At 46.9% G+C, this 137,796-nt stretch overlaps 3 protein-coding genes and 1 long non-coding RNA gene across 13 annotated transcripts in view; 3 read left to right on the plus strand and 1 right to left on the minus strand.

Annotated features, from left to right (window-relative positions):
• Positions 1 to 6,412, minus strand: part of BAG3 (BAG cochaperone 3) — a 23,315-nt gene extending 16,903 nt beyond the window's left edge. Inside the window, exon 1 of one of the 2 annotated variants that reach the window (XM_040624387.1) lies at positions 5,896 to 6,412. In XM_040624387.1, the coding sequence (XP_040480321.1) occupies positions 5,896 to 6,075 (180 nt within the window). In that variant the 5' untranslated portion in view covers positions 6,076 to 6,412. The remainder of the gene's footprint in view (positions 1 to 5,895) is intronic. The other variant, XM_040624385.1, reaches the window with a different exon arrangement.
• LOC121101268 lies at positions 4,763 to 12,242 on the plus strand. The gene is made up of 4 exons (XR_005833236.1): positions 4,763 to 5,600; positions 7,978 to 8,136; positions 11,977 to 12,032; positions 12,190 to 12,242. It is a non-coding gene; the product is annotated as an uncharacterized LOC121101268 (long non-coding RNA).
• A 33,493-nt stretch (positions 12,243 to 45,735) lies between these two features.
• On the plus strand, positions 45,736 to 64,068 carry TIAL1 (TIA1 cytotoxic granule associated RNA binding protein like 1). Of its 6 annotated transcripts, none has more exons than XM_008685140.2 (12): positions 45,736 to 46,158; positions 52,752 to 52,848; positions 57,503 to 57,652; positions 57,932 to 57,986; positions 58,145 to 58,232; positions 60,109 to 60,184; positions 61,305 to 61,413; positions 61,731 to 61,826; positions 61,931 to 62,015; positions 62,269 to 62,392; positions 62,730 to 62,869; positions 63,691 to 64,068. In XM_008685140.2, exons 1-12 carry the CDS (start codon positions 46,127 to 46,129, stop codon positions 63,815 to 63,817), a joined length of 1,179 nt encoding a protein of 392 aa, XP_008683362.1. In that variant the 5' UTR covers positions 45,736 to 46,126; the 3' UTR covers positions 63,818 to 64,068. The 6 variants fall into 6 exon arrangements, with proteins under 6 accessions (XP_008683362.1, XP_008683370.1, XP_040480200.1 ...); XM_008685148.2 differs by having other exon boundaries at positions 45,738 to 46,158; positions 57,554 to 57,652; XM_040624266.1 differs by lacking the exon at positions 45,736 to 46,158 and adding an exon at positions 48,834 to 48,897 and having other exon boundaries at positions 57,554 to 57,652.
• An 18,692-nt stretch (positions 64,069 to 82,760) lies between these two features.
• RGS10 (regulator of G protein signaling 10) lies at positions 82,761 to 121,648 on the plus strand. 4 transcript variants are annotated; one of them, XM_040624325.1, is made up of 6 exons: positions 82,761 to 83,084; positions 83,596 to 83,693; positions 95,912 to 96,030; positions 97,217 to 97,303; positions 108,626 to 108,769; positions 121,304 to 121,648. In XM_040624325.1, exons 2-6 carry the CDS (start codon positions 83,645 to 83,647, stop codon positions 121,448 to 121,450), a joined length of 546 nt encoding a protein of 181 aa, XP_040480259.1. In that variant the 5' UTR covers positions 82,761 to 83,084; positions 83,596 to 83,644; the 3' UTR covers positions 121,451 to 121,648. The 4 variants fall into 4 exon arrangements, with proteins under 4 accessions (XP_040480259.1, XP_040480260.1, XP_040480258.1 ...); XM_040624326.1 differs by having other exon boundaries at positions 82,761 to 83,070; XM_040624324.1 differs by lacking the exon at positions 82,761 to 83,084 and adding an exon at positions 83,283 to 83,460.
• Positions 121,649 to 137,796: the final 16,148 nt, after the last annotated feature.

A 137,796-nucleotide genomic window follows, 5' to 3' on the forward strand; every position in this document is an offset into this window, starting at 1 on the left:
GTGAGAGAGAGAGAGACACTCCTTTGACAGCACGGAGCCTGCTCTCTGTGCAGCTGGGCATTAGCGGCGTCTGGCTGCTGGGAGCTCCCAGCCTCTCCAGCTTGTCCGCTCCAAGATGCTGTGTCTCTGGCAGGGACAAAAAAGGGCTTCTCCAGACTCAAACGGATGAACTTAGGGAATCAATACTGAAGTCCCTTGTGGAGAAAAGGCCATTTAGAAATGCAGTAAAAAGGAATCTGCCCCCGGGGGACCTTGGGGAGCCCAGGACAACACTTCAGTGCTTAGGAAACAACAGAAGGCTTCCAGCAACTTCCACTAACTCTGGGCTCGAGCCTGCACTTCAATAAGGGCAGCTTTTCTTCTACCAGCCTGTCCACTCCGGAGCCCGGCCCAGGTTTTACTCTTCTCCACACGGAACCATTTACTGAGGTTGGAGACCCTGCCAGGCACTGAGCAGCAGAAAGAGACAGGACCCCAGAGCAAAGCAGGGAAGTGCCACCGTTTGGAAGAAAGATTCCAATCAAAGTAACGTGGAGTCTGGAGCAGGGATAGCCTGCTTCCAACTGGAGAGAGGTACACGTCAGAAATGCTGCACGGAGAATGGCAGAGAAGGAGACAGACCTGTCCTCCACATGGCATTGAACACCATGACTTGCAGAGAGCAGACGCTTAGTAAATTTCACATGGAATGAATGAATGAAGACTTGGGCCCATCTCCTAAGCTCAGGAAACGAGTGGTCTCTAATCAACTGGGGCCGTCCGTGCCTGGGGAGCTCTGAGCATAAAGGAGTTTTGAGAAGCAGTCAGGCCCACGGGGAGCGAGGCTATCTGTCACCCCTCCAGATGCCCCCCCCCACCAAAGGTGAGGGTAAAACCTCTGGCCACAACAGTCTTTCCGTGGTGTCACAGCTGACAGGCCTCAGATGCATCTAATAGTTTCCATCTTAGAGAGCTCTTCTGAGGATTTAAAGCAATAAGGTTTGTAAAGCACCCAACCCGCATTTGGCACATAAATATGCAGACGCACATATATGTGTGTATAAACAAAAGAATATAAGGTTCATTCTACCCTAAAGAAATTCTCTCTCATGAAGCTTTTGCAAGCTGCCTCGCTCCTAAGGCCCCGAAGAAATCTTCACAGAAATATGTGAAGACTTAATAACACCAGACATCTCACACAATCGCACCGTGCCAAGCAAGCAGTGAGGATCAATGTCCACACATTTGCAGAGGACGGGATTTGGGGTTTAGCTTCAAAAGTCCAGCTGTGAGTCAGATCGGAGGCAGAAGAGGAGCCCGAATCAAGACTCAATTAGCCAGCGATGGTGAGCTGGGAGGCACTCGAAAATTCCACAATCAGGTCGACGACAGAGGTTTCTTCAGTGTTCATCAGCACTAATGGGTCCTCAGAGGTTCCTAATAAGCAAAGCCTCTGTCTTCTGCTCCCAGTTTTCCTGCATAAGATGTCTTAAATATCTAAGAGCAACATTAAAGCAGCAAAAATGTGAAGGAGGAAGAGTAGGTTCGGGTTATTATGCATGGTTTCCTATTTTTGACGATAAACACCAGACCATTTAAAAAAGGTCAAAAGGAACTGATAAACATGTCGAGTGCCTTATATAAGGCAAGTGTGTGTCGTTTCAGAAATGGGGACAGGAGGACAGTGCTGATCAAGCCCCACGGGTGGTCTGAAGCTTTCCGACTCACAACCAGCCCCAAGAGCATCAAACAGCTAAGCCCTCCTTGGCCCTGGCTAATGTCAAATGCCGCCACAGCTCCTGGGTACCGGCTTTATCCTCGTAAAGGGCAAGTCTACTCTACAAAACCGGACGAATTATGTTCAGTTCTTACATAAGCCAAACACAGCCTGTTCTTTGGAGGGTAAAATGAAGGTCTTGGATGAGCTGGACATCTAAGGCATCTGGCCATGCTCTTTATCCACCCCCCCCCAACAAATCCCTGTTCATCAGTCGCAAAGGAATTTGTTCCCCCATCATGCAACTTGCTAGAAAATACAAAGGAGAGAATGGCCACTCATTTCCTGATTGTGCTCTGATTCTGCTAAGAGGCCCAAGAGCTTGTAATCGATCTGCAAAGAGCAAAATGATCTCATCTTTAAGAAAATTCAGGAGGCTCGGCTAAACCTGAAGCAGAAAATAAATGGGTCTCTCTACTTCAATCGTAACTCAAAACATTTCCAATTTCCTCTGAAAGGATGTTTCTCCATCCCTGTCCCGGGGTCCGAGTGTAATCTGTCAGATTATTATGGTGAGCTTCTGCTGGGAAGGCAAAGCAGGAAGGAAATGCTCTGGCTCACTTCTTTCTGGGGTACAGGAAGGTCTTGGGACTGCCCTAAATCTGACTCAGGGCACTGCCACTCCCATATTCACACTCGCACAAGCCAGGCACCAGGGGAGTTGCACCAAGAAGGACAATGGGCCTCAGGCAAAGGCTCTGCATGTTAGATGTTAAGCAGGCACAGCTTTGAGGGATTCCAGGGCCTACTTGCAGGAAGGCCGACACTAAATTGCAGCTCCCCTCCCCCTACAAAATGGGATCACCGGCCACCAGTGGCTCCCAAATGCCAGTCTGGCAAAATCATGATCATTTGGGAAACTTCTCTGACGTACAGATTTCTGGGCCCTACCCTGCGAAATTCGGATTCAACATGGGGGGTAGAGGGGCAGGTAGGGGGACGAAGCAGCTGGCAATCTGTGTTCTTAAAAGGCTTCCCAGGAGACTGCTGGCCTTGGGAATCTGTGCTGTGACCACTAAGATCTGCAAAGCTAGAACAGCCCTGCTCGTGGAGGGAGAAGGGTCTCCCTCTGGTCCCAGGAGGGTTTGAGACAGCAGCACAGCACCCCACTCCAAAGCATCCAGTCTTTGTTTAGTCAGGGGAGAACCGGGAGGAGCGGCTGCACATCTTCAGACTCCAAAGTGAGCGCCAACCTCTCTGCCAGGGAAGGGGCCTGGACCGGAATGAACTTGCCAGGAGATTAGTGGCAAGCCCAACATCCAGGAAGACTGCAGGTGGGGAGGTCCAGTTGCTTAGAGCAGACCTGGATAAAGCCCAAAGTCTTAGTCTGTAGCCGCCCTGCCTCCCTGCCTCTTCAATGAAGGGCAAGACACTTGCCCCCTCTGTAAAACTAGGGACAGAGAGTCACTCTAACTACCTCAGGGCATTGTGGGAGGATGCACTCAAAAACGACAGAGTACAAGACTCAATGAAACACAAAGTTCTAATCACTTCCTTTCCATGAAAGCCATTCCTTTACCAACAAGCTTAGACTATAAACACCCAGAAGCGGTCTTCCCCCCAAAAAGGGCTTCCTCTGTTTTTTCATGTTTAACAAATAGCTCTTTACTGATGGATCTCATCTCCTCTTGAAGATAAGGATGGTTAGAGGGTCCTCTTAGCTCAGCTCCTCCAAAATCACCCTCTGTTTCATGCCAGGGCCCTTTCTCGTTCCACATTAAGAAGCCAATTTCTAACATAAAACAATATTGAAGGATTTTCCATCGTATTTAGTCTGGAGGAAGATGTCATTCATGGAAGTGAAACTGAATGAGTCACCCAGATGTTCTGTGTATCTCAAAGCACAGGTAAGAAAGCCGTGAAGTTCCCAAAGAGCCAATGAATGGAATGTTTGCACTCTTCCAAAGTTCTGGTGCCTTGCTGACAAACCTCAAGTAGTTAATCTGGTAAAGAGAACTCATTTCTTGAGTTACCACATCCAGTCATCACCATCCAAGTAATGACAGCACAGAGGTCAGCCACGCAGTCCTTGGTGGCCAGGAGGACACAAAACAACCAAGTATTCCAGCCTGCACGCTTCACAGTTTCACAAAAATTCTAGACACTTCTACCTTCTTCTGAGCAGATACCCTGCCTCGTATCAGGACCTTCTGGTATAGTTCTCTTTGCTATTAGTACCAGCTGAGTGACCCCTGGAAACACACTTGAACTGTCTGGGTTTCTTTCTCAGTAAAAGAAAGAGGTTGAGCTAAAAAAGATCTTCGTGGGCCTTTCAACTTCAAAATGCTGACTTAATTTTCAAGTCCACTTTTCTGGCGTCAGACTTCTGATTTAGTGGCTGTTTTCTCTATTTGTTGAGAATAATAGTAACTCAACCTGGTTTTTTTTCCCTTTAAAAAGGTTTATGAAACCACAGCCTAACCAATCCACTGGATGGGTACACAAAGATCTCAACTTGCTGGGTGAGTCTTATTCTAAAAACAAAGTGTTGGCAATCTGGGTTTACACTGCACGTACAGTGGCTATGTTCAAACTTGACCTTCACTCACAACAAAGGGTGCCGGCAGATTCTGACAGTCCGTGTCTCTATAGGAAGGAGGCCTCGAAATGACAGATTTACACCACAGCAGAGATTGACATCCATGCAGGCTGCAGGAACAGGGCTGGTTTGAAATGTGCTTCAGTTTCACCCAATTATGGGCTGAACAGACACACAAAAAAGTATATATAATTATGCCCAGCCCAGCTAATTACATTCTCCTGTACTAATTTTCAGATAAAAATATACAATTAATTTCTTATAAACGTAAGTTGTTGAATGTTTAACATCTCACTGTCGTGCACCAGGTTTTCATCAATATTTTTCGTTTAAAAAATGCATAGAAATGAAAGTGGATGACACAAACACTTCTTTTAAAATAATGATTTATAAAGCACTTTTAATTTTGTGAATTTTTAAGTCTTCAAAACAAGTGACCAGCTCTTTATGGCTTTTTTTTTTTTAATTTTGCCCAGACAGCATAACATGACCCTTTCTTTAAGTGTATTTCTTTTTTGTCAAGGTTTTTATTTTGAAATAGTTCAAATTTATAGAAAATTGGAAGTGTAGCACACTTAGTTGTACTCTTTTAACAGACTGATTCCAAATTTCTATTTCTAAACTTTCATGCTCTTAAGGGTTAAAGAGCATATATCTTTGCAGATATGGAAATGAGGCACACTTCTGCTGCATTCACAAAAGTACTTCTGTATTAGTTATTTGTGTATTAGAAACAAATCCCAGGTATTTTAATACCATAACAAGGAAGGGAATGTATGCCATTAAAACAAAACAAAACAAAAACCATTCTCTTTCATGCCAGTGTGAGGCAATGTCTTAAGGCAATCATCAACCATGAGACAGTCTCACATTTTTAGTTTAGACTCTGCCTGGGAGAAGAACATCTTGTTTTCAACAAATCATACTAGAATATATTCTTACTGAAAACCGTTTCGAACAGTAATACAATTTTAATTGCAGATACAAAAACGGGGAAAAACGTATTTACATCAGTCCCCTGAGTCACTCTGTGCCTGAGACAGTGAAGTCAAGATGCCCCTCGACCAAGCTGAGGAACTTCAGGAGGCACAATTCCTTCGAGACCACCCCCAAGCTTGCGAGTGGCCCCCTACGGCGTCTGCCCGAGCGCCGACAGCAGTGAAACCCGGACCTCAGCCGGGGTGGGCGGGCAGTCGCAGAGGCCGCGGATGGGGCCTGGCCCGGGCCTCCGGAGCTGACCAGGCCGGCCGCCCCTCCGGAGCCCCGGCCCACCCCAGCCACCAGGCCCTCGGCCCCTCGGAGCCGGTAGGTGGGACGGCACCTGGCGCCACCGCGCGGGTCGCACTTCCCGGGCCGACCCCGGGAACCAAACGCGGCCCGGGGAGGGCAGTGTCCCCCCACTTCAAGGGCCTCTCCCTCGCCCCGACGCCGGCCAAGGGCGGACCGGAAGGGGGCTCGTCGGGGCGCAGCCGGCGGACCCCGGGCGCGGGCGTCCGCCGGCAGGTGCGCCCGGGGTCCCCGCAGCCCCGCCCGGTGCAGCCGCCCCTGCGGCTCGCCGTCGAGGGGGACGCCGGCCCGGGCGCGGCGCAGGCTGGCTCACCTTGGGGCCCTCGGGGGGCACGCGCGGGTCGTTCCACGTCGTGGTGCGGTTGTTGTGGTCCACGAAGAAGGGCCAGCCGGTCTGCGGATCGATCTTGATTTCCCAGCCGGGGGGCAGGGGGTCGCCGGCGCCGTTGCCGGACGCCATCTGCACCATGGGCGAATGGGTGGCAGCGCTCATGCTGGGTCGGGGTCGGCCCGGAGGGGCGGCCGCCGGGGTGCCGGGTCGCGGGGTGCCGGGTCGCGGGGTGCCGGGCCTTCAGGCGCCGAGTCGCTCGCTGGCCGTGGCGGGATCGAGAGCGGTGCGCGCCGCCGACGTGTCCGGGAAGCCGGCGCCGAGCACCTTTATGAATTAAAGGAGGGGGTGACGTGGCCCGAGAGGGGTGGAAGTGTCTGGAAATAGCCTTCTCGCTGCCAACGGGGAAGGAGATAAAGGGAGGTAGCAACTGGCCGGCTAGAAACTTCTGGTCCCATCCAGAGAAGTTGGCGGCGAGCGGGTTGGATGCGGAGCTCCGCCCTGAGTCATCGGCTATAATCGGGGCGGGGCGGGGCGTGGGCGGGGCCTCGGCCGACCGCCCCTCCCCCACCCCTTCCCTTCCTCCGTCGCCCCGCCGCCCTGGCGGGTGTTCCCGGGCCGAGACTGGCTGGCGGGGCGGGCAGCCTCCGGGGCGTCGTCGGTGTGCGCCGGGCGGTTTCGGTTTTCAGACTCCCTCCTCTGCTTGGAGCCGAGTGGGTGTTCCCTGGACTGGGACTCGCGCGCAGGGTGCCTGCTGCCGCTCCTTCCTATAAAAACAAAGCCATCGTGCGCCTAAACTCGTGGGTTTTAAACTAGAGTCTCGCCCACCCTTTGCTCCCTTATACACTGATACTTGGGGACACTGGCGTCCCTCGAGTACGTTTTAATCACTTTTTTTCAAGGGCCCGAGGAGCTCCGGAATGTTGATCTGACACCATAACAAAGCCAGGGAAAAAAATGCCAAGTGCAAATAGAAACTCACCTGCCTTCTTCGGACGCCTAAAAAAAGATTGCGTCAGCCGTGGTTTTATGCGTCTCAAATATACAAACTATCATTGCAGTGAACGACTTTAAAGACAAATCACCTTCTTTGGGGTTTGGATCTTTCTTATGGTAGAGGTTGTTTCTTGCTGTCTTAGATCTTGAACTTCATTTGGGAGGTAGGGACCAAGTCCGGTCATGGAAAATTGTTGTTTGGTTGATTCAGTGGTGGTTGTACTTGTAACCTAAACCAAGCAGTTCCCAGGAAGAGCATGTGCCCCCAGAGAGAGAATTTGGAGGAGGTTCCATTTCAGATTCTTAGGCATGCAGACTCATTCCCTTCCCCAGAAATATTTTGGGAAGTTGCTTTCATTAAAAAGAAAACCACAGGTCCAAAATGGTGTTACTTGGGGCAGGCCAAGTCAGCAAACCAGGATTTAATACCTAACGTGATTTCAGTTTCAGCCTCCCCCAGAAATTGTCTAAACCTGTCAATCAGGAATTTTCTGATAAGCACAAAGAGGTAATCTGTCACTTGGGCCTTCTCTGGCCCCCAAAGGGAGATGAGGTTATCTGCAAATTAAGAACCCTGCCCTTCCTCCTAAGGGAAGAGGTCTTGCCTGAAACAATCCTTTTTTATTTCCTCCTCCTCCCCTCCTCCTCCTTCTTTTTCCTCTGACTTTCTTACTCCACCCTCCTTCTTATAAAAACCTTCCATTTTGGGGCGCCTGGGTAGCGCAGTCGTTAAAGCGTCTGCCTTCGGCTCAGGGCGTGATCCCGGCGTTCTGGGATCGAGTCCCGCATCGGGCTCCTCTGCTTGGAGCCTGCTTCTTCTCCCACTCCCCCTGCTTGTGTTCCCTTTCTCGCGGGCTGTCTCTGTCACATAAATAAATAAAACCTTAAAAAAAAAAAAAACAACCTTCCATTTTGTACAACTCCTCAGAGCATCTATTTGCTAGACAGGATGTTGCCTGATTCATGAATCTTTTAATAAAGCCAATTAGATCTTCAGTTTACTTGGGTTGAGTTTTGTTTTTTAACACTTTGGGCTAATATTGGACCTCATTTTTCAACTCAAATTTACAGAATATCCTGGAACCTCTCTTCCTGCCTCAAGTTACTCCTTTTGCAACAATTGTGAGAATGGCCTCCCGATCATTCATTTCCAATGGAATGTTTCCCATTTGCATGGGTCCTGCTTGTCAGCTTTGAAATCCAAAAACTCAGTTTTGTTAAAATGCGCAGGTGAGTAAGCCCCAGGGATTGACTCAGCTTAGCAAACACATAAGAGACTAATATATAAACCCAAATGCCAGTGCACCAATTTACCATAAGAAACATTACTACCGAAGGAGCTGGACCCTCAAGTTCACTGGTCAGTGTCTACTCTTCTATCTGAAGCTCTTAGCACAGGGCTGGGCTCAGAATTCATATTCAGTAAATATTGATGTTTATTGAAGATTGAATCCAAAGTGAATTTGTGTCTCTTTGTTCAATTTGCTTTCCACTACAACCACAGTTTTAACACTGGGAGCATTCTCTACTGCTGTTGTTGTTGTTGTTGTTGTGTTGTTGTTGTTGTTGTTTTGCTAGGCAGAAGCAGAGACAAAACAGTTTTCTCTAGGATTAATTTATCTGTTTCTGAGACTTGTACTGCATCAGGGGCTTCTAGTGGGTTTGTCTAAAAGGGAGCTATAAGGGGCGCCTGGGTGACTCAGTCGTTAAGCATCTGTCCTTGGCTCAGGGCGTGATCCCAGAGTCTTGGGATCAAGCCCCGCATCGGGCTCCCTGCTCTGCTGGAAGCCTGCTTCTTCCTCTCCCACTCCTCCTGCTTGTGTTCCCTCTCTTGCTGGCTGTCTCTATCTCTGTCAAATAAATAAATAAAATCTTTAAAAAATAAATAAATGAATAAATAAAATAAAATGGAGCTGTAAGTCTTGGAGAGCTGGCTGAGCGCAGCTCCTCTGAGACATTCCAAATAACAGGGAGCTTGTCTGTCTGTGGTGGCTTTTTTTTTTCCCCTCTGGGTCTTAGGACATTAGTTTCCCAGGTGCTATGGACTGAATATTTGTGTCCTCCCAAATTCATATGTTGAAACCTATTCCCCCATGTGATATTATTTGGATATGAGCATTTGGGAGGTGATTAGGTCCCTCATGGACAGGGTTAGTACCCTTATAAAAGAGACCCTGGAGAGCTCCCTGCCTCTTCTGTCAGCACAAGAGGACCCGGCGAGAAGGTGGCTGTCTGTGAGCCAGGAAGCAGCCCCTCACCAGGTACCAACTGTACTGGTGCCTTGATCTTAGACTTCCCAGCCACCAGAACAGTGAGAAATAGGGACGCCTGCGTGGCTCAGTTAAACATCTGCCTTCGGCACAGGTCATGATCCCGGGGTCCTGGGATCAAGTCCTGCATCAGGCTCCTTGCTCAGCAGGGAGCCTGTTTTTCCCTCTGCCCACCGCTCCCCTTGCTTGTGTGCTCTCTCTCTGACAAATAAATAAATTAAATCTTAAAAAAAAAAAAAGAACAGTGAGAAATAAATTTCTGTTGTTTACAAGCTACCCTGTCTCTGGTGTTCTGTTATAGCAGCCTGAATGGATTAAGACACCAGGCCTTCTGGAATTTGCCCAGATCAGAAGCTTAAGCATGACCCTGGGTTCCTCTTTCTCTCTTACCACCCAGTCATTGCCAAGCTTATGGATTCTGCCGCCTCAACATTCCTTGACTGTGTGCGTTTTTTCTTCAGTACCCCCAGCGGGACCCAGGTCACTCTAATCTCTCATCTAGACCCAGGCAATGGCCTCTAAGTTTGTCCATGTCCAATCCCTTGCCCCCATGGCAGCCAGAGTGACCTTGTTCAAGTACGAATGGACCATGTCCTTTCTCGGATTAGAATGATCTCATGGCTCCCATTGCCCTCTCTATATTCAAGTCCACACCCCTTGGCCTGCTGTCCACAAAACCCTGTCTCCCCCTCCCTGGTGCCCACTCTGGGCCTGCAGAGCTGTATCATACACACGCTTCTCTCATCTGCACACACCGCATCTTCCACCGTCTCCCCCACCCCCAGCACCTGCAGCTCCCTTTGCCTGGCTGACTGCTCTTCAACTCCAGGTATTCCCTTTGGCCTCACTGTCCTTCACCCTCCCAGTCTGGGGCACGTGCCCCTTCTACAAGCTCTGCTACAAATCCTATGGCACCCTACCCCGTGCACCGCCCTGCAATTGCTTGCTGGATGGTCTGGTCTGCCTATGGATTGAGTTTCTTGAGGGCAGGTGCAGAATCTTGACAGCCACCGGGTCGCAGCCTCCGGCACAGTGCCTGGCAAAGAACAGGTACAGTCACAGCAGTCATTGCAAAGGCTGCCATCGACTAAGTATTTACTGCAGGCCAGTTATTGCGTGATGGGCTTTATGCAGATGATCTCATCTTTGCTGGGGAGGCTGTGATCCCCTTTCAGGAATGAAGAACTTATTCCCCAGATCAGAGGAAGATCAATCTCACTTGTCCTGGGGGGACTGGCTGAACTGGGGGAAACTGCCTTGCCCAAGATCTCCCTGCAGGAGTGCCCGGCATGCAGGGGCTGATCTCCTGAGGGGCACAAGGGCCCTGCCTTTTGGTCCAACTCAGGGTAGGGCTCAGGACTCTCCCATCTGCAGAGCGCTCCCTGGGGTGGCTCCTGCTTTCCTTGGCACTGCCTCAGAGCTCAGCTTCTCCCCTCTGCCCTATTCTGCTTCCTGCTCTCCCTTTCACTGGTGTTGCTCTTAAAAGGACTGGTTCAAGAAGCCCTGCTTGCTGACTTCTGTCTCACAATCTGCTTTGAGCAACCAAACCTGGAACGATCCTTTCAACGGCCTTATGGGAGGGTATTATGATGACTCTCCCTTTACAGATGAAGCAGCTGAGGTTTAGAGATGCTATGTAACTTGCTCAGTGTCAAAGTTCATGATTTGTGCAGGTGGGATTCGAATGTAGGCAATTGATTCTAGAGCCCGTGCTATTCACCAGGCACTCAGTAAATATAATAAGTGAATCGATGGCTTCGTCCCCCTAGTCACCAGGGAAAAATTTTAAAAACCTACAATTCAGAAACAAAGTTTTGTGCACGTAATTTTTCTCAAGGCCGAGGAAACAGAGCAGCCCCAGGCTGCGGTGGCCGATCACGTCAGGCCCCCGATGATGGGGATGCCCCCGATTGACTCACAACACAGGTCAGAGACTGTGGACTCACGCCCGGCTATCGTGGTGAGTTCCGAATGCAAATGTCACCCAGAAAGATTTCAGCGTCTGAATAATTTAATCCATTTCTAATGGAACACATGAGCTGGCATAAGAGAACAGCCAGTTCTCCCTGATCGGGGCAAAATGTTGATCATCCCAAGTCATTTTTGTTTGCCGTTGGGATGTTATCAGAGATCGACACATGCAGCCATGTGCAGCTCTACCAGCCAACCCCTCCCAACATGACCCTTCCGCTCTGGGCAGCCTCGACAAGGAAGGCAGGGCCGCCTGGTTGGAAGCTCTGGCCTCTCCCTAATGTCCTGATGGTCGAGTGCACAAGGGGAGAGGAGCCCCGGGCAGTAGGTGTTTGAGCAGATAGGAAAATAGCACATGTCTGGTCTAGTTGTGCTATGAAGACCTCAGTGATAAGCTCTGGAAATATACCCTGGTGGAGGGGGAGGGGAAAAAACCCATAGAGTTGGCCCTTGAACAACTGGGATTTGAACAGCATGGGTTCACTTACACGTGGATTTTTTTCTATAGACACAGTACATTCCTGTATATGTATTTTCTCTTCCTTATGATTTTCTTCACATTTTCTTTTCTCTAGCTTACTTTATTTATTGTAAGAATACCGTATACATGTAACACAGAATGTGGTAATGGACTGTGTATGTTGTCAGTAAGGCTTCTGGTCAACAGTATTAGTAGTTCAGTTTTGGGGGAGTCGAAAGTTATACACAGATTTTCAGCTGTGCGTGGGGGTTGGTGCCCCTGACTCCCATGTTGCTCGAGAGGCGACCGTGCGGCTTAGCTGTAGGATTTTAGATTGCAGCTCTAACTCCGCGTCTGTTTGTTATTAAGAGTTACAGTCGGCCTGCTCAAGTCCAGCTGCCCCCGCGTCTGACCTCCTGTGGCAGGTACGTTCTGTACCAGGCCTCTGGGCCTTTAATCATAAACTATCCTGTTTCGCTATTTCTCTACATATCCCCCTTTTAGGGCCATATCATTGCAGGAGCCGTGGAAATGGGGACGCTAGCATTAAAAACTAATTTTTTTAAATGTTGTATTTTTTAGGTAATCTCTACACCCAACGTGGGGCTCGAGCTCACAACCCCAAGATTAAGAACCCCAAGATCAAGAGTTGCGTGCTCCACTGACTGAGCCAGCCAGGCGCTCCCAAAACTAAATTTTTAAAATATCAGGCGCTGTGTTAAGCAGGTCAGGACCTGATCTTATTTATTTTGCCCAGCAAACCTAGGAGTCATTAAACCCATTGCACAGACAAGGAAACAGGCTCAGAAATGTTCAGTAACTGGCCCGAATTCACATGGCTGACCAGCGGGGAGAACCAGGATTTGTAACCAAGTCTGCCTGGTTCCAAGTCCTGTGCTTACTTGTAAAGTTAAATACTCCTTCCTCTTTTGCTGCCTCTCCATTCCCAGTGAGCCCTAGCCAGCTGAACAGCTCTACTAGGTTGGGTAGTGTTCCCCCCCAAAAATCCATATCCACCAGGAACCTCAGAATGTGCCCTTACTTCGTAGGTGGAATCAAGTTAAGATGAGGTCATACTGGGGGCGCCCGGGTGGCTCAGTCGGTTAAGATCCTGGGGTCCTAGGATCAAGCCCCGCATCAGGCTCCCTGCTCAGTGGGGAGTCTGCTTCTCCCTCTGCTTCTCCCTCTGCCCCTCCTCCCTGCTCTTGCTCTCTCTTGCTCATTTTCTCTCTCCAATAAATAAACAAAATCTTTTTAAAAAATTAAAATTAAAAATAAAGCTATATAAAAAAAAGACAAGGTCATACCGGATTAGGCAGGCCCTAATCCAATGACCAGTATCCTTATAAGAGGAGATTCGGACACAGAGACGCACACAGGGAGAAGGCTTGGTGGGGGCGGAGCAGAGACTGGAGGGATGCATGTGCCAAGGGCTGCCAGCAAACATCAGAAGATGGGCGAGGAACGGGCCTCCCCTCGAGTCTTCCAGAGGGAGCCCAGCCCTGCCAAACCTCCATTTCCAACTTCTAGCCTCTGGAACTGTGAGACAATAGATTTCCGTTGCTTGAAGCCGCCCGCTCTGTGGTAGGTTAAGGCAATGCTAGGAGACATATTCAGCGGCCATATCATCAATCTCTGTCACCCAGCTCAGAGGTAGCTTCTGTGACCCGTAACGAGAAGCACCCTTAGGAGCACGAGCAGCAAATTGTTTTATTTGTCCCTCATCAAGCACAGCGGTGCCGGGAGGAGGCCTTTGTCAGCTCTTCCTCTCCCCCCAGACAAAACTCACCCCTCTTCCTGTTTGAGGAACGATCTCCCCAGAAAGTACTGAACTCCCAACTCATTTGAAGTGAACCTCTTGTATGTGTTTTTATTTTTATTTACTTATGTATTTATTTTTAAATTTTAATTCCAGTGTGGTTAGCACGCAGCGTTATACTAGTTTCCGGTGTACAGTGATTCCACGACTCCGTACCTCACTCAGTGCTCACGACGATAAGTATACTCTTCGTCCCCTTTATCTATTTCCCCATCCCCCACCCACCTCCCCTCTGGTGACCATCTGTTTGTTCTCTATAGTTAAGAGTCTGTTTTTAGTTTGTCTTTTTTTTTTTTGCTTTGTTCACTTGTTTCTTAAATTCCTCATATGAGTGAATCATATGGTATTTGTCTTTCTCTGACTGACTTATTTCACTTAGCGTTATACCCTCTAGATCCATCCATGTCATTGCAAATGGCAAGATTTCATCCTTTTTTATGACTGAGTGGCTGACTAATATTCCGTCGTGTATATATACCCCGTTTTCTTCATCCATTCATCTATCGATGGACACTCGGGCTGCTTCCATAATTTGGCTGTTGTAAATAATGCTGCAATAAACACAGGGGGGCATATATCTTTTCAGATTTGTGTTTTCACGTTCTTTGAATAAATACCCCATAGTAGAATTACTGGATCATATGGTAGTCTTATTTTTAATTTTTTGAGGACTCTCCATACTGTTTTCCACAGTGGCTGCACCAGTTTGCATTCCCTCCAACAGTGCACAAAGGTTCCTTTTTCTCCACGTCCTCGCCAACATTTGTTGTTTCTTGTGTTTTTGATTTTAGCCATTCTGACAGTTGTGAGGTGATATCTCATTGTGGTTTGGTTTGCATTTCCTTTTTTTTTTTTCCCTAAAGATTTTATTTATTTATTTCACAGAGAGAGAGACAGCCAGTGAGAGAGGGAACACAAGCAGGGGGAGTGGGAGAGGAAGAAGCAGGCTCTCAGCAGAGGAGCCCGATGTGGGGCTCGATCCCAGAACGCCGGGATCACGCCCTGAGCCAAAGGCAGATGCTTAATGACTGAGCCACCCAGGCGCCCCTGGTTTGCATTTCCTGATGACAAGTGATGTTGAGCATGTTTTCATATGTCTGTTGGCCATCTGCATGTCTTCTTTGGAGAAATATCTGCTCATGTCTTCTGCCCATTTTTATTTTTATTTCTTTTTAAAGATTTTATTTATTTATTTGACAAAGATAGACAGCCAGCGAGAGAGGGAACACAAGCAGGGGGAGTGCGAGAGGAAGAAGCAGGCTCATAGCAGAAGAGCCTGATGTGGGGCTCGATCCCATAACGCCGGGATCACGCCCTGAGCCGAAGGCAGACGCTTAACTGCTGTGCCACCCAGGCGCCCCAACTGCCCATTTTTAAAATTGGATTTTTTTTTTTCTGTTGAGTTGTATAAGTTCTTTATGTATTTTGGATACTAACCTTTTATCGGAAATGTGATTTGCAAATATCTTCTCCCATTCCATAGCTTGTCTTTTAGTTTTGTTGCTTCTTTCCTCTGGTGTGCAGAAGCTTGTATGTGTCTTTATTTGTTTTTTTAAGATTTTATTTATTTATTTGAGAAGGGGGGAAGAGCAAAGTGAGAGGGAGAGAGAATCCCAAGCAGATTCCACGCTGAGTGCAGAGCCAGATGTGGGGCTCGATCCCAGCACCCTGAGATCATGACCTGAGCTGAAATCAAGAGTCGGACGCTCAACCGACTGAGCCACCCAGGCACCTCGCTTATGTGTGTTTTTAAATGATGTGTTTTCCTTCCACCAATCAAAACCCTCCAAATTTTAGAGTCAGGTTTCAGCCATGTTGCCCTCATGAAGTATACATGAATTGATAGCTTATCAAGCCAAAAGTCAGTAAACAGTGATGGAACTGTAGGAAGGCAGTGAAAAATGTCTAGTTAGTTACCCATTTAGTCATCCACTCCAGCAAACACTTGAGGGTTTATCTCTAGGAGTACAATGATGAATAAAATGCAGGCTTGGCTCCTTTTGTGGAAGGGAGAACACTGTGAACAGCTAAATTACATGACAACGTGGCAAATGATGTTGCAGAGATAAAAATATTCTCAGAGCCCAAAAGTTGGAGCAATTGACCCAGCCTGGTGAATCTGGGAAGGAACAAATATTTGTGTTGAAAAAAAAATGGTTTTTTTAATTGATAATACATGTGCATGATACAGAACATACAAGGCACCAAAGGATACAGTACGCATTTGCTGTATTCACTCGCTAAGTCTTCGTAACAAAGCACCACGAGTGGGGTGGTTTAGAGCAATGGAAATCTGTTGTCTCGCAGTTGTGGAAATCAGAAATCCAAGATCAAGGTATCTGCAGGGTTTGGACCTTCTAAGGCCTGCAGGAAAAAACCCGTTCCATGCTTCTGTCCTGGCTTCTAGTGGTTTGCTGAGAATCACTTCAGTCTCTGCCTTTGTCTTCACACAGTGTCCTCCCTGTGCACCTGTCTGTGTCCAAATTTCCCCTTGTAAGGATACACGCCATATTGGATTATGGACCCTCATACTCTTACATGACCTCAATTTAACTAATTTCATTGGCAATGCCTCTATTTCCGAATAAGGAAATTTTGATATACTGAGGGTTAGGACTTCGACATAGGCTTTTTATGGGTCACAAATGAATCCATCACAGGTACTCAGTGAAAAAGAAACCTCCTTCCTTCTGATGTTTCCATGCCTCCCAGGTCCCTGCTCTGGAACCAGCCAGTGTTCCCAGGTTACTGGACATTCTTCCAAGGGTGCTCCATGCATTTACCAACATATATGCGCACATGTGTTCCCACTCACAAATGCACACCGGGCACTGGCATCCTCGTTACTCTTTTCACTTAGTACTAACCCTTCAAAATTTTCCATATCAGTCCATATGGACCTTCCTATTCCTTGAAGTGGCTGTAGTGGTCAATTTATTTAACTGGTCCCCTATTAATAGACATTTAGATCGTCCCCCCCAGTCTTCTATTACAAACAATGCCGCAATGTATATTCTTGGGCACACGTCATTTTGCATGAATGTACAAATCTATTAATACCTGGATGTGGAAGTGCTTGGTCATCAGACCAGTGCATTTTAAAATTTGAGATATTTTGCCAAATTGCTCTCCAAGGAGGTCAGAGAAGGTTAGCCTTGCACCAGCCCCACAATCTTACCAGACTGCATTACCTAACATTATGATCTTCGCCAGTCTGTTTTATTCTCCTTGTACTTTTAATTTGCATTTCTATTATTATAAGTGTAATTGAGCATCTTCTCATGTGTTTAAGAGACATTGGGAATTTCTTTTCTTTGAACAGTCTGTACCTATCTTTTGCCCATTTTTCTACTGGGACTGAGGAGGAATGAGAAGGATTTTTACAGATGCAGAAGGAATTTTAAATGGGCACCAGATAATTACAAGTACATGAATTTGGGGGCTGGCATTTAAAAATGGCTTGAGGACCCACCTCCTCCCCAGTTGCTTGAGATGTCTGGCCCAGGCCTCCCTCCTCTTCCAGTCTAAGCAGCAGCCTGCTGGGGAACCAAGGGGAAGCCTGGAGATTAGATTCTGGGTTTAGAATTAAAATTTTGAATTTGAGGGGTGCCTGGGTGGCTCAGTCAGTTGAGTGGCCAACTCTTGGTTTCAGCTCAGGTCATGATCTCAGGGTCATGAGATCAAGCCCCATGTTGGGCTCCCCACTCAGCAGGGAGTCTTCTTGTCTCCCTCTCCCTCTCCCCCCTGCTTGCATGCGTGTTCTGTCTCTCCCTCAAATAAATACGTAAATCTTTAAAAAAAATTGAGCTTGAACTGGGAGAGCAGTAGCCCTCCTCTGAGCCTGCTTAATCTCAGGGGGCTGATCTAAGCTTGGTTTGGGGTGGGAGGAACAGGTAAGATGTGGAGCTTGTTGCATAGAGTTAATGATAGGGTTGGGAGAAAGATGAAGCTTGAAACAGGTACGTACATCATAAAAAGATGGTCGGAGACCAGGGTGGGACATCTCTCCCTAAGCCACGACACGCTTTTGTGTTTTTCTTTTGTCTTTCCTTCACTGGCTAGGGCTGTGCTGAGCTCAAATCCAAATGAACAGACGTTTCTATCTAGATCTATTATTGTCTTGGAAAGTGTGACTGAGTATGGCTGAAGAGTCCTTTCCACAGCAGAGAAAGGATCAGGGTTGTGCCTTTGGGATCTCTACCGCCCTGTGGTTTGCACTCTGGGGATCAAGCTGCTGTTGGTCACACATCCTCTGTTGTTCCCAGAAGATGCACGAGGCTGCTTCCAGAGGGTCTGTCAAGTCTCACCATTCCATCCTTCCACTCTTTGGGGATTTATGGAATGCTCCCTGACAATCACCTCTCAAGTAGGCCCTGTGGGAAGATTCAGACAGGTAAGAGCCAACCTGTGCCTTCCAGATTGGTAGACTCCAGTTAGGGAAATAACACTACTGCGATGGCTAATTTTATGTGTCAACTTGGCCACGGTGCCCAGGTATTTGGTCAAACATTATTCTTGATGTTTCTATAAAGATGTTTTCTGGATGAGATTAAGGTTTAATGAGTGGGCTTTGAGTAAAGCAGATTACCCTCTACAATGTGGGTGGGCCTCGTCCAATCAGTTGAAGGCCTTAAGAGAACAAAGACCAATGGCCTCCGAGCAAGGAGTTCTGCCAGCAGATTGCCTTTGGACTGGGCCTGCAACTCTTCCCTGCATCCCCAGACTGCTGGTGTACCCTGTAGATTTTGGACTTGCACTTCCACAATCATGTGAACCAATTCTTTAGAATAAATCTCTCTATACACACACACACACACACACACGTGCATATATGTGTGTGTGTATATGAAGGTAACATAATCAGACACAGGTCTCCCCACCTTACCCGAGTGTCTAGCTGATCAGAGAAAGTTCTCTAGCTTTTCCCCACTTTGGTGTTTCTGTGCCACCTCTCGGCTACTGGATATAAGCTCTTTTGTTGTCGTTGTGCTTGAATACATGTTTTTCTTTCCCTTTCCAAGGCTGTGGTGAACAAACCTCTGAGAGCATTTCTGTGAAGCCACTTCCATTTTCTAGAAAATGAGTTGTTAAACTGGGAAGGCCCTTTTTATTTCTTTCCTTAGATCCCTCTGGGAACTCGGCTTTCTTATTTAATGATTTTTTTTTTTTTGGTTGTTGTTATTTGTGTTTAAAGATCCTATTCTTGTACTGGGCAGCAGCTGGTTACCCTGAAAGGCCAAACTGGTTTCGTTTTATCACTTTTCACTAACAAAAAGAAGACTTATTCTTGGGAAACAGAGAGGAATAATTAGCACTATTCCCTTTATGTTTGATTTTTTTTTAAATGTGAGTAAACTTTAAGTACCTGCATTTATATATCCTTGTTTGGAAGCATGTTTTAAATTTTAAAGTCTTGTGTAAATGAAGCATTGCACCCAACAAGCCTTAACCTGGCCTTTCTTTGTGTTCTTTAGGGTTGTTCTTATAGGCCACGGGCCAGAGGTTAACCCACTTGCACCTGGGAAAAACCCGTTTTGATTTGCCAGAATTCCTCTGTGTCGTGGATTAATTTTATTCAAATCCTATGGATTACCCGTGAAGCTCTGCCATACAGTTGATTGGCCATTAGAAGCCAAGACGGACTCGTGAACTGCTGAGGAAGACCCTCTGGGATGGACCTGGTGGCCCCCTGGGACTCCATATGGTACTGCAGGCCGGCAGCTCCTGGCTGGTAATGCCTTTGCAAGTTGAAAAAAGCATTTGCTAATTAATGGCAGCCACAGAGCAAATAGCAGGCAGGTCCTAGGGCACAGGAAGCCAGACTGTGTGTGTGCTGGTTTCAGTCACCAATCTAACGTGGGAGTGGAGGCCAGCGAGTAGATTCCTTGTTAATATAAAGGGCAGGAAAAGAATATATATGTATATAATAATATATATATAGGGCAGAACTAGGTTTTGTGTTCAAAAATTTTAAAAATGTATTGTTTTCTAATTACAAAAGCAATTTATATACACTCTATAAAAGTCAGAAAATACAGAAGTCATAGAAGAAAATAAAAATCTCACAAATGGGGGCACCTAGGAGGCTTAGTCAGTTAAGCTTCTAACTCTTGATTTTGGCTCAGGTCATGATCTCAAGGTCGTGGGATTGTGGGATCAAACCCCACATTGGGCTCTGCGCTCAGCGTGAATTGTGTTTGGGATTCTCTCTCTCCCTCTCCCTCTGCCCCTCCCGCCTCCACTCATTCTCTCTCCCCCCCCACCCAAAAATCTCACGAATGGTTGGGAACTTTTCAAGAGACAGAATTAAGGTCGAAATGGGGAAGAACTTGCTAACAGGAGTGAGCTCCAGGTCACCGGCTATATTAACGGAGCAGGGAAACAGGATGCCCAGCCTCTAAGAGGGCCTTCCTGCTCTGATTCGGTGACAGGGCAGCCTGTCCTCAGCCTGCTGGGTTCTCAACGGCATGTCCCATTGCCCCTGCCCCCACAGAGCAAGGGAGGGCACAGAGCACTAGGGCTCTGTGGAGTGGCATTCGGAGAAGAGGGTTAGGTCCTGAGCAGGGATGCCACATTTGTTTAATTGATCCATTCAATAATTCACAATTCTTTAAATGTTTATTGAGTGGCTACTGTAGGCCAGGCATTACATCAAGCTCTGGGGAATGCTTCGTGAACCACACAAACCCCAGACCAAGTTCCTACACCGACAGGCATTAAAACTATACAAAGAATTTCATCACATCAGTTAACAGCAAGAAGGAACAGCCCTCCTTGGCCAGAAGCTGGGGAAGGCGTCTCTGGGGAAGTCACCTGTGAGCTGGCCTTGGCTGGGTGAGCAGGAGTCAGTTAGCTGAGCCGTAAGAGCGTGCGGAGGAACCACGTGTGCGAAGGCCTGCGCTGGGGAAGCTTCGTGATGTGAAACAAGGCCAGTGTGGTGGCAGCACGGTGGAGCGGGGCTCTGGCTGATGAAGGAGGCTGGACCAGATCATGAAGGTCCAGGGAGGCCTCTCTCGGGCTGTGCGACCTTGTACCAAGGGCAATGGGAATCATTGGCAGAATTTTAAGCAAAGCAGTGACATGATCAGATTGTGTTTTTAGGAAAATCATTGGGCTGCCATGTGGAGAATGCCTTGTAGGAAGGCAAGATTGGAGGCCGGGAGACTAGTTGAGAGGCTAATGGACATTTAGGTGAGAGATGGTGTAGAATGGGGATAATGGTAATGAAAATTAGGTTTGGTTGAATGTCTAAGCTCCAGGTACCTGCATGATCTCATTCAATCCTCGCAAACCCCTGTCAAGTAAGTATCATTATTATTATTTTATAGATAACACTAAGGCTCAGAGAGGTTAAGGAACCTGCCCAAGGTCACCCAGTTTGTAAGCAGAGTCAGGATTTGAACCCAGCACTCTGGGTCCAAAGCCTGCTGTATAAATATCATCTATACTGGAGAAAAGTGGATAGAGTCAAAGTGTACTTAGGAGTAATAAGCAGCAGAGCTTGGTGACTGGACGCTTTCTTCCATGATCGGAGCTAGATGCTTGGCTCGAACAGCTAACTGCAAATGACAATTTGTTATAGTTACAGATTAATGGGAGAAGAGTTGCAGATGCATTAATTTGCACTAAAATAATAATAATGGCAAACACATGGAGCTTTCTATGTGCCAGTGCTCCCAATCTTCTATGAGGATAATTCACTTACTCCTCACAAGAACCCTGACAAGGAGGTGTTAGTGTTATCATGCCTGCTACGGTCTGTCTGAATGCTTATGTCCCCCCCAAAATTCCTATGCTGAAATCCTCACCCCCAAAAGTGATGGTAATAGTAGATGGGACCGTTGGGATGTGATTAATTCACGAGGGCGCCTTATAAAAGGCTCCAGAGAGATCCCCAGCCCTCTTCCAGCTAGAAGGCCCTGGCCATGAACTGGGAAGGGGGCTTCCGCCAGAATGAGACCACGTCAGCACCTTGATCTTGGACTCCTGGCCTCCAGAACTGTGAGCAATAAATTTCTGTTGATTATAAGCCACCCAGTGCGCTGTCCTGTTACAGCAGCTTAAACAGACTCGGACAATCCCTATTTCACAAATGAGAAACAGAGGTGCTGAGAGCTCACGTGACTTAGCCACGGTCACACAGTAGAAAGTGTCAGAGCTCGGATATAAACCCAGGGAGGCTGGTTGCAGAGGGCAGGTGCTGAACCACAAGCCACGCAGTTTCTGGGAACTTCGGTAACAGAAGGTTCCCCAACCCAAGGCCAGGCTTCACCAAAGCCACACATGTCTCTGAGTGGAAGTCTAGGAGCTCGCTTTTACCTCTGAAGTCCCACTCTAAACATGGTCTGTGAGACATAAAAGTGGCCGTAGGACACTTAACGTAGGAATCTTGAGTCCTCTGTAAGAAGCTTGTTGGCTGGGCCTGAACTGCTCCAAGGCGTTTCTTCTCCAGGCGTTTTCTGAGTTGGTTGGGAGACTGTCTGTGGGAGGATGAGGAGGTGTCTGATGGAGAGCCCACCGGGAGACTTTTCTCGGGCTCTGACGAAATCTTTTCATTATGCAGATGTGGCCTTCTTGATGCTGAATAAAGCCTGGCTTAATTTGGATCCTGGCGGAATTATATTCGGAGGGATTGCTATTAAAGGGAACTAGTCATTAGGGGGAGAAGCCATTACTTCTCCATAAGCATGGCGGTCTTTTTTAATGGAGACTACAACTTTCCTCAAATCCTACACAGCCCCTCGGGAACCAGAACCTGAAGGGCTGGGTGCTCGCAGGTTTCTACAAATCTTTATAGGAAGCCTTGGACCTGGCCTCCCCTCTAGAGTTGCTATGGGCCGCCACCCACAGTCCTTTCCTCATTCTGTCACGGTGTCACCGACCTCACCAGCTTTTCTCCCATCCGGCCTGCCCTCCAGTCCTACCACAGATTCCCACCTTCCCCCAAATCATTTCTGCTTTAAATGCCATCCTTGCTTCTCTTCATCTGGATCTTTCCATCTCATCCTTCAAGGCCCTGGCAGGAGTCTTCTTAAGAAGTCTTCCCCAAGGGGCGCCTGGGTGGCTCAGTCGGTTAAGCGCCCAACTCTTGGCTTCAGGTCAGGTCATGATGTCATGGGTTGTGAGACTGAGCACCCCATCACGTCGGGCTCTGTGCTCAGAGATTCAGCTTGAATCTCTCTCCCTCTGCCCCTCCCCCACTCGGGCTTTCTCTTTCTCTCTAAAATAAATAAATCTTAAAAAAAAAAAAAAAAAAAAAAAGAAGTCTTCCCCCAGGCCTGCCCCAGGGAACTTCTACTATAGTCTAATTAAAATTATCTGGTTATGGGCATCTTCCTCTTTAAACAGAGAGGCCAGGGACCAACTTATTTGTCCGTATTTTTCTTCCTCGTCCCCACCTGTGGCTCCTCTGTCTGGCCCTGTGCCTGTGGAGCAGACTACACTTGCTGAGCTCTGTCCCGTCCCCACCCCCACAATCCTCCACTAGGTCATCTCAGTGAGACTGTCCTGACCCCTGTGCTCAGGTGTCCGTATTTTAGACCATGTGAACCTTGACTCCCCCAAACGTCTGGGCTAGGATGGATCCCAGAAGCTAACTTGCAGGCTGTCAGGTAACCTATGATGACCTGGGAAAAAGAGGAACTGACCCATCAGGCTCTCCTTTTAGGAATGGAGAGTGAGAAACATGGAAGGAACTGGCAGAAGACAGGAGGAGTGTAGCAGGGTGACATGAAGGGGGAAAACAAGAAGACAGAGATGTCTGCCACTCAAGTGCCCAGAACTGCCTTGGCTCCAGGATGCCTTCCCGCTCTTACCTCTAAGGGGCCCAGCTGTGGCCACTATTCTTGATTTCGGAGCCCCAAGTCCCCTTCATGTAGCCAGCCTCCAAGATGGCCCCCTGGTCAGCGCCTCCCAGTACGCCCCATATATAGCCCCCTGCCCCATTGCATGAGGCCGACTCGTGTGACCAACACGATACTGCAGAAGAGAGGGTGTGTGATTTCCAAGACAGAACATAAAAAACGTGGTAGATGTCGCCTTGGTCTCTTGAATCGCGCCTGCCGGGGGAAACCAGTTGCCACGTTTGAAGACACTCCAGCAGCCTTGTGGAGAGGCCCATATGGGGAGCAGCTGAGGCTGCCCACCCAGGACCGGCACCGACTTGTGAGTGAGTCACCTGGGAAGTGGCTCCTCCCGCCCCAACCAAGCCTTCCAGTGACTGCAGACCTGGCTGACATCTTGACAGCATGAAACACGGAGCCAAAACCATCCAGCTAAATTGTTCCCAAATTCCTAATGCACAGAGACTGTGGGAAGTAAGAAATGTTTGCTGTTGTTTTGAGCCATTAAATTTTGGAGTAATATGCAACAATAGACAACTAGTATACCTTTTCGCTTCTTTACAAGAAAATTTCCTCGTGTTGGCTTGTGTGCAAATACTTGCTATTTACTCACTGCTGCCTTGTGTGGTTGGTGGGTTCCCATCCACACAGGAAGGGCAGTTCATGCCCTGGGATTAGCATCGGCTCCCCTGGAAGCACAGAAGTCTCTCTTTCTCTCTCTGTGTCTCTCTCTGTGTGTCTCTCTGTCTTTCTCTTTGTTTCTGTCTTTTTCTCTCTCTGTCTTTCTCTGTCTTTCTCTTTCTCTCCCTCTCCGTATCACATATACCAATAACACATTACCGATTTTTGGTGCGTTACAGTTTTCAAAGAGGTTTTCATGCACATCTCATTTGATCCTCCTAACAATTGACATGGATGCACAATTCTACATTGCAGGTATAGCTACAGATTGACTTTGCATTGAGAATTTTTGCAGTGATACATGGAGAAAGCACTTTTTGTAATTCTTTCATGTATTACAGGATCAATAGGTTTGCTTATTCAATAAATGTTTACTGACTACCTACTACGTGTAAGGAGTAGGAGTTGGAAGGCATACAGAAAAGAAGCAGAAATTAATCTGCCTTCAGGGAATTTATAATCTAATAGGAGCATTACAACATGTACATATATAACCAAAATACGCAGAAACTTCTAAATCCCTAACAGCTGGAACTGAGCCCTGGCTTTGTCCTGGGCGTAGCACTAAATCCTTTACATGGAGAATCCTTCCCTACTAGGATGTGAGATCCTTGAGGGCAGGGGCTTTTCCTTAACTTTCACACCTAGAACAGTATTGACACAGTAAATCTTTATTTAGCGAATCTCACTGAATCCTCACAATCTTGTAAAAAAAAAAAAAAAGGCAGACTAGCAGAATGGTTACTCCAAAGGTTCTAGAATAAATCTCCTGCATTTGGATCCTGGCTCCATTAGTTGCAGGGAAGTGGCCTTAGAGAAGTTAGTGACCCTTTCCGTGACTCGGTTTCCTGCCATGAAAAGTGAGGATAATAATAGTACCTAGTTACCGTACCTAATACTATCTCACAGAGTTATCCTGAGGACCATATGAAATAATTTCATGCAAAACACTTGGAACCGTGCACTAAAATGTCAACTCTCATGACTGCGATGATTCCCATTTTACAGACAAAGAAATGGAGGCTTGGAGATGCTCAGCAAGCCACACCCAGGCTTTTAACTGTATCACTCATATTTCCAAAAAAGGTGGTAAAGGAAGACAGACCAAGATCCGTGTCAGCATATTTTCTTGCAAAGATAAGGAAGAGTTGGTTCATGTCTAAAGACGAGCATCAAATTAGCGGAGACATCCTCTGAAAACAGTCTGTTCTGAAACAAGGGTAATTGGATTCTGGCCACAGGTTGCTTTTGCCACTTCCCCTCTCAGACGTTCGGTTGTTTCTGGCAGCAGAGCCCCGCTGGGGTGGGGGAGAGGAACTCCTTGGGGCAGCCATTTTTGCACGACTCACCAGGCAGTTTATAGCACGATTTAGATACACCAGGGATAGCAGGATTACTAATCAGGCTGTCTGCTGATGTAAACTCTATTTGGATACAACAATGTTTTTAAATAACCTTAAATACAATTACACCCTGAGGACGGGGCTGGTTGAATGACTAGAGAAATATCATTCAGATAGTTCATTAACTAATTACAGAGCTCCACACACAGCATAGGCAAGGCAGGGGCTGCGGGGATGAGTCACAGGGCTGAGCTCCAGGGCCACAGGGGGGTTCAACGCTCTCTCTGGCGCCAGCATCAGGACGCACTCCTGATTGACAAAGAGGGACTCCTCCCCTCCTCGCTGTCACCTTAGCGTTCTGGGAGGCCCAGAAAGCTCTACTCCTCTCCCTCACTGCTTACTGCACTTATAACCAAAGACAGACTCTCAGAGCGCTTGGACCGGGCAGGCAGTGGCTGGTCACTCATTTAGTTAATAAATCTGTCGTCTATGCGGTCTTGAGCGCCGTGCGGAAGAACGTTTGCTAGGGGCCCATAGGGCACCTGCTGTTCTCCAGCTGGAGGAAAGTGCATTCTCACTACACAGGGGAGGGGCGGCCAGCCTGAGGCAGGGCTAGCTGCGCTGCGGCCACAGGGGGTTTTTTAAAAATTGTGTCAAGTTGTGGAAGTGTTGGCCAAGTACCACTTCGGACAAGTCGCCCTCTGAAACTTAGTTTCCTCAACTGTAAATGGGGATAAAATTGGTAGCTGTTGCAAAGAGTTACTGGATCACATGACAGGAGGAATGTGAAGTTTTTAGCATAATGCTTGGCAAAAAGCCCGGGCTCAGTCAACGTGGAGCTAGTATTTGTCAAGTCATCATCTGACCACATGCACGGTCCTACTGATACCCCTCAGTGGAGAGCAGATTCACATCTCGGCTCCGTTCTCCTGGTGTGCTCCTTCTGTCCACATTCAGCCCTCTCGGCATGGGCCAGGCTTTTGATGGTGCTCAAAATTCTTTTTCTGCCCCTTGAAAATAACAGCCGCACACTAAGTCCTGAACAGCGAAGGTCCCCCAGCCCCTCCAGGTTCAAATTGGCAGACCGCTCCCCCCTCACTTTGTTTCCAGTAAACATTCTTTAAGAGAAATATAACGGAGGCTAACTGGCTGTACTACACTATTTTTCTCTTCTCCTCCAAAGTGAATGCCAGACATTTCTGGGGCCAAAGACAGGATTAACATTTTTAACATTTCTCACACCCATCTGGATCCAGCACAGGGAGCATGAGCGCTCCAACCATTTCCTGTAATCAGCTTGAACGATCCAGGCCACAAGCTTGGAAATTAAATTCTAGAAGTGATTTTTTCCATCCTGGAAGCTATTTCAATTACAGCTTCGTGCAGATGCACCTCGGATAAGCAGCAAACTTACAAGCCCTGGCATTATGTAATGAGTCTGCCCCGCGGGAACCTCGCCATGACACCTCAGAGAGGCCTCCGGGAGGCTGCGAACACCACCGCTGGACAGGGTGCCGTACCTGCTCTGAGCACCCCTGGGATGCCGGACATCAGCCAAGACCCTGAGCAACCTGGGCGCCAGCTTGAGACTTGAGGTCCAAAGTGGGAGCCACATTTCAATGTCACGGGCTAGGAACCCTGTGATGGGCAGTAAACCCTAGCAGTGGGAAAGCATTAGCCCAGCTGGAGGTGGAGGACACACTCTCCGAGCTGAGTGTCCAGCCAGTCGTGCGAAGGCAGGTAGCCAGGGCACTTCAGGCAGGTGGAAGAGCAAGCCAAGACCCCCAGGTTGAAAACAAGGGGTGTGGGGACGCCTGGGTGGCTCAGTCCTTTAGGTGTCTGCCTTCCGCTCAGGTCACGATCCCAGGGTCCTGGGATCGAGTCCCACATCCGGCTCCCTGCTCAGCGGGGAGGCTGCTTCTCCCTCTGCCTGCCACTCTTCCTGCTTGCGCTCTCTCTCTCTTTCTCCGAGAAATAAATTTTTAAAAGCTTAAAAAAATAAAAATTAATTAATTAAAAAATAAAACATAAAACGGGGTGTGTGTGCGCGTGCATACCTGTGACTCCAGGCAGCCCCGTATTCAAGTGCAAGGAAGGGAGCGGCAGGAGACTGGCCGGGTCTGCCTTTGCCCGTCACCATTATTTTTAGCGTTAGAAAGTCCTTTAGGACCCGCCGCAGGATCTTGTCTTCAAGACATCGGATTTCTAGAGCGTGAGATTCAGGGCATGATGGGCCCTTCCGAGAACGTCGCAGACCCTGGAGTTTCTGAACACTATCTTCAGATTGCAGTGGGGCGGAGTTCCGGAATTTGGGGTTGGTGAGCGGCAGAACAGGGGGATTTCGGAGGTCGGCAGGCGGGTGGAGATAGGGCGATCTGGTAGCAGATGCTTCTTTAGCCATGTTCCTCTAGTGTGGAGGACTGGGGAGCAGATTGGCTCAGAGGCAGGAGCCTTGCAGTTTTTCTTTCTCTTTCTTTCTTTCTTTCTTTCTTTCTTTCTTTCTTTCTTTCTTTCTTTCTTTCTTTCTTTCTTTCTTTCTTTCTTTCTTTCATCTTACACAATTTGGGTGAAAGTCCTTAGGAAGGAGGGCTGAACATAGGAGATCCGGCTGCCATCAGCTCACCCATGGGAGCCCCAGTGTGGGAGTTAACAGGGAGCCAGACAGACCTACCTTCGAGTCCCAACCTTGCAGTTTCCTGTGGGACTTAAATTATTGAATTTCCCCAAAGTGCCAGATTCTTTGCTGCTGAAGTGGGATAACGGAGCTCTGTGCTGTCGTGGGTGTCGAACGAAGCGCTAGTGGGAGGCATTGTAGCAGGTGTTTAATAATAATGGGTTTTATCGGCGGGGGGCTGGATAAAAGGTTGCAGCTGGTGGTTGATCTTGAATTGCTTAGGCTACTTTGGGGGCAGTGCGACCCATCAGTCTGGGGGCCTCCCTTCATGTCACCGTGGTGAGCAGTGGGGTCAGCTCATCCATAATCAGAAGGGCCTCCCCCTGCCTTTCTTCATTCCTGGGCTCCTGCTTCTGCGGAGTCCTCATTATGATTTCAGCGGCTCCTTACCACCTTCTCCCTACAAGGCTGCCGGAAAAAGGGCACGAGCTAGAAGCCACACAACCTGGGTTTTGATGTATTATGGTATTTTATTGATTATGCTGGTGTAATAGAACTTGGTGAGACTCAGCATTTTCCCTGCCCCTGTTGGTTTCAAAATCCAAGAGGGAACGATTTTAAATCATCACGGAGTTAGTTTTTTATGATGGAAAAGTAATCATGCAAATTCAAGGTTAAAAAATATATATATGTAGCCCTCAATATAGGACACTGAAGTTAAGTTACTTTACTTCTCTTGGCCCAGTTTCCTCATCTGTAAATGAGGGATAATAGTAAGTCCCTGCTCTCAGGGTCATTGTGGAGATTAAATGTAGGCATTTGGAAAACTCTTGGTGCAATGGCGGGCTCCGAGCAAGCGCCTGACATACTTTAGCGATTATCATCCCTCACCATTCTACTTCCAGCGATGACTTAGGGTGTCTTTCCGGAAATATTCTATGCTTGCAAGAAAATATATTTACATACTCATGCACACAGAGAGATTGTTCTGCAACTCGCTGTTTTCACTTAATAATCTTGGGCGTGCTTCCATATTAATGCGTATAGATTGCCCTCATTCTTTTTAAATAACTGAGCAGTATTTCACTGAATGGGTGTACCATTAGTTATATGACCAAAGGAGGAACAATTTAATTATAGAATTACATATTTGTTTAGAAGTTTTATTTGAAAATACACGCAGAAAGCCATTTGAATAATTAAACCTTCTTTTCAACATTTACAGATCTTATAAACTTGACCCACATTGCATGCCAGCAGTGAAGCTGGGTGACAAAGTGGAGCCTCACATTGAGAGCACCGTGGACCACACTGGACATGCCTAATGGGGCAGGTTAAAAACAGTGTAAGTTACTCTACTTATTCCAGATTAATTTGGAAGAGAATAGAACATTAGAGGAGGCGTAATAGCTGTTTGTTCAAGCTTTTAACTACAATGTAAAAGGACCAGTGGTTTTACTATTATTTTTCCATTTGGCTTCCTGGCACCTCGAATTCAATCAGTGTCCTGCTGTTCAGAGGTATGTTGAAGTGTGCCAAGTCTTAATTGAAGTGGGAGTGCCTGAAACCAGAGTTAATACCATGAGCAACAGGGAGTCGAATTTATGGAGGTAAACTGTTGCTAGCTCTGCATTTCAACTACTTTTGGCTCCTGGGGTCAATTTGCATTTTGAGAGTAGCTGGGATGGTTGGGAACTGAGCTGGACTGGGCCACAGGTGCAGTTCTTGTGACTCTGTTGAGCTTTGGGTTCCCTTGGAGTGTAAGAATTCTTCTGCAGGGTCCAGGGACCCCAGCTGGACAGCACCCAGCGTGTGAAGTCTATTGAATGCACCACACTGTGCTGGAGGCTAGAGATACAACGGGCAAGAGATGAGGTGGGTCCCTGTCTTATCAGATTCTAGATAGGGAGACAGAGCAAGCAAACAAAACAAGTAGAGCTTATGATTGGCACCAAGAAGGAAATAAACAGGGATGAAATAAAGACTAACTAGGGGAATCCACTTCCCATCGGAGGTGAGGGAGAGGATATACAAGCTGGGTTTTAATAGATGACAAAGGCCTGGCACCAGGAAGAGCTGGGAAAGACCATTCTCAGCAAAAGGAAGAACAAGGGCAAAGTCTCTGGGGTGGGAAAGAGCTGGCTATGTTTGATGAATTGAGAAAAGTCCAGATGGCTGGATCATAGTGAGGAAGAGAAAGAGAAGAAACTCTACCAATGGGGCCCATTATCTTGCAGGATCTCACAGACCACAGCCAAGAGTTTAGATTTCATTCCCAATGTTACAGAAGATTTTAAGCAAAACAGTGATGTAGTCTGATTCTTATTTTTTCAAAAAGATCATTTGACCGCGACGTGGAGAATGCACTGAAGTGGAGGTCCGTGGAGAAGGTGGAGGCCTCTTGCCACTCAGGAGGGGACGGTGGTGGATGCAGCGGCTACAGCAGTGGGTGGACAGCTCGGTTCTGATTCCTCAACCCCCCCACCCCACCCCAGCAGGTCGGAGTCCGCTGTAGGCTCTGGCAGACAAAGATTCTCCAGGGTTTCCCATCAGTCAGCTCACCAATCATCTCTCGAGGTCTTGCCTAGCACAGAGACAAATGTTTGGTACAATCGGGGTTAAGACTGATGCTGCCCCCCCCAGTAGATCAAAAACCCCCCACGACAATTTTTTTTTAACGATTTTATTTATTTATTCGACAGAGACAGAGACAGCCAGCGAGAGAGGGAACACAAGCAGGGGGAGTGGGAGAGGAAGAAGCAGGCTCATAGCAGAGGAGCCCGATGTGGGGCTCGATCCCAGAACTCCAGGATCACGCCCTGAGCCGAAGGCAGACGCTCAACCGCTGTGCCACCCAGGCGCCCCACCCCCCACAACAATTTAAATTGTAAGATGCCAGGCCTCAGGCACTGGTGACCATGAGCACTAGAGACAGGGGTGGCAGGGAACATTTTCCCTCACCAAAGACACCTGCCTTCAGGACCTTTGGCAAAACTGTGAACTATATCCTGTCTATGCTACTTTTTTTTTTTTCCCAGCTCAGCATACTGACCGACCCCATCTCCTACACTGACAACTATGCAGACCCCATCTGTCCACTTTAGCTACCCCCACACACATCCGATTTTAAAGTGATGCTGTAAACCAAATGGGTTTTTAATTTTTGGTGTGTGTGGGAGACAGATTTGAGGTCTGGTGACCTTGCCAGCCCCCCTCAGCTGCAGGTGAACAGAAAAGCCACATTACAGGCTTGGAATGCCGTATAAATTCAGAGAAGGCAAATCTCAGGGCAAGACCTCTTGAGAGACAGGCCAGGGGCTGAGCTCATTTGGAAGCTGGATCTGAGGATGCTTGATGGAGAGGCATCCTACAGTTTAGCGAGGTGTGGCTTTTCTCTCTGGTTGCTTTTGAGACCTTCTCCTTGTCTTTGACATTCAGCAATTTCACTACATTGCTTTGGGATGTGGATTTCCTTTTATTTATTTATTTATTTTTTGACATACGTGGTCTATATGGAGGGCTGAATTGCATCCCTTCCACAAAGAACGTGTGTTTAAGTCCTCAGCCCCAGTACCTTAGAATGTGACTGGCTTTGAAGAGAGGATTTTTAAAGAGGTGATTAAGTTATATGAGGTTATTAGGGTAGGTGATGATATCTTTAGGAGAGAGGCGATTAGCACACAGGTGCACACAGGGAAAGACCATGTGGAAACACAGGGAGAAGCTATCTGCAAGCCAAGGAGATGGGTTCAGAAGAAACCAATCCTGCCAATACTTTGGTCTCAGACTCCTACTTCCAGAATTATGAGAAGATAAATTTCCTTAGTATGTGTTACCTATTACCTCATTTTTTAAAATGGCATTTTGGCTAGGGGAGGTCGAGAATGTCCAAATTCGATCTTTGGCTTATTGCTTCTACCTAGATCTAGTTCCAAAATCCGAGGCCACGACAGGTAGCTGGGAAGCCAAGGGACCCATGAGTGCTCGCTGTAAGCCCTGGTGCAGGGAGAAGAGGTAAGAGGGCCTGGCCCCGTGCTGCCCTCTTTTCCCCACCTTGGTTGGGCTGTGAGATCTGCTTACAGGTTTTGAGGTCTAGTGTTTACCACTCCAGAGCTCAGACTTGAGTCTCAGGTTTTGCCGCTGGGATGGGAGGAAGAGCTGGTTTCACAGAGACCCATCATCATCAGGGAGAGTGCTTCCAGAGAGCAGGAGCGAGAAGACTTCTAGAGCAAGTGCAGAGTTGGTGCAGGTCTGGGAGCCAAGGGAGCAGGGAGGACAGGCCAGACAGCCAGAAGCTCTCCCAGGAGGGAGCAGTCCTGTCCTATGTTCCTCCTGTTATTATCTTACAGGAAGGAACTCAGGAAAGAACCACACGGGGACGGGGACAAGGTCTCTTTACTCAGTTACTCTGTCCCTGGCAAATATGGCTGACCCCAGAGAAACTCCTCTTAACCTTGGAGTGGAATCAGGCACAAGGTGGGAGGAGGACAGGAAGGAACTTTGAACTCCTTCTCCTGAAGGACACTCCTCTTCACACCGGGCGGCCCCAGTTTCATATTTCGACAATTTAAATGGACACAGTTCTTGGGGTCTAATGACTGTCACATTGCTTTTTCTCCCTTTCCCTCAAGGAGCATAAAGTGTCCAATGGTGAAGAGCTGCTCCAAATCTTGTGACCATGACGGGAATTATCTTTTTTCCCCTCTGGGTCAGCCAGCCTCTGGCTGGGTCCTTAGGGACAGAGCTCCCTCTGCTGGCTCAGGAGCTGGAGCCTTCCGGATCTTGAACAGAGCCCTTGCTGTGGTGACATCCACTTCATTATAATCGTCATCCTAATAATCTGGAACAACCTGTTTATTATACAGTACAATTACCTATTGCTGTAGATTAATAATGTTACCATGGAGTAGAGCAAGGGTTCTGGAGTCAGCCTGGGGCCCTTATTAGCAGTGACCTTTGGCATAGTTCTTAATTTCTCTGAACCTCAGTTTTCTCATCTGTAAAATGGATATAACAGCACTTGTGTCAGCTGGGGTCCAGTCAGGGAAACAGAAATTACGCTAGTTGAGTTCACAGAGAGAACATGGGGAGATCGTGAAACATGTGTTGGAAGGCTGAGAGAACAAAACGGGTATCTTGAGGTCATGGAGAATAGCTACAGAAAGCAGCCACCATCCCTCTGGTGGAGGGAAGAGGCTGGGATTACCAGAACTGCTTCAGGACCTATTGCTGCTCAAAAACCACCCCAAAGCTTAGAGACTTACCCCCTCGGGGTTGGCTGGTTGGCTAGGCAGTTCTTCCGCTGGTCTCGCCTAGACTCATTCATGCAGCAGTCTTCCACTGGAAGGGAGGCTGGGACATCTGAGGCGTTGGCCTTTCTCTCAATCTCTCTCCGCCTCTTTCATGTTCAAGGAGGTTACTGGTGGCAACAGTCTGAGAGAAGGGATCCCAGAGTACAGATGCTCGTCCAGCTCATCCAGCCTCTGCTTCCCGTCTGCTCCCATTGGCCAAAGCCCATCTCCTGATCTAGCCCGAGTCCTGCCAGAGGGGACCGCTCGAGGGCCTGGATTTCAGGAGGCAAGATCCATCGGGGGTCACCGGTGTAACAATCCATCACAAGAGCCTATAAATTTATAGGAGGGGGCTCCCAGCCACATGCTACCTCGGGATCTTGGAGGAGGGGTGTTGTGGAGCTGGGCTCAGACATGCGAGGTGCAGGCCTCCCCGCTCCCCTCCCCCAGCCTGTGCCAGGAATGCGGAAAGAAGTTGGAAACTGGAGCCATCTGCTGCTCCGAGGCGATCAGCAAGCAGATTTAGGAAGGAGCAAGTCTCTCTTCCTTCACCTTCCAAACTCTTTCTGACGAAGGAGAAGCGTAGCTTGCAGACTCCCAGCCTGGCATCCCAGAGCGCAGGGTAGGATGGCCGGAGCTGAAACTCAGGTGGCACGCCTGACTGTCTTTCAGGCGTGTTGAAGACTGGTAGTGTGTGCGGTGCTCAGCCCGGGGGAAACGTTCAATAAGGGGTTAACTATTTGTATTATCAAGTCTTTTTTTTTTTAATTTTTATTTTTAAGTAATCTCTACACCCAACGTGGGGCTCAAACCCACAACCCCGAGATCAAGAGTCACGCACTCCACTGATCTAGCCAGCCAGGCACCGGTATTATTAACTCTTTTTAAATCTTTCTTAAGCACTGAACCCTCACTTACTAGGTACCTCGCTGTGGCTTAACATTTGGAGGTAACTGAGGCTTTATTCTATCCTGACACTTTCTTACTGCCCTGCGGCCCTCATCCATAAAGACAGTAACATTTCTCATCTCATGGGGAAGAATGTGTCAGGGTCTGGCACGAAGGCCTAGAAGGTCATAGAAGTTCACAGGGCTCCTGAGTGGATTTTTCAAACATTTAACTAAGACAGTGGCCTTGAAAGCCACACCTTTCTGTTGCAAGATCTGGGTTTATTCAGAGAGAAAAGGTTTCTTGAGGTCTCAGAGACCTGGGGCCTAGAGAGCTCAGAGTACAGGGCTCATACCAAAGGTGCAGAGAGGAAAGCAAGATAGGAGATCCCACCCCAAAGGAGAGAAGAGGGACCAACTAGCAGAAAGGATCAGAGGGGCTTAACTGGATCTGGTGTGTTGAGCCTGAGAGACAGTCCCATATAAGTTCCTTCCAGGACTTATAAGGGTATACACGAATTGCTGTGGGAGTGCCAAAAAAAAGGGGGGGGGGAGATCTGTGTATTCTGTCTCAAAGAGCGAGGCACAGGCTTGTCTGTCTCCAGCACGGCCCAGACAACACACTCAAAGTAGAGAGTTGAAAAGAAATGAATCAGGATCTATTTACTAAAGTGTGGGCAGGACTTAGTAACAGCAAGAAGTTGGTACAGTATCCCGATACTAATAATAGCCGCGAGCTATTAACTACCACTTTTAGGCCTGACGGAGCAAGAGGAAGGACCAATTCCTAGAAGCTGGAGAGCTGTGTGTTGAGGGCTGCCAGGCAAGTTATGATTGGGACAGCCAGCCAGCCTACTATGGCAGTGGCCCAGCAGGTGGGAAGTTTGGGGAATAAATGTGATTCCCTTTCTCTTTTCCCTTTCCTGCCAGTACAAGGGTTGCCAGATTACACAAGAAATACTTCTGCTAAAAAAATTATTGCTTATCTGAAATTCAAACTTAACGGGGTGTCCTGTATTTTATCTGGCAAGCCTAGCCGGTACTCCCCTTTGGCTAAATCCAGACAGAAGCCAGAGCCCAGGACATCCTATTGATACAGTCCAAAGGTCCCCCCTTTTATCCTGTAGGCAATGGAAGTAACTAAAGATTTTCAAGAAAAGGACAAATATTTTATGAAATCATTCTTTAATATTCATAGCAACACCATACATGATAGCATAAAATGCACATTACAAGAAGAATGAATAAATTGCAATGGGCACACAAGGCGATACTAAACAGCAGTGAAAAATTAACTAGCCACACACAACCACATGGGATTTTTGTTGTTTTTATTAGTCTCAGTTTATTGGTGGTTTTTTTTGTATAAATTTCTTTTTTTTTTTAAGATTTTTATTTATTTATTCGACAGAGATAGACAGCCAGCGAGAGAGGGAACACAAGCAGGGGGAGTGGGATAGGAAGAAGCAGGCTCATAGCGGAAGAGCCTGATGTGGGGCTCGATCCCACAACGCTGGGATCACGCCCTGAGCCGAAGGCAGACGCTTAACTGCTGTGCCACCCAGGCGCCCCTTTGTATAAATTTCTTAACTAACAATATTTAAATTAAAAATCAAGGCATATTTAATTTATGTAGAGTACATATCTTAAGTTTAATGGACATGACATACCATTTTTTTATGACAGCATTTTTAAGATGACCACTATATTGTACACCTGAAACTAATATAACACTGTATGTTAACTATACTGGAATTAAAATTTACAACTTAATAAATAAAAAAGATAGCTACTATATTGCAGAATTAATATATTTAAGGTGGCAATTTTATGTTGCCATATAGTTTCTTTTCGGTGGAATAATTTTCTTTACATGACTGCCTCCTATTCATTTTTTAGCACATTTTTATGAAGGTATAATTTAGTCATGTAACCATTATGAAATCAAGCTATAGAACAATTCAATCACACCTCATAATCTCCCTATACCTTTTGTAGTCAACTCCTCCACCAGCCCTTCTGAGCCTCGGGCAACCACTTTCCATTTCTAGTTTTGCTTTTTTTAGACTTTCATACAAACGGAGTCATACAGCATGTAGCCTTTTGAACGCGGTGTATTTCACTTAGCATGATGCATGAGGTTCATTCCTATTGTTGCCTGCCTAGCTAATTCCTCTTCCTCGCTAAGCATTATTCCTTTGCATGGATGATGAACCAGTTTGTGTGTCCGTTCAGAAGTTTAAGGACATTTGGGATACGTATCAGGGCTCTCCAGAGAAATAAATTCCATAGGATATATAGACACATATACAAGCATACATATATCTACATCTATCTTTATCTCTATCACCTGTATCGATACCTATATCTATCTATCAAGAGAAAGGATTCATTTTAAGGAATTAGTTTATGTGATGGGGGTGGGTGGTAAGGAATGCTGGTAAGTCCAAAATCTGTAGGGTTGGCCAGCAGGCTGGGGACTCAGGCAGGGGTTCTATGTTACAGCTTCAAGGCAGAAGTGCTTCTTTAGGAAACCTCAGTTTTTGCTCTTAAGGCCTTCAACTGATTTGATGAGGCCCGCCCAGATTATGGAGGGTAACCATTACTTAAAGCCAACTGATTGTAAATGTTAATCACAACTGCAAAATACCCCCACAGCAACATCTGGGCTGTTTGACCCGACAGCTGGGTACCATAGTCTAGCCAAGTTGACACATAAAATTAACTATCACAAGATATTTCTTGTTTTTGGTGAATGTGAATAAAGCTGCTGTAAACATTCCTGTATGGGTTTTGCGTGGGTGTAAGTTTTCATTTCAATTGGGTAACTAACTTGGAGTAGGATAGCTAGATCATAAAGTATATGTTTAATTGTATAAGTAACTGCCAAACTGTTTTCCAAAATGGTTATACCATTTTGTATTTCCATCAGCAACATATGAGAGTTCTAGCTGCCCACTTGGAATTGTCAAATCTTTTTTAAAATTTTAGCCAAGGTAGTAAGTATGAAGGAGTGAAAAAAGCAAGAGTACATACGGCCTTGCATACTTTTCCATAGTTATGAGAAGGAAAACTAAATGATATATATACACACATGTACACGCATTACAATTCTAATTTAGAAAATAAAATGGTAAACCCCAACTTTAGGATAGGACTTACGTCTGTGGGGAGAAGGTAGAGGAATGAGAAATAAAAGAACCCTGTAAGTGCTTATGTTATTATCAATGTACTGGTTCCCAGGTTAGATGACGAGATCATGGTTGTTCATTATTATTTTTTCTTTTTTCAGAGAGAGAGAGAGAGAGAGCATACCAGCGTCCAAGCAGGGGTGGAGGGAGGGGCAAAGGGAGAGGGAGAGAGAGAATCTTAAGCAGGCTCCACGCCAATGTGGAGTCTGTCGTGGGGCTCGATCTCACGACCTTGAGATAACGACCTGAGTCAAAATGAAGAGTCGGACACTTCACTGACTGAGCCACCCAGGTGCCTGGTTGTTCATTATTTCATTAAAACATGAATACATTTAAAAACGGCCACATGTGGACCAATGATGACAGTGTGTTGAAAACCAAGGACTGTGATAAATCCAATTCTGTACACTTGAAATCCCATTAAAAAAAAAAAAAGGAAAAGAAAGATTAGTGTCAAAATGGGTAGTGTATTAGAAGTGGGAGAGAGTAATGGCGTGAAGGACCGGGAAGGAAAGGTATTCCATTATCAGTGGATATCGTGGACCAAAGGTGGGGGGGGGAGGGGATTTAAATGACAAGTCAGAGGGGAAATGGAATGCACAGGGACTCTGGGATTAAAGGAATATAGAGTAAGAGAGATGGTCAAGTACATGGTTGATGTTTCTGGCTTGCAGGAATGATGTCATTCATCAAGACAGTGGATGCCAGAGTGGAATTTTGAGGGGGGTGAAGAGCCCATGAGATTCAGAATTCAAGTAGGGAGCTCAGGAAATGGAGAGAGAAAGACTTGGGAATAATTTGTATATAAAAATGATTCTTTATTCAGCGCCCTGTCTCAGAGCCTGGGCCAAATGTTTTAAATGTGTTATTCCATTGACATTTTACAGCAGTCCTGTAGTGCTACTTTATACATACTTGATGGGGGAGAGACAGAGGGACCAAAAGAACACTGAGTGGCTTTAAGGGCCCAGTGGAGGTCAGAAACTAAATTTGTAATGGTGTCCATCGGCAAGGTTATCCATTTTTCCTCTGGCAATCCTTGACAGCCGGTGAAAAGGAGCAAGTAGAAGAATCTCAGGTTAGGAATATGGGGTTAAGGACGAGGGGGTGAGGAATTTAGGCAGTCTCCCGACTGATGACTGTGCTGAGTAGGACCCTGGTCTCGCCGACTCTGATACCAGGGAGTCCAAGGACAACGTGGGGGAGCACGACAAGACCTCCGGAGGACTTAACAGCTTCGTGGTCCTCAAAGTTACAGACCACAGATTTGAGGACTTCTTCCTTTTCATGCAGATCATAGGTTTGTGATTTTTCTAAATTGATTCTAGATGATTTTACACAGTGCAGCCTCTGATAACAGTAGGTGCTGAAATTGCCATGGGCTGTGCTTTTCTTTTTTAAAAAAGATTTTATTTATTTATTTGACAGAGAGAGAGAGAGCACACAAGCAGGGAGCCTGATGGGGGGTTCGACCCCAGGACCCAAGGATCAGGTCCTGAGCCAAAGGCAGACACTCAACCAGCTGAGCCACCCAGGTGCCCCTATACAACTTTCTTTTTAAGGAGCTGGTAAATGGCTTATTTTCTGTTCATGGGGTTTTCTGTGTACTTATTAACATATCCCAAAATACTCCCTCAGTTATTTGCTTTCCTTTCAATAAGACCAAACAAATCAGGTGTCCGTTACATCTCATCTTCTTGAAGAAATCTCTCTTGGAGCCTTTTAAAAGATTGTGGTAAAATACACAACATAAAATTCACCATTTGAACCATTTGTAAGTGTACAGTTTAGTGGCAGAAATGCATTCCCATCATGGTGCAACCATCGCCATCTGTCTCCAGAACTTTTGCATCATCTACGCTGAAACTCCACCCATTAAACAGTAACTCCCATCCCCTCTTCCCCACCCTAGCAACCACCATTTTACTTTCTGTCTCTGTGAATGTAAACGGAATCATACAATATTTGTCCTTTGTGACTGGCTTATTCTACTTAGTATGAGGTCTTCAAGGTTCCTCCACATTGTAGCACGTGTGCGAAATTCCTTCCTTTTTGGGGCACCTGGGTGGCTCGGTTGGGCATCTACCTTCGGCTCAGGTCGTGATCCCTGAGTCCCGGGATCAAGCCCTGCATCGGTTCCCTGCTTGGCGGGGAGTCTGCCTCTCCCTCTCTTTCTGCTCCTCCCCCCAGCTTGTGTGCTCTCTCTCTCTCGATCTCTCTCAAATAAATAAAATCTTAAAAAAGAAAAAAGAAAAAGAAATCCCCTTTTAAGGCCAAGTAACGTTCCATTGTATGCAGGTATCACATTTAGTTTACCCATCCATGCACCCGTTAGTGGACACTTGCTTTCACCTTTTGGCTGTTATGAATAATGCTACGGACATCGGTGTGCAATGATCTCTTCGGGACCCTGATTTCAATTCCTTCGGATATGTACTCAAAAGTGGATCTGCTGGATCATATGGCGGTTCTATTTTTAATTCTGAAGAACTGCCATACATTTTTACACAACAGCACCTGCACCGCTCAACATTCCCATCAACGGTGCTCGAGGGTTCTCTACATTGCTGTCAATTCTTGTTATTTTCTATTTTTGTTTCCTGACAGTAGCCATCCTAAGGGGTTTCAGATAGAAGCTTTTCTTTTTGATTATTCTTTATCAATTTTTTTTTTCAGATAGTTCCTCCTCCTCTGACTTGATAGGTTAGTATCCTCCCATGTTCTCAGCCCTCTTAACTTCTCCACCCTCCCCAGGTGATGCTTTCTCTCATACTGAGACGATGAGACGACAATGACATCTGCAGACAGACTCCTCCCGAAACCAGTCTGGGCTTCTGCCTCTGCTCCGGATGTCTGTATCCACGTGTACACTGAGCAGCTTCAAATACGTGCTCCATCGGCAGATGAAAAACCAAACTAACATTCCCTGAAACCTGTTCTTCCTCCTGTATTTCCTGACTCCGTGAAGGGCTCCACAATCTGGGCAGACAGCCAAGCCATTAACATGGGAGTTATCTCAGTTTTCCACTTCTCCCACCCTTCTGCCTCCCTGTTATCTCGTATCCATAACCTTCTGTCTTTTCTCATTGCTACTGTCTAAATCCACTCAATCTACACCACCTCATCTCTTGCCTGGACTATGGAAATTATGTCCCAGGAGCTCTCTCAGGCTGAAATCTCTCACCCCTGTAATAATCCACACATCTGCTTGAGTTATTCTGCTACAGTACAGATCTGATGTTACTCCTCTGTTTAAAACTCTGAATACATATGAAGGAGTGAAGGACCAAGAACCACAAGGACACTCCTAAAGAAGTGACTAACCCCACTAGGATTAGAATTTATTAGGAGGATCTATTTTTGTAATGGCACAGGCATAACAGAAGTTGGCCAACGGAATAAGAGAGCCCAGAAGCAAACCTGTGCAGACAGGAAACTCTGGTGGTCAAGAAGGTGCCTGGCTCAGACCTCCCTGCAAGAGAAGCTGCTGCCCGGAGTGTACTCAGTGGAGAGCCTCCAGGTCTTCTCCAGGAGAGAAGACAGCAACTTCGTCTCCACTGCAGCATTCACGCAGATGCCGTGCTGTCTCCCAGGCTGCTTTCAGCCTGTCACTGAGATGGCAGAATTACTGGAGCTGGGCCATTCGGGCTCAGCACGGGAATTTTTCTAAGGGGCACTCTTTGCCCTGGGGTGCCCCGGTTGCCTAGCCAAGACTTTCTTCAAGTCACACAATATCTGAGGCGATTGCTAGCCAATCCTTCCTTCCTTCTCTCCTTTGACAAGTGTCCAACCTCTGTTGCGGGAGTCCTGGCCTATTTCAGTCCCCTCCTCCTTCCATCCTTTACAAGCTTCCCTTGGAGCGTCTTTTGCATATCTAATCCCACTTTGATGTCTTCCTAGAGGACCCGAACTGCACAATGACAAAGGGAGCATGTCCCATCAACTGGGGGCAGGGGAGAGCTGTTCAGTAATTGCAGTTAAAATAATGGTTATCTGGGTGCCTGGGTGGCTCAGTTGGTTAAGCGTCTGCCTTCTGCTCAGGTCATGATCTCAGAATGCTGGGATGGAGCCCCATGCTATCAGGTTCCCTGCTCAGCAGGGAGTCTGCTTACCCCTCTCCCTCAGCCCCTCCTCCCACTTGTGCTATCTCTCTCCCTCTCTAATAAATAAATGAAATCTTAAAAAAAAAAAATGGTTATCCATATGGAAAAATGTGAAATTGGATCCTTACCTTACATTTTTATAAAATTCCAAGCGGATTAATGACTTAAATGTCAAATACAAAGTTTAAAAAATTTTAGTAGACTCCGTGGATGAGAAGCTCTTAGAATTTATAATTTAGGCTTAAGGTGGGGAAATACTTCTTAAATAAGACACACACATACGCACAATAGATCTGACCACTTTAAAGGCATTTATAAAGAGAAAAAAACAATTTATGAACTGGGAGAAGATATTTGCAATATAAGTGAGAAAAAATTAGCATGAGAATTCATATAAGGAGAAAAGTACACATAACCTCATAGAAAAACAGGCAAAAGGTATCAACAGGCCTTATTCAGAAAAGGAAACACACATGGCTAATAAAATATGGAGAAATGTTCAATCTTACTGATTAGGTAAATGCAAACTAAGACCACACTGAGCTCACACTTAGATTGAAAAAAACGTAAAAAGTTTGACAAAAGCAAGTGTTGAAGAGAATGTGGATCCAGTCATAAGACCTCCTACCAATGCTACTGGGAGTGCAAATCAGTGTACCTACTTTGGAAAAAATATTTGACATTATCTTTTAAAACTGAATATTCACATACCCTGTAACCCACAATTCTACTTTAGCTATAGATCCAAACAGACCAAAGAAAGCTCTCATGCATCGATAATGGGAGATATGCACAAGTATGTTCATAGCAGCACTGTTCAGATTAGTAAAAACCTAGAAGTAATCCAAATGTCCATCAATGAGAAATCAAAGTGTAGTATATTCACACACCGGAAATCATGAAATAGTGAAAATGAATAAGCCACATACATAAAATATGGCTGAATCTTACATTAGGCGAAAAAAAATCTCAAAAGGATACAAAAGCACCTTTTCCCCTTTGTAACAGACTTAATTTTTTTTAAAGATTTTATTTATTTATTAATTAGACAGAGAGAGCACAAGTGGGGGGAGGGGCAGGCGGAGAGGGAGAAGTGGGCTCCCTGCCTCGGGGCTCAATCCCAGGGATCACGACCTGAGCTGAAAGCAGACGCTTAACCGCTGTGCCACCCAGGCACCCCCAGACTTTAGTTTTTTAGAGCAGTTTTAGGTTTACAGAAAAATTCTGCAATAGTACAAACTTCCAATACACCCTCTCCTCCACCACAGCATACAGTTTCCGTTAATATTACCACCTTGCATTTATGTGGTATGTTTGTTGCAACTGATAAACCAATACTGATACATTATTATTTACTAAAGTCCCCAGTTTACATTAGGAGTCACTCTGAGTTGTACAGTTCTATGGGATCCATCAAACAGTATCATACAGAATAGTTACACCACAGTGAAAATGCTCTGTGCTCCACCCATTCCTCTTCCCTCCTCTGCCCCTGGTAACCATACATCTTTTTATTCTCCATAGTTATACCTTTTCCAGAATGGCACATACTTGGAATCACACAGTACGTGGCCCTTTCAGACTGGCTTCTTTCACTTAGCAATATGCATTTAAGATTCTTCCATGGGCCTTTTTGGCTTGATAGCTCATTTTTTTCTTTCTTTCACTGAATAACATTCCATTGTCTGAATATACCACAGTATATCCATTCACTTATCGCAAGACATCTTAGTTGCTTCTAATTTTTTGCAATTATGAATAAAACTGCTATAAATATTCATGTGCAGATTTTTGTGTGGACTTAAGTTTTCAACTTATTTGGGTAAATACCTAGGAGCTATGTTTAGCTTTGTAAAAAACTGCCAAAATGTCTTCCAAAGTGGTTGTTACCATTTTGCACCCCCACCAGCAATGAATGAGACTGCCTATTGCTTTACATCCTTGCCAGCATTTGGTGTTGTCAGTGTTCTGGAGTTCAGCCATTCTAACAGGTGTGTAGTGGTCATATTCTTTCTTTTTGGGGAGGGCATACTCTTTTTTATTATATTTAAAACAGTTAAAAATACGGTGTATACACACTTTATATATATATATATATATATATATAGTTGTGTTCTGTATAAACATGTATATGGAGTAAAAAATTATAAAAAGGAGAACAAAAAATGGTGAAGATTTGTGATTATGTTCACCCCAGGTGAGGGGAGGCAAGAGGATCACTTAGTGTGGGGGTGGGGAAGGCAAACCATATTTGGTTGTAAATTGTCATTATAACTTTCTTTTAGGATGGAGAGTTCACAGCTATTATTACATTAAAAGTAACTAAATTAATAAAAGTGGGTTGTGTGTGGTAGGCTGAATAATGGCCTACCAAAGATGTCTATGTCCTAATCCCCAGAATCGGTAAATGTGGGAGGCGGGGAGGGAAGGGACTTTGCTGATGTGATTAAAGATGTTGAGTTGAGGAGATTATCCCTGTCCAGTGTAATCAAAAAGGGTCCTTCTAGGTAAGAGAGGGAGGCAGGAAGATCAGTCAGAAAGAGGTGTCAGGATAGAAGCAGAGGTCAGAGAGGAAAGAAGTTGCTATATTGTTTTTGAGGATGGTGGATAAGGCCAAAAGTGAAGGAATGCTGGCAGCCTCTAGAAGCCAGAAAAGACAAGGAACCCATTCCTCCCCCAGACTTCAGAAAGAACCAGCCCTGACGATATCTTGATGTTAGCCTAGTGAAACTGATTTTGGACGCCTGACCTCCAGAATTGTAAGATAATAAATTCCTATTATTGTAAGGCACTAAGTTTGTTACAGCAGTAATAGGAAACTAATACACTGGGCCAGGCATGGATCAATTATTAATTGGATTACGATAAATCCAATTCTATACCTAGGTCCAATGAAAGCAAGCAAACAAACACCCTTGAATAACTCCTCACTGCTTCAAAGACAAAGCTTAACTCGTCAGCTTGGTACAAATCCTTCACAACACAATTCTTTAAGCCCACCTCTCTCAGCTCTCAAGACCCCTACGCCATGCCTTTCTCTCTTCTCCCTCCCCAAATAACTATGTACTTTAACCCTGGATCCTGGTCTCTGCGTCCTTTTGCTATTCCCACTGACTCTTAAGGGGTTCAACTTCCTTGCCATGGAGTCTATGAAGCTTTCCAGGTTCAAATCCCCCTCCCCCTCAGTACATGTTGGCAGAGCCAACTCTTAAGGCACTGTTTAACTGGGACCCTTAAGGTCGGGCAACAGATTGAAAAATCTTATCACCACCCTTCACTAGGTGTGGGTAGAAACTCAGTAACATTCTTCTAAAGATGCTGGGGGGAGGGGTTGGAATCGCACCGTGACTGCTTTGGGGGGGGGGGCGGGATGCTACAGGGCTACAGAAGCAGTTTGAAAATAGCTCCCTCCATTCTCAAGCAAGACTTCATTTCCCGTCTACATGATGGAGATCTGCAAACACAATCTGAAGTCTGTGCACGTCTCTGCCCAAAGATTTTTTTCCACTCCAAGAATTAAATAGGGGTTGGAGCGCATTATCACTGCACCTTACACTGACTCGATGAGTCATTTTAATGAAGGACTGCTCTACTTACCATCTTATCCGATGAGATAACGGATGGGGAAACCTTTGAAACACATAAAGCAATCTACAAACAGCCTACCTAGGCCACGAATACCTATTTGCGGGAAAACACGCCCAAAAGACACGGCCGGACCTTAGGAAGCCAGAAGGGACCCAGCGAGCGCAGCTCCCACTTCAGCCTGGACCCGACGTCCACCACAGCCCCTCCAGCCCGTCGCGCGGGTCGGCGGTTGATGACCACGGGTCGGCTGTTTTGATGAATAGAGGAGGGCTAGAAAGGCCAGGTGACTCGGACACCACGCGGAGCCAAAGCAGGGATTCACACGCAGTTAAAGAAACCGCTCTCAGGCTGGACGAAGGCGGAGCGGTAGCACAAGCGGAACCAACTGAAGAGCCTTAAAATGCTCCGAGCAGTCCTAGGACAGCCCCCAGCGCGAGGCACTCTGGGACTTGTAGTTTACTTCCAGATCAGCGTTTTTTCGACCCCGTCTCACCGCCTTTCGACGTCGCTTTTATTCTCTCCCTCTCTTTCCAGCACGCCGACTTCCTGGTCGCCGCACGTCCTCACGTATGACTACACTACCCAGAAGTCTCTTCTTCGAGATCCAACGCGCCGCGGGCGCCGGCCGTCTCCTGTGGACTACAGTTCCCAGAAGTCCTCTGGAGAAGCGCTTCCTTCTCTCATTTCCAGGACCACAATTCCCAGAACCTTCAGCTTCACGGCGGTTCCCTTTTCACTCGATCTCTTCTTGAGCTGGCTGGGCTTCAGCCGGCCAGCAGGCACTCAGCGGCGACGTGATTCGTCGGGACTGGGCACAGGGTTTCCTTAGCGGCCTGTTTTTTTCCCCACTCAGTTATTCCCTTTACAGGCCGTCGCGGCTGGCCCGAGCGGTGACCTGGCGGGCCGCGCCTGCGCTCTGCCCCGTTTCCTGCCTGGCTGGTGGCGGTGGCCATTTTGTTCATCCTCCTCCTCCTCCTGCTCCTCCTGGTTGGAGCGCAGTGTCCGGAGCGGGCTGGGGGGAGAGAGCCCGAGAGCAGGGTTCGGTGGCTTTTCCTCTGTCCCCAGCCGGTGCCCGGAGCCCCCCTCCCCTTCCTCCCCACCCCCTCCCCTCCCCAGCCCTGCCCTCCCCCTTGTCCCGGGATCGCTCCGTCGCACCCACCATGATGGAAGACGACGGGCAGCCCCGGACTCTGTGAGTACCCGAGACGGGGGTTGCCAGGCGCCGAGAGGCCCGGGCACCGCGGGACGCTGAGGGAGGGAGCAGGAGAGCGGGGCCGAAGCTGGGACTTACGGCGGCTCCCTGGCCGGGGTGGCGCGGACGCGAAGTGCATTCCTCTTCTGTCCCCTTTTCCTTGGGAAGGAAGCCCTCCCTTCCCCCAAACACAGTCACTTCCTGGGGTCTGGGGTTTGTTTCGACCTTTTCCTCTCGCGCCCTTCTTTGCACACCCTTCCTAGGCCGGGTTTCTGCACGGCTGGGGCTGTCAGGCCTGGGAGAGCTCCTGCTCCCCCTCTGCTGTGGGGGCCCTGGACTGGGCCGGGAGCTGCCGGTCCCCACGGGGGCAGGGCCTGGGTGGGGGTGGGACTGGGGGTGGGACCGCAGCCTCGTGCCCCGCGGGCCCCGAGGAATTAGCGCTCTCGCCCTGCACGTCCCCAGCTCCATCGCTCCCGGCTCTTCTCCCAAGCTAAGCTCTCCGAGGAAACTGGACACACTTCCTCCACTCCAGCCCTTTCTCTCTTTCTGCCCCACGTGCCCCCGCCCACGCTGTCAGAGACACTCGCCCAGCGCCCGCTACTTTTGAAGTGCAAAAGGGATGCCTCTTGCCGCCGGAGCATCTTTCCCTTCTTGGAAGTTTACTTTGAGCGCTACCTACGCTAAACTGACAACCAGTTGTTAAACTGCTTTTGCTCTTTTGGTGTTACCTCCCCCTAATCATTTGTGCTTTGAGACCTTCAGAATTGGATAAAGTGATACCTATCCACTATTCGGTGTGTGTCTTCTGAGCGCCTTTTCTTCTATCTTGCTGTTGCTTTTTACCTGAAGCCCGATCTAATGAATGAATTTCATCTTCCAACCGCTTATTCGAGTTTTCCTTTCTTTCCTAATGAAGAGTGATGACTCAGCATTTGCATTCCTTTCCGGATAGTGTGGCACTCCTTTCTTTTTCCTGCATTTTTAAAAAAAAGTCTGAGTAATTTCTAATTAAATGTTTAAGTTGGCCACCTTCGGTTTTCCTAGCCTCTGGAAGCTCAGCACACCTACCTCGAGTACAAGGAGTCAGATCGCTGCTTTGTTTTCTCTTGCATCTGCCTGGTATTGATATGATCATAGTCCACTTGGCTCTGCTGTCTGTTGGGGAAATTACTTTTTGGGGAATAGAAGAAGGTGGATGGGTACTCAGGAAGTTTGACTAGCTTCTCATCTCTTCTACCAAAGTCAGCTCAATAAAGAAGATAGATACCTATTTACAATATTGATGCAGGTTTGGTTTTTTTGTTTCGTTTTGGGGAGGGTGGGAGGTGGGCTTGCCTTTGTATTCCTGTTTTTCTAATGTCTCACTAAAGTATTTGCCATCCTGTTTTGAGAATTTGAGGCCAATTTAAGCACATCAAATGCTTCAGTGAAAAGTCTGTTTCGGAGAACTTTTATATTTATATTTTGTGCTGTCTCCCATTACTAACTTTTTCCCCCAGGAAAGAGAGAATTGGGACAATTTGAAATCCGCCCTTTAAGATGTGTTTAAGCGAAGGTTTGATAGTTAGCCATGTGTGCTTTGATGGAAGCATCTGGGAAAGTTGAATTTAGTGCCTAGCTAGCATGTATTTAACAAAGATAAAAGTTACATTGTATCTAAACATCTGAAATGTCATCATTGCATCATAATAGCTACTGAATAATTGGTAAATTCTCATGGTACCTTTCTCATTAACTGTTATCTGTCTGTTCCTTAAGAAGAGGAATTCCTGGTTTTGTCGGGCTAAATAATATGCCATTTCACTATCTTTAAGTCATATAACTGTCTTTGCATTTGCCTTATCTTCATCTCCATCAGACCTTGGACCCTTCTCCAGTAGACTAATGAGTTAACTTTGTCACTTCTTAACCTCTACTTTCTCCAATCTGTTCTTTCTCTGAAACACATTTAAGTCCTCTACGTTTACAGTTGTTTAAGAATGTGACATGTGTACATGTGAGTAAAGAAACATCTTGAGCTTAGTAGTACCTGTATGTCAGTACATGTTTACTGTTCTGTCTTCCTTTTTCCTTTTCCCACTCTTCTCTACGGGAAGGGTTTTTTTTTAGACAAGGACTGCTACATCTTCCTAGGTCTTACCCCTGCAGCACTTAGTTCACTGCCTGGAACACAAGAGGTACTCAAATATTTTACAATGATTATACTCCTTTTCATTGAATTAGTATTAAGTTTATTTTTTTTAAGTCCTGATTAATGTAAAATTATGAGCAGACATGACTGTCATACATGGTGTGGTCTGTTGACTTTTATATATTTTTTAAAACCTTCAAGTGTGGAATTTTGATAAAAGTGAATGTTTCAGAATTGGGATTTCTTGGTCAGATTTTTAACAAATATAATGCATAGTATAGTTTTTTGTAAGCGTTCATTTTACATAATTCCCCTCAAAGTGTTCTTTTAGGTGTAACATGACCAAAACTTTGAACGTGACTTTAGAGGTTGACATCTAGTAGGGTTTTATTTTGCTTATTTATGGAGATCTTTTATTTTACATTGTGATCTGTGGGTTAGGTTTTCACGTGGCTAGTATGTTTTAAAAGAATGTACTCTTAAAGCTTATCTTAAACTGTTTCCTTAAAATGCCTGTGTGTTACTAGTGAGGTTTTTTTCCTGCAGACACACACAAGCTAAGACATATGGTTCTATCATCAGAAAACAATATGGTGTTTATAGCCTAGGTAGGTCTTTAAATATTCATTACCTACAGTATTACTAATTTATTTGATGGTATTTAAAGTGGTATAGAATTGCTTTGATGTTGAGCCTAAAGTTTATTTATCCTTTAAAGGTCTGTTTTCTGATGTTCTTTGTTCTTATTTGACATTTATTTTGGGGTAATATGTATTTGATAACTTGTGATCTTAAAAAACACGAGATCATGCTGTGTAATCTGGTGTTGGAAGTAAACTGCCAGACACTGACCTTGTGGGACCCACATTTCAGACTTGTGTTGTGGGTAGCTTTTGCTTGCAGAGATTTGATCCATAGTATATCTGAATCTATAATACAACATTAAATTATAGTGGTGTTCTATTGTAGTTTGATTAACTTTCTTCGTTTATCTGATGCCTCAAAATGAGTAGGACTTGTGAATCTGGGATTATACCATGTTACGCAATGCCATCCTTTAAGGCTGTTCTTTCTTTCTGATAGAGGCTGTCAAAAGGAGGAAATAAAGCAGTGATTTAGAATATAATCTGAGCATCTGAGGGCAATAGCAGAAGAAACTGTTAGATCCCGTTATAGAATTGACTACCTATATGATGGATTTGACTATATTGTGGCTGTAATTAAGCACCTTGGCCAATTTAATCGTATTCTCTGTTTCTTTAAAATGTGTGTGTGTGTCGATATCCCTTATGTAGGTGGTCAAGTCACTTATACCCACCCTGTATCTTTCCTCCACCTTACCTCCTTCCTAAAATGAAATACTTACAAATTGATCAGGTCATTAGAGGCCCATTGAAGGATATTGTTATAAAATCTCCTCTTAAATAGGAACTTGTCAAGAACAAGAGCAAAAATGTTGCTTTCATGGAAATTTAGCAATAGTTTCTTGTGCAAAAGTGCATGTAATTAATTTCAACCTTGGTAGGGCTACTCTTTTCAGAGTGAGAGCACAGTCAGTGTTGAAAAAGCTTGATTAGTCTTCTGAAAGGCATGAGGTTCTTAACTTAAAATTCTGCCCACTTGGACATAGGAAGTAGTTTGGCAATGTGAACTTTTGCCGACTGTGAAACTGCCAAGTTTCTAGTCTCAAATTGGATTTTAACCCTTACGTTAGGGATAAAAGCATCATTTTCCATTTTTAATGCTTTAGTTCCTACAGTTCCTGTTCTTAGAAGACAAAATAGACCTAAGGTATGCCTTTTTTTTTTCTTGAGTAAAAAATTGTTTTAGAATTTCTAAGTGTTTACTCTTTGAATTAACCTCTTTATACAAGAATTTGAGCCATTTGTCTTTTTCTGTTATTCTGTATGTTCAAGTAGAAATTTTATACTTAAACACTAGGAACTTTAGAATATATTGACTACTTCAGAAGGGAAAGAGTGAAGTGTAGAAACTATAATTTAGAAAGAGAAAATATACTTCAGTGTACTGCCAAGAGATGATGTTCTTTCCAGGTCAGGTGTTGAAAATCTGCCTTAAATATTTTTGTTAGTATTTATTTTGGGACGTTATGGTAATGTAAGGTACTTAAGCTGTGTTGTACAGTATTTTAAAAGCTATAAGAAGTTTCTCTATTGAATATTATGAAGGATGAAGGCATATGCAAATGAACGAATTACAGAACTCGAGTAAAGGAAAAGGCAGTCAGATTTGGGTAAAGTTTAGGTGAAATTATATGGTGAATTACATCCTTTTTATTCTAGTAAATTAAGATGTTCTATGTGTTGTTATGGAAGACTTTTTTTTTATATTATTTTTGGAATTTAGTTTGCTGCTTTACCACTGAACTTTTAGTTAGAGATATTTGAAAAATAGGAAACCTTAAAACTGGATTTTTGTATTTCATGACATTCTAAACTTAGATTACCATTTTGCTCTTTAGCATCAGTGCTTGAAATGTAAATTGCTATATCTAAATGTGCATCTAGAAATTCTTCAAAATTTATAGCTCACTCGAAAAAGATTGACTTGGAATAAAAATCCTATTAAACAGTAACAGCTTTAATTGTGACTTAGGTGTGGAAGGTAATTAATGCCCATGCAGCTTTTTTCTGAACAAATACATGTTTAAACACTAGTGCAAATTTAAAACTATTTAAGTTATTTAGATTTTATTATATAAAAGTGGTGATCTATTTTTAACTTTGTTATTAGTGTCAATATGTGAAAATCAGTTTTATCCATTCCTCTTCTATTCTCTTAGAAATGAGTTAACTAGCACTTTGGGCTAAATGAATATAACATTTAGGAGACCAAGGTCACTTGTTCATTTACTTTATAGATAGTTTTACCTTGTACAAAAAGAAATTATTCCCCGGATACAGGCTCATAAATCCCTCTGAGTTAAAAAGGGACAGGCAGTTGTCTGGCGAGCTTATAATCCTATAACCTTTTGCAACTGCTGGAAAAAGTGTGTCATTCCATGGCCTACCGATGGGTCTGCTCTACTTTAATTATAAGAAAAAGATGGCATAGTAGACCTAAAGCCATTTTCCACTGGCTTCGTCTTCTATTTAAGTAACATTGGACTTGTGGTTCAGTTTTAGTACAATGTAGATATTAGTACCCATTGCAATGAAATTCTTAGCTGAATTGGGAAATTGTTGCTCATTCTTGATCAGATAATTTTTTTACACTTTACCTTTCTCGGTTTATTTTTCCCTTTCAGAATGTTCCAGCTTATACCAGTTATGTATTTAATATGGTAACCATAGATGCAAGGCATATTTTGGTCTCAGTACTCAGTTTCCAGTTATTATATATTATCGTTGGGAAAATAAAACTTATGTCTTTTTAATTTCCAGGAGAAGCTATGTTAAATTTTATAAATATTGTTTGGTTCGTGAGGTTGTTCACAACAAATGTGTTTTAGGAATTATACACTGAGTACCAGAAAGACTTAAAAGTTTGGCAATTTATTGAGCTAAATTAATACAAATCCATGGGACAAGAGAAACCAGGTGGTCGTTTCTGGGTGGTGGTGTTCTTTTCTTTTGAGTTTATCTGTATTCTGAATTTCTTAATACAGAATACATCCATTCAACATGTAACTTAAAAAAAATAATCCCAAATCTTTAAATAGGCATGGTGAAAAGTGTACCTATATTTGTCTTAAATTTTCTCTGAATTTCTCAAGAAATCTTTATATTTGCTTTTTTATTTACATAATGATGCATTTTGTTGATTCTGATGTGTTTTAGACTAGGAAATTTTATTATTTTGCCCTGCATTCCTAAAACAAAGCAATGAAGATAGATCATCGATAAATCTTGTTTAGCAAGACAAAACAGAACCTTCCAATCTCTGTGTGTTTTGCTAACTTTACTGTTTCTTTGTTTGTGTAATTGCTTTTGTTGGGGGGGTCTAAGATAAACTCACCTTATGTCTAATGTGTCTTTATTGATCAGGTGTTATAATTAATCAGTATTTTTGGTGGTATTTATGTGCGTGTGAGAGAGACACACACACACACATTATTTTGAATTGTGTTGTACATCCAGAAATTGTAGTTATCTGGAGACTGGTTTTAAATTTTTATTATTTTTATTCTAATAAGATGAGACAATGATATGTAGGATACAGAATAATAATGCTTTTGGGGTATGCAAGGTCACATTGATTTCTTCTTTATAAAATGTTTGAAGTGATACTTTAGTGGCCTAATTTAGTACCTAAGAACACTTGCTGCTTTCCTAAATAAGGGTTAATCTTAACTTGCATAGGATTAGGCTTGATTGGAAAAAAATTTATTGAAGACAGAGGAAGTTAAAATGAAAAAAAAGGTATTAAGCAAAGTGATAATGCATTAGAGACAGAGCTGAAGGGAAATTGCTGATAATGTATTCTTTTTCTTCTTGAACAGATACGTAGGTAACCTCTCCAGAGATGTGACAGAAGTCCTTATACTTCAGTTATTCAGTCAGATTGGACCCTGTAAAAGCTGTAAAATGATAACAGAGGTAAGATCTTCCCAGTTCCATGTGCTGACAGCGTGATGTTTAACGTTGTGAGATACAGGAGTTGATTAGTATCATTTTAAAATATCATTTTAAGCCTCAAGTTATTCTGATGGAGAGATTCATGTTTGTTGTGTTGACTTATTACTTTGGTTTGGCAGATAAACTAGGTTTAGAATGGAGTTTTATTTGAGAGGACAAAGTTTGTGTGCTGTTACTCTCACATGGTCATTCTTCAGAATATAGTTACCTTTGAGTGATTCTGCTTGTAAAAAATTGTTAGCGCTTATCTCAGGGTTGAGAAACTGGGCAGTATTTCCTACAATTCCAATAAGAATGTTCCTGATTCAGATGATACACATTTAAAGTGTAGGAATTGGTGTAGTAAAAGAACATTGGGGTCTTACGTGCGTGGTGTTGCACCATGCACCTTGTGTATCTCCAAAAAAATACTAATAACAGCAGCTTTCCGTAGACTGGACTTAAATTGTTAGGGTGATCGTTTTATTTTCCTTTTTGCAAAGAAAACTATCTTTTTATACTCTCCTGATTAAGACTGTATAGCAGTGCCCAAAGACTTGTGTTTCAGTTCGTTCTCATTTTCCTTTTTCTTTATTCATCCACACACTTCTTAGACTGTTTACTGTGTACCAGCTATTCCGGTAAGTGCTAGAGATACACTACTGAATAAGACGGTTCTTAGGACCATAGAATTTTATAGCCTACTGAGGGAGACAGAGGAGTTAGCAGGCACTAATAACAGAGGATGATAAATGCTGTGGGAGCACAGAGGTCCAGTACAGGCTTGGGTCAGGGGAGGCGTTATTGGAGGAGTCAGTGTCTAGGCTGAAACTGAAAGGATAGCAGTGGAATCTGAGGAAGAAGGGATTCCAGGTGAGAGAATAAGGTTGATTCAGTCTGGTAGACAGAGAGAGCAGAAGTGCTCATGAGAGGAAATGGAAAGGTAGAGACCGTAGTGTGGTTGGTGTTCCGAATGGGATTAGTCATGAAAGATGCCAGGAGATGAGGCAAGAGTGTTCGGCAGGGGCCGGAAGCTGTGCAAAGGAGTTTGTGTTATACCCTGTGAGAGGAACTGTGTGAAAAACTTGTAAAGCAAATTGGCCTTTTGATCTTCTTTCCTAAATAATAATAGTTCTCATTCTGTTCCAGTAGCTCTTCTTTCCTTCCTGTCTTTGATTATTCATTCATTCATTCATTCATTCGTTCTTTCATTCATCAAAAATTTACTGTGTGCTAGGCACTATTCAGAGCTCTGGGGATCTAGTGGAGAGCGAAAGGGAGGAGACTCCCATGAGTTACATACTATTGAGAATATTGTTAACAAACAAGTAAACAAGATAATTGCAGATAGGGATAAGAGCTGTGGAGAAAATAAAGCAGTTCTGTGATGGAGATTGGAGGGTTGGTATTTATACAGACTAGGTGGTGAGAGGGAAGATGTCACCTCTTTGGTCTGAGACAGGAATAACAAGATGGTGCCATCTATGTTTAGAGTTGGAGGCAGAGGAAATGGCAGATACAAGGGCTGCGAGTTGGTAATGAGCTTCGTGACTTCATGGAACCAAAGACCAGGATGGCTGGAGCCTGGGGAGTGAAGGGAATTGGTGGAAAATGAGTGTAAAGAGGCAGGCAGGCAGGGTTCAGAATCACCTAGGGAAGTGTGGGCCATGACACACAGTTTGGATTTTACTGTGGTTGTGGTGGAGTTTTAAGCAGAGTAATGAGGCACTCTGATTTGCATTTTTAAGATTATTTGGAGACTGTCACAGAGAATGGATTGTAGGGGGCGGGAATGGAAAGAGGGAAAGCAGCTGGGTTTATTTTACTAGTCTAGGTAAGAGATGATGGGGGCTTGTTTTTTAGATTGGTAGGTCTAGAGGTAGAAATAGGTATGTTTGGAATATAATTTAGAGGTGAAATCAGTAGGACTGGATTGGCTGGGGGACATAAGGGGAAGGAAGACATCAGGAAATGTACTAAAGATTCTTGTTTGTAGTTGTGTAGATGGTAGCGCTGTTTATTTGCTCAAATGGGCATGACCAAGGGAGTTGGGTGGGAGGTAGTGGTGGGAGTCAGAAGAGCTGTTTTGGCAGTGTTAAACTTAAGGGTGCATTAGATATCCAAAGGAACGTTATATGTAAGTAGTTGGATAAACCGAGAGACCAGTGCTGATGATACCAGCTTGCAGTGGTATTTGAACCTATGGGACTAGATGAGATCTAGTTCCTTGATCTAAAGAGAGTGCTGACGGAGAGAAGTAGAGTAGTCTGGGTCTAAGCCCTGGAGCATCTCAACACTTAGGGTGACATTTAGAGTTTGAGTTAAGGGGGAACAACTGCCTTCTGAAAGATCCTCCAGTGAGAAAACCAGAAAACCAAGAGGCTGTGTGGAATTTAAAATGGAATATTTAAAGGAGGAGGAGTCGTTAGCTAAATTCTGCTTGAAAGTCAAGGTGAGGACAGAAGAGGGATCACAGAGGTGGCAGAGGGGTCACTGGTCAGCTCAACACAGTTTCATTGGCCTGAGAATGGGGTCTGAGAAAGTGGAAGAAGTTGTCTAGAAAATTTTTGAGAAACATTTTAATAGTATTTTTTTTAAACTTGTGTGCACAATCAGCGATTTGTGGGGAGAGGATTTGAAACGAATTTGTATAACATCCATATTCTACAACTCCTACATTCAAACTTGTATATAGCTGTAAAATCCCATATTTCTCTGTCTTGACATTTATGTCATCCAACAAAAAGTGTTGACAATACTTATTAAGGTAAGGACACGGTTGATTTTTAGAGTGTCCCTTGGTGGCATAAATGGGAAGCTTCCAAAGAGCATGCAGTCTAGTACAGACTATATAGGTGTTTATTTTCCTTTCCATAAATTCCATTTCAGTATATGAAAAATGCTTTTTTCCCTTAGTTTTGTGATTTTTTACTTTGGATACTGTTTATCTTAGACTCTAGCTTTCTCTGTATACTCTAATGTTATCAATTTTAAGGCTAAAAAATTCTCTGACAGTTGGGTTGTGACAAAAATCAGTGGTGTCTTACATGAAGTGCAGTGTGATGTGAGTGTGTGTGTGTGTGTGTACGTACATGCATATGTTCATACGTTGAATGGGGTTGGCCTGCTACTATTAGGTAAACTTGAAGTCAGTCTGCATGAGTTAGGGTAGTTTACTAAAGCCTGTTGTTCTCATGGATCTACCATTGGATCCCTGTATGTCTTGCTATAATTACCAGTGTTTTCTGTAGAGACCATCAGGGCAGAAGAGATAGGAGTAAAATGAAAAATTGACTAGCATAGTTTTAGCTTGCTATTTACCTTTAAATCCTTTCTGTAAATGAATGTTATTGGTAAATGTTAACTCTTGTATAAGAGGAATTTAAGTGCATGTTTTTCTTTGGAATCTTTTCTCCGTTTCCTTTCTATACCTCTTAAGAACAGAGTTCACATGGCTACGGTAGGATTTTGTATGAGAGCCCATAGTTTTCTTGTCAGTATTAATGATCACACTTTTTTTCCCTCAAGGAAATGCCTTCTGGTTGCTTCGCCACTATTGTTTTAGACGTCTTATTTTGGATTTTTCTTCTAAAACTTTCCTGGAATGAAAAAACAGTGGTTGTTGAAAAGATCTTTATTTTATCTGGTATTTTGTACCCCTTGTAAGTGCAACTAGAATTCGACATTTTAAAATAGTATTTTTTTTTAGGGCATTTTACATTGAACAGTGATGAATGTTTTTAGCCTTATGCAAAAAATGTATTTGTACGGTTGTGTAGCTCTTTGATACAGGTTTCAGTTTTGTAAAATTCATTTCCATTTTGGTCATTAGTTTATAAAGTTGCTATAAATTAGGCCGTACTTTCTGACTGTCTTTATAAATGTCTGTTTGCAACTCCTGTCAAGTATAATATTGCAGAATATATTTAATAAAGATTTCTTATATTGGTTTTTTTGTGATATAAAATTGTAGCTTTGTCCTGGAATATTTTATTCAGACATATTTTCAGAAGTTCTTTTCTTGATTACTAGCATATTTCTCTGGTCTTTGAAGACTAAATTCAAAGTATATAGACTCTCCTGTTCATTAGGTTAGTTTGAAAGATGGGGAGTTCGTTTTAATAGCTAGTTATAAATTTGAAATTTTTCTGTTTTTATTCTCATTCTTTACTTAGGAGTACATAATCTCATCTCCTATGCAGTACTCATCCTAGTTTCCATCATAAGCTATGTTTGTAAAGTTGGTTCATTTCTGTATTTTTTTTTTTGTCATGGGATATAGTTTATGAAGGATTATGAGGCATAAATAGAATTCATCCTTTTGAAAATAATGTTGGGAGAGAGAAGAGCTGTGGTAAGGAGTGGTCCTTAAGGTTTTGTTTGGTCTAATATAAACTGCTGTTTTATATTTAACATATTTCACCAGAATTCTATATTTTATTTTGTTTTAATACTGATAGTCATGATTCTGTACTGCTTTGATGGTTCTGTTTGAGTTCAGCAGTATTCTCAGGTGCAAAGTCAGGTGTAGCTGTAAATCTTATTTTTATAAGTGTTAGGCTTTCATAAGCTTATGCAATCTCACCTTGTACATTCCTAGCTGTCAGTAATGTTTTTTCCTGGATTTTCTTCTCAGCAACCCGATAGCAGAAGGGTCAACTCTTCTGTTGGATTTTCTGTTTTGCAGCATACAAGCAATGACCCATATTGCTTTGTGGAATTTTATGAACACAGAGATGCAGCTGCTGCATTAGCTGCTATGAATGGGAGAAAAATTTTGGGAAAGGTAAGATTATAGAGTGATGACTCCTCATGAGTATATATTTTTGCATGTCGAATTAGCTTGTGTGTGTGTGTGTGTGTGTGTGTGTGTGTGTTTTAGCTTGTATTCTTTTTAGCAAGTTTTTAAACAAATATTCAGCTCTGCCAAGTGACGGTTTTGCTTTATTCGGCCTAGTGTTTTTACAAAAATTATCCTGTTTGATAAATGATTTAATAAGTGGTAAGTGTTATGGTTCATAATGACATGCCTAATAATTGTATTAAATATAATCTTTATTTTTAGGAGGTCAAAGTAAACTGGGCAACAACACCAAGTAGCCAGAAAAAAGATACTTCCAGTAAGTACTCCTGCTGCATTTTACTGTGGAAGAGTTCTGAAATTATCCCGGCAGCACTACCAGCTTAAATAGGGTTTTTCTTCCCTTAGTGTTGCCTGAAAAAGGCTTATTAGTAGCTGGCTTTTTAAGTATTTGATTACCAAATGCTTTGATTTCAGATCACTTCCATGTGTTTGTTGGGGATTTGAGTCCAGAAATTACAACAGAAGATATCAAATCAGCATTTGCCCCCTTTGGTAAAATATCGTAAGTATCATAGTCAATACTATATTCAGTAGTGATAGGCAAAATTGTATATGATTAACTTGTACTGGAATTAAGATTTTCTTTCCCTAGTTAGTGTGATTTTTTTTTTTTTGGTTTGTTGGTTTGTTTTGTTTTTTTGATTAGTAGATGTTGTTGAAAATGTTAATGTCATTTCAATGTTTTGGGGTCTTGTTTTCATCTAATCCTGTGTATAATATGTTAAAATTTTTTAAGTGATTCTGTTTGTTATCTTTGAAGCAGATGTTTGGGTGGTAAAGCCTATTATAAAGTCCTACTTTCTGTCAAATGTTTTTAAAATTCGGTGGTTAACCAAAAGTGAATGTGATGTATACTGTGTATTAAACTTTTATAGGAAGAGTTTATAAATTGGGAAAAGTAGGTAAATCCTTGGATATATTGCGGTTAAATTGGAAATGTACATGTTTAATTATACTGGTAAATGTGTTTTGATACTTTAGCCGAAAAGTAGTACTATTATAATACTAAAATGTTGCGTTGTCTGAGCCATAAATGTGGGATTAATTAGTAGATGTTTTTTTGTTACTGGTATTTGATTCTGCTAGTGAGGGCCCAAATGTGGTTTGATTTTTAACAAAGTTTATGCTCAAATCTCATTGTATGTTATGTGATCTAGTATAATGGAAAATTAAAAGTGGTTTTATAAGTTTTATAAAATGTTTATCACAATATGTCTTTCTGATTAAAATCCGTATATTTTATGTGAAATGTTGTAGTACTGCTTTACAAGAATATGTTTCACCTAAGAACAACAATATTTTTCTGTATACAATTTGTTGTTCTGTAGATTTATTTGAAAGAAAGATTTAATTCTTAATTTTCTGTTTTGATATTTGCTTTGCTTTTTAATCTTTAAATGTGGTAAGTAGTACTGTTTTAAAAATCAGTATAAAAAATAATACAGGTTGCTGTTTTTCAATCTTTATTTATACCTGAGACCTGCAGTTTTTCTAAAGTCCAAGTCACAATTAAAAGTAATAGCATTCTGGTTATTTTGCAGAATTGCTCATAAGAATGGACAGGATCTTGAAGGCTAACTGCAAGGAACTGTGCACACTGGAACTCAGTTGTAGATTTTTTTCTCATTTCTATTTATTCTTATTATACATTATTTATATATACATATTTTAGTATTTACATTTTAACATTCTATATTCAGTGGAGTTCTATATTTCCAATCATTTTAACTTACTCACTAAAATTTCTGTGTAAATTTGTTGTTTTCGTACTGGTGTGCTTAGCATTGTTGTTAGTTTTTTATTCTCCTTTCTTAAATTTCTGAAAATGTCAATTTTTCAAAATTTACAGCTGCCCAAACTCCAAAATGATGGTAGAGAATTGACCAAGAAAAATAAAGAAATCTGTTAACAGGCCATGTATGCCTTTTTAATTCCTATTTTTACCTCTTTTTCAATTTTTTAATATTTCATATATTTTGTATCACTAGGCAGAAGACATTTAACTATTTAGAGATTGCATGGTAAAGTAGTTAGCATTGTTACAGTAATTTATAGAACCAGTAAACCTTAGAGGACACTAGCCAATAGAATATTAGAAAAGGAAACTATTGTTCCTATTAATCTTCAAATTTGAGCATTTAGTTTAGAAGATGCAGGCTATTTGATTAGGTTGCATGTTTATTACATGTTTTTGTCCTACTGCTTTTTTCTAACAGGTAAAGAAGCGTTAGGGAGAGTTCAGGAATGGCAGTAGTTAATTAGGGCTAACTGGAATTTTATTTAAAAAAATGCTCACAATACAGTGTGTGTGGTTCCTTTTAGTTTTTATTTTGAGGATGACTCTTACTTCCCTCATTTAGCTGTGCTTCTTTTCACAGGGATGCCCGAGTAGTTAAAGACATGGCAACTGGAAAATCCAAAGGCTATGGTTTTGTATCTTTTTATAACAAACTGGTATGTTCTTTCAACTCAATGTAAATTTAATACAAAATTCAGTCGTTAATTATTGGAATCTTGAATATTCTTATATGTTGCCTACAACAGCTTTTATGTAATTTTGTATGTTTTAATAGTAGAGTGTAATTGTTTTCTTGGAAATAGCTGGAAAAAGATAGGCTGATTATAAGAAAGAGTATCATGGTTGCATTTATGCATTGGTGAAGGTAAGATGTGTTGGAAGTCAAACTCAAGATTAGGACATACAAACTTACCTCAGAATTTCGAGGGAAGTTAAATTATATTTAGTCTGAACCATGAAAATCTCAGTTTTAACTTTTAAATTATCATCCATACTTTTATAGCTAGTATATTAATGATTACAGCAAATTATGTAAATGAAAATTAAAACAATTCATCATGATTTTTGCATGTATTCTTAAAGAAAGAGGTACCAAAATGTCCATAAGCATTTGCATTAACTGTAAGATCCGATAATAAAGTGGGCTTTGATAGTAGCATTTTAGATCAGTTTTAGCAACTTAAATTACCTACATCTTATTGCAGTGGCAAAAGAAAGGCTAGGAGCTGTATTCTTTCTTTGCTTAGATTCATTGCAAATTCACATTAGTTGTGATAATTAAACTCATTTTTATTGGCAGCATTCTAAATCTTAATGCAGAAGTCTGTCTTAAAATGAATTCTTAGTCTTGTGTCACAATCATAATCCATTGCTACTGGAATGTAGATTTAGGGGCAGGTAATTTAGACCATAGTATTGGGAGTTTGTTACATTTCAGATCAGCCATTAAATTAAGATATTTGTGGGATTCTTGCTTTCCCTCTTTTTGGTAATGAGTGGGGTTATGATTTTTTCTTGCATATTTGAATTATGATCAATTTCCCTTGATGCGTAAATAAAAATAATTTTGACATATCACCGGAGTTCAGATCATTTTTTTGTGATATTAGTTCAGTTTTGTTTATTTAGGAAGCTTAGTGAATTCATTCCCTATACTGGTAAGATTTTTTTGGAGCCAGCGGTGCCAGAATTTTATTTCATTTTACAGGGTCTTATATGCCACAATTTTCCTTCCTATGTTTGTAATTGCTCTTTCTTTCTCTTTTTTCTCTGTAGGATGCAGAAAATGCAATTGTGCATATGGGAGGTCAGTGGTTGGGTGGTCGTCAGATCAGAACCAACTGGGCCACACGTAAACCACCTGCACCTAAAAGTACACAAGAAAGTAAGATGTGTCTACTGCGTATGTTAAAATTATGGATACATCACAAAAATCATGAAGTAATATAATCTTAATTTCTTAAAATTTAAATTTTATTAGCATTGTAAGTCTCATTTCATCTTGAGTTTAATTGTCTAATATTAATTGGGCTTTGATAATTAGTATATTTGGAGCTGTGAGCCAGCTGATTTTATAGATCGAATCATGGTGTCAAGAAAAAAATTCCATTTTCTCCCCCAATGAGGTGTATCTTTGTACATAGTTATCGGTTTGATACTACTGTACAATCATCAGCATTTTTCTTTTCTTTCTGCATATAGATAACACTAAGCAGTTGAGATTTGAAGATGTAGTAAACCAGTCAAGTCCAAAAAATTGTACTGTGTACTGTGGAGGGATTGCCTCCGGGTTAACAGGTACAGCGTATGGTTTTCTCCTCCCCTTCTCTGAGGAGCTTTATCACTCTTACTGTCAGTTTCATGAGACTTAAGTATTTTATTTGTGTGTTTTTGTTTCTCAGATCAGCTTATGAGACAGACTTTCTCACCATTTGGACAAATTATGGAAATAAGAGTTTTTCCAGAGAAAGGCTATTCATTTGTCAGGTAAAATTCTGCCTACAGGTTACTCTTCTATTTTACCCATTCCTTTCAGTTACGTTATTCGATCCCCTCCGGTATCAGCCTTTGTTGTTTTAGTAGTTCTTTGCAGTGTAGAACTTTAACCTACCTGCATAATGTACTTTAGGAAAATACCAAGTTGACAGTTATAAACTAATGAGTTTCTATTAGTTACCGTGTAAGTTCTTCAAAAAAAGAAAAAAAAAAAGACAAAAACCCTCGTATCTTCCCCTTTTAGATTTTCAACCCATGAAAGTGCAGCCCATGCCATTGTTTCGGTGAATGGCACTACGATTGAAGGACATGTTGTTAAATGCTATTGGGGTAAAGAATCTCCTGATATGACTAAAAACTTCCAACAGGTAATTCAATTTTTCACAGCACTTTTTAAGGTTTCCATCTTACATATCTACATAAAAGCTTTAGAAACTCTGTAAAATAAACAGAAAATAAAGCATATAGCTGCTTTCAGTTTATTTTATTAATGCTTTTTCAAAAGTGATTATTTTGCGGTATTAACTGAATCTTAATACTTTCTTTCCACAGGTGTCACCACCCCAATAAACTTAGACAATGATAAATAACAGAGTCCTATTCACATAAGGGTGCTTACTTAGTTTTTCTCTTCCTTGTCTCCCACTTTCTTCAAATACTGTGTTTCTTACTTATTCCCTAAAACAGTAATTTGCTTTTTTCTAGGTCGACTATAGTCAGTGGGGGCAGTGGAGCCAGGTTTATGGAAACCCACAGCAGTATGGACAGTATATGGCAAATGGGTGGCAAGTACCGCCTTACGGAGTATACGGGCAACCGTGGAACCAACAAGGATTTGGAGTAGAGTAAGTTGTTTGGGTTTTTCCAGTATATAAACAGACATAGTTTTGACAAAAGAAATCAAAAGTGTGTTTTTCTGGGGAGAATCTATTTCAAGTAAATTCATCAGGTTATTCGACATTATAAGTGTTATAGAAACCTTATGAAAAATGATTTATAGTGCTAAAAATTTGCTTTTTATTACCTGGGTGAAAGGGGAGGTTGGGGTATCATTTGGTGTGTCCTATCTCTGTAAGCTGTTGGTAGAATTTCATTTACCTTTCTAATTTTATCTCATTTATTTTTGCATGGAAAAGGTCTTTGTCTAGGTATGTTTAGAAATTTAATGATTTGTGTCTGTTGGCTTGTGTGAGAAGTCTTAAGAGATTTATGTGGTACAAAGTAGCTTGCTTTTTTTTCCTTTGTTCATAGAGTGGGTTGGTCCTTTGCACCTTTTTCCCCAGGCCAGCCCAGATCTTTATTTTTACCGGTTCCTTCTTCCTTCTCTTTCCAACATGAACTTTGTGATTTTTAAATTTCTTAAATTGATGTACTGTGTGTGCAGTATATGATAGGTAGGTGATCTGTCATTTTTTTAAAATCAGTTTTGAGATGTTCTTCAAAGAAGTCATTGCATTAAGTTGTGATTATGTTAATAATTTAAGACTAATGTTGGGATATGTATTCTGCATGTGTAGATTTGTGTCATTTATTTCTTTGCTCTTTGTTGTGGGTGTGTTGATTTCTTGTTGTCTATTCTATGATGGGGCTCTGCTTGATGTTTTTGTATAAATATATGGATAATTTTTTCTTTGTGTTTGCTCAAGATTTTTTTTTTCCCCCCAAGTCAATCACCTTCTGCTGCTTGGATGGGTGGATTTGGTGCTCAGCCTCCCCAAGGACAAGCTCCTCCCCCTGTAATACCTCCTCCTAACCAAGCTGGATACGGTATGGCAAGTTACCAAACACAGTGAGCTGGGACTCTAAACACAATTGTAATTCATGATAGCTTCAGTTTCCTGTGACACTCTGAAGACATGAAAGTAGACATCGGAAAATGAAAATATTTATTTTAAGAATTGAAATGTTTGGAACCTTTAGCACAGCTTTGCTTTGGTGAAGGACACATGTCTTCTAGTTCTGCCTTTTTAAGTTTTTGTTCATGATGGATATGAACATGATTTTTCTTTGTGTACAAAAACTAAAATAAAGTCAATAAAGACAATTCTGACTACAAATTTTGATATAATAGGAGAAATGGGTAATACATTTTGATTCTTAGATACTATTCCATTTTTATCTTGCTGTTCAGTATTTTAACTCACTGTGTTTTTAAAAGAGCAAAAAAAGGGAGGATCGTGGAAAACTGGGAATCACATATAAGTTCATCCTGAACCTTGATACTCCCCTCCCCTCCCCCGAGGTGGACCACATTCGAAGTCAGCAGAAAAAAGTGTGATACTGAGAAGAAATTGCATGATTTTGGAGTCGCTTTGGAGAAAATGCTTATTTTATGCCTAAAGAAACTGAAGCCAGACTGATAAAGAAATTTTACAAACTAAATAAGGAACAACATCTGAGTTACTTGAGCGAATGTTGGTGGTCCACATTAAGACATGTTTTTTAAAACTTTAAAAAGTGTTGATTATTAAAACTGTAGTAAATTACATTTCATTTTGGGGGGAAGTTCCAAGTATGGTGTTTGTATTAAAGTCAGACAGTCATACTTGTGCTTTTACATGAAGTTTAAATGATATACATTGTAAATATTGAATAACTACAGTGTTTAAAAAGCATGCTTCAACATAGAAGTAGCAGCAATGTAATTATTTGAAGTAACACTTAACACACTCCACTGCATCGAATGCAATGGATTGATAAGAATGTTTAAGACTGACACTTCCAAGGTTGGCTACTATGTAAAATTAAAATTATACAAATTATTATACAAAAAAAGCCTTAATTTTAATTTCATACAAATCTTTGATGCATTAGTACATTTTAAAATGTCATTGGAAATCAGATTTCTTTTTTTTTCTTTCTTTACATCACTTGGTATGTAAATACCTTGATTAAAACCTTGTAAACCTATTCCAAGGTTCCTATAAGTTGTATAGTACAAGTGTTTTTAAAAAAAAAAATATCTTGGGGTGTTTTTTAAAATTAGATATATTTTGCCCGAGAATTTTTTTAACAAGATTGCTAAAACATCTTATTTAGACAGTTTGATGTACCAATTTATAATTGGATATTCAGCTTAAGTAGTACACAGAGTTGTGACTTTTATTTTTATTGAACTTTTTTTCCTCGTGGGTGGTGTGCATGGGTTGACACGCCTGATCAGAGGCTGACTTGTATGTGTGCAGGTTTGTCAGTGAACCGGTTGGGTAGATGTAGAAGACTGAAGTTTGCTTCTGAGGTATTTTTCAGGCTACGTGGATAAAATCTGCCTCAAATTTCTATCCTAACAAGAATGTAAAAGATCAAATCCTATGTATTCGAATTCTGACAGCTAGAGGGCGCAAATGCTTAGGCGGCGTATTTGAAATATTGCCTTGAGGCCTGGGCGTCAAAATGAGAAAACCCTTTACCAGCAAAGTAGCAAGATGCAATTAATACCCACAAAGTACTATTTTTTAAATGTTTACGGTCTTACAATTAGCTTTAAAATAATGATGGTTTTATAAATTGGTGACTACGATAATTTTGGTATAATTTTTCTTCTTCCCCCATTTAGGAAAAAAACAGTCAAATGTATTAAACATGAATATTTGCGGGGTCTGAAATTCATCTTTGGGCCAGATTTGTTACGGCACTTTAGTTTTAACCACAGGAGTCCTCTGTGACCCTCTTCTGTATAAAAGTTACCCTTATATCTTTGTTTATGGCTAGTGTCCTTGGGGGATGTTATGGAAAAGTTACTTTATATTTTATAAGGAGAACACTCAAATTATATCAGTTATGCCTCTTAGTTTAAAATTTCTTGAATATATGTGAAACTTGAACAACTAAAGACTTTTTCTTAATATATCAATATTCTCAGTTTGCCTTTTTTTGGTCTGCCGGTAAATTAAGCAGCTTATTGCAGTAGCAGCTAACTATAGCTGCAGTGTTTTCCTGGTTGTCTGTTCTAGGATTTCATAAAATGATCCAGACTAGTTCTAGCGCCATAGTAAACCTATTACTGAAGTGTCCTTCGTCTCAATCTGAAAGAGAGAAAGATTTCATGATCAGTTAGTGGAAGTTATTTCATATTAAATGGTTTTTTAAATACAAAGCTACTTATCCAAATGAAATGCACCATTTTAAAATACAATTGTCAAGCTAACACAGACTCAAGTCTATTTTATAACAAAGTCAAGTCCGTGCCATCTTGATCAGTTTAAGCCTAAGAATCGTTGCCTTTTCCGTGTTCGTTAAAAACAACAGCGGAGATTCTTTGGCATGCAAGACAGTGTTTCTTATTTCTGAATTATTTTGAGATTTATTTTGGTGATGTGTTCCTGACTGCCATTTTCTTTGCTCTAATAATCTCTCTACTAGTATTTCCCCCGTACCGTTCCCACGTGATTTTCATGTCTGCCGGCAGTGAGAGGCTAAAATGACTGGCCAATAAGCCAAAGCTGTAAACCACAGTTGAAGTAAGTCTTTCAATAAAGACTAGACTATCTGATAAGTGGCTTTTTCTTATTGTCGTTTATTACTTAATTATTCCTTCCAGGCTGCCATAAAATAAGCAATTTTGTTTTAAGTAAGTTATTAGTAAGGTATATGGAATAAACATACATTTAGGATCTATTTCTATGTTCTGTGTAAGTGTCAAAAGTCCATTAGCTTTGTTGAATCAAATTTTTTTTTAGTTAAAATTTATTTTCTGGATATGGAACAGTAGAAATTTGCATCCTTCTAAAAATGTGTGCTCTACTGAATATTAGTATAGTAAAATTTCATTAATTTAGAGTCCCCAGATAATGGAAACCATTGTTTTACCACATCTGGGTTGATCTTTGGTGGTATCTGTGAGTAAAGTTTGCACTCAACAAACAAAAAAAATAGGAAAAGAATTTATCTACAGGCACTTTTCTAGCAGGTATGCCCAAATTAAATCTTCCTGTTTGTTAAAAATCAGCATTTGGATTCCTACTTAATACATTTTACACCTTGATATTACATTTTTAGTATGCATTGGAAAGATGCAAAAATGATTTAGACTTTATAGAAGCTTTCTGTTAAGTGGTCCAAATGAGCAGGTTTACTTACATATGAATTCTGATGTGTAGTAATAAAGTGTCCTACTTACCATGTCCAAATAGGTTACTATGAATTAGATTGCCTTCTATTCTATTTTGAAACAAGGAAATTATGTGAATAATTACAACTTCAAACAAATGTGTTAATTAGTACAGGTTAATAGGAAATGTGGGCTCCAGTCTACTTAAATGGATCTACTTTGACAATTAGTACAGAGGCTAGAAACTAATTCACAAGGTACTTTGTGTAAATATCTCTTTTGGGGGCAAGAATGACTTTGGTTTTAAAATGGCCTAAATGTGAAGAAAGTTCAGTTTGTATCTAGGAAATAGAGGAGGGGTGGGAAAGTGTATATAGTTGGGAGGTTTTTTGTAATCTTGGACAAAAGAGGCAGGGCACTAATAGAAATTGACTTTTCACTATAGTTAGGATTTTATTCGAGGGAAGAGAGAGCTTACTCCACATAGCGTTCCCAGTTTGGTTTTTAAACAAGAATGTCAATGAGAGTAACGGTTGACCAAAAGGTATGTGTCAAAGAAATAATTTCCTTAATGTTCTAACTCAGTTCTAATACAGATGCTAAATTTTAACTTTTCCAAATTGTGTTTTTTTTGCAATTCACTAACCATTGTTTTCTCTGAAGTGTTCCTCTGGGAAAGTGATCCCCATATTCTAATATTTTGAAGTCAGCTTGGAAAGTCCGCCAGACAAATGCAACCAGAGTGCTGTCTGCTGGCTGTTAGAGGAGGGGCAGGCTAGCGGCACATTGGAAAGGGATTTCACGTGGTGGAGCTGTCCAGTTGGTCTTGCAGCTGGACTCAGCTCGCCTGCAGATCTCCTGTTTTGACTCTGCTTTATTCTGGTGAACTGACGGGCATTTGCAAAGAGCCTAATTTCCAGGTGATACCAGAAAATTGCATTTTTGGAGTAACCCAGGTTTTGCTATAAACAACCCGTCGATAGCATAACTTGCCCAGCTATGATTTTTTTTTTTTCTCTCTGTTCCTCCCTCTTTCTTCCTTGGGTTTTGGTATACCAAAGAAGAAAAGTCCAAAACCATCTGGACAAAATGGCATGAAGTATGTAGCCTTATGCAACTCTGTGTGTTCTGAGAGTTGATACTAACATTGTATGTGTTTTAAATTTTCATAGTTCATTTTACTGGTTAAGAGTTGTGAGTTGAATTGTTTGGTATGTGGTTAAATTATTACTTTTGCTCACAGAAGTAAAGCTAATTCATAAATCTTAGCTAAACGAAATTGAGAATGCCCATTTAAATAATCTTAGTTTGCTTCTTTTTGGAAAAGACTAAAGTTGTAAAAACGTTGTTAATTAGTTTCCTTTGGCTAGGTTATATTTTAGCCTGTGGCCCTGCTCAGCCTTGGTTATCTGCTTAATGAGGATTTGAACTGGGAAGGGGTGGTGACTAGGGTAATGAAGGGAGCAGAGGTCCTTGATCTGGAAGAGAGTTGACATGGAAACAGACGGCCCTGGGCAGGTGTAGCAAACCGTGGTGATCAGGGCTTCAGTGCTGATATTTCATGTGTTATTTAGTTTAAGACCACGTGCACATGTTACCAGGAAGGCTAGGAGACTTAGCAGGTCATTGAAAATAAAATATTACCAACACCTTTGTCTTAGTTACTGACCCTGATCATTTATTTTCAGTTTCCTTTAACGTGTGTATCTATTACTGTATCTACACGTCTGTTAGAATGTTGGGCAGACGCTGCCGTGCTAAATACTGCCTTTGAGCGTTTTCAGTAAAATGGGATTAAGATATGGTTCAAATTCCACATCTAGTTTATTATAACCAGGAATCTTTTATTTTCAAAAACGGACAACTTCATTTCCAGATTGCTTTGCTATTTTTGTATCTTTGGTTCTGTCAGTCATCCTCCACTAGAATGTAAGCTCCACGGGGGCAAGGATTTTCTTTTGGTGACTAGCTGAACCCGAGCGCCTACAGAACGGTGCTTGGCATGTGGTAGATGTGAAGTAAACGTTGAATGCCGTGACTACGATACAGGAAGTGAAGGTAAACATATTTTAGTCTCCCTGTTAAAACCAGAACACCACCGGAATCAACTGGGTGCTTGTCGGAATGCAGATTCTGAGGATCCACAGTTGTGGATGAAGGTAGTCAAATAAAGTTAATTGGTGTGGATTCCTTTTTTCCTCTTCTAACTCTTGTCCAGGGAGGACAACCCTATTGACCATGTCACACATTAAAAAGAAAAAAAAAATGGCTTTTTGGGAGTTTGCGATCTCTGTAGTTGTTACCCAATATAGCTTGTCAAGCATCTTCGGAAGGTGATTAGGATGCACCCCTCTGGTAATGCACTGGGGTGCACCAGGCTGGAACCGTAGCTGCCCCTGCAGAGCACTCTTCCAAGAACGTGAATGATACTGGGCCGCGGTGCCAGATAGTTTAGGGCGGATTACTTTTTTAGGAAGAGGGGCTACCAGCAAGGCAGGAATTGGGTTCCTGGATGGGCAGCGTCTGAGTATAACAGACAACCTGGAAATAGCCATGGGAAGTGACACAGTTGAGATTCTTAAAGTGGCAATTATATATATAGCACATAGACTAGATCTAAAGTCAGTGTGTGCTTCAGCGTATTTACTGATTAAACTGGTTAGAGCAGAAGGCAATTTCTTAGTTTAAGTGGGGATGAGAAGACAACTTATAAAAGACTTGTACAGTGTTGGAAAACAGGTCATCTGAACGGTGTTGGTCTTTGGTGTCATGGTGTCCGCCACGTGAGTGCACAGTTAAAATAGTGTCTTGTTTAAAATTTGGTTTGCCCTTCTATCTCGCGGGGTAAATATTTATTGAAGACCTTATATTCTGTATTCTTGGTTGGTTGGGTCTTAAATGTGCCCTGAATCTAGCTCTGCTGTCAAAGAGAAAGGTTTTAAATTTTCATTTCTGGAAATTACTTGCATTTACTCGCAGGTATTTATAACCTTACTCCAGCCTATTACCTCTTAAAAGCAAATGTTTTGTTTTGACATTAAATTTGCTGATGGTTTTGTTAGACTTACTAGGCTGGTGACAAAATGCAAAAACGGAAATAACAAAAGCCTGTGACTTAATAGATCTCGTCCCTACCCGCTCCCTGTTCTTCCCCTCAGTCCGACTACCGTCCTTCACCTGCACCCCTGCGGGAGCTCTTACCCCATAGACCTGAGTATGTATCTGAACATTCCACAGAAGAGTACATGTGTGTGCACAGCTCCGAACTCTCACAAAGTGAGCACAGTCACCAGGTGACAGGAGACCGGGCGACGATGTTGCCAGCACCCAGAAGAAGCCTGCCTGCCCTTCTGTCTGGTTCCACTCTTCCCCTGACAACTAGTAGCCTGATTTCTGTGACCACAGATTAGTTTGTTTTTTTCAAACTATATAAATACGGAATTAAGCAGTTTATACCCTGTTGTATCTGATTCACTCAATGAGTGGTTGCGTGCCACGGAGTTTTCAATGCTGTGTGTCGTGTGAGTGAGTGCTACAATTCATCCATTCTGCTCTCCATTAAACACTTGGCTTTCCATTTGGGATTTACATATAGTGCTGTAATGAATTTTTATAAATGTCTTGGGGAACATACATACTCATTTCTGTTGAGTATATACCTAGGGATGGAATTTGGGGTTCCACCATGTGTGTCTGATGGGTTTCAGTAGATGCTGCCCCACAGTCTCCCAAAATGGCTGCACGCAGCATATGAAAATTGCACTTACTCCCCACGCTGCCAACAGTAGATACCATCAGTCTTTTCCATTTTAACTGTATGGTATCTTTCCTGAGTTTTAACCCTTCTAGTCTTTTTGACACAGCCAGAGTGATTTTAATTTTCGATTTAATTTACTGTTAGGTAGGTAACTCTTAAGCATGATACCTAATTCAAAGGATACAAAAAGATAGATGGTAAAAACTTCCTCCCACTCCTCTCTCCTAGCCACGCCATCTAGTTCCCATCTCAGGAGGCACCAGTGTTACCAGTCTGGTATCTTTCCAGAGAGAATCATTTATGTGTCAATGTTTATTTTCCCTTTTCCCCAGAAATGATAGCATGTTGTATACACTGTTCTGCACCTTTCTTTATTCACTTAATAAATCTTAGAGGTTATTCTGTAACAGTTGCATTAATTTTTTAAAAATACCTACTAACATGTAACCTGAAAATGCCTCAGTAACTTCCCGTTGCACTTAGCATGAAATCCCAAGTGCTTCACAGGCTTTCCAGCTCTGCAGGACCAGGTGCCTACCTACCCATCCAGCCTCCCCACACACACCCCCTCCCCGCCCTCCTCCTCTCTGTTAGCAAGCTCCAGTCACCCTAGCTTTCCCTTCCTTTATTCACTGAGCTCTGGCACCTCAAGGCCCTTGCATATGCCTCCTTGACCTAGAAGGTGCTTCTACCACTGCCTATCTGGCTGTTTACATCGGCCTGTCATTGTTCTCAGAAGTCTGACTGAGCCTCAGCCCTACACATAATTTAAGGGTCCTCCAGTTATACTTTCATTATCCCTGTATTTTTTTCTTTATGATCCTCGAGACTCCAGACATGTATTTATGTGATTATTTGATTAAAGATATCCTAGATTATAAATTCCACAGGGGTAGGGATTTTGTCTCGTCTACCACTCATGGTGTCTATGTGTTTAATAGTTGTTGAATGAATAAATGGTTTTGTGTAGGTAAATTTGCAAACGAATACAAAGGGCTTAAAGGCAAGTAATCAAGTAGCACTGGGATGGAAGGGAAATCGATGCTTGTGTGCAAATTTGGAGTAGCAGTCTGATGGTTAGAATAAAGGAAGCCGTATAGGCCATTCTGTTTTCCAAGACAGAGTTCCTGTGCCTCCCGCCATGCTGCTTGGGTATCTCCGAAAGTCTAGGGGGCCACGGAGAGCCTCCTCCGGCAGCCTGGGTGGCTCCTGCTGGTGATGGAAGCGCCAGTGCTGAGCTGTTCTGGGCAACGGGCAAGTCCGCTTCTTCCTGAGCTCCCACTGGTGTCCCTGAAGGTGCTCGTGGCCGTGGTTGGGAAGGAGATCTCCGAGGGCAGCCCCTGTGGGGGCAACATCTTCCCTCCCGCCCCCTCCTCCCCTGCTCTGGCACTGCCAGCTGTTCCTGTGTTCACTGTTGAACGGGCCCTTCCTCATCTTCCCGGTGGACTAGAATAAGGCAGGGTGTTCGAAAGAAAGAAAAAGTTGAAATCTAAAATTAAGAAAAAGATTTTGAAGTTAAAAATTTTTAAAGTTCTGGGAACAATGATTCAGTCAATGAGACACATTTTTAAATATTTAAAACGTTTTGGACAACTGTTTCCAAGTTTTTTCAACATTCAATAACTTAAACCAAAAAATCTACCATGGATGTAAAAAAGTATATGTGTGTGTGTATTTTATTTTAAAGGGAAAACCCCCCCGAACTAACAGGTGTTGGTGAGGCTGTGGAGAAATTAGAAGCGAGTGCGCTGTTGGAGGGGATGTAGCAACGGTGCAGCTACTGAGGAACATAGCCTGGAACGTTGTCAAAACATTAAACAGAGAGTTACCGTAAGATCCAGCAATTCTATGTCTGGGTATACGTCCAAAAGAAAGCGGATTTTCGAAGAGATAGTCGTACACCTATGTTTATAGCAGCACTGTTCACAATAGCCAAGACTGAGAAGCTACTCGATGGTCCATCGGTGGATGAATGGAGAGAGAATGTATATCCACACAGTGGGAGCACTCGGCCTCGAATGGCAGGGACTTCCGACACGCGCTACAACCTGGACGAATCTTGAAGACGGCAGCAGGTGAAATGAGCCAGTCACACAAAGACAAACCCTGAACGATACCACTTAACATGAGGTTTCTGAGTAGTCAAATTCAGAGAAACAGATAATAGAATGGTGTTGCCAGGGCCTGAAGGGAAAGGGGAAGAGGGAATTGTTTCTGGGGTGTAGGCTCTGATTTGCAGGACGAAAATGCTCTGCAGATCTGTTTCACAGCCATGGGAATGCATACAGTTAGGCTGGACTGTACACTTGAGAACGGCCATGATGGTAAATTTTATGTTGCGTATTTTCACCCCAGTAAAAGTATATGATTTTTAAATTTTATAGATCACATTTAAAAGAAATAAGGAGAACCACTCCCGCCTGGGGCCTAGATACTTATCTACCTTTCACTTTCCTCCACTGCTCCCCAAATCTGGGTCTCCATGCAAATTTACTCAACTTTCCTTTTGGTAGGGGACTGTTCGTAGATACTTTTCCTCTTGGAAACACTACTCTTGCACATGTTTGCCTTATTAAGTGTCCATTTGGTAGGACAGAATTTAGGTATTTGACATTAGGAGCGTTAAGATCTCAGCTAGTCACCAGCTTATTCGTGGATTTCCTCTTGACTTAAATTGCTTTACAGTGGTTTTAATCTACCGGCATTTTAAATCTAATGACACAAAGACATTAGACCTGAAGAAAGAAGGTGGATCCAGTACCAGGAAGTTCTAAATGCCTCCAAAACGTAGCAGATAACAGTCTTTATTCCTCAACTGCTCTGTATCCGTTTAGCCCATAAAGTCACGAATGGTATGTTTGCACTTGGAGAATTTACTGCTGTTTATGTTAAGGGTGAAAAAACTCTCTGGTGACCATGACTAAAAAAGGCTGAGGACAGTGGTGGCTGAGAACAGACTTGGCCTCCGCTGGAAAAGATTGTTCGAGGTTGTAAATGGTCCCTGGCAACAAATTTTACCTGTATCTATAAATCCCTTCAAAATATGGACTAGATCCAAAATGGCACTTTATAGCCTATTACGTAAATGTGTGGGATTTACAGTTATTAAAGAAAGTGTTTTGGTATTTATGACTGGAAGCATATAAAACGAAGTACTGTTAATGGGTTCTCTTGTCTTTTATCAATAGAGATCATCTAATGATACTAACAACCAGAAATTTGTGGTATTTGCCTCCCTGTACAGGTAACTCCTTCTTATGGAAAGATCTTTGGACGTTTTAAGCTTTGGGTCTGATGATTGCCAGATCTCTGTGTGGAACTAATGCCTACTCTTGAGAGACATAAGCTGTACAGATTGTCTCTAAAATGCATTTAGCTGTGGGTTGCCTGGCTGGCTCAGTTGGAAGAGCATGGAACGCTTGATCTCAGGGTCATGAGTTTGAGCCCCACTTTGGGTGTAGAGATTGCTGAAAAAAATAAACTTTAAAAAATGCATTTAGCGGCTATGCCAACAATCCTCACTGCTTTTCAGCTTGCTTACATGCTAATTTAAATATGTGCACATGCATACATACATGTGCACATGCGTGTTCATATGTGCACACACACCTATATATGTGTGTGTATATACACGCATGGATTTTTCCACCCCAAGTATATTAATCTGAGTTATGGCTTTATTATTTCAGGTTTTTTTTCCCTTCAGGGTGCAAAAATTCACATGTAATGTTCTGTAACACTGATAAAAATATCAAACTTTTGAGCCTGAGAACATGGTCAACATTTCTTGAGAACTTGGTCAACGTGTATCTAGGAAGTAGTGATTCAGGAAAGTTTCCATCTGGCTAAAATTTAAGTAAGAATGACATGATTTGCAGTCCCTGTGTTTTTGTCAGATGATTTTCTAATATGTTTACTACTTTTTTTGACATATTTTCTACAACCACATGTAAAGCAGTGATCAAATAGCTTTTTGGTAAAATTTGATGTCTGGGCAAAAGGTACTTGGAAATCATAAATGGGAACAGTTTAACAAGTGATCTATCTTTTGAAGATTGCTTTCTAACTGTATCTTGGTTGGGTTTTATGATTTTTAAAAGCATTTTAAAACATTTTAGAGATTAATTTATAAACATTAGATGAATAACCAGAAGACTGAATAAAAATCATTAAAACTTTTGCATTTTTTAATATCAGGCTTGGGTTAAAAGTGATTTTAAAAAATTTTTAAATTAAATTCTGTCTTATGGGGCTGATAAGTTCACAAAGTGTCCATTGCTTTTATTAAGTAGTAAGGAACATTTGTGGGTATATTATATGATGGCCATAAAATTTAGTAATGTAACTTTTTGCTTTTGTAAAGTGAATCTCTTTTCGCCATGCCGGATTTTATATATCCAAGATGTGAAATATGTGTTTGTCTTTAAAAGGAGTCAGCTGGAATTCTCTTCCCAAATGCTGATTCTTTTGAAGGCACCTCGGGGTTTGGTTTATAAGGCACGCCGGTCAGCTGGCCCAGCGATTCTACGGCTGCGTCTTCTGTCCCTGCTGTCGCTCCTCACTGCCATCTCATGCACCTCAGTCCACGGATTTTCATCAATAGCTTTTGGCGGTTTCCCAAAACCACAAGATAGGTCCACAAGATAGTGTTCACTATTAGAAATAGCTGGGAGAATAGGACATCCCAAAAGAGAAGTGTTTGAAAACGTCTCAGCAGTGGCGGCTACCCAGTGGCCTCTGTAGAGTGTCTGTGATCACCCTGAATGGGGCGACACTTTGTGGGAGATGTGTGTTGGCAACGCGATTGTTCAGGAACCCCAGAATAGTATTATGTTAATGGTCACGCCTTACATGCATATGCGTAGGTCTGCACGCACGCACTTTTCGTTGTTTCTGTTGTTTGCTTTTCAGAAGACGTTGTTGAATCTAGATTTGAAGGGAGATCCAGGTTAAGAATCTTGGATTCTGTAACATTTAAAAAATAACACCAGGGTACAGTGTTACAAAGTAGACACCTGCAACAGGGATTTTTTTTAAATCATTTTTTTCCTGGGCGGGAGGCAGTCGTGCAAAGAGCACCAGGAGCCAAGAGACCAGAATTCTAGCCCTCCTCTTTCATCTGTACCTGTGACATCGAGCAGTTCTCCAGACCTCTTGGGCACAGTTTCTACGTCTATAAACTCCCCTATCACCGTGTTAGTGACCATTGAATGAAAATAAGTGTGAATGTGCTTTTTCATCCAGGAAGAGCCGCGATTTTACTTGCCGCCCTTAGAGGCAGGCTGGAATCGAGCCCCCTATAAGGGCTTGCTAAATGAGAAGAGTATTTCAAACAGCATTTAGAATGGTGTCCAGCACTTGCTAAGTGCCCCCATTTTTGGTGCAGCGTATCTTCCAGTAGCTTTCCAAGGAGTCCATGACAGTTTGAGCTCTGAACCTTTGTATGGGACCTGTTTTTGATCTTTGTAAATTAAAAAAATAAACAATTTTGTTGAGAAATAATGTGTATATCATACAGTTCACCTATTTGAACACACAATTAAATGATTTTTTGTATATTTACAGAGTTGTGCAGCCATCACCATAATCTGATTTTAGGACTTTTTCATCATCCCCCCAAAGCAAGCTTGTACTTAACAGTCCCTGCCCACTCTCTTCTTGCTTTGGGTTTAGGTAACCACTAATCTACTTTCTGTCTCTACCAATTTGCCTATTTTGGACTTGATATAAATGGGATTATATGATGTAGCTATTCCGTGATGGTTCTTAAACCCAGTGCAATGTTTTTTTAGGTTCACCTGTGTTGTTGCATGCCTTAGGACTGCATTCCTTTTATTGCTAAATAATATTTTATTGTAAGGATACAGCATATTTGTTTATCCATTTGTCTATTGATGTGCATTTGGGTTGTTTCCACTTCGGGGCTCTTATCAGTCATGTTGCTATGAGGGCGCCTGGCGGCTCAGTCGGTTGAGCATCTGCCTTCAGCTCAGGTCATGATCCCAGGGTCCTAGGATCAGGCTGCACATTGAGCTCCCTGCTCAGTGGGGAGCCTACTTCTCTCTCTCCTTCGGCCCCTCCCCCTTCTCATACTCCCTCTCTCAAATAAATAAAATTAAAAAAAATACTGTTGCTATGAACATTTGTGTACAAGTTTTAGTGTGGACTTTTGTTTTCATTTCTCTTGAGGAGATACGGAAGAAGCAGAATTTCTGAGTTAACGGTTTCTGCAGTCCCATCTGCTTTCGGATTGGTTGAAATCTCTCTTCCATTATTGCCTCCTTCCCCCATACACCTTGTCCAGGTGGGTTTATACCTTACTATAAAGATATACCTTGCATTTAGCAGCTTCTCTGTCATCCTCCTGGGGATTTGAGAGAGAGGAGAGAAGGGTTCTCCTGGGTCATCCACACATTTCGTTGAGTACTTATTGTGTGACAGGCCCTCCCCCAGGTGCTGGGACTCCAGGGAGAATGGAAGGTAGGGGGAGTGTAGGGACCGTGTGGAGAAACAGCAGACAGAACAAGTACAATGCAGTATGCCAGAAGGTGCTACGTGCTTTGTGGAACCCCATGGCAAGGATGGAGGAAAGGGGGTTGGAAGTACGGGAGGTGGGGTTGCCATTTTCAACACCAATGAGGTAACATCTGGATAAAGACCTGAAGCAACTGAGGGAGTGCACCATGCACACAGCCAGGGCGGGGTGTTTCAGACGGAACAGCCGGTGCAAAGGTCACGAGGTGGGAGCATGTGGAGGCGTTTGAGGGATGAGGAGGTTAGGTGGGAGCAGATGAGTTGGGGGGCAGAGGGCAGACATAGAAAGGAGGTCAGAGAGGATATCAGATAAAGGGTTAGTATCCAGAATCTATAAAGAACTTATCAAACTCAACACCCAAACAACAAATAATCCAATCAAGAAATGGGCAGAAGACACGAACAGACATTTCTGCAAAGAAGCATCCAAATGGCCAACAGACACATGAAAAAGTGCTCAATGTCACTCGGCATCAGGGAAATACAAATCAAAACCACAATGAGATACCACCTCACACCGGTCAGAATGGCTAAAAATTAACAAGTCAGGACACGACATATGTTGGCAAGGATACTGAGAAAGGGGAACCCTCTTACACTGTTGGTGGGAATGCAAGCTGGTGCGGCCACCCTGGAAAACAGTATGGAGGTCCCTCAAAAAGTTGAAAATAGAGCTACCCTATGACCCAGCAATTTGCACTACTGGGTATTTACCCCAAAGATACAAATGTAGTGATCCGAAGGGGCACCTGCATCCCAGTGTCGACAGCAGCAATGTTCACAATAGCCAGACCATGGAAAGAGCCCGGAAAGAGTCCATCGACAGATGAATGCATAAAGAAGATGTGGTATATGTACACAATGGAATACTATTCAGCCATCAAAAAAATGAAATCTTGCCATTTGCGACGATGTGGATGGAACTAGAGGGTATTATACGAAGCAAAGTAAGTCAATCAGAGAAAGACAATTATCACATGATCTCACTGATATGCAGAATTTAAGAAACAAGTCAGAGGATCATAGGGGAAGAGAGGAAAAAATGAAACAAGACAAAACCAGAGAGGGAGACAAAGCATAAGGAAACAAACTAAGGGTTGCTGGAGGGGAGGGGGGTGGGGGGATGGGGTAACTGGATGATGGACATTGGGGAGGGTAGGTGTTGTGGTGAGCACTGGGTGTTATGTAACACTGATGAATCACAGACCTGTACCCCTGAAACAAATAATACATATGTTAAATTAATTGAATTTAAATTAAAAAAAAAACAAACAAGAAAGGTGGTCAGAGGAAAATGGAGTTCTTGGTCACATGGGTCCTTGTCAGTCTTTATAAGGTTCTTGGGCTTCCTCTTGGGGCAATAGGGGGGCCCCAGTGCAGTCTGAGCAGAGGGTTGATATGGTGAGACTTCCCTTGTTTCAATGATCCCTCCAGGTGCTGGGTTTATAACAGACCGCAGCGAGGCAGAGGCAGGGAAACCTGCAGGGAGCTGCTGCTCTGGGCCAGGCAGTGGGTGGTGCCTTGGACAAGGTGGACATGGTGAAGGCATAGACTTCTGGGTTAGTCTGGAAGGTTGAACCTACAGGATGACTTGATGGATGAGATGTGAGGTGTGAGAAAAACGATGATCAGAAATGACTCCCAGATAATTGGTCTGAGCCACTGGAAGGGTAGGTTGCCCTTCATTGAGATGAGAAGGCTGTAGGTGGGGCAGGCGTGGGCCAGAAGACGAGGATCCGTTCTGGGCCCACTCAGTTGGAGAGGTCTCATGAGGCATCCAGGAAAGGATGCCAAACAGGCAAGTCCAGGCTGGAGAGAGAAGTGTGGGAGTTCCGTGGTATAAAGATGGGATTTCATATGGACTTGGGTGACTGTGACGTGTCATGAAGGTTCATCAGTTGTAACAAACGTACCACTCTGGCGGGGGAGGTGGATATGGGGGGGGGCTGTGCGTGTTGGGGGGCAAGAGGCATATGGGAACTCTTCTGTACGTTGTGTTCAATTTTGCTGTAAACCTAAAACTGCTCTTAAAAAAAGTCTATTTTTTAAAAATGGTATTAAAAGCCATGAGACTTGATGAGATGGTCCGGGGAGTAAGCGTGCAAGAAAGAATCCAAAGACTAAGTGTGCAGTGCCCAGTTTTACGAAGAAGGGGTGGCGGTGTTGGGAACGGCAAATGCGACAGAAGGAAAACCAGGAGAGTCATTCAAGAGGGGGGAGGAAAGAAGGGGCTCAAATCTCTTAGGAGACCTAGCAACACATCCTCTCCGAAGCTCTCTGGGCCTCAGTTTCCTTTTTTTTTTTTTTTTTTAAGATTTTTATTTATTAGAGAGAGAGAGCACACAAGAAGGGGATCGCAGGCAGAGGGAGAAGCAACCTCCCCACTGAGCAGGGAGCCCAATGTGGGGCTCGATCCCGGGACCCTGACCCGAAGGCAGACGCTTAACCAACTGAGCCACCCAGGCGCCCCAGGCCTCAGTTTCCTGATTTGCAGGGTAATACACTGACCTCTGGCTGTCATATGCCATGAATGTGTGACTTGAAATGCAAGGGAGATCAAAGATGGGAAAGGCCATTGGTGTCTGCTTGCTCCCTCCATGGGAAATACAGAGTTTAAAGACAGCAAAACTCATGTTGTAAAAATGTGGGTTTAAATATTGATAGATTAAGCCCTGTAGAGATTTTAACCAGTTTCCAACTGCCGATTTCCCCCCCTGATTTAAGAGCACATACACCACAGAAATTTTGCAAAACTAGAAAATGTAATAATGAAAGTTAAAACCACCCCTTAGCCCGTCTAGAGATAAATGCTAGTAACATTTTGGTATAGTTTTCTGCAAGTTGTCTCTACATAAATTGACCATATTTCCTCTCCTTCCCCACTGAAAAATTTCTCTATATTTGTATCCTGATTTTTTTCAATGAAAAAAAAAACAGTTCTTATAACTGTTAAATATCCCATCATAGGAAGATACTGTCAGTCACTGCATTAATGAGTGTTTATAACACTATCAACAGCACGGATGAAAGAGGAGTTAGGAGGTTCAAGGGTACACAGACATCTTTGCCCCTCTTCGTCTTTCTTCGGCATAAATTACTAGTTGTGGAAGCAGTCACTGGTCCTATGGGTCTAAACATTTTGAAAGCTTTTATACATGCTGCCAAATATGTGTCTTCACTTATCTGCCTCTCTTGCCTTCCAGAGAGGTTGTAACAATTTACTCTCCTCCTTTCTCTGTGCCTGTTAATTGCATCACTGTTACGAACCCTGCGCATTCCTCATATTTTCTTTTAAAAATGCTACTTCTCACTGCACATAGGCTAAAGTCTATTAAAGCAACACTGGAAGGGGGAGCAAGAGTAATTCAGATTCCAGTAAATTTTTGTGTGCCGACATGTGCTGGGCACCGTGCCAGATGGCTTTCTTGTTTATTGCTGGTGAACACCACACCCTTAGAATGTAGGTGGCATCCTCTCCTTGTCCAATCCTGTGAGGCTGTGTTTGAAGACACTTGGCTGGGCTGCTATATGCCCAGGACTGGTACCCAGGTGTCTTGACTCCAAGTCAGGCACTTTTTATCTTACTGTATAACTCCCCTGCCTCAACTGGCCTAGAATATTCTTTATGAGACTCTAAAATACTATATAATAAAATATAAGAAATTCTATAATATATTCACAGCTTACTAATTTTTAAAAGTTTCTGAGTAGAACAAAGAATAGTGAACTTTGAGGTCAATGATCGCTCTGCCATCTTAGGGTCTTTCTCCTTGCCTGGCTGAATGAAGATTGTTCAACCAAAGATGAGACCAACAGGGGTAGGAAGAGGCCAAGCTGCCTGTCCTCTTTCCATCCAGATTGGTTATCATCGCTTGAGAAAACTTGAGATGAGCTACAGAAAGTGAGTGATGCTATCTGGATGGTGGGCACTGTCAGCCCACACGCAAACCACAGGCAGAACTTCACCGTGTGTGTGTGTGTGTGTGTGTGTGTGTGTGTGTGTGTGTGTACTTTTGGCAAGCTTTAGGGACCATGAAGCTCTATACTTGTATATTTGGTCTTTTATACAGTGCCTGTTGAAAACTGGCTTTTGGATCATTAGACACTTAAAACAGATATTTAAAGCAACTTCACCAAGTCAGTCTCTTAATGTCCCAAATCAGAAATTTTAAACTGTGTATAATAAACCTTGACCATGGTCTTTATTTTTGAACTCACCATCTGATACGCTAACAGGACAGTGAAAGTGGTTTGAAGCTGGGCTACTTCCCCTTATGTCAGAAAGGCCTGGCCTCCTTCTTAGCTCAGGAGGCATTCATGGGTATGTCTTAGGCCATCCCAGGGCATTTCAGGACACTGTGGTGCTGGACCTGGCAACCGGCATATTTAGCCATGCCTGATGCTTACCCACCTTGACAGTCTCCTTGTTTCCTGTGTTAGGATTACCTGTCGTTTTATGTGTAATTTGGTCTCCAGAGCGGTTTTCTGGGGGAGATGCGCTGCACAGATACCCTTGGCATTGCTTTGAGAATGTAGCGACCTCATTCGGATCCAGGACTCTGCCCCAGTTTCAAAGTCCTGCTCTTACAAGGGGGGACGCTGCTGCCTGTCGTTGCGGTATGTTACAAGGGTGTGGAAGCAGGTGGGGAGCCCACCCCCAGAGGAGCCCAAGGACAGGAGGAGGCGTTTTTAAATTCAGCTTTTCTGCTAGGTTCTAAGCTTTTTCCTGGCCCCCCTAGTGACCATCCTCCAGCGCAGCTCGAAACGAAACGCCAGTGATCTTCACGATCTTCAGGCACCAGGAAAACCTCTCCTGGCCGCAAGGGCGAGGGGGTGCTCAGAAATACTCAGAGAAAAGCGGCTTTGAGAGGGCGAGGGTAGGGCCCGGATGAGAAGCAACCATAGAAGGCCAGAGATGGGGTAGAATTGGGACCGAGGGGGTGGGTAGAAGGAGGGAGGAAAAATGAGCAGAACGGGCAGCTCAGAATAGAAGATATAAAAGAAAGTGCCAGCTAGTGAAAACACTGCAAAAGGATGGGTGGCAGGGCCCGACGACGGGGGAGCGGTTTAGAAAATAGCAATTAGCACAGCTAAAAATAAAGACCAATTTGGAGACAAAGCCAGATACACAAGGAGAAAAATAAGACTCGCCAGAAAGACAATTCTTCGCAAACCGAACGCTCAAGAAAATGAGGCTAATGACACCCCCTTGGGGACTGTTTTGCACAGAAACGAGACAATAGATGGAGGGGGGCGCGCCGCACTGAGCAGGTGACTGGTGGCGGGAGAGGAGAAATCGGAGCCTGAGCGCAATGTGGACCTAAGTGACTCTGAGCGCTGAGCGAGAGGCCCTGCCGGAAACTGCACCACGTGTCCCCAAAGTTAGAGAAGTATCCCCAAGCAGTCGCTGTGCGGGGCAGAGGCATCTCTCGGCGCTGGAACGCGAACGGCTCTTGCAGAATTCCACGGAGGCCCGCCCCTGGAGCCTCCAGGCTACGGGGAGAAGGCGCCCAAGTCCCCCCCTCCCCCCCACCGCCGCCCGCGCGCGGCCGGGACCCTGGCGACGCCCCACCGGCTTTCGCGGCCGTGGGAGGGCTGGGCAGCCAGAGTGGCCGGGCGGGCAGGCGCGGGCCCGCGGGGATCCTGGATCTCGGGGGCGAGGAGGCGAAGGCCGTGGGCCGCACCCGGTTTTGCAGAACCTCGAGGTCTCAGCTTCCGGGTCCGTGTAGCAGGAGGGGATCCCCGCCTGCCGCCTCGCGAAGGGGCACGGAGCCACGGAGCGCGATGCGCCCGCGGCGCCGTGCCCGTTTCTCGAGGCTGCAGGAAGAGGGCGGGAGACCGGGATGGTCACAGTCTCGAAGCGGGTGGGGCGGGGCCCGGGGCGGCTGCTTGGGCAGCTCCGAAGGCGGGAGGGCGGGCGGCCGAGTGCGCGCGGGTGCCCGGGCAGGGTTCCTAAGCCACGGGTGGCGCGTGCTCCCTCCAGGCCAGCGCACCCCATCCCCGGAGCGGGGCCGGGCCTCGGCGTTTGGTCACCCGGGGCCACCCTGTCCCGCCTGGGGCCCCGACGCTGGACTATTGGGCCCCCGCCGGGGAGGGTAGGGCGCACCGAGCGCGCCACGCGGCGCGGGGCGGTGGGGAGGGCGGCCGGGCGGGGGCGGGCGCGCCGGGGCGGTGCTGAGCGGGCTCCTCCTCCTCCTCGGCCTCCTCCTCCTCTGCGTCCTCCGGCTCAGCTGCCGCGCCGCCCGGCTGCTCCTCCTTCCTCCCCGGGCTACCGCGGCGATGTTTAACCGCGCCGTGAGCCGGCTCAGCAGGAAGCGGCCGCCGTCAGGTAAGCGGCTCCCGGGCCCGCGGGCTGGGGATCCGTGCTCCCGGAGGAGCCGCCTCGGCGGATGCTGCCCACCCAGGGTCCCGGGCATCCTTCCCTCCCTCCCGTGCTCGGGCGCGGCTTGGCGATGCCACCCGACGAGGGTCCCCGCGGACGGCGCCACTTCTCCTTGCTCCGTGCAACGTCCCTGCGGTCGCAGTCGCAGCGGGAGCGCAGAGCCCCGAGCGCGCTGCGGGGAGGAAGTTTGGACAAAAGGGGGAACAACGGCAGTTTTCTTTTTAGTGACGATCTGGGAGAAGACAGGAGATCCCATACACCCTCAAACTTTGGAGGGAGTGTGGGCTCTAGATCCGAAAGCCGAAAGTCGCGCGGGTTCCTTCCCTTCTGGAGTTCTCTGCCTCTCTCCGCCGCGGGCGTTGGTGCAAATGATGCCCGCGCAGCGCCGCGAGGAGGCAGGGAGGGACCCCCGGCATCGGAGTGGCAGCGGGGCCCGGGCTGCTCGGCGGCACCCTCAGTTCTGCACCGCGGAGCCGAACGTGGGGCCGCGGAGGACGGTGAACCCCAGGGTGGAGAAGGCACATCTGTAGTTCGCGCCGGGGGAGCGCTGGCGTTCCCGTGGGCTCGGCTTGGCTGTCACGATGGACCAGCCGGAGCCACAATTTGGAGCAATTTGATAGGACAGAGAATCCGAGGTGAAGATGAGACCACGCCTTTCATGCCAACCGTCTTACCCCTTTCCTTCGCAGTTATGGCTTTGCTCCTCTGAGCTCTGAATGTGGGCCCAGGTCTCTGTTCACCCAGTTATGTGTTCTCCCTCCACCCTTACGGGCGACCCTGTGAGTATGTACTGTTAAGGCTACTTTCCAGAAGAGGGAACTGAAGCCAGGAGCTGTTAGGTAACCCCGCCCCTCCCCAGCCAAGTCACACTTAGGGGGTGATGGAGAATCTTTGAAACCCAGGTTGGCGGGACTGTGGAGTTCAGAGGCTTTTCTGCTGCCTCCCACTCCACGAGTCACTTCTTCCTCGTGCTAAGAGTCTGGACATGTTGGTCCGTGTCCTGTTTTCACTGAATATCATATTTTATGAGGGACATTGCAGTTAAGAGGATGGACTGGAACCAGACCACGGGGACCAAATCCCACCTCCACTGCTGTGAACACTTTGTGTCTGTGCCAATGAGGATCCGCAAAATGGGAATAAAACAGCTGTCCCTCTTTGAGCCCTTGAATGGAGCTGGTTTCCCCATCCATCAGCTTATGCAAATCATGGCATTTAACATTCAGGACACCCCTGATAAAGTAGGACTTCCTAGGGTTATTGTAGAGAGCTTATATTTGTGTCAGTGGGTTTGTACATCTTGCTGTGTTGTCTGTGGGTCAAAGGATTCCTTTGTGGGTGTCCCTTTCAGCCATTCCCTGTTGGTGGCTATTCACAGGCCTGTGGAGCAGTAGTCCGAGCCTGGACTCGAGTTCAACTCCTGGTTCCCAACCTGACTCTATCATTCAGTGACCTTGGGCAGGTTACTTGACCTCTGAGCCAATTGCTAAATTATCGGGGAATTTGAGAACGGGTTGCTAAATCACAGATAGCTTGATATTGGCTGTTGATGGGTATTTTTACCATGGAAATGGGCAAATGCTAAAGACTTTTTTTTTTTCGAAGAGAGCTGGTTTATTGGCACACCTCTGTGTCTGTTTTCCCATCTGTAAAGTGGGTTTCATAGTCCCGGGATTAAACACACCAGAACATACGAAGCCGCTGTGCAATGTAGACACATAGAAGTGAGTAATAAAGGTTAGTTTCCCCCTTTCATGTTATAAACAGAGCTGCTCTGAACATCTCTGCCTGGTTATTCATTGCTTTGCAACATTTTGGGGCGTCCCTGATTTGGGGGGTGTTATATGGGTGAGGGTTGTACCCCAGAAAGACTGGGGCAACTTAGGGACACCAGTGGAGTGTATCTCTTTTGGGGCAGCCACTTTTCAGTCTTACGACATGGGATTAGGTGACAGATAGATCGGTAGCTAAGCGTCATGGATTGGTATCGGGTGCCTGGCCTCCAAGAGCCCAACCGCCTTGGGATTTTTAGCTTTAAAGTGGGCCCCACTGATAGGAAAGGGCAAATGAGGCCCCGCCATTTGGGCATCACCATCCAGCAGTGAGAAAAGAAGGAGTCAAGTGAGAAAGAGAATGTGGGCCCTGAGGCTGAGGTCCTGGGAAGCCCGCCAAGCAATCCATGGGACCCTGGACGACATTTTTATTTGGTAACTTTGAATTATTTTTCCTAAACTGGCTCACCAAATTGTATAAGCTTCCAGCCCCACGAGAGCTGGATCCAGCCTTGCAGACCCCTGATGTGGACCTGGCTGCAGTCCTGCCTCCCAGAACCTTCTACTGTATAGACTTTTCCTGCTTTTCAGCAAAACCTCATTGGAGACCATGTCTTTTATTTTTTTTTTAAGATTTTATTTATTTATTCGACAGAGATGGAGACAGCCAGCGAGAGAGGGAACACAAGCAGGGGGAGTGGGAGAGGAAGAAGCAGGCTCATAGCAGAGGAGCCTGATGTGGGGCTCGATCCCACAACGCCGGGATCACGCCCTGAGCCGAAGGCAGACGCTTAACCGCTGTGCCACCCAGGTGCCCCTGGAGACTATGTCTTTAAGCTCAGAGTTTGGAGTTCCTAACCCCTAATTCCAAGGTTCAAAGTGCTATTCCCTTGTTTTCCTTTCGGAGAGTTCTCAAAAGCGTGTTCATGAACGCACCCGGGTTGCAAAGTGGTGGATAAAACGCAGCTTCCAGGCCACACCCTGGACCCACTGATTCAGTCTTGGGGACCCGAGGTGGCAGCGAGAGTAAGCTGCATTTTCAACAAGTGCCTAGTTGGTTCTTACGCCACTGAAGTCTGTCTGTCCACCCCTCGCCCCCACCACGACTCACGCTGTTGATGGTTACTGGGGCGCTGCCCTGGAAAGCAAAGCCAAAGCCAGTCTTCCCTCTGCAGGCAGATTGAGGGGCGACCCATGGAGGGAATCCCCACCCTCCCAGGCAGGCCTTGGCTCTCCCCCGGGGGCCTGTTGTACATTATCCCATTAAACCCTTGGGACCGGTTTCGGATTTATTGCTGGGCTTAAGTTTTTATTTAAAGATGACAGTCAACATAGCAACTTAATGTCTTTGTTTTAACAACCCAGCAGCGGGGCAGTCTTGGCCTCTGGGGAAACTTTCCCTGCGGAACTTCACGGGCGGCCTGTGGGTTCAGGGAGAGCAGCTCAGGGACAGAGAGGCCGGGCTGGGCCAAGGGGTGTTGTTCTAAACCAGCGTGGCCAGCCCACGAGCTGGCTGAGTCCGTGGTGTCAGCTCTGAATGCCGCCAGCTCTGAATGCCACCAAGGGCAGCCCGTAGACTGGTGGGGGTCAGGCGCTGCTGGGGGGGGTCAGGCGCTGCTGGTGGGGGTCAGGTGCTGCTGGTGGGGGTCAGGCGCTGCTGGTGGGGGTCAGGCGCTGCTGGGGGGGGTCAGGTGCTGCTGGGGGGGGTCAGGTGCTAGTGGAGCTGTATTTGCCTTCATTGACTTTGTATGTGACTGAGGTCTCGTTCCTGCACTGTTAGAAATTTGGGGAACCCCGGCAGGTGCCTGGGGGCCATTTCCTGGGGCTTCCTGGGTAGACTGAGGCACATCCCCTGCTGCACTTGAGGAATCCCCTCTGCCCGGGGCGCTGGGCTCGGAAAGTTGCTGTTTAAATTGTACTAAATTTACTCTCACTGGTTGTCTTCTGCTTCCCCCAGATAGCTCTCGTCTGTAGCAGCCCCGAGAGGGGCGGTGGGGGCAGAGGGGGCCGGGGCAGGCGACAGCAGCAGCTCCCTGATAAGAGCCTTCAGGAGGCGTCCCCTGTGGGAGAACAGCCCCTTGCAGACTTCCGGGGACTCATTTCCCTTCTAAGCAAGTTCCCATCCCTCCAGGGCCTTGCCGAGTGCCTGTGGGTCAGCTGTGCTGCCCCCTCTGTGCGGTGCTCAGGGACCCCCTCCTCTGGCCTGCCTTCTCTCCCAGGCCCATCTCCCCTCTCCCCCACTCTGCCCATGGAGGGGGGGCTGCGCATTCCCACTTCTGCCCCTTTGCTTCCAAGGACGGCCTCTGTCCTGAGTCTTCTCCCAAAGCTGGGTCTCCCCCTGTCCCAGCAGGGCCACTCTCCCCAGCCTCCTGCCTCCCTCCCTCTCTGCCCCGGAATTGCAGCCTGTCCATTTTGTCTCTCCCTGGACAGCTGCAGAGGCCACCAAGGGGCAGGCACTTGTCCGGAGCCACCCATTTCAGAAGGGACAGACCAGAGAACTCAAATCTCTGACCCAAGCCCAGAGCGACCTGCATGAGTTCACACAGTATCCATTTAGTCATCTTGTTATAATATATTTAGAGTTTAAAAAAATATATGCATATATATAAATATGACTATGGAGCTGACAACTTTTTCCTTTCCTCCCGCCCCCTTCTTCCTTTTCCCCCCTTTCTTCCTTTCTCCAGTCAGGACATTAAAAACAAGGCCATCATCGACCATCTTTATCATTCCATGACTGAAAGGGCATTTGAACACCCCAGAGAGCAAAGACAGGATCTCATGTAAGGAAATGTCCCGATCCCCCGGAATCTTCTAGAGGTTGTTCCGTCCAGGGAGAGACACTGGGTGGCTGAGCCCTGCTCCCCTGTGCTCCCACAGTGTCTCTTGAATTTTGTACCATGTAAATAATGACCTCTTGCCTAAAAACAAGCCAAGGCCGTCTTGCCCGTATCAAGACAGCTTACGTGGTGACTATTTCCTTATCCTTATTCTCATTTCTTCATGAACCAGTGAAAATAACTTCATGCCAGCCTGTGGCATTGTGGGCAGACAGCCATCTGGGAACTCCTGGTGTCATCTTCTCAATTAATTTTAAGTTCCGTGAGAAAAAGGGCCCCGCCTTTCACTTCTTGCATTTGTCACTGCCCTTCCCTTTCCAGGCTCTGCAGTCCTAGAGCTTGGGGCTGAGTCCCACCTCGTCCACATCTTTGCTTGCTCCTCACCGTGCCTCAGTTTCCTCCTCTGTAAAATGGGCCACCCACGAGCCCGACCTCAGCTCTAGCAAGCACTCGGGCAGGCAGCTATTTTTACAGCTGTCCTGCTCACTGTCTCGCCCCCGATCTATCAGAAAACATCCATCAGTGAACATGAGTGCCCGACACTGCTGACCCCGGGAGACGAGCTCCTCCTTTAGAGATGCACAGCCTCTCTGACGCTGGAGGGAGAATGTCACTTAATCGCCTGGCCTAGGGGCCCTGGGGACAGTGAGGGCACATTTGTGCATGAGTGTCAGGCCCCGGGGGCAGCACAGGGCTTCTGGGAAGTGAAGGAAACAAGGACAGGGTCTTCATTTTCACCCCCAGGGTAGGGCTCCTGGGTAATTTTATTTTTTCTGGGCCTTTGCCTAGAAAGTGGAGATTCTAGGGAGGCTACAAATAACAGTCTGGCGTTCTGATTTCCTTCCCTCTGGTAGAAACTGGAAGCCAGTGGCCATCTGTTGTTTAGTCCACTCAAAAGAGGATGTGGAGTCTTGTTTTTCCCCCGGACCCAGGGGTGCTCAGGAGCCCCGCGGCCCCCAGCCTGTCTCCCATGAGACGTCTCTGAGAAGGCAGCGGGTTTCCGGGCTGCGCGAGACTCCTCAGGTGGACCTCAGAGCATGGAACGTAAGGAATGGCCCCCGCCCCCTTTGGCGGGTGTCCTCAGCCTGCGCACTGCCTGGGGGACAGCGTCGCAGGGCGGGGGCTGGGGGGAGAGCGGAGGGCAGACACAGGTGCACAGGCGACGTTTGGAGGCACTGCCTGAGCCCTTGGCTTTCTCTGAGGTCTCTGGCTTCTTGTTAAAAAAAAAAAAAATGCCATGGTGCCTTTTCTGAGTCCAGCCAACCCTCCGCAGCCTGCTCGCCTTCTCTGGTCTTTGATGCTTGTTGCTATTATGATTATTTTAAAACTTTGTCATTTTTATTATTATATTCTGCTAACTGCAGTTCACGCAAACCTCCCCACCGAGGGAATTGCATGCTTGAAGGTAGTTATTCTCAGAAGTTAGATACTGGAGCCGATAAACACTTAAGTAATATTTAGATAGAGTGTTTCCATGACCCACTTTCTCCGGAGCCTTACATAGATCACCAGTTGTAACAAACTGATTCTCTGCTTCTGAGTTTAGATGAGTTTTTTTTTAAATGTAATATGTTTGATGTGGTATAGTTGATATGAGGTTTTAAAGATTTTATTTATTTATTTGGGAGAGAAAGAGTGAGAGGAGGGGCAGAGGGGGAGGGAGAGAGAGAGGGAAAGAATCTCAAGGAGATTCTGTGCCGAGTGTGGAGCCCAACATGGGCCTCGATCTCACAACCCTGAGATCATGACCCGAGCTGAAACCAAGAGCCAGACGCTTAACTGACTGAGCCAGCCAGGTGCCCCTGATGTGAGGTTTTAAATAAGGTTCCTGGGGTGTGCACTTTTCCTTGAATATTTACTGGAGTAATGGGGTGTGTGTGTGTGTTGCACTAAACTGCTTTAGATTTTGGAAATGAACATTTCTGCCTCTTCCTGGGCTTGAATATTTGGTTTGTTTTCTTTAATAATGCCGTAAGTTTTGGGGGTACTTAGGATAGACTCTTCGATGATGTACGCGGACTCTGCTTTGAGGAAGTCGGATACTGAGATTTTACCAGGACCTCATTTGACTTGGGAAGATTGTCTGTGCAGGATCATTACCCAGACCTTCCTGCCGACTAATAGCAGGCATCCGTGCTGTAAGCACTCAGTGCCGATGAGTGTTACAGATGCCTTTTGAGTATGGATTTCCAAGGAATTAATGCCTGGAGAAAGTCTCTGGCAGCTATGACATCATGGCATTTATAAATAATGCGTTACGAAATATGCTGCAAGCAACGAGCCTCGGCCATCTGTATCTTTGAAATAATGGCTTTTGCTAAAGTCAGAAACCACATAGAACAGCATACATGTAAATGGAAAGCGTATGTACATTGCGTTTGTGTGCTAGATGATTCTGGCCCGGTCTCGTGTGGGTTTTTGTCTGCACTGAATTCCCTCTTGGTTTTCTCAGGCTTTTCCCACGGTGCAGTTGTTGTCTTTCTCTCCAAGGCCGTTGTGTTCCGGCCTTTGTGAGCGTGAAGATCAGCAGTTATCAAAAATAAAAATGGCAGTAGAAGCATGATAAAGAGCACGGGCTCTGGAGCTGCGCTTGGAGAGAGGTCCCCCCTTTCCTAGCTGGGTGACCCTTGCAAGTTACCGTCCCTCATCTGTGCTTCCGCATCTGAGGTGGGGGATGATAGTAAGCACGGGGTCATTGTGAGGTGTGAATGATTTAACCCCAGACCAAGCTCAAAGCAGTCCTCAGCACGTTGTAAGCAATGGATAAGTGTTCACTGTTGTTATTAGCTAATGAGAGATTCAACTGAACTTAGATTTATTGAAAGATAAGTGTTGTGCCTACAAATATCTGATCTAAAATGCCTTAAAGGGGGCGCCTGGATGGCTCAGTTGTTAAGCATCTGCCTTCGGCTCAGGGCGTGATCCCAGAGTCCTGGGATCGAGCCCCGCGTCGGGCTCCCTGCTCTGCTGGAAGCCTGCTTCTTCCTCTCCCACTCCCCCTGCTTGTGTTCCCTCTCTCGCTGGCTGTCTCTCTCTCTGTCAAATAAATAAATAAAATCTTAAAATAAAATAAAATAAAATGCCTTAAAGAACTCAGAAGGTTAAAAACAATTTTTTTCATCGCAAAAATATTTTATAGGTAAACTAAACAAGAGGAGATCAACAGAGCTGGACGAAATGACAACAAATGTTATCACTGATGGTCCCTTCTAGCTTGAGTGATCTTAGAGCTGCTAGAAAAGCACATTGGACTTTTGTTCCCCCCCTGTGCATTCCAAGCTTACCTTCTCATGTAATCTATCTAAAATGGCAACTTTTATCGATGAAGAAGCAAAGAGTATTACACTTTTATGGCTCCAGGTGCCAGGAATTGGGAAGCTGGGAACTCTTGGTTTTGCTTTATTTTTAAATTCAGAAGTAATCCCGCTTACTAGAGAGAAAGGTTATTCCTTTTTCTTGTAATTGCTGGACAGATTGTAACATTTAAGGTGAACTTGTCTTAGGAAGCCTTTAGTTACATGCATTGGGAAGTCGTGAAAGTCTCCTGAGTAGGGGACCCTGAGTAACGGAAATGCCCCGAGTTGAAGGGCAATCTCTAGGGCCGAGCCAGATGGGGCGGGTCTCTGCTCAGTCTCACTGGAGGTCAGGAGCATGACTTGGAAAAGAGATATACCATGAAATGAATGGAGTTTGCAAATGTGCTTCTATTTAGAGCTATCTGTCTATATTGATACCAGTCAAGAAGGATCAAGGAAAAAAGGCATAGCCAAAAGCTTTTATCAAAATTGAAAGGCAATCTGGAAGTCTTGGAAAAGTTCAAACCAGTACTTCTGGGAAAAGCAAACACACGCATCAGACAGAGTGTGGGTAGAAGATTCCTATGGTAAGGATGGGGGCGGCAGAAGGCGGGCAAAAAGGCAAGAAGGAGTTGGTCTTTATCCAGGGCACCAATGTCAGAGCCCTGTGGCCGTGGCTATGGAGAGTAGCTGCATCTTGGTGGACTTCCTGAGCCAGCCCTGGAGATTCTGTGCCCTTCTAAAACAGTGTGGGGGTAAATGTATTTCATTACTTTTGATGGCAGGGAGACGGTAGCCCAGCCAAGAACTGAGAGGAAGGGCCGTTTATTTGCCAAGTCCTTTGTTCTGGAGCAACCCTGGGCTTCTGTGGAGGTGGCCCTGGGAGGGACAGTCACCTTCACAATGAAGTCCCAATACTGGTTCCATCAAGCACTTCTTTAACTGGGTCATCTTGGGTAGGTCATTTTACCCTCTGAACCCTTATTTCATCCTCAGAACCTTTACTTCCCAGTCTATAAAATAAGGGGACTAGACCAGACTAGTGGGTATAGAGTGACAAGAGTATTTGATCAAGTGAATGCTGGCACAGAAATCTAATATGCAGAATGATTTGAGCATGACTTAAGGGTTGGGGGAGGTGGCAATTATCTCATGGTGGGGCCAGATATCTCCCGTTTAACCAAAAGAGCGCTCTTTTGGTTAAATGGGAATCCACCAAGTGTATTTATTTGCAAGACAGCATGGCAGCAAAAACCCAAATGTGGTTTGGTTTATTATTGAAAAGAATGTCAGGAGCTTTGGAACCCCTTCAGACCAAGGCTGAAAACTTCTGGGCCAAGTAGGTGTTGTGTGACCGCAGGAGAAATTTGTGGCTGCCTGAGACAGTTCTCGGGAGCAGCCCACTTGTGTCTCCGCATGGATTGACTTCAGAGAAGATCTGCTGAGGGAGGGCAGCGAATTGTCAAGCTGTATTCACGAACAGGAGAGTAAATTGGTGAAATGCTTGGCAGAATGAACCCTCTCGCAGAACTTCTTTTTTTTTTTTTTTAAAGATTTTATTTATTTGACAGAGATAGAGACAGCCAGCGAGAAAGGGAACACAAGCAGGAGTGGGAGAGGAAGAAGCAGGCTCACAGCAGAAGAGCCTGATGTGGGGCTCGATCCCATAACGCCGGGATCACGCCCTGAGCCGAAGGCAGACGCTTAACCACTCTGCCACCCAGGCGCCCCTCGCAGAGCTTCTTATAATGGTGATCTCTTGATTTGAGTTGTACTTTGTCGGGAAGAAACTCAGCGTTCAGAGGCTTGCCGTTCTAGCTTTTGCAAAGAGAGCAGGGAACTAATGTAATGTCCACGGACTGAAGATTCACTTTAGAGAAGCATCCGGTCCATTTGTGTTGTGTTTGAGCGAGTTTGCTTCTCGATGAAAGGAATAGATTTGTCCCAAATAATTCTCTTATGTGCTCTATCACCGGTGCATATTGAAACACAGTCCCCACCCACCCCCTTGGAGGGCTTCTGGCTTCTGCATTTTAACCCCAGTCAGCCAGCGAATGTCTAAAATCCAGGTAGTTCTCCCAGATGCTGGGAGACAGGGTCTCAGCTGCTTGAGAAATCAACACGTGCGTTGACCCCCCAATAGGACACGAAAGATCATGGAAGCTGAGTTACTGTTAAGGCTAATGTATTCGGATATGACTTTCTTCCAAAAACATTTAATTAAATTTATTTATTTATTTGAGAAAGAGAGTGTGAGAGAGAGAGCAAGAGCAGGGTGAGGGACAAAGGAAGAAGCAGGCTCTCCGCTGAGCAGGGAGCCCGATGCAGGGCTCGATCCCATGATCGGGATCATGACCTGAGCCAAAGGCAGACGCTTCACCGACTGAGCCACCCAGGCGTCCTCCAAAACATTTTAAAGATTTTTATTTATTTATTTATTTATTCATTTATTTATTTATTTATCAGAGAGAGAGAGAGACGGTAGGGGAGAGAGTGAGAGCACAAGCAGGGGGAGCGGCAGGCAGAGGGAGAAGCAGGCTCCCCCCTGAGCAGGGAGCCTGACGACACGGGGCTCCATCCCTGGACCCTGGGATCATGACCTGAGCCAAAGGCAGACACTTAACTGACTGAGCCACCCAGGCGTCCCCCCCCCCAACCAAAAAAAAACCATTTTAAACTGTATGGCATCCTAGCTGTTCGCAGCAATTAATATTCATGGGACTTTTTTCATTTATCCTTTTCAAATGGTTTGCTTTGCTGATTTTTTAGTTAAAAGCTTATTTTCTCCTTTATTCAAACTTTTCTTTATAGAAATAGGCTTCTACTTTGAATGAAAAAAGGCAATGGAGAAGAAGTATTAGCTATAAAAAGAGTTCCCTTGATAGATTATTTCAGGGAAGAGGAGAGAGGAACTAACATTTGTTGCGAGTCTGCTGTGAGCTTCTTGGTGCCTGACATGCTTCCCCTTTTTGTCTTTTGGAGAACCAGCGAGAGAAGAGGATTATCTTTATCTCGCACACAGAATTTTGCCCCTTACCATACAGTTTGAGTTGGCCAAACTGGGTTTGGAACCTGGGCCCACCCAAAGTAACAGTTCCATGGTTTTTCCTTGGCTCCAGGAAGGGGCCAGATTCTGTAGAATGAAGCATGTTTGGGTTGTCACTTCCTCTCAGGCAGGTAGTCAAAGTGTGTTAGTTGGAGGTCCCCGTGCCCTTTCCTGTAGTCAAGAGACTTTTCAGGTGTCTTGAGGAAGAGAGGCGGGTGTGTGAGTACAAAGAGTCATTCATGCAGTCTACACCCAGAGTAACTGAGGCTGAACCATACTGGAGGCAAAGGAAAAATCAGTAATACTGATCCTGTATTTACTATTTGGGTATTTTGTTTGTTATGGAATTCTTTTTTAAAAGATTTTATTTATGTATTTGACAGAGCGAGAGACTGAGCACAAACAGGGGGAGAGGCAGAGGGAAGGGGAGAAGCAGAGGCTCCCTACTGAGCAGGGAACCTGACTCAGGGCTCGATCCCAGGACCCTGGGATCCTGATCTGAGCCAAAGACAGACACTTAACCAACTGAGCCACCCCGGGACCCCACATTATGGAATTCTTTGCATATTTTGATTTTTCAAAATCTTGCATGAAAATACCATTTCTCTTGATGCTTGAGTTTTTTAGCAGCCCCCTGAAATCTTGCACCTGCGGCCAGTGTCTTCCTTTTCCCACCCTTGGCCCAACCCTGGTGCATACTTTGGTTGATGTGCCAGGCAATGAGTTACGTGGTGCAGATACAACATAAAGATACGCAGAAGCTGTCAGACTAGGGTCAGTCGTGCACGTCATCACAAGACAGCACGATAATTACAAGACTGCGCACAAAGCGTAATGGGGGAGGCAGCTGCCATTGTGTCGGGGTCCCTGGGAGGATGGCTTGAGTGAGGCTTGAGGGCTGCCTGAGGGTTAGCCAGGGGACACGTGGGTGGGGGAAGGATGGATGGAGAGTGGTGGGAAAGGACAGGGCCCTCTAATTGTTGCTCTGCGCCTCAATTTCCCTCACCTGTAAGATGGAGGAAATGGCAGTGTCTCCTCCCTAAGGTTATTGTCATCAGGATTAGAATGAGGTCCCCGTGTTAAGTGCCTGGAATAGATTCCGGCACATTGTGTATTAGCCACAGCGCTGATGACGATGACCATTATTTGCAGATATTTTTACATGAAGGTATCTTTGGACCACATACCCAGTCTGAACCTTGCTTTGCAGACATCCACGGCAGCGATGGGAGTTCCAGCAGCAGCCAACAGAACCCCAAGAGCACAGCCAAATGGGCGGCCTCTCTGGAGAATCTGCTTGAAGACCCAGAAGGCGTAAAAAGATTTAGGGTTTGCCTTTTTCATTGTTGACTGGGATCGATGCAACCCATGAAGAAGTTTAGACACCTGTGGGGGAAACACAGGCTGGTTTTTCGCTCTGTGTGTCCCGACCTGAGAATAAGGACTTCTCACTTGCCATGGCCACGGTGGAGATGCTCTCCCGGATAGCCTTGGACCGGAGCTGAGGGGCACGCACAGACTGTTTCTGGTTTTGATATAGTTGGATGGGAGGGGGGAGGGGTGATGGGCAAAGAGGCGCTTTGCTCATTGGCAGAATCCACAAAGAATTTCCAGCACTGTGACACCTGGGAGGGGGTGGCCTGGGTCTCTCTGATGAGAAGGTTGGTTCCCTGGTGTGTCGGGGTTTCTTGGGATTCATTATTAACCCAGTGAGAAAGGTGGACAACAGCTGCAGAAGTGAAGCTGAACTCCAAGAGGAGGGCTGATGGATGGGGCGTGTCGGCGCTGTCTAGAAAGACATGTTTTGGCTAGCAGAAACCCCAGGTGTCAGTTAGAAGAACCACATGTGAATTTCGAGAATGCCCCGCATCTGCCTGAGTCCCACCGCCTCTGTCTTTAAGTCTTGGCTCAGGTCAGAGTAAGCCCTGACGCTGTTGGTCCCTGTTGCAGGCTGGGCGACTAACATTCCTGGACACCAGGCCATGGGGAACACCGTCTAGATCTCGGGGAGGACCCCATTCTGCGCACAGCGGGAGGGCGGGCTGTGCTAACCCAACAGCTGTCGAAAGAAAACACACCTCCGACTTAAAATAGTTTTCATCGTGGCATTTTTAGACATGCTTAATATGTTTCTTTTCTTTTGTTTAAAAAAAAATGGGCCTGATTTTAGAGGAATGTACTTTGTTTAAACACTGTCTGGAAGGAACTAATACATCTCCCACTTAAATTTACTCTTTGGTAATTTATGGTCATCTTAGACTTGTGAGTAGATTCTTGCTTCATTTTTTACTCTTCCTGACGGTGCCCAAGTCATTAAGTTCAAATGCATATGAAATTCTAGCTTTAACATTAAACGTACGCTTTGTTTTTCAGGATGGAGTTTTCGAAGGGTGACCGAGCCACAGTCATTAGTTGCGTTTTGCCAAACCAGCCCTTGAAGGAAAATGCATTATTTGTTTGTTTCTTCCTTTAAAGTGGAATACTGCTTGATATTTTTTCCTCTTTTTATCCATAGGAATTTTTAAAAAAAGAATTCAGTGAAGAAAATGTTTTATTTTGGCTAGCCTGTGAAGATTTTAAGAAAACACAGGATAAGAAGCAGGTATGTCTTCCAGTCTGTAATCATGTGTTCTTGATCTTTTTTTTTCTCTCATTATAAAGTTACAGCTGCCTTTCCGATAGACTTTGAAATTGCCTCAAGAAATCCGAACTGTATTGGACTTGGGGAAACACTGAAGCTTCAGGTTAGGTATCTTGTGTGGTTCAAATATTAATAATTTTTAAAAGTGTGTTAATTTTTATTTTTTTTAATATTTTATTTATTTTTGAGAGAGTGAGAGAGTGAGAGAGAGAGAGTGCACACATACGAGCTGGGGGGGGGGCAGAGGGAGAAGCAGACTCCCCGCTGAGCAGGGAGCCCGATGTGGGACTCGATCCCAGGACCCTGGGATCATGACCTGAGCCAAAGGCCCGTGCTTCACCGACTGAGCCACCCAGGTGCCCCTAAGTGTGTTAAGTTTTAAATGGAGCTGTTCAAATGGACAAATAGTTAAAGTAAAAATAACGATTTCTGTTATTTCAAGTTTATTATTGCGCACGATTTCTTTCTTCATGGGTAAGTTATGAGGATGCTTCCCCAGAGTTTGACATGTTGGCGTTTTGTACAGACGTAGTAAAACGATAAACAGCTGTGGGGCGATAAAAGCGCAACTCGAATCAGATAGATTGTCAATTATTCAACGTATCTTTACAAAACATCCTGCAGTTGGCAGGCGTCCCGCGTAGAACGTTCCTGACTGTTCTCCTGGGTAGATGCATGCTCTTTGCAGGGTACCCTTTCATTCTGATGTCAGCAGATTTTCTGTCCTTGAAGGTTGGGTGCGAGGGGAGGTGGAAGAGATGATGGGGAAGAAGGCGTGTGGATCGGGTGTGTTTATGAGGTCTGTGCCTGTGTATTTTGAAGAGGCTACCAGCTACGTGTCTACAGGGACCAGCGAGTGAATATGAATCTGTGAAGCTTTGGTGTGAGGCTATAGGGAGCGGTGGGGACTGGGCCACTGTGGGCCGCTGGCCCCGCCTCCAGGAGCTGTGGCTGATTCTTCAGCTGACTTTGGCAGTGAACACTTTGGGGCGTGTGGCTGTCTGGGCTTTCCGTGCTTTGAGTTCTGCCCTTCTAGGTCTTTGCTTGCCCATCCTTGCCCCCAGAACCCTAAGGGGTGGGTGTTTCTTCCTAAGACACCTTAGGAAGACAGCCCAGCACTGCCTGGTTTTCCAGAGAAGTTGGACGTTTGGATTCTTAGGAAATCATCCGATTTTATAAATGTTGGAACTAATTTGTAAAAAATGTAAAACCTTGTCTGCCAAACAAAACACATCCACGGGCAGATGCAGCTCATGGGCTGCCAGGGTTTGAGCCTGTGTCTCCAAAAGCTAGACTCCACGAAGCCGGCGCCATTACGTGTTTGTAGACAGCATCCTGGAAAATGTTCATCATTGGTCTGTTCAAAGCCTTTTCCTGACTCAGACACTCTTCTCCCAAGATGGAGCAGCGGGGCCTTCCTTCTACCGCCTTCCTCTCTGTGGCGGCAAGGGTGGATGCTAAGATAGGTTCCCTTTAGCTCGAATTTCCTAGGTTGGCCTAGAAAGCCTTCCCAGGCAGGACCCTTGGCATTTGCTTCCTTCAGGCTTCTTCTCTTCCCTGGATGACCGTCTGAGCCTCCTAGGCGGTGAATGGTCTCCGGGGAAAAGTGAGCATGTGGGTCTATGTGCCCTGGAAAGCTGGGATGCCACCCTGGGGACAGGAGGGTTCATTGTTTTCTTTCGGCCCAGCACCCAGGACAGGGCCCAGGGGCCACTGTCTATAAATGCTGGACTGTGCAATTTGATTGGTCCAGCCTCAGGCTAAAACCCTAGGCAAGAGCCAAGCAGGCAAACAGATGTCCATTCTTCTGCCATATTCTTTATGTGTTGGTGGTGAGAGGGGCCGTCCCTCCCCACACCACACTGCCACCACAGTTTACTAATCGGGAAGCTGAGGCTCCCCGACGGCTGAGCTGGGACTTGAACCAGCATTCCAAGGTCACCTGGACCCTCTCCCTGCACACCATGCTTGGGCATCCTTAGATTCGGGTGAGTCCGAGCTTTGGGAGGGCCTGCTCAGGGCCAGGCCTTGTAAAGTGCGTGGGAGACACACGGGGACGAGACAGACAAGCTTGTTTAGGGAACAGGCATCGAGAAGGAAAGCAGCTTGTTAAACAAGCCTTTGCAAGTGTGCTGAGCAGAGAAATGGGAAGTGTGGGTTCTGTGGGAGCCCAGGCGGGGGTCGGTGGGGAAGCTGACACCTGAAGTGGAGTTTGGGGGTGGGGGTAGCCTCTGGGGAGGACGGCCTGGAGAGAGGAGCCGAAGGAAGGCCAGGTGGTGGGAGAGCGGTGCTTGAGGGGCAGGCCGGCTCCGCTGGGCTTGAGGCTGGGAGGGAGGGAGGGGTGGTCACACCTGGAGAGCCTGGGAGTGCAGGTGAACACTGGAACACCACGGGGTTGGGCTGCATCCTATAGACAGAGTTTCCAGAATCTGGCAGGCCCTTGCTGCACACCCATAACACCCAGCATAGGACCCCTTCAAGGTTGGTGTCCTGAAGCCTAGAACATGTGGGGAGCCCTCACCCGCCAGCCGCCCGAGAAGGCAGACAGTGCTGGGAAGGAAGCAAGCCGCCGTGAGGCCCGCCCGCGGTGCCCGGCTCGGTCTGGGTTATCACACTGAGCCTCATGACTGCCCGCATCCTTCCAGATGTGTGGGCTGTGGTTTGGGAGGATACTCGGCGGCTTGCCTACGCTGCCCGGCTTGGTGCAGACAGGGCCAGAGTGCAGACCCAGGTCTCCGACCGCAAGGCCTGTGTATTCTCCAGTGGGTCTGGCTACAGGGGAAGTAAAACCAGGATTAAGTTCTAAAGCACTAATTTTAAAAAGTGAAGGAGGACAGAGGCAGGGGGAGAAGTGAGCCCAACCGAGTTTCACAATAACACTTGTCGTGTCTGGTCCAGCGGGGAGTCTGCAGTGAACGACGGCAGTGGTGGGATCGGTGCAACTCTTACTTTGCCTCCGTTATTTTATTTATTTTTTAAAGATTTATTTATTTTAGAGAGCAAGGAAGCACGAGTGGGAGGGGCAGAGGGAGAAGGAGAGAGAATCTCAAGCAGACTCCATGCTGAGTGTGGACCCTGACATGGGGCTCCATCCCACGACCCTGACATCACAACCCAGAGCCGGGCCCTTCACTGGCTGAGCCACGCAGGGGCCCCTCCATTGTTTTAAATAGGCCCTGGGTGGCTTGTTTTTTTTTTTTTCATTCTTTTGCTAGGATTATTCAGCTGGATCTCTCCAGAGCCCTTACCGACCGACCTGGCCTCTTGTGTGTAGAATGTCTTTCTTTCCTTTCTATGCCGTCTTGTCTTCCCTCTATCATGCAGGCTCCGTGGGTCTGAGATCCTTGTCTGTCTTCTCCCCACTGTATCCACGTGCCTGGAGCAGCCTGGTGCCGTCTACTTCCCGTTCTCCCCACTCAGGTCAGCGGCCACCTGAGGACCCACCGGGGGCGGGGTCCCAGCCCTTCCCACTCATGCTGTGGTGACGGCCCTGGGGACAGATGTGTTTTCTCAGAAGCTCCAAACGGTGGACCAGGGCCGTGCCCCCGCCGTCTTCCCAGGCTTGTGTTTTGCCTCCTGGCTGGCAGGCAAGCGCCCTTATGTTGGGAGGGTCTTGATGCTGCGTGTGTGGCAGGGATGCTGGGTTTTAAGAAGTTGGGAGGGTGACAGCCCGCACCCCCGCCCTCCTTGGGGTTCCTAGGGTGGTTGTACCTTTCAGGGAGTTCACTCAGCAAGCAGCTTTCAAAGCACTGCTCTCCCTTCCCAATTTATGGCTTGAAATTCTTTCGTAAAGTGCCTCTTCCCCATGCATTCGCACGAGAGACGGATCTAGCTTGTAAAACCGAGCAGCATTTTTTAAAAGATTTTATTTATTTATTTGACAGAGAGAGAGAGAGAGCACAGCAGGGGGAGCGGCAGGCAGAGGGAGAGGGAGAAGGAAACTCCCCGCTGAGCCGGGAGCCCCATGCGGGGCTTGATCCCAGGACACTGAGACCATGACCTGAGCCAAAGGCAGACACTTAACTGACTGAGCCACCCAGGAGTGCTTCCCGAGCAGCATCTATGAGTGATAAAACCTCAAGAAAAGCTTCAGTGACGTGTTGGGTATCCCCGAATTCATTCATTCACTCATTCATTCGTTCAGCAGCATGTGCGTACTGGGCTTGTTCACTCTGTGACAGAGTGGAGAAGGACATGGCGGTTTGTGCAGATTTGTAAAAACCAAGCCGAGAGTGGGGGTGGGGAAGTGGTGGGGCAGTACCGGTTTCTTTCTTTCTTTTTCTTTTTAAAAGATTTATTTATTTATTTGAGAGAGAGAGCGTGCATGTGAGTGTGGGGGGTGGGCAGAGGGACAGGGAGAGAATCTCAAGCAGACTCTGAGCTGAGTGGGGAACCTGACTTGGGGCTCGATCTCACGACCCTGAGATCATGACCCCAGCTGAAATTAAGAGACGCTTAACCAGCTAAGCCACCCAGGCGTCTCACAGTGCAGGTTTCTAAATTCACAGCTCCGAGAGGGACTTGCACTGGTATTTAAATATAATGGTGCCTTTTTATAGTGTTTCAGAGTTAACAGAGTTACAGGGGGAGGCGTCTATGGTGTTTGTGATTTTTATTACATATTTAATGCTACAACTTGATCCAGGATTTGAAGTGTTTGAGGTTCTTATTTAAAGTGCTAAAGTAGGGGCACCTGGGTGGCTCAGTGTGCTCGCTCGCTCTCTCTCTTGTGCTCTCTCTCAAATAAATAAAATCTTAAAAAAAGAAAAGTACCAAAATAAAGGTTTTCCTAAAAGGCTAAAACACCATCTTCTTTATTAAAAAAAAAAAAATGTATTCAAAAATCCCCAAACGACCCACGCTCCTTCTGGAGTAAGATGGGCTGGTTCCCTTCACCCCGCAGCACCCTCCAGATTTCATCCCCGTCTCTGGTTCGTGCTGTGCCTTCGGCACGGGTTTGGCTGGGTCCACGCTGGCCCAAGCGGAGCTCAGCTGCTCCCGGCGTGGTGTAGACCCAGCACCGGCCGGCCCTGCACCCCCGTTCCTTCCGAGCTAACGCATCGCTTTCAGATGTTATCTACCAGCTTCCTCTTGCTATACGTCAGCTTTCACTTACGGACATCCCTGTCTATTTTCGTGACGAAGTCTCTTCTTTCTCGTTTGCTGCTGAGCCAAAAGGGATGGCTTTTCTTTTTTTTCTTGGACCATCGTTTACTTTTCTTATTTTTATAACCTCCAGCAGCCCTCAAATGCCTCTCGACACGGTGTCGCATGGATTCAGGCCTCTCGGTTCCCCTCCACAGCTGGGGTTCACCCGGGGACCGTCCCCCTGGGGCCCTCTGACCACAGCTCCCATCGGGGTGTCCCCAGGCCTTCCTTTGCCACCACGGGCATTCCCTCAGCCTCTCGCCTGTTTCAGGGACCCAGGACCTCCTCTAGTCCCGAGTGGCCCCCTCCTGCTGTGCGGGCACGGCCAGCGGCAGGTTCCTGAGGAAGGGGACGTGGCAGGTGGACATTTAAAGATCTCGTTGAGTGAAAATGTTATTTTTTCCCACTACTCTCCCACTTCACTGATACCATGATGGAACATAGAATTGAATTCTAGGTTGATCGTCTTAGACCTTTGAACACGCTGCCCCATTGTCTTCCATTTTGGTTAAGAATTAGTATTTTATATGTAAACTGTTTGGTTTCTTTTCCTCTTTTCCTTTCGGAATAGCATACGCTCTTCTTTGCGTCACGAATATTCTACAGCTGTATAGTCAGAGGCTTTGGGGGGTTGGGGTTCATCCACCACGTGGGCGTTTTGTGGACGCTTTTAATCTGGAAATGTATAGTTCTGGGCAACGTTCGGTGGTTATGATTGTCGTGACTTTTGGTAACTCCTTTCCTTCCCTTTTCTCTGGCCTCTTTCCCAGTGACGGCCCTCCCCCCCGGATGGAACAAGCCCTTCACTTTACTAAACTCTTTTCCCTCTTTTTTTTTTTTTTTTTTTTTTTTTTTTTTTGGTCTCTTTGGCTTTTGGTTCCTACTTCTCTTTTGGAGATTTCAACTTTATTTCCACATCCTTCTGTGGAATTTCTTTCTGCTTTTGTTTTCTCTAGACTGGGGCCCTGTAGTCTCTTCCTGGCAGCCACAAAGCTGATACGCTCATAAACACATGTACGTCCCGTGCGCTGGGCTGGGAGGATTTTGCTGGGGGTCCGTAGTAGAGTTCCGCTTAACCGCTTGGTATCTCACCCTTGCCCTCCTCGTGCCTCCGTTCTGCAGCTTTCCCCGAGTCCATTTCTTTAGAGGAGAAAACTCTAATCTCCCATGGAGAAGGGAGGGGGATAGCTGCTCAGGGTTGGGGGGCCCTGGGGGGCCCTGGGGTTCTAATAGCTTCTTTCTGCTGCCCTCCTTGTCCCTTCTGTCTGGGGCACCTGATGCCCCCCGAGTTCCTGCCATTTTTGGGCGCTCCTTGTTGGCGCTCCCTCCCCACCCATGCAGGTGCACGTTTCTGTCGCTGCTCTCTGAAGAGTCATCTGCTGTCCCTCCAACTGCTTTCCATTTCCTGAGCCAGTTCTCAGAAATATTCTCACATCGTCTACTTGATATTTTCTTTGCCTCATTCTTTTTCTGAAGCTGATATGAATAAAGGTAGTAGCTCGATTCTTAACTTTTCTCATGGTCCCCTCCCGCAGTCCATCTCCGGCCGAGGGGTGGGAGTGGTCGAGGACCGGCTGTGCAGGCCCACGTGGGAGACCGAGTGAACCAAGTGAACAGATCTCGGTGACAGGCGCAGTGTGGGGTGAAGCAGGTTTTGGGGACTGTGGCCCCCAGCTTCCTGGAGTAGAGATGGCAGGACCCACTGGCCAGGAAGGGCCACTTCACATTTTGGTGTCAAGTTGGTGGTGTCTGTGGGACATCCAAGCCCACATTTCTAGAAATCAGTTGGCTCCGTGGTCAGTAGCTTGGGGGGGGAGGGTTGGGCTGAGATCTTGGGAGAGCCTGTGGTTAGGAAAGCATTCCCACTAGGGCAGAAGTCTGGGAACCCCAGAATTTGTGGGGGAACAGAGAGACGGGAAACTACAAAAGAGACAGAAATAGGAAGGTGTTGGAGGATCCTGAGAGGGTAGCCAGGGGCCAGAGAGCGGACCAGAAGAAGGTCCAAGGGAGTGAGGCACCAGCCCATGTGGGTGAGCTGCTGGGAACCCAAGCTGGCAGGTGGGCGGAAGCCGGGCTGAGGAGGGGGGCACGGAGACGATGGAGACGCAAAGTGCACGCTTTTCCTTTGAGATGTTTCAGGAAGACGTCAGAGGTGCTCGAGGTCATTAGCGATAAGGGCATGTGACATGCAAGGAGGTTTTATGTTCCCAATGGAGAAAGTTTCAGCACCCTTAATGGATGGGGGAGGGGAGCCAGGGCCGTGAAAGCAACACTCTTCTGAGCTCTGGAATGCTGATGCTCTTGTCTTCTTCTGAGTAGACTGCTGTGTCTAGGGCTGATATTAGAGTGAATTTGCTTCTCCTCAACACGCATTTGCTGAGGGAGCAGCGGTTCAGTGCTGACTTCCGCCTGAGCTTGTTATGGCTGATGCATTGCCAGGCTGGAAGTTAGGCCCCAGACTCGTGGGGTGTCTGGGAGAGGCTTCTCTGGGTGCAAATGCTCCCACAGGCAGTCCTCAGGTTGGCGCCAGGAGTCATCACAGTGGCCCAGGCGGATCCTTTTCCAGCACCTTCTGGATGGGCAGGGCCGGGTGTTGGACCCGTTTGCTCTCCGCGGGGCAGGTGCGCTGGTGGATGCTGGCAGGGTTGGGGGAGAGAAGCTGGCCATCCTTCCAGCTCACACCCAGAACCACAGACCCAGGCAGCTCCACCGGTGCTCGTTCTGTGCCTGACCTGACGGGAGCTAGAATAGGGTTAATGAAGCTATGGAAAATCAACCAAAATAACTCGAGAGACCCGGTTCTTCTTTTTTGTTAAGAGTTCTCGGCATGGGCACCAGGCCTTCCCGTGACTGGCTTGTGGTCTGCAGTCTAAGGGTTTCCCTTTTCAGTCACGCTTCCTATCCCGGCCCAGATAAGCTCTGTGGCTGAAGCCATTCCCCCTGTGTGTGTTCAGCCAGAGGTGGGGCCAGCCATGGACCAGGTCGGCCCTGGACTGGGTGCCTCGGGGACCCCACACTCTTCCCAGACAGACTCAGGAGGGGTGGCTGGGGGACCTCAGGGTGGGGCTGAGCCACCCAGAGGCTAGCATACCTTCAAGCACCCCCAGCCTGCTTCCTCTCCTCCTGGGCCCTCCAGCCCCCGCCTCCAAGCCTAAGCTACTCATTATACTTCTCCTTTGCAGAACCACCCAAGACAGCCTGGATTCATCTGGAAAACATGTGTGTGTGTGTGTGTGTGTGTGTGTGTGTGTGTGTGTGAATGTTCAAGGGGGAGGGGAGACCCAAGTGATTTCTATTTCCAGAGCTCTGCATGGAGTTTGCTGATCAGACTAGACGAAATTGTATTTTCATGAAGTATTGTTAAAACAGGAAGTGGTTTTCCAAAATTGTTCTTCACTGACAGAAGGGGTGGTGGGAGTGAGGCTCATGACTTCATGGAGCGGTGGGTCTTTGAAAAGCAAGAAGCTCCGAAGTGCTGCCCCACCTGGATCTCGTGATGGCCTCCAGACTTGTCCGTTGGAGTAGCCATATTTATCTTAAGATGCTCCCGTGTTGTTGAGTTTGACATCATTTAATGGTTCATGGTAACAGCTGATGAAGAAATGACACCGTGGCCCGGGGTGTTGGCCCTCCCCCCCCCCACCTGGGTAGTCTTCCTGCGTGTACTGTCAAAACTTCTTTCTGGGGGATAGGATGGTCAAGCCTTGGCCTCATGGCGTCTTTTGTCAACTAGTCCCTGGGACCAAAGTCAGTTAAATTCCCCTCCTTTCAAGCACCAAGTAGTGAAGCCTTCTTGTGGTTTCTAGGAGGCCGAATGTTTCCAGAGCCTGGGCTTTCCTGAGCCGAGCTCTGCAGCCTGTGTGGGGTCCCACATGGGCTCTCTGGAGACAATGGCAGTTTTCTAGGCCCCATGAAGCGCCCCTGCTCCCCCCACATCATGGCTTCATGGTTGCAGGTCAGACCCCCCACATCATGGCTTCATGGTTGCAGGTCAGACCCCCCACATCATGGCTTCATGGTTGCAGGTCAGACCCCCCACATCATGGCTTCATGGTTGCAGGTCAGACCCCCCACATCATGGCTTCATGGTTGCAGGTCAGACCCCCCACATCATGGCTTCATGGTTGCAGGTCAGACCCCCCACATCATGGCTTCATGGTTGCAGGTCAGACCCCCCACATCATGGCTTCATGGTTGCAGGTCAGACCCCCCACATCATGGCTTCATGGTTGCAGGTCAGACCCCCCACATCATGGCTTCATGGTTGCAGGTCAGACCCCCCACATCATGGCTTCATGGTTGCAGGTCAGAAACATTTGTCTCCCGACTTGCTGTGGGGTGAGGTACTAGGTGAGGCTGTAATATCCAGAGAACCAACCCCCATCTTTGCCGTCAGTGAGGTGCCTCCTTTCTCTAGGAGAAAATAGAACCCTCAGGGAGGCTCTGGAGGACCAGGCTGCCTTCCGCAGCCCCAGCAAGGAGACATGCTGTTTTTAAGACAGAGCACTTACCCGAAGTGCTTTTGCTCCAGGTTTTCGCTGCAACCTGAGTGCACGTGGGCGTATCTTTTCCAGCTGTGCTTAGAAGCATTTTAAGGCCTGTACCTACTTAGGACTGATGCTTTCCAGCAGGACGGTGCTTGAGACTCAGGGTGGGCAGCGAAACTTCTCCCCTTTCCCTAGACTCATATCCTGGTACCAAAAATATCCTTGTCCTGGAATGTGGACCCCCTAGAGGGGGTGATGTATCTCACGGGTGTGGAACGGGGACACNGGGCGGGGGGGGAGGGCGGCGGGGAGATGAAAGGCTTTGGAGCCAAACAACCCTCAGTTTCCCTGTAGACTCCTTGAACAAGCCACATCACCTCTCCTCTGTGACCTCATCGGGGAAGTGGCGCCAGCAGGAAATGGCCCTTTGCTGGATGCTCAGGGGATTAAGGAAATGGGATCATGGCTGTAAAGCCCCTCGCATGTGTCCTGGACACAGTGGGTGCTTGATGACTGGTTGGGATATGTGTGCTTGGGCTAACTTGATTTTTTTTTTCTTTTTCTTTTTTCTTTTATTTTTTAGAGGGGGGAGGGGCACAGGGAGAGGGAGAGAAAGAATCTTAAGAAGGCTCCACACCCAGAACAGAGCCCAGCTTGGGGCTCCATCTCAAGTACCCTGAGATCATGACCTGGGCTGAAATCGGGAGTCGGATGCTTAACTGGCTGAGCCACCCAGGCGCCCCAAACTTGATTTTTCAAATTGTGGTAAAACACTCATAGCACAAATCTTTTTTTTTTTTTTTAAAGACTTTATTCATTTATTCGACAGAGATAGAGACAGCCAGCGAGAGAGGGAACACAAGCAGGGGGAGTGGGAGAGGAAGAAGCAGGCTCATAGCGGAGGAGCCTGATGTGGGGCTCGATCCCATAACGCCGGGATCACGCCCTGAGCCGAAGGCAGACGCTTAACCGCTGTGCCACCCAGGCGCCCCCATAGCACAAATCTTTTAACCATTTTTCAGGGCTTTCATTTTTACGTTTTAATCATTTTAAAGTATACAGTTTAGTGGCATTAAGTGCATTCACACTATCCAGTTCCAGAAATCTTTCATTGCCCTAAAGAGAAACCCCTTCCCCGTGTGTGGCCGTGCCCCGTCTCCCCCTTCCCCCAGCCCTGAGCCACCACTCAGTTTTCTGTCTCTTCTGGATAGTTCACGTGAATGGAACTGTGCGGTATGCGGCCTTTAGGGCCTGGCTTTTGTCCTCAGCACACGTTTCCAAGGTTCCTTCCTGTTGTAGCGCGTGTCCATGCTTTGCTTGTTTTTATGACTGAACAATATTCCCTCGAGTCCTTCATTTGGAGACCTCACAGGATGGTCCTAAATGGTGCAGACTGTTACCTGCTCTGGGCCAGGATTCCTTCTGTCTTCATTTCTGAGTGGATGGTGTAGCAATTTCGTGACAGGAGATGAGGCAGGGGTAGGGGCTAGGCCCTTCACGGGCCCTCCCGGGTAGAGCTTAGCCCCAGGGCGGCAGCCAGAGCCCTCAAGGGCTACGGAGCTGCTTCTGGGTCTGGCTGGAGTGGAGAACTGGGTTCAGGAGGGAAGGGCTGGGCTCCCAGATAACTGGCTCGCTGTGTCTCCTCCAGATGCAAGAAAAGGCAAAAGAGATCTACATGACCTTTCTGTCCAGTAAGGCCTCGTCACAAGTCAACGTCGAGGGGCAGTCCCGGCTCAATGAGAAGATACTGGAAGAACCACACCCATTGATGTTCCAGAAACTTCAGGACCAGGTAACCTGACTTCCCTACCTGCCCCTGGATGTGACACTTATTCCCTGGCTGGAAGAATGTTAGACGCCCCAGAAGCCATCCCCTCCGGCTGGGCAAGTTGAGGCACACTGAGGGGCCATGGTTGGTGAACGAGAGGGGAATGAAATGCCAGGCTCAGGATCTGACCCATAGGAGGCTCCCTAAGGCCTGCGTACTTTTGGTCTACACACAGTTTGAACCAGCAGGGTTATCTTCTTCTCAACCCAGATTAGAAGGGAGGCTGGAGCTATTCAAGGAACCCACACTGAGGAAGCAACATGTAACTGCTGAAGGTAGGAACAGAGAGAAAAATCTAGAAAGCAAGCACAAGGGCTCACAGTGGTAGGGAAGCTGGGGCTGTTTTTGTGCAAATACTGATCATGACCACCCATTTCTGGTGGCCCGGGACTGTAAGCTGGTTCATAGTGAGGCTCCCGAGTTATAAGGAAAAGGTTAACATTTGGCACCTTATTCCACTTAAAGCAGGAAAAAAATGAGTTTAAAAAAATGGACCTATAAGGGGTAGTTTTCTGGCAAGCTTTTTTATGAGATATGCCCGCAGTAATAGGAAAAGGGGTGGAACTGCACTCCAGAGATTTCTTAGACATGAATTGGCAGGTGTGACTACCCAGAATGTGCTTGTGAAATGTTATCTATACGCTTGACGGTGGAACACAGACCAGTGTCAGACTTCTGCTGGCTCCATCCTTACCGAGGGAGCAAAGGCCTTCCTTCGCTCGCAGGTGAAGATGAGCTTTTAGCTTCATTCAGCGGCCCTCAAAGGTGAGCGAGCCGAGACCCATCTGGAGGGCTTGTTCAAACAGACGCTGGGCCTCACCCCCAGAGTTAACCTTCGAATGTGATGGTTCCCAGATGGCCTGAGACTTTGCCTTCCTAACAAGTTCCCAGGTGGCACTACACTGATGCTTTGGGTCCTGGCACCGCACTCTGGGAACTGGTACAGTGCCTCGGTTGGCCTTTTCTGGATCATCTGGAGTGGGCGCAGAGCCCAGAGCCTGTCCCAGCATCCACATCGCCCCATCTTTGCTCAGCGTCTGATTAGGAAACGAGTATACAGGTAGCAAATACAAAGATGAAAAGTAGTTCGAGAATGTTTCGTGGTGGCAGGTGCAAACTGCACGTGAATCCAGAACCAAATTTAGGTGTTGAAGGAATGCCAGTGGGTGTGGGTGACTTGCTGAGGGCTCCCTGGAGGTGGTGGCTTTCAGCCAATGGGAAGGACGCCATGGACAAGGAGTTGTGGCCAGAAAGGAAGTAGAATGTATGGTGAAAAAGCCCTTCTTGTGGCCGTAGCTGCGTGAGGATATCTGCCCCACCTGGACCTCTGAGTCTTTTTTTTCTTTCTTTTAAATATTTATTTATTTGAGAGAGAGAGAGAGAGATCGAAATTGAGTCGGGGAAGGGGTAGAGGGAGAGGGAGAAGGAGACACCCTGCTGAGCAGGGAGCCTGCTGCCTCTCAATCCCAGGACCCTGAGGTCATGACCTGAGCCAAAGGCAGATGCTTAACCGCTGCGCCACCCAGGCGCCCCAAGAAAAATATTTTTGAAATTACTTTTATTTACCTAACTATAGAAGTCATACATGTGTAACAAAAGCAGCTTGGGAAATCAAAACATCAAGATGAAAAAATTCATAATTCCATACCTGGAAAAAAAACCACAAATAACATTTGATTTCTAGGTTTTTCATCCTTCTCTTTCCTGTAAGTACACATGTGCCACAGTGCCGTTCAAAGTACTTAATGTGAAGAAAGCACTTGTGTATCCTGTTGCTGAAAATTCACTTACTGGAGAGGGAGAAAGAGGCACTATCTTCCAAAGGCACAACACGGTGGAAACAAGGGCTGATTCCACAGCGAGCCCCTGGGAAGGGCTTCTGCGCTCTGTCTCAGTTCGGAAAACTCTGCCTGTCAAAGGCCTTGCTGGTAACCCTCAACACGTGTGCTCAGCATGGTCTGTGGTTCTCTGCCCCCAAAAGGCCCCCCTGGAGGGCCCTGTTTTTCTAAGTGCAGGAGTTTGAAGCCGAGAGGCTTTGGAACCACAAGAGCTCACCTCACTCGAAGCCCGCCCCCCTCCGTGGCTCTGGCTTTGTTGAGCTCCACGGGGTGTCTCGGCGGAGCGGTCTGAGCCGCTGCTTTGTGCTCCCCCCTGCACCCCGTTCCCCAGGGAGACTTTAGGGAGCCTCAGCCCGTCCTCAGTGGGGCAGGACTTGAGGGCACAGCCAGAGCCCAGAAGGGTGGGAACATCCTCCGTGAGCATTAAATTAGATGACCCCACGTCCGTGCCTCTGGTTTAAAGGAGGGCTTCTTGGGTCTTCAAGTCCTGTTGATTCCTGGTTTATACCCAGCTCTAGCGGGCATGGCGGCTCGGGACGCTGCAGGTTGGAAACGCTGCCGGAGGCTGGGCAGGGATGCTTAGCGAGAAGTGACAACTGACAGGCAGGGCGGAGACAGAAAAACGAAACTAAGCATCAAACCAGCCCAGGGATATCTGGAGCCACCGGGTGTGGGGGCCCCCAGCCCCACGCACCGCACCGGGGGCATCCCTGTGCCATGGGATGGTGACACCATCAGGGATCCTGGTACCCCAGAGCTGACATTGTGGTCGGCGTGTTCCGCGAAGGATGTGTTAGACGTTCTGATATCTTAAGAGAAGTTCAGGGGCTTAACACTCCGTCACTTTGAAAACTTACGCAAGGGCAGAGATCATGCTCTGATTTAACTCAGTTCTGCAAACATGGCCCGGGTGTGTGCTCAGCACATGCTGGGAAGGCCAGGAGAGGTGGGCGGGAGGGGACTGTGGCTGTTTCCTTGGAACGGTAGCCTAGAATCAAAGGACAAATTTAAGTTGTGGGAAGCAGGAAGGAGGAGGAGACCTTAACAAAGAGTTAGTTTTTTTCAATGAATTGCAATTTCCTGCAGTGTCTTTTTTTCTTTTAAAAATCTGCTAGCAGGTCTATTTCAGTTCTGGTTGGTTTGCTGGTATTCGTTCTTTCATTCACTCCTTTATGCTATGACCTTGATGGAGAACCTACTATGTACCAGGGACCATGCTAGGAACTGTGTGTGCGGCGAGGAAATCAGCCCCCGTCCAACCACGAAGGCAGAAAAAGATAAATGCTATGAAGGAAATACGGCAGGTGGTGGGCTAAGAGTGACTGGGAGGGGCCAAGGAGGGCTCCTTGAAGAGGTGACGGAGACCCGAGTGGCAAGGGGAAGCCAGGTGAGAAGGGGGCAGGACCTTCCAGGGAGAGGCAGCAGCAAGTGCAAAGGCCCTGGGGTGGGGATCTGCTTGGTATGTTGGAGGAGGTCAGTATGGCTGGAGTATATAGTCAATGAGGAAGATGGTAGAAATTAAGTCAGGAGGGACTGGCTGCGGTTAGGCCCTGAAGCTGTGGTAACCAGTTTACTCTCGAGGATTTTGAATGGTAACTATTTATAGAATGTGCCAGTTGGGCGAATAAGGTTTGGGCCTCTTAAAAGCTGGGCACCTTGGCTCTGATCCCCAGCTCCAGCGACGCCTGTCCCTCCTGAGCTATGCAAGAGGATGACGATGGCTCAGGGCAAAGCCATCTCTATACGAGCTGTGAACCCACAGCCTCCTGACCATGGCTCAGCATTTGTACCCTAATGGCCTGACACCTGCCCTCTTCCTCTCCCGCACTGCCCATCACTTCCTGGATGCTGAGCTCTGACTTACTGTCATTTTCACTGCACGTTGGGTTAGCTGGGAGGGGTAAGTGGGGGCTCTCGTTCCAGTCCGGCCTCCCCAGGTGAGTCCCTTTTCTTAGGGACCTGTGGCCTCTGTGTCCCTTTCTGTAACATGGGGCTCTTGGCCAGCCCTGCTGCCCCTCGGAGCTGCCCAGTGACGCCATCTACAAACCTTCCGTGGCCTGGTGTTAGAAAGCTGCTCCTTGCTAGCCACACCCTTATTTCCTTAGACCCGACGTTTCCCCCTTTCCTTTGACTTTAGAATTTAGTAGCTGTGAAACGTTGGGCAAGATTCAGTCCCTCTCTGTGCCTCAGCTTCCTCTTTTGTGAAATGGAAGTTATGATAAGACACTTGGGAGGAGAAATGCAGTCGTCTCTGTGATGCGTGCTTACTCAGTGCCCTCCATGAGTGTTCACTGCACGTGTCCTTTAGAATGTCCCGTGAAGATAAACTTTAACTTCATGCAGTTCTTAACTGGGGACGATTTTGCCCCCCCCGTCCCCTGCCAGGGGATCCTGGGCAATGTCTGGAGAGTTCTTTCTGGCTGTCACAACGGGGGTGGGGGTGCCACCAGCACCTTGTGGGTGGCGGCCAGGCTACTGCTGAATATAACACAGGGGACAGCCCTGCACGACACAGAATTATCTGGCCCAAAATGTCAACGGAGTGGAGGTTGAGAAACCCCGGCTTACTATGACTTCCAAAGCCGTAGCAGAGTGGCCGGGCCTCAGGTCCCCACCTGAGAACAGCCAATAATGTGTGGCTTTCTGCACCGTCGTGACTTCGGGAAAACTTGAGGGCTGAGCCCCTTCACTGTCCCTACAATGCTTTCATTGTGCAGCTCATGTGATTCAGGGGGCATCTTGGGGAAGGTGGGACCCGGCACCTTGGCTTACAAGCGAGAAAGTTCACCCCCGGGGAAGGTGACCCAGCTGGCCCGAGATCGCAGCGCTGGGACAGGGGGAAACGTGCGTGGGAGCTGCAGCCCTGCGGGACCAGCCTTGCCGTCGTCCTCCTGCTCTGGGCCCCCACTTTCCTTTCATTCATGCTTCCCATCAGCCCTGTCTTTGGCCCTGGAAGACCCGCCAGGGCTCTCTCCTCCTTTCCCACATCCGTCACCCTTGCCCCCCTGGCTTTTCTGTACCGCCAGCCTGGCTGATTCTAGAACATCCCTGTCAGTCCCTCGGGCACTGAGTCAGCTACAACAGGAAGGGGTCAAATCGGTCACGGCAGCCTAACATGCTGTTCCTTGTATGAGAGATGACCACGTCCCTCCCCACCGGCCTTGTCGGCTCAGCGTGCTGAACGCACCTGTCCCGCTCCGCCACGTGGCTCGGAGCTCCAGGGACGAGGGCCAGCCCAGGGACCCACAAGGCCAGCACAAGCCATGAGCACATCCTGTTACTCTGTCACCTAAGATTCTGAGCAGGTTAATTTTTAAAATTAAATTTTTTAAAGATTTTATTTATTTATTTAGAGCACAAGAGGTGGGGAGGTGGGCAGAGGGAGAGAGAGGATCTGAGCTGAGCGAGAATCCACGCTGAGCACGGAGCCTGATGTGGGGCTTGATCTCACGACTCTGAGATCACGACCTGAGCTGAAACCAAGAGTCGGACATTTAACCGACTGAGCCACCTGGGCGCCCCTGAAAATTATTTTTAATTGTTAAACAACTGCTTGTTCATAGTTGAGAAGAAAATTCACATAATGGAGGAGGGTCTGAAGTAAAACGTTAAAACCCCTCAGGCTGTGCCTTCCCTCTCCTTCCCTAGCACGAATGCCCATGTTTCATATCCTTCCAGACCCTTCCCTGAAGGTGTTAAGAAGGGAATGCTTTGAAATCTGCTCAGTGAGTTGAGATTGTGCCATGTCAATGATTTAAAATACAACTCTGCTCCTAGAAGTTTCTCGGCACCATTTTACACTCCCTTCTTGCTCTGAAGCCTCTGGTTGGAACTCCACAGAATAGCCAGATTGGTTCCCTCTGGGACAACGAGGAGACTGGAGGCGATAGGAGGGTCGAGGTCATTGCACACGGCAACTTGAAATCATTGCTTTCTGGGACCATGAAAGAGAAGGTTTGAGGGGGAGCCGGGCTGCTCATTCTTCTTCCTTAACCTTGAGGGATCCCCGTGCCTACACTTAAAGCAGGTTTCCAGTGCTACTTGGACACTCTCACCCAGGCTTGGTGCTAAGTGTGGTCTGGGGAAGGCAGAATGGAGGCGTCCTTCTCCAAGGAAAAGGAAGCCCTCCACCTCGGATGCTTAGAAAAAAAAAATGTAGAAAAGACTTCAATGAGATGTCAGTGCTCCCAGCCACATCCTTGACAGAGAAAGGAGCCATGCGTCCGGCCCCTTGTCGGCGGTGTCTTTACTTTGAATTTCCCCAGAACCCAAGAAGCGAGAAACACTTCCTTTTTCGACATCAAGAAGAAGGGGTGGGCCAGTGGGTGAGGACCCAGAAGTGCGGGAGGGGCTGCCATGCTTCCGGGGTCAGGTGGGGGGTCCACTCCCTCCCCCACTCCCTGTATCTCCGAGTCTGCAGTGGTGGTTGGGCCCGGGGATTCTGGGCACTTCCATCGTGTGGGTGCAAGCTGACATCTGCCCCTGAAGATTAAGTCCAGTCCTGAAACTGGCATTTTCCAGTGTGCAAAGCCAGAAAGGGCAGGTCGTGGGTTTTCATTCAAACGGAAGAAAAGTTGGCTCCCTGCGTCTACCACAGCCGTTTGCCTTATGAGGGATGGGGCGGGGCAGGAAGGATAGTATTTGAAATACTTTGAGATTTTTTTTTTATACCTTTAAAAAGGTATTTAGGGGAAGAAGGGTGGGTGGGTGCTAGAATAGCTTTTAACTCTCCTCCTGATGGCAAAGGCAAAAATAAAATACCTTCACTCCATGTAGAAAGCATGTCATTTGGGCCTTGGATTTGAGGGTGATGGATTCCAGGAAAAGTGGACTACATGCCACCTTGCTCCATGCCACAGCACCTGACCCATGGGTCTGTGAGGGACTATCACCCTCGAGCAGGGATCTCTCCTTCTCTGTCCATGTCCACCTTCCTTCTGGAGTTTTGATCCCACCTGGCATGGTGTCCGTCTCTGGCAGCCTGTCCAGGACCGCAGAGACTTCCACGGCTTGGCCTGGCAGGTTGGGACAAGGGCTGAGCTGAGCTGCTGTCTGCTGGCCACCCTCAGACCTTCTTCTGGATGCACCCCACTCAGAAGCTGGGGAGGGGGTCTTGAACTTGCTCAGTGGGGACATCCCTGTGTGTGCCCTGCCCCATGGCTTCTGATCATTTCACGGCCTCAGGGCTGGAGAGAGGGAGCTTGCTATCTTCGCACTTTCTGTGCACGTGGGTACGAAAGCATGTCTATGGTCTGGGCGCGTGGGAAGAGAGCATGTTCTGGAAGGGGGCAGCTCAGAGACGGCGGCACTTGCTGCCTTCTTTCAAGCACCCAGTTCTTGGAGCAAATATGAAATTTCACTACTAAAACTTTCTGCTGCATTAAAGGATTTATTTTTCTTGTCGCACCCAGTTGAAATCACGTGGCACAGGGTTTGAAAAGGAGGGAGGAGGCTCATTTAGGTCTCTTCATATTCCTGCTGTCTGAGAGGCGTTAAAGGGTAGGCTGAAATGCACTTGATGGAGGCAGTGATGAAATCTTGGTTAAGCATCCCGTCTTCTCCACGGACGGGGTGCATCTGGGAGGGCGTCCTTTCTTGGAGCAGGTGCGGAACGACCTCCAGTTGGAGCACCGTGTGGGTATTTTCCCTCGTAGAAAGGCAAATCCTATCAATCCTTGCCCTGGGATCTGGAGCGGGAGGGGCCCTGGTGGTGTGGCGGGGCCTGGCGCATCAATGCCCGTGGGCAGGAAGGCTCCCTTTGCCTGTATCACCGAAAGTGCCCCCTCCAGCCGCCTGCGGGAGTGGCGCCCAAGGCAACGATGCTAGTTTACAGTCGAGGCACGCCGCTAACAGATGTGGGGCTGCCGAAACCTGCAACCTGCTGAGCCACAGCTGTCTTGGCCAAAAAAAAAAAAAAAAAAAAAAGGTATATAGAATGCCTCTTAGCTGCCAACTGGAGTTTTCTGCTTCATCGGCTGCCTGTCTCAGAAGGACTGTCTGTCTGCCGTATTGCTCTGCTCGGATGCTGTCTGCCCACCTGGATTCCCACCCCCACCCCAGATTTGTCTCCACCTTCTGCTTTCTCTTCCCCGAGGACAACTTGAGGTGTGTTGGAACGGTGATGCTCTCAGTTCAGGCCCGATCAGAGAGTCCTTGTTTTGTAGAACCTTCTGGAACACCTAGGGCCATCTCATTTTCTGTGCTCAAGTAGGAGTGAGCTGAAATCAAGAAGCCGACTGTTAGTTTTCAAGGGCTGTCTTAAATGATCTCAAACTGAGATGCTTAAAAGAACAGAAATCTATTCTCTCCGTTCAGGAGGCCAGAAGTCTGGAATCAAGGTGCCAGGAGGGCTGTGCTCCTCTGGAAAGTGCTGTGGAAGAATCTTTCCCTGCCTCCTCCTGGTTTCTGGTGCAGGGCTGGCATTCCTGGTGTTCCCTGGCTTGTGGCTGTGTCACTCTGATCGCTGCTTCTGTCTTCACATGGCCTCTTCTGTGTCCCTCCGTGTGTCCTCTCCTCTTCTCAGGAAGACACCTGCTCCTTGGAAGATGGTGTCATTGTGAGAGCCTCAACTAACCCTATTCCAAATAAGGTCACATTCTGAGGTTCCAGGTGGACGTACGCTTTGTGGGTCCCCCATTCAACCCGGCACACTGACTTTTAGGGATATTTGTTTCCCATTTATACACACAAATACTTTTTTTTTTTAAGTTTTATTTTTTTTTAAGTAATCTCTACACCCAACATGGGGCTCAAGCTCACGACCCCGAGATCAAGAGTCACACGCTCTTCCGACTGAGCCAGCCCGGCGTCCCCACAGATACAGTCTTGAACGAACTTGGGATCATTGTTGTTCATTTTAGCACATTTCTAAAATTTAGTGTTTAGAAGTGTAACATTCACGTGTTGCGTTCTTTCCACGTCTAACTAACTTTTGCAGACTTCATTTCCAGTGACTGCCTCCTGGTCTGCCAGGTGCGTGGCAGGACAGCCTAGCGGTTCAGAGTACGGGCTCGGGAGCGAGGTGGCCGGCGTTCGCATCCTGCCCATCTCTCTTGGGCTGCTGTGGGCTGTGTCCTCTCCCAAATCCGATGCTGGAGTCCTAAGCCCCAGTACCTCAGAATGTGACTGCGTTTAAAGATAGGGACTTTAAGGAGATAATTAATGTAAAATGAAGTCATTGGGGTGGCCCCTAATCCAGTAGGACGTTGTCCTTCTAAGAAGAGGCATTTAGGACACAGACACACACAGAGGGAAGACGCCAAGTACAGATCTTCCTCGACTCAATGGAGGTACAATTGGCAATACGTGGAAACTACTGAAAGTCGAAGATATTTTATACATCGAACCCACCGAATCTCACAGCTTAGCCTGGGCCCCTTGAACGTGCTCCAAACACATTAGCTTACGGCTGGGTGAAATCATCCAACGCAAAGCCTATTTTACAATGAAGTGTTGGGTCTCTCACATCGTTTATGGAACACTGTACTGAAAGTGGAAACAGAATGGCCGTATGGACATAGGATGGTTGTCAGCAGGAGCTGTTTGCGCCGTGATTGTGGGGGGAGCACCCCCAGAGAGCATCGGACCGCGTATCCCTGGCCCGGGAAAAGACCAAAATTCAACATTCCAAGTACGGTTTCTACTGAACGCGTGTCATTTTTGCACAAGTACAAAGTCAAAAAATCGTAAGTTGAACCATCGTAAGTTGGGGGCCATCTAAATAAGCCAAGGAGAGAGGCCTCGGAAGAAACCCACCCTGCCAACCCCTTCATTTTAGACTCTCAGCCTCTAGAACGGTGAGAAAAGAACTTTCTGTGGTTTGAGCCCCGCAGTCTGTGTTATTTCTCATGGCAGCCCCAGCAGGTGGATACGCTGCCTACCGGCGTAAAACACCGAACCTCCGAGGCCTAGTCTCTTCTCTCTGCAATCAGGTGTCATACGGTCTCAGTAAGGTTTAAATGAGAGAATGCTCCATGCGCGGCCTGGCTCGGGCTGGGCTGGAAGGTGCTCTCGGCAGCCCCCGGTTGGTACCCCCTTTCATCAGCTCTCTGCCGTTACACATTGGGTGATTTCTGTTCATTCACTGGGCAAGTATTTACTGGACCCCAGTTGTGGCCATTTGCCCCCTGACACATAAGACTGTGGCCTGGGGTCAGCAGCTGGGTTCACTGCTTTTGGCCACTTTCTTGGGAGGTTTTTTTTGTTTTGTTTTGTTTTTAGGAGCATTCTCTATCCTCCAAGCAGTTTTCACCAAGCACCCCCCATGGAGGGCCCTGAGATGGGAGCGCCCTGTTGCCATATGCTCCAAGGCCAGTGCCCAGGAGACCCTTTGCTGGTGACAGTGGTGAGCTATTAGGCAACTCGCAGCCCCAGAAAATGTGGCCATTGGAGCGATATCCCTTTCCTTTTTCCTTTTCCTGTAGGGGTCTGATGGCTGCGGCCACCACCTGGTGACTCCATGGCTCCAGGAGGCGGGCATAGGCTCCTGGCGGTGGGAGCCCTAGCCCGAAAGCCTTCATGGGCATTTCACACCTGCCCATGGCAGGGAGTGGCCCTTACGCTCCTGTTAAATAGTTTGCGGCCCCGTCCCCTCGAGCTTGCTGGCACCCGTGGAGTGCCGAGAGCCTGCGGCCTCGGGAGAGCTCCTGGAGGCCGAGTCCTGCCAGCCCCTGAGTGTTCCCCTCAGCCAAAGCCACCCCCTGCCCTCTGTCCCCGCCTCCTCCGTCCCTGGGTGTCTTTTTCTTCTCCTCTTTTGAAGTGCGAGCCTCAGAGCCCCAGCAGGCAAACAGGATGCTCCCCTCCCACACGCACAGACTGCAGACGAGACGCTCGGGTCGAACCGCATCCTGCTGGCAGTGGTGGGTCCCATCTGCTGCGGACCTGCCGTGGGAGGGGGCGCAGGGCTGAGTGCCAGGAGGGGTCCTCATGAGGCAGCTTTCATGAGTCACTCCGAGACTCGCTCCAGACTTCCAACTAGGTGGGCATGTCAGAGTTCCCTCTGGGAGCTCTGTGCCTGGAAAAGCTGAATAATGCCGGTGGTGAGGGATGGTCCCACCTGCACAGCGCATTTGTGGGAGGCCGCGGAACGATAATGGCATTCCTCATCCCCTGCCTTGCCCTTGGCTCTGATTTTTGCGTTTTCTGGGAGGGTTTTTTTTTTATTGTTGTTTTTAAAATGAATAATTTCTCAGTCTAGGATTGCAAGATTGCTCTAAAAGAGGTGACGGCCACGGAGAGGCACAAGGTGGGGACTTACAGAGGCGTGTTCTTCCTGAACAGCTGCAGATCTGAGGCAGGACGGGAGGGACACCCAGGGAAGGTCAGGCAACAGTGTAAGAGTTTAAGGAAAACACGAAGTCCTAAATCTTTCCCTGAGCAGTGGACTCTGAGGATAGCTGAGTGATTTAGGCGCTTCTCCTGCGGGTGAAGCTGTGTTGGGAGAAGGAAAGTATAAGGGCAGAAGGTTCTAGGCCTCCCATCCCCCAGGCAGATGTTCTGAGTCCTTAGACTTCATCAGTCATTCAGTTTTCAAAATAGTTTGCGTGTGTGTTGGGAGAGGTCGAATTAAAAAGATGTCAGGGTTTTACCACCCACTTGATAACCCCGCCTGGCAGTGAGCGACATTCTAGACACCTCTGGAACTTTCCACTTGTTGAGCCCATCGTTGTGCAGGGAGCGAAGACACCAGGGTACACGGTGTGGACTTTTCATCTGCAGAAGGTCCTGAAAATCCAGTTAAAAGTTTTGAGAGAGAGATGAGGAGGGAGATTTCTCAAGAGACTGGACTCCTCGACAGCCGGAAAATGCTTCTCTTTTCTCCACGGCTTTTATAGGCCAAGGGAGGAGGGCGGCAAAGGATCGGGTGGGAGTGGGTAAGAGGGGGTGCTGGGAAGAGGGACTGTGGCTAACTCTCTGAGGACTGTGGTGCAGGAGGCAGCCCTGTAAGCCAGGAGACGTAGGCTCCATCCGGGGTCTTCCCCTCGCACCTGCCGAGCATCCCCAAGAGGCATTGCTTTCCCAGAGCCACGCTCCTGGGCTGTGTGAGCACGCACGTGCCCCCATGGTGCAGCCAACTGCTGCTTTCTTTAATTAGGGACTGTTCCCAGAGCCTCTCCTCGCTAACGCGGTACTTTCACTCCCCTGCCTGCATTAAAGAAGCCCCATTTTGTTTCTTGGCATAATAACAGGTTTATTTGAGATCTTGGATGCCGGACTTCTGGGGGAGGGGGTCTTAACACTACCGGCATCATCTGAGATGACAGCGGCCTTTCCAATAACCACCCTCTCTACAGGAATGGTTTCTGTTCTGCCATCTCAAGTTTCTGGAGAAATACGTCCCTGTGTTATCTGTCCAAATAAAGTGGAGATTCTTAACGGACCTCTTGATAGAAGGGTACGAGTCAGTGCTGTGTGCATTTATACTTCCGTGGAAGATAAAGGTAGATTCGTCCGTGTGGCTATTATATTCCATTGAGACTGTCTCATAAGGACCAAAACCATCCAGGAAATCTTCCTGGCCCAGCACATGACTTACTTGCTTTGTGTGTTTTGCATGTAGTTGCCTCCTTTGGCACACGATAGGTATTTAACAAACATTTGATAAAATGACTCATGGTCCGATTGGCCTCAACCTCCAGACTCTTTTTCCTTTTCTCCTTAGATCTTCAACCTTATGAAGTATGACAGCTACAGCCGCTTCTTGAAGTCTGACTTGTTTTTAAAACACAAGCGAACCGAGGAAGAGGAAGAAGATCCCCCCGATGCCCAAACTGCAGCTAAAAGGGCTTCGAGAATTTATAACACATGAGCCACCAAAGAGCTGGCAGGACTGGCGGCTTTGGGAAGCGAAGGAACTCCCTCTCAGGACCGTGCAGGGTTTAGAATTGCTTTGTTATCTGTAAGGACTGAAATGTACAAAACCCTCCCACGGGATATGTGTATTTTATTAACTGCTTGACCAGTGCGTTCTGCATGATGGCTAATCTTACATAAAAAAACAAATAGCTTTGACGTTTCAGTTCACATACACACACTCACACAAGCACGCACAGCAGAAGAGTCCTTAAACACTGGATACTTCAGGCGTTCTGTAGCTTGATTGAACATCCGCTGAGGCCACCAGGTGAAACTTACAGCCACCTGTTACCTTTTAAGTCTTTGCCCGGCCTCTGGGGGAGGAGTCAGGCATGTCCTCGGAGTCACTCGGCAAATTAGCTCGAGAGTGAGTTGATCTGCCAGACTCAGGCCCCTGAGGCTGTCATCAGGCACCTTTTGGGTTAAGTACTTGTCGAGAATAAGTTCAGGGCTGGGAAAAGGAAAGTCATCGCGGACAGCCTCTATAGATTCGGGGAGCTGTGTGCGAGCACCCTCAGAGGGTTCTGATTTCTTGTGTGTGGGTTCGTCCTGGTTTTGCCTACAGTCCGTGACATTTCATGCAACACAGATAAATAGTTCATCTTGCCAGAAACAAGATCTCAACCAGGAAGAAACAAATGCAAAATTGCTCAGGGTCCCCGTGACAACGCAAGGCCGTGTTGAATGGGCTCGTGGCCCATGGCCCGTGCCGATGATGGAGTTGGTGGGATGTTCTGTTCTCCCATAGCCCGTCTGGGGACCTATCGGAATCCTTTCTCTTCGGCCCTACCCTTTGCTGGACTTGTTAACTCTGGGCTGGATGCTTCAATGAGGGGAAAGAAAATGCTCTTTGAAAGTCTCTTCTTGGGTGGAGAGACTGTGAATGAAACCCTGCTGGGCCTGGGCTATCCCAGCCAGCCCAGGTACCCCCTCCCCTCCTTTGCGAGCAGAGCCCAGCTGAGCCCAAGGTCAGGCACGGTTCCCTTCTGCCGCTTGCTCCCGCCTCCCGCTGCTGCCAGACCTCTCCAGCATGTTTGCCAAACCTTCAACTCCTGTTTGTACAAACAAAGCAACCAGACTGTTACTTGTGAGCCTTCCCACTCAGACTTTTCCATTTGCAAAATTCCCTGATGTCGAGGGTGACTGTGTAGTTTATTAATCACACAGGATGGTTTTGAGAGAGAAGGGAACTGAGTTTAGTCATTACGAGGGGCTGGGGTGGGGGGGGATAACAGGCGGAGACTGGTTCTGCTCTGAGTGAGCCAGTTTGCGATGATGGCCTTCCCCTCACGTGACCTCTCTGCCATTCCCCTGACTCCCCAGTGTCATCGTCCCCTCACTGTGGCGGAAGGTTTCCTGCCGTCCATCTCGGGCCTGGGGAAGGGACGGCCTTTAGAGAGCTGTTCACTGTTGAGAACCAAGTCACCCCATGGAGCATTCATCAGAAACGGCAAACGTTTGATCCCCTTACCGGGGTTCTCTGCCTTCCGCAGGACATCCCAGACAGGCCTTCTGTCTGTCTGGGACGAGGTGGTGATGCTGAGACAGACAACCAAGGGACATGCCATCCTTAATTTGCAGTTTCCTAACCAGAGAAGTGCAGGGCTGCACACCCAACCCCACCACCCCATCCGAGAGAGGGTAACTTGGGGTCACCAGGGAGTTGAGCAAGCAGCTCAGTGCTCCCTTTGGAGAGCCTTGTACCGGAAAGGTCCCGGGCTCTGCAGCTGGGCCGGGAACCCTGTTTCTGGCTTTTACCCTCTTTCCGCTGGGCTCAGAGACCCTTCAGAGTGGTGGTCGCTTTGTGAGTGCTCGAATAAAGGCAACAGCCAGAGTCAGCCAGAGGATGATGTAGCAAAGGAAGGCCTGTCCCGTAGATGCTGCCTGAAAATCTGGCGCCAGCGGGATGCGGCGAGCCAAGGACGTTTCACCGCAGGGCTCCCACCCGCGTGCCCTTGGGCCCCTTCCTCCGCCTTGCTCCTGCCTGGCTGCCCCCCTCTCCGCCGCATGCAAAGCTGAGGCCTAGACAGAATTCAGTTTCCTGAAGCCACTGCGAAAGCAAGCCAGAAGCGTGGGGAATCCGGGCAGCCAGATAGAAACTTCTCCCCAGCTTTTCGCCCTCACCCCGTCGGTCTGACCTTCCCTCTACGCGTCAGTGAGGGTCTCTGTCGTGTCTGCAATGAGCCAGCCACTAAGTTGGGTGCCAAGATTCCACGGGGGTGGGGTGGGGGTGGGGGTGGATAAAGCAGGTGCGAGGAGTCACACGCTCATGGCATTCACAGGTGTTACCAAATGGGGGTTTTGTTCTTACTCAGGTGTGGGGCAGAGATCGAGAGATGATGACCATGGCAAAGGGAGTTTGCTACGGGTCCTAAGAGGAGGGGCGGGCCGTGCCATGCCGAGCTGCCTGGGGAACCCAGGGCCAGTCAGGAGGCAGAGGGAGGATGGGAAGCTGTGCACAAGGGTGTCTGTGGTGGTTTCCTTGGGAAAGGCAGAGCAAGGCAAGCAGGCGTGGGACTGGCCGGTTTGAATAACCCCCACAGGCTCTGGGGCCCCGGGGCGGTCCCGAGCTGTCCGCGACCTGCGCCCGGGTGATGAGGGCAGGTGGCCTGGAGGGTGACAGCCCGGTGAGAACCTGAGAAAGGATGTGGTTAGGAGATGAGCTCTGGATTGGTTAGTTAGCCCCAGTGGTTTGCTAACTCTAAGAATGAGCGAGCCCTGGGAGGGGCATCCCTCCAGGATCAGCAAGGGCCCCGACGTCAAGGCATCAGAAAAAAATTTAAAAAAACAAAACAGAGCAAAAATGCTTAGTACAGCAGCCTGCGGGGTCTCACACTCTGAACCTGCAGGCCTAGATGTGTGTGTGACACAGGCAGGTGTTAACAGTCTCTCTATGCACGTGCCTAGGCAGAGCGTGAGGGTCCCTCCAAGTGGCTGCAGGCCCCGCCCCTCCCCATTGCCTATGACAGGCCACTCACATACTTACAAGCTCTGCCCGCTGCAGACTTTGTGCCCTGAGCTCCCCTTCCCTCGTGCAGAGAGCATGGCCTGGATGGCATTTTCCTCTGTGACCTCGCAGTCCGTAATGACACCTTCGGATCCACTCTGACCTGCCTGGCTTTCTAGGAATGGGCTGTGGTCCCGGTCCTCTGCCCGGTCCTCACTACCCTGCCTTCTCAATGTCAGCTCTCCCTCTTAGCATGGGGGGGGGGGCTCACCTACACACAGAGCTCCCCTCCCAGTGCTTCTCTCCCACTGCCTCTTATACCAAAGCTTAAGAAGTAGGGGAACTCAGGGCACCTGGGTGGCTCAGTTGGTTAAGTACCTGACTCGATCTCAGCTCAGGTCTTGATCTCAGAGTCATGAGTTTGAGCCCCGCATTGGACAACGTGCTGGGCGTGGAGGCTACTTTCTAAAAAAGGGTGTGGGGGGGGGCGAGGGAAGAGCTATTTCCCCCTCATTTTAGAGAAGGCAAAGCCAGAACCAGTGTCCTGACTCAAACAGGAGCATGCCGGTGAGCCGTAGAGTCAGGGGCCGGAACCAAGCACTCTGCCCTGATCCCAGCTCCCTTTCAGCCCACGCTCTGCCTGGACAGAGGCTGAATGACCACCTGCTCTATCCCAGGCCGAATACAAGACACAGGAGCGACCAGCCCCCCGGGGGAGGGGCCGCTGGGACTCGACTGGCTGTTTGTGCTCATCTCTCCAGTTTGCAAGCCCAGTTGTTCTGTCTTTCCCCTAAATATCAGGACGTCAGGCTTTATGTTGACATTGGTGAAATGATTGCTTCCAAAAACACGAGGATGGGTGCTCTGTTCTTGGGAGCATAAGCTTTTCCTTCCCGTCTCAGGTGAGTTCTGGGAAATGAAGAATTAGTTTGGCCACGTTTCCCGTTGTGGTTTTGCTCACAAGGACATAGGCCCCTTCCTGTGTTACAGTGTCGAGGCCTGATGAATCGGTACCAACTGCCAGGTCCCGGCTCTGAATTTGGGAGCACACTTTGTTTACGAGCTTTGTAAACTGCTAGGCAAGCACAGTCATGACTCATAGTCTCTCACTATTTACCTTCATTCTGGCTGAAGATGTCCTAGAACGTGCATTTATTCAAGTGCTAAATGGTCTTGCTGTACCGTTAGCGTTCAGGTTTTTTAAATGTGTGTTTCTTCTCCAGGTTGGTTGTATCCAAGGCAGGGGTGCTGTGAAAGGGCCAGCACCGGGGTGAGGAGGGCAGAAACCTCATGCACTGGGGCAGGATCACTGCCCAAGGGGCTCCCAAGCCCTGCGCAGAGCAGGTGGGCTCTCCTCGGATTCCCACAGGCTCCGCACGCTTTGCGAGTCCAAACTTGCACAAGCAGAAACCTGGGGGCCACCCTCTTGGGGCCTTGAGTGAGGGGCCTGTGGGTCATGCCCTCCCTGGATGCTTAGGGGGAGGGCGTTCATGGTGCTGCATCTGTCTGCGGGGGGGCGGGGGGCTTTGCCAATTCCCACAATGCCCCTGGGTAGGGGCACCTGGCAGTGGCCTGAGAGCCTCCCCTTTCCTGTACTTCTAGGTCTGATTCATCAGTTGGTCCTCTAGATTCCCTCCAGAATCCAGCCCAAATGTGCCCACGCCTCCCCATGTCCATGGCCCGGCCCCAGCCAGACCGAGCTGCCTCCCTCCTCGCCAGCCCCGAGGCCCGTGACAGCCTCTCTGATGGTCCGTCCTCCACACGGCACTCCGGCTCCCCATCAGCACCCAGTAAAAGGACGAGCCTCAGCGTGCTGCTCCCCGGCACAAGCCCCTGCTGTACCTTTCCTTGTTCGAGAAGAAAAATTCAGAGGCCAGGAGAGCCGAGCCCAGCCCCCCCTCACCTTTTGCCCCTCCGCAGCTCCTGGACCTACTTTCAGATCCGAGAGCCAGGCACAGATGCTGCTTTCCACAGCCTCTCATGGGCTGTGCCCTTGTGACCTTGGTGTGGCTGGCTCCTTTCCTGGTGTCAGGCCGCACGTTAGCTCCTGGGAGGGGTCTTTCCTGAGGACCCCGCTAAGCCGTCCTCCACCGGTAGGCCCGTTTCCAGCCCCTTCAGAGCCCTGGCACATGACTCTTTATCTGTTACAGGTTTGTGACCTCTCTCCCTAAGGACCAGGACCCAGTGGGTTTCACTGTGTCCTCGGTCGTGAGCCCAGTGCCCGGCCCAGAGCAGACACGTGGCAGCAGGCCCTCTGTAAATGCTTCTCAGGGGAGCAGATGCATGTCAAATGGATCAGCATCTTGAATTTGGGTTGATTTCCTGCACAGTCGGGCAGCTTGGTGGTGCCCCTTGCTAATGGCCAACTCTCGGGATTGTCATAAAAATGCAGAATTGGGAGGATGGGAGAGGCCCACCATTTCCTGGGTGCCTCCCATAGGTTGGGCATTGGGGGAGGCCCACTGCAGATGGTAGGAGACTTCCACTGTATCCTGGGGGAAATGCTCCTCGAGGCATCGACCTGGACCACAGCTCATGGCCGATAGTGGCAGGATTAGAATTCAGGTCTTTCAGACCCCGCAGGGCACCACTTGTCGCTGCCCCCAGGCTCCCCCCCCCCCCCACCGACCAGGGACCAGATTTCAGCTCAGGCCAATCTGTGGCCATTCCCACTAGAGAAAAGAGAATTTGCTCTCTATTCTCCCAGGGACAAGGCCACCACCCAGCTGCTCTTGGCCTATTCGTCCTTTCCTTCTGCAGGATATGAAGAAGTGGCTTCGCCCCAGCTAGGGGGGTCGAGTCAAATGCTCCTTTAAACAGACTGGTTTTGTATTTGCCACCAGCTTTTCTTTTTTTTCTTTCCTTTAGCAATACATCATGACCATCTTTCTATGCCAGTAAACACAATTATACACCATCCCCCCAAAAAGTCCAGTTTCAAGATTATCTAGGGAAGATAAATGTTTCCCTTGTGCTAATTCCAGGACAGTTTATATGCTGTTTTGCAACACGGGCAAACTGTTTTCTTCTTATTTAAGCATTTAAATGCTGTTTTTTAAACTGTTATGGCATACAGATCGCCTAAGAGTAACAGATGTCTGCTTGATAGAGATGTTCCCAGGAAAAGAATTTGCTGCTTCTTGGTCTCCAGAGGAAGGATGCCTTTGCAAGTATGTGGCTTTTGGTCCACATGCCCCCCCCCAACTCTCCTAAAAAGAGGGGGGAAGAAATACAGTGCTGTGGGCTACTTGGTAAATATCTGTATTCACAGATCCTGGTGATGATAGAGGGGAGACCCTGGTCCCCCAGGAACGTCGACCCTGCCCCTCCCAGAGGGAGTATTTCTCTGAATTTTTCTAGGTGGGCGAGGTCACTGTCCATGATCTGGAGACATGAAAACGTAGGTCCATTTTTACTAAATTTGTAGCTTCCTCCAGAATCTTAGGAGTGAGAGAAACGTTCTCAAGTATCTCTATTATTATATTATTATTACTATTATTTTATAATAGGTTAGCATGAGAATTTTGGTTAAGATCATATCATGGAGTTCGACTGCCTAAATTCCAGCCCAGATCCATCACTTCTTAGCTGTGTGATCTTGGGAAAGTCACATCTCTTTCCAAGCCTGCGTCTGTACCTTTTTTATGGCGATGACATTGGTCCCTGTGTAAGATTCAAAGAGATAATACTTATAATATGCATAGTGCAGTGCCTGGCCCTTAGCAGGTCAGTAAATATTAGTGATCCAGAGAGGTTGTGTGGTCTGTCCGAGGTCACACAGGGAAGATCTACTAGATTCCTGGTCTGGGCTGATTTCTGACTCCTTGGCTGGGGCTCGTCCCTGTTTTTTGGCAGGAAAAGACCCAGAACCAGGGAGCTGGATCTTCATGTCCTCAAACGACAGAAGTTGAAAGCAGGTGGCTCTCCAAGCAGGAGAAGGTGAAGCTCCAGGGTGAAACCCCAGCAGAGGGCAGCCAGGGGTGAGGAGAGACCTGAGTGCGCCTGGGATTCAGTAACACGGCTGGGAGAGAACTCCATTGCCAGCCTGGGGCCAGGTTCCTAGTCCAGCCAAGCGGCCAAGTGAAAGGGGTGGAAGTCAGAGAGAGGGTCGCTGACAGCGGGGTTTAGCATCCCACAAGGGAAACACAGTGAAGATAGGGAGCCAGTACTCTCCTCTGGAGGCATTTTGCATCAGGAGGATGGGCAAGGGAGTCCAGGTGTCCTTTGGGGAGCCTCTTGTATCCTCGGTGACTTTCCCTGGCAGGCACGTCAGGGAGGAGCTGCGCTGATGTCTCGAAGGATGGCAGGAGGAGGAGGAACCCGGCAGCACAGCCTTCCTGAAGTTCCTGGCTTGGGCTCACGGGGGAGCTGGTGAGCTGTGGAGGGAGTGAGCGTGCTGGGTCCTTGCAGCGCAATACCCTCTGAGGTCCTGGGCACCCCCCACCCCCACAGGTGCATTGCAGTCCTTCCTCCCCAGGTCCAGCTGTAAAGGGGTTTCTGTGCCAATCAGCTTCCGAGAGCACAGGCCCGGGGATGGGGCAGCCCTGGAACTACCGGGTCTGTGCCAGCTGACCAAGGGCACCACCTTGGCATCCAGGGGTGGGTGGCACCGAGGCTGGGACTGGCCAGGAAGCTGGGGCAGCTGCTCTACCCTTCCTCGCTCCCACAGTCCCATGGCTGTTCCGGCAGGGGGACAAGGCACTTTTGGGGCTTTGCTCTGAGGTTTTCTTTCTCCTTCCACTGGTTCTTGACCCCCCGCCTGTCCCCCTCGCCCCCACCTTGGCCTCAGCTGACCCCAGATACCCCCCCGCCCCGGGCCATCAGTGGGAGACTGTTTTCTTCATTTCATTCATTTCTAAAGTCACTGCTAATTTTTTTTTTTAAACCTTGGTAACAATGTTTTGATGCAAGTTTGTTAAAGAAGTCTAGGACTTCGTGCAATAAACTGCCTGCTGCTAAAAGTTATATTAACAACGAGATCAAGAAATGACTGGCTGTGTGCACAGAGGCTTAAAGGTTTAAAACAGTGGAGATAGTATGTCTCTCCCTCTCGCATGGCTGGATTTTCAAATATATCTCCAAATCCCTGTCTTTTAGCTCTGGTGTTTGTTCTGAAATGTAGTTATTATTTCTGAAGCTTCCAAGATAAGAGGCTAAAATTTTACTCTTTCTTCCCCTGTTATCTGGGATAATTTGGGGGAGGGGGCTTTTTTTTTTTTTTTTAATTGAGATGAAACTAATGTTCGGTAAAGTAGAACAATCCTGAGTGGGCAGCTCAGTGAATACGGAAGCACCATCGGCATCTGGGGGATAGTTTTTAAGGGGCGTCTTCTCAAGAAGTCCATCCCACAGGAGCGCTGACCTGAGCCCTGGGACCAGGGGGGCGTCGAGGAAGCCATGCTTCCTGCTGTGCTACTCATCCCTCCTACCTTCCGTATTTTATGTCTCTCAGCAGAGGGAGAGTGTCCATGCCCTGTCCCCAACTCCTTGTCCAGCTGCACAGAGTGAGAACAAAGTGGCCTCTCCTCCATGCACAGAGCTCTTTCAGACTTTCTTCTGATTTTTTTGCCATTAGGGAAATTAGTCATGTGGCAAAATCTTTAGCAGCCAAGGCGCCATTTTGCCTTTGTACAACTTTGTGGCAAATCTGGGATTTTCGGGGGACTTATCCATGTCTCTATATCCCTGCTTCTTCAGTGCTGACAAATTGTTTTGCTCAGCTCACCACTAGACCATGACTTAAAAAAAATTTTTTATAGGAATACTTTCAAAATATTTATAAAGGTTTAACTAGGATTATAATAAAATTGCCTGTACTTAATAATTGACACTCTGCCACATTTCCTCTATCTGTTCGTTTTCCTCCAAATGATTTAAAAAATTAGACAAGATGGTTCACCTAAAAGAACATTTATGACACCTAATAAAATGAACAATTATCCCTGATATCATCTGATACCTACTCCATATGCAAACTTCCCAAGCTAGAGCGCACTTGGAAATGTCCTTTTTCCAAACCAGGATCCAGTCGAGGAGCAGGCATTGTAATGCCTGGTCTCCCCATCTTTTTAAGTTTTTTTGTAAGTGTAGTGTAAAATGCCCCACATTTTTGTTTCATTTCTGGTCTCTTCCTGGTGTCATCTAACTTTTATATCCTTTACTTCTGAGGAGGAGATAACATGGCCTCTCCTGACCTTTCCTGTGAGCCTAGGGGTTCCTGAATTTTCTCAGTTCATGATGCCACTGATGTCTCAGGAAATTTTACAGTGTCGCTAGGTTAAATAAAAATTTAACTATTCCATTTAAACAGGTCCAAATAACTTCATAAGTATTTTTGTCTAACAACTTAGCAGCTGATTGGGAAAAAAGAAAAAACCCAGAAAAGAAACCCTAACATGAATTGAACGTTTACAAGAATATTTCTGTTTCATTAAAAAATAACCAAGAATACTTACTACTAGAATGTTTGCACCTATGGGCCCCACACAGCTTCTCAGACCTTGGAATCAGATTGACGCCACCAGCCTAATGTCCTGTCCCACAGTGGTTTTCGTGTGGGACCTACTTTTCGTCACAGCAACCACCAAAAACCCAGGTTTGCAAAGATAGGACTCCATTGAAAGGAATGTACCATGATCTAATGTTGAAATCACGAGCTAACCTGAGCTAATTCGCAGTGTCTGCTGTCACTGTAGTTCCCTTGACAATTTAGAACATTCTAGGGTACTCCTGTTGGTTTGCCGTGGCATCTGGGTGCCTCCATCGGCAGCTGGGGACTCTGGGATGGATACGGTCTCTGGTAACTTCCTCTGCGAGGATTACCAGTTGTTTGAAGGCCACGTGAACAAGGACAGGTGTGCCTCAACTCAGTGAACAGAAACACTTTCTTCTCACCTAGAGCGGCACTTCCTAAGTCTGCTTTCCTCCAGAACCATTTGGGGAGCGTATTAAAATGAACACTCCTGACCCCCCCCACCCCCCCGCATAATCCAAAGACCCTTGTGTCAGGCAAGACTTCTGGTTCATCTCTGACAGGGTCCACTCTCAGAGAAGAAAATGGGAAAAGACAAGAAAGTCAAGTCTCTGCCGACAGAGCTTGGGTCTTGCTCCAGCCGCTAGCGTGAGTTTGGTGGCCTTGAGAATGCCCCTCACTCACTCCCCTGTTCTCTCGAGCTCCACACTTGGGTAAGCACTTCTCGTGCGACAATCCCTGAGCCCTGCAGTATGTGGGACCCAGAGACGAGGCAGCCCGGCCCAGCTCTTGAGTTCCCCCAGCGGGGTAAGAGGAGAGGGGTGCGAATATTGAGTCTTCAAGGCACCACTTAGGGTCAGGGCAGATTTAACTTAACGGTGTTGGCGCAGTTTTCCAGGGCTATTGACGGATGCCACCTCGTATTTTCTCCTTCCCATTCCATAGCAAATAAGGCCATTTCCCCCAAATCTCCGTGGGGGGTGGGTAGAGAGGGGGATTGGGGCTCTTTTTCTATGCAATTATCAACATGGCCAGAGTGAATTATTTAAAATTCTAAATGGAAACGTGGCGGGGGGGGGTCTTTCTAGGGTTTCTTCCCTCATTCCTTAAAAAGTTTATACCCCATAAGTTTATACACTTCTTTCCAGCTCACACCTACGTCATCTCCACTGAAATTAAAAGCAGCCTAGAAGGCCGGCAGAGCAGCAAGGGTTAACCCCATCCTACAGGCGAGGAGCCACGTGGCCCCGGGGTAAGTGGCTGGCTGGGGAACAGTTGCTGCTGTGGAGCTGACAAGAAGTCATCAGAACCATCGGAATTCTCATTGATCAAGGTTCAACCATGTGCCTTGAAAACATTCATCTGCTCAAACATTTTGGGCACATCTTTGACACGAGGCTCTGCTTGGATACTTCTGGGTCATCTCTTTCGACTTCCTCCAATCCCCCCCAGAGGCCGGGAACACGGGGCAGGAAGGTGCAGGGCCCGGGCAGCGGAGGCCAGGCTGCCCTTCGGGAGGGTTTGCTCGAGAAGAAGCCAAGCGTCATCTGCTCGGCCTCGGGAAGCAGGAGGAGACTCTCTGCTCTCTGAGACATTCAGGCAGAGGCCTGGCCCTCACCGGTGGGATGTGGCATCCCGGGGACGTGCAGACGACACTAGCTGACCCTTGAAGCCTCTTCCAGCTCTGAGAGGCCGCGGGTTTATGTTCTGGAAGAGGCTTCCCCAGCCAGACAGGAACTCACATCTTCATTTTCACCCAGAGGGAAAGCAGGAAGTGAGCTTAAAGGAGATTTAGGACAGAAAGACTATCCCGAGAGGCAAGATTTGTTTCAACATTTCGACAAGCTCTTAAGTCTGGGCCCTGGAGAGCTTGGAGGACACCATCAAACGAAACAATCTCAGTGGGATAATAAATATTAGCCGGGAGCCTTCCTCTGTGACCAGCTGCCCGCCGGAATCCCGTCTTGCCAGCTGGGCCACCATCCCAGGCGCAAACAGGAAGGGTTCTTTCCGGCCCAAAGAGGTTAGATTGAGCCACATAACCCAGAAAGTTGGAGAGGGAGGGAGGGAGAAGCAGAGGAAGGTGCCAGGCGACTGGGGGAGGGGTGAAGGAAAGGGAGTGGGAGACAAACAGGGATTTTAAAAAGTTCCTGAACTCGGCATTTGCTCTCCTTCAGGATTTGGGGGGAACAAAGCGAAAACACGTTGGACTGTGCCTCTTCGGTGTTCTGAGATGGGGCCATGTAGGTTCTGGGTCCTATAAGGGTTACTTTATTAATCCTCGGGCTTCACCGGGAGAGGCGGGTGGGACTGCCACTATAGAGGGGTTAGCGCTCGGTGTCGTGCGGTGTGGTTAGGAAGGCTCTGGTCACCTGATTCACCTTAGCAAAGATACTGTCTTTTGAGTTCCCTAAACAACCCTCACCCCATAAGTCACAAAGCACTCACTCCTCCAGCTGGTCTCCTTTGAGCCTCACTGCAAGTCTGGAGAGAACACGAAGGTATCACTGTGCCCATTAAGCAGATGGCAAAGGTAAGACTCAGAGGCATGTATCACAGCTGCAAGGAACACCCGGGTAGTTAAGCTTCCTTTTTCTCACTGTGACTCTGGCACTTCTCCCACGGCCTGCGCTTTGAGCCCCAGGCTCCGTTTCTCTCTCCAAACTTTGGCCTGAAGAGTCACCAAGTTGGTTTGGCTTCTCTGTCCTCAGAACAATTCTCAAGTAACTTTGGAATGCCAGGCTGAATTTTCACTCCCTCCCCCACCAGGCCTTTCTTTGCTGGTTGTAGGCACTTTTTTTTTAAGATTTTATTTATTTATTTATTTATTTATTTATTTATTTATTTGACAGAGAGAGACAGCCAGCGAGAGCAGGAACACAAGCAGGGGGAGTGGGAGAGGAAGAGGCAGGCTCCTAGCAGAGGAGCCTGATGTGGGGCTCGATCCCAGAACGCCGGGATCACGCCCTGAGCCGAAGACTGACGCTTAACGACTGCGCCACCCAGGCGCCCCTGTAGGCACTTTTTAAAAACCCATCGAATTGTTTGTGAAAATGAGTGACAGTACGTTTGCCAAAGCATTATGTGGGTGGTGGCATCTTGCTCTCCATTCTGCACGCACAAAGAAACAATGCTGCTAACGACCCCGGTCCTGCCTGGATGTGCCCCTCAGCACGGTGACTGTTGGTGGCGTTCTCGGCTCAGCCGTGAAAGGGAGGGGGCCGAGGGAGCCGGGGGCTTTCTCTCTCCGGGTGTTTACAGGGAGCCAGGCGTGCCATTGAGGTTCTCGTTTCCATTTTGTTGTTGCTGTTGGGCGGTGGGGTAGGGAAGGGGGAGCAGGGGGTCTCCCTGACACAAACGGGGTGGGGGGAGGCCTCGCGCACGGCCACTGAGAAATGAAACCGACCGAGTTCCACTTGCAGCAAGTTCAGAGGATGCGTCAGGGAAAACGGCAGGTGCTGGATCTGAGGCTTTTGGAGTTTGGATGAAAGAGAAGAGCAAGCAAAGCCCTTGGCAGCTCCTCTCGAGGACTCCGCCGGCCCTCCTCCCCCAGAGCCTCCTCCGCTGGGTCCCCAAGGAGCGGGGGGTGCTGGAAGGGGGCAGACGGCGAGAAACAGGGACAATAAAATGCGTTTTTTGAGTCAGCTCGTTTGCCCAGCCTCTAAGTGAAATAGAAGGGGGGAGTCCTAGAGCAGGGACCACATGAGAAGATTTTACGAGATGCCACAGAAGGAAAGACTTCCCTGAAGTTCCAGCGTTGGTCAAGTTCAGGCTGTAGAGACCACACGGTTTCCTTAGAGGTGAGGCCAGTTCACTGGCCTGGTTTTCATGGAGGAAAAACAGATTCTAAAATGCTCCTAACGCTACGAAACTCACTTCGAGTGTCACCGAGGCCCGGAGCGGGAAGGGGCGACCGGTGTCTTGACTCCTTCAGGTCGGACGCCAAGAGGCAGGAATCCCGTGACCTCCCGCAGCGGTGACCCCGACCCCCCCAGGCTGGCAGAGAGCGTGGGGCCCCGATGTCCAGGCCTGCATCCTCTCCCCTCTACCTCTGGGTCCTGGCAGACTCCAGGTTCCCGCTCACCGCGCTCAGGGCCTCCCTGAGTCCGAGCCGGGCTGTGGAACAGATTCATCTCTGGGGTATTTATTTCCCTTGGGCTCAGGCGGCCAGGCCCTCGGGCCCCTCTCCTGCTGGGCCGGTAGGTCTGTTCGGAGCGTGTGCGCTCTGGCCTCCCTGTCCGTCGCTTCTGTGGTGGCTGCGTGAGGGGGTAAGGAGGCCGTGGGGCAGGAGGAAGGCGGTGGTTCCCGGACGGCAGCACGAGGGCCCCTGTGGATGTGCCCCGTAGGCTGGAGTCACGTCAACATCCCGGTTGTGCTGCTGGATGAGGGTGTCACAGATGCCACCGTTGGGGGAAACAGGGGAGGGGTACACGGGACCTCACTCTGGGGTATCTTGCCACTGCTTACGAACCTGCAATCATCTCCAAATTTAAAAGAAGTTTACTTAAAAAACAAACCGAACAAAGCAGCAAGAAAACCCCCTGCATTTCCATACTACAGTCGGGTATAGGGGGTTACTTCCAACAACGTGGATTCCTGAGAAAGGCTGTTTCACCTACAAGCCAGCGGACAGCCATGATGGGCCTGTTTAAGGCTGACCGGCCCACAGGCCCTTCAGGCAGACAAGCTTGGCTCCGGGTCAGTGGTTCTAACATGGAGAGCACATCAGAGTCACCCAGAGACTTGTTAAAGCAGATTCCCAAGCCCTCATCCTAGAGTCCCCGGGCTGGGCTGGGCCCGGGGAACCCACGTTTAAACATGGCCCCAGGAGGAACCCATGGAGGCTCATCGACTGTTCCCTCGTTCCTTTCATTCCCCAGAGCGAGTGCTTACCTGTGCTGGAGCTGTATGGGTTATTGGTTTCTAGATCTTTATTTTTAAAAAATAAGTATACACCCACATGTGCACACAAGCCCACACACACAATAAATAAATACACACGCCTGGGATTCGGCTCTTTCGGGATTCCTTCTCTGGTCGTTACAATAGCTCATACGAATCGAGGACTCCCTGGGGACCTGCTACTAAGCTAAGCACTGTGCGTGCCCTAGCCTGCTTGGTCCTTGCACTCCTGGGAGATGCAGACACAGGCACACGGAATTCAAGAAACGTGCCCGATGTGTCGCAGCCTGGACGTGGTGGGGCCCAGACTCGTTGGACCCTGCTCTCGAAATGCTGTGGTCTGAGTGTGTGTGTCTCCCCCGAAAATTCAGAGGATGAAGTCCCACCCCCTGTGCCTCAGCTTGTGACCGTATTTGGAGACAGGGCCTTTAAAGAGTGATTCAGTGAAAATGAGGTCATGAGGGTGACCTAATCCAATCTGACCAGTGTCCCTCTGAAAAAAGGAGATGAAGACACGGAACCACAGTGAGGACAGAGGGGGGAGTCAACCATCTTCAAGTCGGGAAGAGGCCTCAGAAGAAACCAGCCCCAATAACACTTAATCTGGGCCTTCTGGCCTCCAGAACTATGAGAAAAGAAATCTCTGTTGTTTAAGCCGCTGCTCCATGGGACTTCGTAGCTGCCCTCGCAGACAGACTTTCCTTGTAACCAGAAAAAACTTAAAAATGAATGGCAAGGAAATTTTTTCTAGGACGCCAATGTCCGTTATTTAACTCTGGGTCTGAACACCACCCCAAAGGATCTCACCTGTTGGGGGAGTGGTGGACAGCTAATTCAGGGGTCCCCAAATTTTCTAGGGGGATCTTTATTTCCCATTTCACCAGAGGCTTAATTAAGGCCATAAAGTGGGAAGGGGCTAAGGCCTCAGTGAGGGTGAGGTGGAGTAGGGGGGCCACCCCTGGAAATGCTCAAGGTTCATCCCAGAATCCCCGGAGGCCTGCTGGCAGCCAGAGTTGCCCAGCCTCCTATGGACATGGTGAGGTCCATCGAGGCCACTTTGGGTCAGTGGGGATGGAGCTTTATTTTCTCAAGTTCCCGAGACCAGCAGACCCCTAAGTCCACCCTCCTCCGTTTCCATGAGCCTCATTGCCCCATCTCCCCACTCCTTTGCAGCAGGTGAGAATCTTGCTTGGTTAGAATTGCCCGTGGCAACCCCCTGAGAAGGCACAACAACACGTCACACTTCCCGCCAGGGTGGGACAGATTCCCAGGTCTGAGGACAAGCCCCTAGCCCAGCGGTTGGCCTTGAAGGGGGGCCCAGGCCTGGTGAAAAATAGGCATCCTTAAACACTGGAATTATGTGCAGGGCAAGAGGACCTCGCCGAGTGGGGCAGGGGGACCAGCTGATCAGACCCACGCACCCCCCTCATGCTTACTCAAGGGGGATAGGCTGCCTGCACGTCATGGGGTGCGGGATTGCCTCAACGATTAAAATGGTCATTTCTCACTCTCGGTCGGTAGAGTTGAATCTCTGCATTAAATCATGTGACCTCCTTGTGCTCGGAGGCTCTCAGATGGTGTCGGCGTCCCTGTCCCGGAGCCCTGACCCTGCATACGTCTACTCCCTTTCCCTCTGCCACCTCCTAGGGCTCTGAGTTGACCTGCTTCAGCCCAGATATGCCTCCCTCCTCCTTTCCCGAGGCCATCCTCACCCCCATGAACCACAAACTGCACAGCGAGAGGCCGTGACCTTCTGGGGCTGGGCCCCTCATGCCACCACCCCCCCGGGACTCTTCAGTGGGGGTCCGCCCCCTCATGACCACCACGCATGTCCTCTCCCTCGCTCTTCACTTGCGGTAACAAGAGTATGTTTTCTTTTGTGTATCTGGAGAAAACCCATACATTTATCGGTTTGGTTTATAGTTCTGTTTTTAAACAAATAAAGGCATGTCATTCTGGCTGGCTGCCATCCCCAGGC

Source organism: Ursus maritimus, unplaced genomic scaffold (assembly GCF_017311325.1).
Source record: "Ursus maritimus isolate PB19 unplaced genomic scaffold, ASM1731132v1 scaffold_7, whole genome shotgun sequence".
Taxonomy (NCBI): domain Eukaryota; kingdom Metazoa; phylum Chordata; class Mammalia; order Carnivora; family Ursidae; genus Ursus; species Ursus maritimus.

Coding starts and splice junctions, on each gene's coding strand:
- RGS10 (XM_040624325.1), top strand. CDS start 83,645: ATGTTTAACCGCGCCGTGAGCCGGCTCAGCAGGAAGCGGCCGCCGTCA. Junction 96,031..97,216: donor AAGGCGTAAAAAGATTTAGG/GTTTGCCTTTTT, acceptor TTTTATCCATAG/GAATTTTTAAAAAAAGAATT. Junction 108,770..121,303: donor TCCAGAAACTTCAGGACCAG/GTAACCTGACTT, acceptor TTTTCTCCTTAG/ATCTTCAACCTTATGAAGTA.
- TIAL1 (XM_008685140.2), top strand. CDS start 46,127: ATGATGGAAGACGACGGGCAGCCCCGGACTCT. Junction 58,233..60,108: donor GCCCCCTTTGGTAAAATATC/GTAAGTATCATA, acceptor TTCTTTTCACAG/GGATGCCCGAGTAGTTAAAG. Junction 62,870..63,690: donor CAACAAGGATTTGGAGTAGA/GTAAGTTGTTTG, acceptor TTTCCCCCCAAG/TCAATCACCTTCTGCTGCTT.